Source organism: Phaseolus vulgaris, chromosome 9 (assembly GCF_051622355.1).
Source record: "Phaseolus vulgaris cultivar YP4 chromosome 9, ASM5162235v1, whole genome shotgun sequence".
In the NCBI taxonomy this organism is placed as follows: domain Eukaryota; kingdom Viridiplantae; phylum Streptophyta; class Magnoliopsida; order Fabales; family Fabaceae; genus Phaseolus; species Phaseolus vulgaris.
The window spans coordinates 26,370,953-26,515,131 of NC_143506.1; the positions used below are offsets into that span (position 1 = coordinate 26,370,953).

The 144,179-nt window shown below is 33.5% G+C and overlaps 8 protein-coding genes and 1 non-coding gene across 17 annotated transcripts; 5 read left to right on the forward strand and 4 right to left on the reverse strand.

The window, feature by feature from the left end:
- Nucleotides 1-12,414: 12,414 nt before the first annotated feature.
- Nucleotides 12,415-14,891, forward strand: LOC137821040 (NAC domain-containing protein 83). Its single transcript, XM_068625452.2, has 3 exons — nt 12,415-12,808; nt 14,116-14,390; nt 14,501-14,891. The coding sequence occupies exons 1-3, from the start codon at nt 12,628-12,630 to the stop codon at nt 14,756-14,758; spliced, it is 714 nt and encodes a 237-aa protein (XP_068481553.1). The 5' UTR covers nt 12,415-12,627; the 3' UTR covers nt 14,759-14,891.
- A 14,433-nt stretch (nt 14,892-29,324) lies between these two features.
- Nucleotides 29,325-30,729, forward strand: LOC137822317 (uncharacterized). Its single transcript, XM_090295676.1, has 3 exons — nt 29,325-29,893; nt 30,261-30,352; nt 30,470-30,729. Exons 1-3 carry the CDS (start codon nt 29,383-29,385, stop codon nt 30,632-30,634), a joined length of 768 nt encoding a protein of 255 aa, XP_090151802.1. The 5' UTR covers nt 29,325-29,382; the 3' UTR covers nt 30,635-30,729.
- Nucleotides 30,730-42,080: 11,351 nt separating this feature from the next.
- On the forward strand, nt 42,081-46,330 carry UBC27 (ubiquitin-conjugating enzyme 27). 3 transcript variants are annotated; one of them, XM_068625061.2, is made up of 7 exons: nt 42,225-42,246; nt 43,212-43,529; nt 43,632-43,816; nt 43,969-44,017; nt 45,190-45,349; nt 45,489-45,578; nt 45,991-46,330. In XM_068625061.2, the coding sequence occupies exons 3-7, from the start codon at nt 43,639-43,641 to the stop codon at nt 46,090-46,092; spliced, it is 579 nt and encodes a 192-aa protein (XP_068481162.1). In that variant the 5' UTR covers nt 42,225-42,246; nt 43,212-43,529; nt 43,632-43,638; the 3' UTR covers nt 46,093-46,330. The 3 variants fall into 3 exon arrangements, with proteins under 3 accessions (XP_090151247.1, XP_068481162.1, XP_068481163.1); XM_090295121.1 differs by lacking the exon at nt 43,212-43,529 and having other exon boundaries at nt 42,081-42,246; XM_068625062.2 differs by lacking the exon at nt 42,225-42,246 and having other exon boundaries at nt 43,228-43,310.
- A 21,857-nt stretch (nt 46,331-68,187) lies between these two features.
- LOC137823197 (Protein kinase superfamily protein) lies at nt 68,188-72,903 on the forward strand. Of its 3 annotated transcripts, none has more exons than XM_068628362.1 (7): nt 68,188-69,037; nt 69,182-69,466; nt 70,239-70,556; nt 71,186-71,413; nt 71,493-71,593; nt 71,682-71,802; nt 72,294-72,903. In XM_068628362.1, exons 1-7 carry the CDS (start codon nt 68,741-68,743, stop codon nt 72,615-72,617), a joined length of 1,674 nt encoding a protein of 557 aa, XP_068484463.1. In that variant the 5' UTR covers nt 68,188-68,740; the 3' UTR covers nt 72,618-72,903. The 3 variants fall into 3 exon arrangements, 2 of the variants coding, with proteins under 2 accessions (XP_068484463.1, XP_090151030.1); XR_016515420.1 differs by having other exon boundaries at nt 68,213-69,037; nt 71,148-71,413; XM_090294904.1 differs by having other exon boundaries at nt 68,261-69,037; nt 70,222-70,556.
- Nucleotides 72,904-73,766: 863 nt separating this feature from the next.
- LOC137823196 (uncharacterized) lies at nt 73,767-80,520 on the forward strand. Of its 4 annotated transcripts, XM_090294903.1 has the most exons (8): nt 73,767-74,104; nt 74,665-75,173; nt 75,529-76,489; nt 76,608-76,859; nt 77,669-77,749; nt 78,793-78,982; nt 79,082-79,284; nt 80,298-80,520. In XM_090294903.1, exons 2-8 carry the CDS (start codon nt 74,908-74,910, stop codon nt 80,352-80,354), a joined length of 2,010 nt encoding a protein of 669 aa, XP_090151029.1. In that variant the 5' UTR covers nt 73,767-74,104; nt 74,665-74,907; the 3' UTR covers nt 80,355-80,520. The 4 variants fall into 4 exon arrangements, 3 of the variants coding, with proteins under 3 accessions (XP_090151029.1, XP_068484462.1, XP_090151028.1); XM_068628361.2 differs by having other exon boundaries at nt 74,665-76,489; XR_016515419.1 differs by having other exon boundaries at nt 73,822-74,104; nt 74,665-76,489; nt 78,790-78,982.
- A 9,958-nt stretch (nt 80,521-90,478) lies between these two features.
- On the reverse strand, nt 90,479-92,442 carry LOC137820533 (ARM repeat superfamily protein). The gene has a single exon (XM_068624668.2). It carries the CDS (start codon nt 92,391-92,393, stop codon nt 90,714-90,716), a length of 1,680 nt encoding a protein of 559 aa, XP_068480769.2. The 5' UTR covers nt 92,394-92,442; the 3' UTR covers nt 90,479-90,713.
- Nucleotides 92,443-103,923: 11,481 nt separating this feature from the next.
- Nucleotides 103,924-107,823, reverse strand: LOC137822318 (uncharacterized protein At4g14342; the record flags this gene model as incomplete). Its single annotated transcript, XR_016515765.1, has 3 exons — nt 103,924-104,155; nt 107,512-107,635; nt 107,744-107,823. It is a non-coding gene; the product is annotated as an uncharacterized protein At4g14342 (transcript).
- Nucleotides 107,824-125,789: 17,966 nt separating this feature from the next.
- LOC137821896 (uncharacterized) lies at nt 125,790-127,026 on the reverse strand. The gene has a single exon (XM_068626689.2). The coding sequence runs from the start codon at nt 126,838-126,840 to the stop codon at nt 126,091-126,093; it is 750 nt and encodes a 249-aa protein (XP_068482790.1). The 5' UTR covers nt 126,841-127,026; the 3' UTR covers nt 125,790-126,090.
- A 15,360-nt stretch (nt 127,027-142,386) lies between these two features.
- HVA22E (HVA22 homolog E) lies at nt 142,387-143,575 on the reverse strand. 2 transcript variants are annotated; one of them, XM_068627822.1, is made up of 5 exons: nt 143,399-143,575; nt 143,298-143,324; nt 143,088-143,210; nt 142,786-143,005; nt 142,387-142,704 (listed from the first exon to the last, which is right to left on the reverse strand). In XM_068627822.1, exons 1-5 carry the CDS (start codon nt 143,443-143,445, stop codon nt 142,678-142,680), a joined length of 444 nt encoding a protein of 147 aa, XP_068483923.1. In that variant the 5' UTR covers nt 143,446-143,575; the 3' UTR covers nt 142,387-142,677. The 2 variants fall into 2 exon arrangements, with proteins under 2 accessions (XP_068483923.1, XP_068483924.1); XM_068627823.2 differs by having other exon boundaries at nt 142,387-142,698; nt 143,399-143,564.
- Nucleotides 143,576-144,179: the final 604 nt, after the last annotated feature.

Sequence of the window (144,179 nt, forward strand, 5' to 3'; positions counted from 1 at the left end):
TGAGTGGTACGTTCCCGAATAGGTAATTTGAAAACTTTATTTCGTTTGAATATTATATTCACGGAGGGAAATTTTGGAATTGTTTTATATGCATTCTATTAAACAATTTGCATGAATACTAAAATGTTTTTTCCTCTTCTTAGATTTGTTATTTTGGAAGGTAGAATGAGAGTTGGCTTGAGAATTTTAACATGTTTTTTTTATGTTTAATGTGTATTTAATTGTTGCAGGAGTATGATGAATATCCTAGGATTTACACATGGTTATCCAGGAGGTTGATGTCCGTATATGTGGGGTTAAGGTCAAGGTAGAAAAGTATTTTGATATTATGTATTATTTGGTGAATTAAATATGAAGTTGTGATAACTTTTATAGGTATTTGGTAGTCGGATGACATGTTGAAGTGAGTCAGAAAGGTTGTCTATGATTTTGGTTTTGTTATTGTTATATTAAGATCAAATACATGGAATGACCAATGAGAAAAAAATATGTATGAATTATTAAGTTGTGAGAGAGGAGATAAATACAAATGATATAAAAGGACTTAGAGGTTACTCGAAGTGGAATTAAGAAATTTGATTGTCCTTTTAGATTGTGTGAGAAATCGGTTAAAGGTAATGAAGGATGGATGGTAGAATTACTTTGTGGGTCTTATAACCATGACTTGACAGATACATTGGTAGGTTATCCATATGTTGGTAGGTTAATAGCTAATGAGAAGTTTATGCTTATGGACATGACAAAGAGTTTAGTAAAGCCTAGAAATATTTTACCAACAATGAAGGAGAATAATCAGAAGAATGTGACCACCATACGTCTAGTCCCATTGAGCAACTCACTCAATAGTTTTTCCCTATCATAGTATTCTTACACCTTATTAGGTTACACAAGTATTATCGACCTCTTTAGGTTCTCCTAGTATTCTCAACCTCTATAGGTTCTCCAAGTGTTCTAACATCTCTAGGTGCACCGAGTATTCTAACCTCTCCAAATACAATATCTTGGATTAACTTCACCAAAACAAAATTATTTTTGTAAAAATTTTATCACTCAAAGTTGGATTCAAACCTTTTGTGAAAACTATTTTCTCTTTTCGAATTCAACAATTAGTGATCCATCTCACCAGTCTAGTGTTCATGGTAAACTTAATGAACATAACCCGACACTAGAAAGACAATTATAGGAAATTAATTATAGAAACAACATGTATTTAGTTTTTTTTATTGATAATTAAATAAATGGACCAAGTGAGAGAATGTTAGCAAATCTTCGTAAATTATTTTTTTTAGAATACTTATTCAATCCATTATCAAATATCTTGTGGATTATTTGATACATGCCTTTTGCATTATTTCGAAAACGGTCAAAACTCTATGATAGATAGAACTGCCTTTGCTCTACACTTTAGTGAGCTTACTCTCCTCTTTATTATACAACATTATCGTATATAGAGAGTAAGAGTTCAAAACGTAGAAGCAATTAGTTACAATGACAATGAGGAGAGGTTAATTTCTTTTTAACTTCCACATTTATATAATTTGAATGTGTTTTTTTATATAATCTTTGATCATGTTTAAATATTAGAAACGTTTTTTCAGTCATGAACTTTATCTTACAATGAATATATAATCAAACGTTGAATAATATATGTTTGGTGTTAGGTGTTAGGTGTTTCCCTCAGATAATTTCCAAGTTCATTATGCTTCTTCTGATGGGTCTATATAATGAGTGCACTCTCAAATTTAGTTGGCCATATGAAGTACGTACCATGGGAAATAGACTAGCCAAGTTTCTTATGCGTTAAGCATAACTTGCCTTTTGTGCTACATTTAGGAGGAGATCATGCAACACATGATTAATTATTGGTTGGAGACTCCACTTACGCACGCACACAAAAGGAAACTGCAAAACCAGTTCAAATGGAAATAATCATTGTTTAAATATATCAACAAAAAAGTGATAAGTGGTTACTCTAAATAGAGCATTTTTCTTAAATAAAATCTTCATACGATGAATAACATTATTCAAAAAGTTGCATTAAAAAAAGAAGTTAGACCCCACTAAAAGACACTGCTTCTAAAGGGTTTAAAGGGTTATCACCTACACAAAGTGCATTGCTTTGATGCTGCTGTGTGCAAAGGGATTCAACCTTCCAAATATGCCATAGGGGCTTTTATTTTCTTTACATTTTTCTACCCTGGGACTCAATCTTACTAAATCTTTAGCTACGTGGAAAAAGGTTAACTATTCAAAGCAAGTACATGTAAGCAACATCTTCTCAGTGAAGTAAAGTACCAATCTTTAGCATACTCACAGTACCAATCTTGTGTTTTATTATATACCTTTCTAGTGTAGTTGACTCTGCCAGTTGTGGCTTTGCTTTCTTTACTCAAAGATTGGCCCTTCTTTGATTTTCCATTCTTTGTATGTCTAACTTAGATTCTCCAAAAACTTTGCAAACGACAAATTAACCTCATATACCGAGCCAAATTAATTAAACTAAATCTTGGTGAAGAAAACTATTAAAAAGGAAATAAAGAAATTTTTCTTTAGAAACACCTGCAGGGGACATAAAGTCTGAGTGGATGACTCATCTATCCACCAATAATTAAAATTCGTAAATAAAAATTAAACTTAAATATCAAATCCTCCTTGTCACTAAGATAACTTTATAACTAGTAAATTTCGAATTTCATTTTTTTTTTTCAAAATGCAAATCAATGTAATGATTTAATTTGTTCTTGGTTATGAAGCTTTGTAGCCCCACATGTCAAGGAAAAACAAGAAAAAGCTGAGTCAGTTCTACACAGATTCCTGGACATAATCACACAAGATATTATCACTAACCTTTGTATTGTGTTTCTTTCGAAATGTATAAAATTAATTATTTGTTTTATGCTTTATAATTAAACAAACCTTGCTTTTAATTCTATATTTAAAACTATTATTTTAAATTTAATTTTCTTTTATATAAAATTCATGTTAGATATCATGTATCAGACTTAAAAAAATATAACCATATTAAATAATTTATTAAAAAGAAAAAAATCATGTTTATTTATATTAGATGTTATTTTAAATTTTTTATTTTTAGACGGTTAAAAACTAATATATATATATATATATATATATATCATTATAATAGATAACTTTCAAAAATTGTAATAAAGACAAAATTTATATGACTATAGACTATAAGAAATTGTTTTCCCCTTAAATAAACTAAACAAGAAAATTATAACACGTGGACACTTAGTTCAAAACCCTTTGTCCAGTCAAGATTTTCATATAAAAAGGGTGGCAACCTTGGATGAAGCTTCATTCCATAAAAACTATGTGATAAAACTGTAATGTATTGAAAACTTTAGATATGTGTTTGATCGTATATAAATCATATAGCTCGTTTTTCTTTTCAACTGCAACTGCATATAGTAATGTGTAGAAAGTAATAAATCACATTTTTAGTTCATTGCATACTTCATTTAACATATCAATATACCATTAAATCACATCAAAGTTTAAATTTATAAACAATTCAATATATATCACAAATCTCACATAAATGCATAAATACTTACTTTTTATCATATAATTAAATAAAAAAATTATACAATAAAAGAAAAATATAATAAATCAGGCTTCTGTAGGCCAAACAAAAATTTAGTCTTGATTTAGCTTGAGCGAAAATAGACCTTAGAGCACCCTATTTTTCACTATATTCTTGCTAGAGCGAGAATTATGTCATCTGAGCGAGATATGCAGAAACCAGTTTTTAGAATTTGATATATTACAAACATATCAAACTAAAGAAGTAATTCCTTGCTACAATTGGATAGTTACTCTTTAAATCCATAATACCTATATATATTTAACATCTCTAAATCAAAATCATTCACAAACAACTAAAAATTAATATTGCTTGCACATCACTTATATCATCATACAATTCAATTTACTCTTACTCTTACTCTTAATACCTATACTGGATAAGAGTGCTCGAGGGCTCGAGACCTCGCTATTAGGCCCAAAGGGTGGGTCACGAGTTTGGCTTAGATGTTGGTCAACCCAGAAAAGGTAATTAAGATAAACTATATAATTGTTATTATCATATTATTCTGAAGATAAAATATAAAGAGATATTTTATATGTTGTGATATTATTCTATAGATAAAAGATAAAGATATATTTTATCTCCTATGATATTATTCTATAGATAAAAGATATAATTGTTATCTCTTGTGATAATATGCATGTTAGTTGCATAATAATTAATAGTTGTTGAGAATGAAAGAGGAGCACCCGAGAATAATGGTGCACATGTAAAATACCTATTGATAGTTGTTGTTAACCCTAAAAGATAGGGACGTGCAGTTAAAGCAGAATGTTGGCCTGCGGTTTAGCACCTGAAGATCATTGGTGCCCGTGGCAGGTGATTTTTCTGTTAGAGATCAAAGACTAATGTGCTTAGTATATTTTCAGTTAAGATTTTATTTTCTCAAGCGAGAAACTGTTGCATGTGCGGTTATAAAAGGGGCCTAAGACCCTAGATGAAGGTACGTTGTTTTTGCATACTAGACTGAAAACCGTTTACTTTTTGTGAGCCCTTACTGACTTGAGGGTCAGAGTGCAATCAATAGGTAGGGCGCCCTCTATCATAACGAAGTCACGTTTTAGTTCAACAGAGAGACACAAGTCAATACTCAACTTTGGCAGATCCAAGAGAAGGCGTTCAACCAAGCACTACAAGAAAATCATGAAATAGAAACCAATTTGTAGAGACCAAAATAATTAGTTACAATAGGAACTAAAATAGAGACCATTTTAGAAACTAAAAAAAATGGTTTCTAAATTATTTTCTATTATGGTTAAATAGTTTCTAAATTGGTATCTAATTAGCAACTAATGTTTTAACTACCAATTATTTAGTTTCTAAATTTGGTAGCAAAAAGTTTGGTTGCTAATTAGATACCAATTTAGAAACTATTTAACAATAATAAAAAATAATAGAAACTAATTTAGAAACCAAATTTATTTTTAGTTTCTAAAATGGTCTCTAATTTAGTTACTATTGCAACTAATTATTTTGGTTTCTACAAATTGGTTTCTATTTCATGATTTTCTTGTAGTGAAGTCACCGGTGAGAACAATACCAAACAAAACACATTCAATATTTACTCTTATAAAAAACAACATATACTATACAAAATTAACTATTTCATAGTTTAAGTTCAACCAAAACACTACTTTACTCGAAATCAAACAATCCTGTAAGGTCAAGTTTGGAACTGGTGATCATATCATCCCGACATCCAAATCTTCTAATCTAGGATTCCATTAAAAATTTAAACTAGTTTCCCTTACCTGAGTTTGAGCAAGTGCTCACTAAGAGTTCCAACTCCTACAGGGCCTAAGGAAAACTTAACTTGAACCACATAATCTTGATTAAGAATCTAATTATATCAATAGGACTCTAAGCTAACATGAACTAACCCTGAAGCTAAAAGTGATACATGCAAAGCAAACCTACCTATAACAAGTTCAAAATTTGACTCAAAGATAATAGTAAAAATGAACTTACTCCATCAGAGATTCTGATTGAGTAATCTTGTAGTATTTGCTGCTAGGAATCCAATGGTGGACTCTGATCGTCATTCTGATGACAGAGGGGTTCAGAAAGTTAAAGAGAAGGCAGAGGAAGGAAAAATGAAAAGTTTAGAGAGATGATGGTTCTTTTAAAACGAAACCTGAATAACTTATTTTTCTATTTATATACGTTTTTACTTTAGTAATTCAATATTCATGTGTCATTTATATCACTTTTATTCTAAAGCTATTTTCTACGTCCTTAGAGGTCCACTATGTACACATGGGAATATGTAACCAAACCAATATTATTTAATGGTCATGCCATGGTTGATATTATTTTTATTATGTTATTATTATTATAATTAATATTTTTATTATTAATGTCATTATTATAATTAATATTTTTATTATTAATCTTATTATTATTAATATTAACATTATTATTGTTATAACTAATATTATTATTACTAATACTATTATTAATATTATAATAATTATTATTGATAAGTATTAATATCATTATTGTGAATAATAAGAAAATTACTAATAGTATTATAATTATTATGATATTTATTTTTAATAATAATAATATCATTATTATTTTTATTAAATTATTAATGTTATTATTATTGTATTTATTATCATAATTATTTTTCTTATATTATTATCATAATCACTAAAAAAAAATTGTATTGGACAAAGTGCTTAGGGCTCAGTGTTCGGGGGGTCGGATCTCGGTGCATGGCGAAGACAGGTCAGCTAGGCTGTTGGGCCAGTAAAATGAGCCATGTGGTTGGGCCCAGTTTGGTCAGTAAACCCATCTTGACATAATTGAAATAACCTTTTATAGGTAAGCATAAGACTACTAGTAGAGGGTATTTGTGAAGCTAGGGGTACGTTTAGTACATGTGCTGTCTAGGTCATGTAAATGTTTTCTTTTAACATAAACCCATGTGTTTTAGGGCACATAGTGGTTAGGTTGCATGTATAACGAAACATGAGTAGGGTGCCTATGTAAGCAGAATGGACTCCTGATGTTGGTACATGAGTTGGTGCCCTGGTGGTTATTTTGTTATTATTTTATGCACTCCCTAGAGGAAAGATTTCATTCTGTTGCAACACCGAAAGAGTGTGCTCTTGAACAAAATATTTTCCTGTTGAGTATGCTTTCAGTTGAGATTAGATTCTCGTGAGAGAAAGGGGCTTGAGACCCTGGGTTAAGGTACGCTGTTTCTAAGACTGAAACTTACTACTTCTTAAACTCTTATAAGCCTTGTACTAACTTGATCATCGGAGTGCAATCAACAGGTAGGACCCCTCTGTTTCAACGGAGCTACGTTTCAGAACAACAAGAGACAAACAACGCTGGAGTTGGTCACCCCATTCAACAGGCAAGCAAGTCAACCGGTGAGAACAAAAATCATTAAATATAAATCAATTTTAGAGACAAAAAAATAATTAATTGCTATATGGACTAAGTTAGATATTACTTTATAGACTAAAAAATTATTGGTATGCAAATTAATTTCTACTATTGATAAATATTTTTTAAATTGATATCTAATTAGCTACCAATATTTTAACTATCAACTTTAAAATCTAAATACTTGGTAGCTAAAATCTTTGTAACTAATTAAATATCAATTTATAAAAAATTATCTATAATACAAACTAATTTGGATATAAATAATACTTTTAGTCTCTAAAATACTATCTAATTTAGTCAATATAGCAAGTAATTATTTTTGTTCCCTAAAATTGGTTTCTATTTAATGATTTTCTAGTAATGAATTATTATCTTCATTATTATTATCTTTATTACTATAAATTATTAAATTAATTTATTAATTTATTATATTTTAATATAAAATAAAATTATTTACATCACAATTACCAAAATTATTATTAATATTATTATTAATATAATCATTATCATAATTATTTTTAATATTATTATTATTACATTTTTGTTGTTGTTGTTATTATTATATTTTAAATTATTACATCTATTTATTAATTTAATATTTTCATTTTTTTTATATATACTTATAAAATAAAATCATTTGTATTACTATTATAAAAATTATCATAAGAAAATTATAATTATTATTAGAATAATTATTTTTATTTTTACTAACCCTAATTAAAAATATTATAACAAATATTTTTTTAATCATATCATGGTTAGGTGGAACAATATCTCCCTAATTGGATTCTAGATGAGTCTGGTCGTTTCACTCTTAAATCAGCTAGGACTTTTTTCTTGGAATCAAAACTTCTCTATGGTTGGGGTAAACTCATTTGGTCTTCATATATTCTGCCTTCCAAAACTCTAGTACTCTGGAAAGTTATTCATGGCGGCTTCCTACATATCAACATATTCATCATAAAGGTTTGCATATAATTTCTATGTGTATGCTTTGTGAAAAGCATGAGAAATCTATTCAACATTTATTTTTTGAATGTTCTAATGCTTTGTATATTTGGAGTTGGGTTCAACAGATTTTTCTTACTTCTCGTTTCTCTAATAAGGATGATCTTCTTTCTTTTATTAAGAGTGATGGTAGTCCTTTGCTTAAATTGATTAAGCTTGTTGTGATAACTTTTTCTATTTGGATGATATGACATATGAGAAATTAGGTTAGATTTTAGGATAAGATTGATGTTTTAAGGGTATTTCGGTAATTAGAGATTTAACTTGTCTAGTGGGAAATTCGTCTAAAGCTTCAATAAAGAAGATATGTTGGATTCCAACGTGATTAAGTTTTTTGGTATTAATACTTGTACTGGTAAAGTTATTCATCCTCTTCCTGTTAGATAGGAGTTCCCTTCACCAGGCTGGGTTAAAATTAACACTGATGGGGCTGCTAGGGGATATCCTGGTCTTGATACTTGTGGAGGTATGGGAGTTTATTAGCGCTTTCTTTGCGTTTCTTGAAGTTCAAACTGCTATGATTGTTGAGTTTTATGGAGTTATATATGCTATGAAGGAAGCTCAAAAGATGGGGATTACTAATGTATGACTTGAATATGATTTTGTCTTGGTTTGTGCTGCATTTATTGCTAGGACTAATGTTCAGTGGATGCTTCCTAATCGATGAAATACTTGTCTTAATTACTGTGGGAAAATCAGGTTTAGGGTTACTCATGGGAATGCGTGTGGTGATAAGTTGGCTAATTTAGGATTTATTTATAGAGAATCATTTCATTGATATAATAGGCTTCCATCTAGTTTGTTCTTAGAATTCTTTATGAATAGGTATAGTATACCTATGTATCGTTTTTGTTAACATATGAGTTTTGGTCTAGTCCTTCCATATTTTTCTTTTGTATTTTCTTTCTTTTTTCTTTTTTTAATAACTTTTTCATGTGATGGAAGATGATTGTTGTTACTTGAAGTGTCAGCTAAGCTAAGATGCCAAGTTGCATAATGATGCCTAACATTTTTTACAAAAGAAAATTATAACAAATATATTTATATTGTGAAATATACTAATGGATTTTACCGACAAATAATATTTGCATCTAGATACCAATAGATATTATCGATGGATACTATTTCGCACTTAATTATTGACGGATTTTGGCGATAGATATTATCGATGGATACTATTTCGCACTCAATTATTGACAACAAATATTGAATAACGCTCAATTATAAACAAACTTTTATTTCGGTTGATAAAAATTTGTCTTTAAAATTTCTTGTTAATTAAAAAATTACTGATTGACACAAAGTCATTAATAATTTTCTATCAGTAAATAATTAATTTCTTGTAGTGCATGTGAGCAGATGGTGTTGCAGGTGATATATCTCCACATTGAACAAATTGAGTGTCCATTAGTGCAGAAAACACTTATAACATTGGTTCTATGAGATATATAACACTGGTTCCATTATCGATTTAGATCTTAGCGATGTAAAATATCAATTACATATAACACCGATTGTAAAAACTGATGTAATATGTACCAAAATCTGAATAAAATATTAAAAAATATATGTACTCTAGAAGGCATATATAACACCGATTGTGTCTCCCAATCGGTGTTATATGTGCTCTAGAGTCACATACAAACCCTAAACCCAATACCAAAGTGTTCAATATATAAAAATCAAAACAACAATTTAAAAAGTAAAATATAATACATTATATTTCAAACATAATACATCATAAGAGAGAAGCAGCGGGGGGGGGGGGGGGGGGGGGGGGGGGGTGAGCGGGGGGAGCAGTGGAGGCAGCAATTTTAGCAAAAGCAAAATGAACTCTTGAGTAAGAAAACTTAGAATAGCGCGAATGGAGAGTGAGGGTACGAAGCAAGAAAATAAGGTAAAAACATATATTACACCGATTATGAGTAATAACCGGTGTAATATACCTTTTTATTAACAAACTTGTTTTTTACTCTGAGATGACATATAATACCGGTTGTGTAGCCCAAACGGTGTTATATGTAATTTTTAAAACTTTAAAAGCTTTTTTTTTTTAATTTGAAAATTACATATAAACCAGTTACTCTATCCAATCGGTGTTATATGTAGTGCCTAGAATTAAATTTTTCAATTTGTTTTTAAACTCTAGGAATGACATATAACATTGATTGTATAGAGGAATCAGTGTTATGGTCATTTTTAAAAACTTTTAATTTTTTTTAATCTAGGAATGGCATATAACACTGGTTCCTCTATCCAATCGGTGTTATATGTAATCCCAGAGATAAAATTTTTAAAGCCCTTTCTTTTTGCTCTGAGCATCACATATTACACCGGTTGGATAGTCCAAGAGGTGCAATATGTGCTAAATTTTACAAAAATATCATCATATTTTTGTTTACACCGGTTCTCATTTAACTGGCCTAATATGTCGTTGTAAAAAATATTATTTACACTAGTGGTTTTACATTTCTTTTTGTTATTTTGTTTTTGATATATATTAAACTAAATTTAATAATTTATAATTTGGTTTATGAAATCTAATTTACCTTGACTCAACTTATCATTCCGACTTCACCCACAACAAATTGGTAAGTTAAATATGTCGATTTGCCTAAATTTTATATAGTTCCTTTTAAGTAGGAAAACACGAATATTTATTTATTTATTTTGTATATATTTAACAAAACTTAATACATAATGAATTAAAAAATTACTTTAATTTAACATTGTTTTAGAGGTATTTTTAGGTAGATTGTTGTCAACCTGATCCATCATGGATTTAACTCGAATGTCCTTTGAATCCAATTTTTTAATCTATTATAAAATTTATTTTTTGACCTTGAATCAGATTTATCCATAAGTTCTAGACACATATATTAACAATTATTTTTAATTAAACAAAGTCTTTATATTACTTTTTTTTATCGACAATAAAAAATGAATAAATGTGAACCACTTTAGGGGTGGTCTAACCCTTATAAAGAAATTCCTCCTTAGCAAGCCCCTCTAGACATACACCCACATATATCTATAAAGACCACTTCCAATAGAATCCAGAATACAAACACCTAAGATACTTTGATTGAACACCTAATAGAGTACAACCTTACATCATCCTCATACAACCAGAGGATGAAGACATCAATCTGAAAAGGAGAAATACACAGAATGTAACTTAAACGTAACTCAAGATCAAGCCTTTAATTGAACCAAGACAAACACTTCCAAAACATCAACTACACCCCCTAAAAGATTACACTATTTTTATGTTTTTAATTTTATGTTTCCAAACCTCATTGACTGACACAATCAATATTATATTACTAGTAAAAAGTAAATAGAATTAGATTTCTTGTTGTTTTGTTGTGAACTATGGTTTCAATGTTGATTAATTAAAACAATGTATGGTTCTTTCTTTTTACACGGTTAATAAGTTTTGATTTTTTTTTTCATAATAGGTTTGGTTTGCAAAATTATAGATTTTTTTTTAATTATCATTGGTTTTTGTTGGGTTTATATGATTTATTTTTTCTTTTTAAATATTCTTATTTTCTAGAAAGTAAATTATTGTTGAAATATGAAGTGATAGTCTAATTGTAATTCATAATATTGTAGTTATAACTTTATAGAGTGAAGCCTTTTATAAAAAATAAAAATAAAGCAAAACAAATAAGTTGAAAATAACATAACTTATTCAATCCCATGTCAAGAAAATTTCGCAATTTTTTTTTACAATCAAGAAATCTCACTCAGCTTCCTATAATTTGTTGAAAAGTAAATGGTATTTTTAGACGTTTGATTTGAAAAAAAAATCATAACTCTTAATTAAATGGTACAATTTTTTTTATTTCATGTATAAAATATTTAAAAGAGAAAAATAACTTTATAACTTTATAGAGTGATGCCTTTTATAAAAAATAAAAATAAAGCAAAACAAATAAGTTGAAAATAACATAACTTATTCAATCCCATGTCAAGAAAATTTCACAATTTTTTTTACAATAAAGAAATCTCACTCAGCTTCCTATAATTTGTTGAAAAGTAAATGGTATTTTTACACGTTTGATTTGAAAAAAAAAATCATAACTCTTAATTAAATGGTACAATTTATTTTATTTCATGTATAAATATTTAAAAGAGAAAAATAGTTATTACTATTTTTTATTTATTAAACCGTATTTTTTTTATGCTATCACAATGAATATCACTAAGGTTATCACTATTATTATTATTATTATAATTATTTTACAATTATCACAATCTAGCTTGGTACTCTGATTTAAACAGAGTGAATTTAAAGTTAAAAAAAGAAAAAAAGACAGATGGATAATCAGTTTATCAAGATGTAGAAAGGTTAGGCATATATTGATAGAAAAGGCAAAGAAAAAGATGTTCTAACACTGATAAGAACTTTTGTTTAGCATAAAGTTAGTTAGTTAAGTATCATGGGGTTTTACATCTTTCTTCTCGCCTCTTCCCTCGTCAACAATCACCTTTGTTTGCTTTCTCATTCCCACGCAGAGGCTATATAATACGTACGCAAGCATTCATTCATTCATGTGCTTGCCACCACCATCACCACTTCATACAGAAAACTTAACCCAATGGAAAGGCTAAATTTTATAAAAAATGGAGTGAGTAGTTTGCCTCCAGGTTTTCGTTTCCAGCCAACAGATGAAGAACTTGTGTTTCAGTACTTGAAATGTAAGATCTTCTCCTGCCAGTTGCCTGCTTCAATCATTCCTGAGATCAATGTCAGCAAGTATGATCCCTGGGATTTGCCAGGTACAACCAATTTCTTCTTCTATACGTGCTTATTTTTTTCTACCAATGAACAAGATTCTAAAGGTGTACCACAAAATCGTTTATACTTTTTATTTTTTTTATCATATCAGCAAAGAATATAATATGAATAAAAGGAAAACATTCCCCCATACATTCATAAAAGTTAATTCTAACCTTGTACAACAACTGCAACAGAGCCAAAAAAAAACCCTAACTTACATAAAATTGACAACTAATGCTAAAACAATTGGCTACATAAGTTCGTAACTACAAAACAGAACACAAAAAGCAGTGCAGCTAACAAAATCTAAGTTTATACTTCTTTTACTTAACGTCTAAGTTTTAACAAAACATGGCTGACTCATGATATGGGATTAAAGTAGAGTACACAGACTATCAAGTTTTTCAGTCTAGTCCAGTCACAATATTCATGTATTATATTTCTGTTTAGTTCATACTATAAAATAATTTTATATTAATTATACATAAGTATTTCGATCTCAAGTTAGCAAATTTGATATTGTCCGCTTTGGAGGTCGGTGTTCCGTCACGGTTTTGTTCTTAAAAAGCGTATCGATGGGTTGAAGGATGAGGAAGTATATAAATTGTCATTGGTCTCGACTCTTGAGTGATGTGGGACTATATTGACGTACGGGAACAAGCCCCCAGTTGAGGTCTAACGGAAGTAGATTCCCACTAAGGAGCCTCCTCGACCCCACGGTGGACGCAAAAAATGTTCTTACAAGGTCGAGATTCTCTTAGAGTGACTCCTTTGTCTTTGTCTTCTCGTCCTCACGACTTCTAGGCTTAGTGTGTACTTCCTTTCTCTGAGATGAGCGGGGTGGGTACCTATGAAGGCGCTCCAACGCTCAAGTTAGTCCAAGTACAATATGCAGGTGAGTTAAGAGTAAAAGATTACCTGACGCTAGGTCTCCTCTGATATTTATATCTTTGGAATGAACCTCAACTATCATGGGCCTACTCTTGGATTTAGATGGAGCCTAATTATGTCTTAATCATAATTTATAGGGTTTAATTACAGATAATCACAAGTTTATTGCATGTTATTAAGTTTATTCAACCTTGTCGACCTTTCAGCCTCTCGGCCATCCAGTAGTACAATAAGTATCAAGTTAATTAAAGTATTAAGCCAGCTAAAAAAAAATACAAATAAAGAAAAACCAAACGAAATAGAAAATGAATCATCAGCATGCAAGACCTAATCAACGAAAATGAGCTTATTACAATAGTAGATTAGTGCATGATTATAACTTAACTGTTCCAATCTTGTTTATGTATTTAATTAGGAAATTGTGATGATGAAAAAGAGAGGTACTTTTTCAGCTCCAAGGAGGCCAAGTACCGAAATGGAAATCGTATGAACCGAACCACAAACTCTGGCTATTGGAAGGCAACGGGATCAGACAAAAAGGTTTCATCGTCAATAAATAATGGCATTTCCGGGTTAAGAAAGACTCTTGTATTTTATGAAGGAAAATCTCCAAACGGCTCCAGAACTGAATGGCTCATGCATGAATATCGACTCCTCAGCGTGGAAACTAGTGCTTCCAAACCAATCCAAGTATGTTTATTATCTAAAAACCATTGGAAGAAAAAAAAAAAAACACCAGTATTGCTTATGACAAATTATATCTATTTGTTAACTGCTTTGGGGTTCATAACTATTCACAGGAGATAGGGGATTGGGTTCTGTGTCGCATATTCATCAAGAAAAGAAGCATAGAAAGTGATAACAACACTACTCCTCCCAGACAGAAGAATGCAGTGACGAATAATGTTGAGGTGGCTGAGCCAAGATTCTTTGAGTTTTTTAGTGTTCATCACAATTCAGTTCCCGCTCCTATACATTCTTCTACACTCTCATCTTGTTCAAGTTCCAATAACGTTGAAGAGGTCTCTTCTCCTAACCACGAACAAACAAGCGACTAGGCTAATTTATAAATGAGCTCGTTGATAATTCTGTAATGCATATATAGTTGGAGAGAGAAATAATTTTTTTTTCAAAATGGAATAATGTTAAAATTGTACCACATTATAATTATAAAATATTGTCTTTTATTTGTTATTCTCAAAATAACATTTTCCTTTAAAAATGCAATGCTCATTTGCAAATTTTCATTAAGGAAAATTATTAAAGAGAATATTCACGCTGATTTGGAGCTAAAGAGCTAAAGGAACACATTATTGGAGGTGTCTCACCAGCAGGAATGATTGACTTAAATTAAAAAAAAAAATACATTAACACTATATATTTTTAGGATGATATAGTACTTTAACACTCAATATAGTAAGGGTTGTGAAGTGAGTGTAGTTTGCTCTTTTATTGTCAAACTAACTTTTTTTATATTTTTATTATTTGTTAAATGTTAATTTTAATAAATATTCTTTCACACCATTGCTGAAAATTACATCCATCTATTTTTTAATAAAATATTATATTTTAATATTATAATAAATTTTTTGAGTTATAAGTTATGTAGAAAAGAATCAAAGTATAAACAATATTAATTTTTAGATTGTCTATCTAATAATTATTCGCTTCAAAATTTTAAGGTTTATATATATATATATAAGTTATATATATGCTAATTATTTTAAAAGTCATAGAGTATCTTTATAAACTAAATTCCTTCTCCTAATTACGTTTAAAAAAATTCCTATCTTAATGAATGGTCTCACTACTGAAACGTTAGCTATAGTCAAAGTACAGATCAAATATTAGTATTAAATCTTAATAATTTAACTGTGGGATTAAAATTTCTTATTGAATAAGTTATATATATATATATATATATATATTATATAAAGAGAGAGAGAAAGAAAGAAGAGAGAATTGCAAAATGAATCTTATCATTTAATCACAGCATCTACTAATTTGTCTTAGTATTTTTGTAACAGATAAACTTTTTAAATTTAATGACTAATTTATTAAAATCTATAATAATTAACGGAAAATAATAGATATTTTGTAATCGGTTCAAACATCTAAGGTTATTTTTTACTAAGCAAAAATGTGTATTGTATAATAAGTCCAATTTTATCTTGTAATTCCATAATATTTTTTCTTTGTAATTCCATAATGTAGACAAAACAGTGACGAGGAATAAAAGAATCGCTGCTTTTAGAAAGCAAAAGTTGATAGGGCCGTAAAGGTAACTGAGTTATTGTTTTTTAAACAGATAAAATAAGTTTCAAGAACCTTTTATGCATTACTTACAAAGAAAGAATAAATATTATTCACTAATCATACTCATTACAAGAAATTATAATTTGAAATTGAATAAAAGACTTGGCAATTGATTAGTACAAATAAATTTATAACAACACCGATTTATAACTAATTCAATTTTTTTAATTCAAATTCCAATTTGACTCGAATATGCAATTATAAAATTAAGATTTGCTTATAAAATTTATGTTCAATTTCAATGCAAATCCTAGGAAATTGATAACATCAAGAAATTAGAACATGAATGAGAAATGAAAATTTGTTAACAATTATAATGCCAAACAAATCTTCAAATTAATTTGTTTCAAATGCAAATGAAAATACAATATTGTCTTGGGGAGGATCGTACGACTAATGTCACGGCTCGGCTCTTATCACTGGCCGATCGAAGTAAAGGTTCACGTCCGTAGGACCGACCGATTACAAAAGTCCAATTACGCTCAATCAATAAAGTTAATCCGCGATTAAGAACTAGGTAATGCAGTCATAAACGCGGTCCAACTTTTTAACCTGACACAATAAGGAAGGTCACCAAAGATAATATAAATAGCGCATATTCCAAGAATCAGGTACATCATCATATACAGTGCTCTGAGAATCGAGTACTGAACGTCTTTGCTGACTTTAGCATCGGAGTGCCTTCTGCAGGTACCCTCTGAGTCTGGATTACGAGAAGATTGAGGCCTGGAAGGAAGGGAGCTAAAGGATAGACAACCGACCCTTTAAATAGTTCTCTAGGCCCCAACCCTCATACAAGAACAATTGGCACGCACCGTGGGATCGAGAGAAATTGAGTAAAGAATGCTAGTAGATGGTATCAACCCGCAACATGACAAGTGAGAGGATGACCAAAGTTGACCAGATGACGTTGTTATTGTCTCTACAGAGAGGAGATGGCTAAGCTAAGGAGGAGAAATGAAGAAGTGAGCAGGAAGAACGAGCAGGAGATCCAAGCTCTTCGTAGGGAGAACGAAGATATGAAGAAGAAGTTGGTCGAGGGAGGACCATCCATTGTGCCGACTAACCTTGTCGGTAGGTCATTCACCTCCCCAGGACAAGGCCCCCACTCAAGAGATGGATGGTGAATCTTGTCCTAACAAGTCAGTCCGCACGATCGGTACCATGGATTCAGTGCTTCGACACCCTTTCACCGATTCTATCATCGGAGTTCCACTACCGGACAAGTGGAAAGGCTTCAACAGGGATTGCTATGATGGCACGACCAATCCAGATGAACACATGGATGCGTACTCTACGCGCATGAGCCTATACACCTCAGACGATGCGGTCTTGTGCTGAGTGTTTCTGACGTTGTTGAAGGGAGGAACTTTCAACCGGTTCACAAAGCTCTCTCCCAACTCTGTCGACATCTTCACGACATTGATGTCCAAGTTTGAGACGCAGTTTGCCACAAGCCGACCGCACCACCTGACCTCCATTGCCCTGGTTGGCATCCGCTAGGAGAAGGGAGAGTCCTTGAGGACCTCTTTCGATAGATTCGGCAAGGTAGCAATGAGCATTCAGAACCTCAGCCCAGATGTGACCATGCATCACATGCTGACGGCCTTACGGCCGGGACCATTTGCCGACAGCCTCTGCAAGCAGCCGACCAATAGCTTGGACAAGATCAGGAAGAGAGCTGCCAAGTATATGCAATTGGAGGAACTAAGAGAGTTCCATAACCAAACCTGGGCGGAGGCCATCAACGAGAAGGGAAGGAGGAGAAGGAACATCAGGGCTGATCGGCCAATCGGGGAGACTCGCGCAGGGATTACCATAGCAGCTGGTTCTCAAGATATACCTCCTTGACGACCGAGAGGGGGAGGATCCTAGACCCCTCTTAGTGCTGAGTTGATCCCTCCATCCAGGAAAGCATCAAGCCCAAAGAATGTCGACCGTAGGAAACGGTGTCGGTATCACAAGAACAGTGAACATTCCACCAAGGAATCTTAGGCCCTCAAGGATAAGATAGAGAAACTTATCTAGGCTGGGCACCTGCAACGATTCGTCCAAGGTGGCTAAGGCATAAGAAGATCCCCTAGGCGGGACGAGCCCGCGAAGCGAAGGAACTACTCCCCTCCAAGGGCAAGAGGACGTGGAATGCCACGTATCTAAAATTTTATTATGGTTAATTAATAAACTTTATGCACTCTTTCCTCATCCAACCATTTTTTCCTTAAGGAGGGTTTTCGGTCATGCGGATTTTAACGAGGCGTTTCTCTCTAATTGTTTGCCATTTAAAGTCAAGTTCACGCATCTTTCTGCGCTCGGTTTAGTCTGGATGAAGCCTTAACCGACATACCTTGTCGATATCGCAAAATCCTCGGATCGGTTTGGATGAAGCCTTAATCGACATACCCTGCCGATACTACAAAATCCTCGGATCGGTCTGGATGAAGCCTTAATCAGCATACCCTACTGATACCGTAAAACCCTAGATCGGTCTAGATGAAGCCCTAATAGGCATACCCTATTGATATTGCAAAACCTAGTGTCGGTCTAGACGAAGCCTTAATCGGCATACCCTGCCGATACCGTAAAAGTTGGATGCAATCAAGGACGTAACCTTAACCGACTTACCCTATTGACACCCAAAAGACTCACGTTTGGCCTAGATGAAGCCTTAACTGGCATACCCTACTGAAATCTTAAAACGCATTACAAGCACAATCGGATCGATTACTTAACTTGTTCATTTTTCTTCATTCAACTGACTAATGAACTTAACTAGTTCAATTTTCTTTGTTCAACTAAGTTATCCGACTAATGAACTTAACTTGTTCAATTACGATCAAGGAACTTAACTTGTTCAAATAAGGCTACAATATACGAAGAAACGACCATTTCATAAATGAAGAAAGCAAGAAGGAGGCCACACCCCGACCTCGAATGTAAAGCAGTAAAATGCCACATCCTGGTCGAAGGAAGCAAGAAATTTAAACCTAAAACTTACTGATCATCGACTTGAACACCTTCGGTTGATGCTCTCCAAGGCCCTCACCTCGGCCCTTAGCAAGATCTGACCCTCAAACACCTTGTTTTCGGGGTCGAACTCACCAGACGATGACAGACTAGTGAAGAAGCTAAGATCCCTCCACAAAAGTCTTCTAACCGAGTATGTGTTAGCTCCATAAACCCTTGCAAAGCTAAAGCATTTATCATGAAAAAGACAATTTAAAAAAATAAACTAAGAACTAACCAAGGAATTTTGGACAAGATTTGGGACTGCCAAACACCAAAGCTTAGCAACTTTATTAACGATAGGAGAATTAACAACCAAATGTAGATTAATGGTTTTGAAAATGATCCTGCCTGTTGACCAGAGCGTTGAAACCTGCCTCGTCAAAGGATCGACTTGCGCACCGCTTCAAACGTCCGTCCTTCTCCAAGATCCACCTCAAGAACCTGCAAAAGAACAGAGCGACGCCCCTGCGGCCGATCGCACTCCAACGCCCAAGTCAGTGACTGAACCACCGAATACTGAGAGCAAGAACGCTCCAGAAATCTCAAGGAACCGTGCAATGTTCTCTCTCACAGTGTGCTCTAGAACTCGCAAGCGTAAAGAGTATAATCTGAACGTGCGTACCCCAGAAAGTTCGTTGAGAACTCTTATATACCTGGTCACTTTCTCTTTCCTGGCAGTTACAGATTTAGACACGTGGCTCGCATCCAACTGTACACGTGCCATCATCTGGAGCCTCCTTGACTTGGGAGCTGCTTCTACTCTCATTTTGGCTAAGTTATTTATGCATGGTACTGCCCAGTGCATAGCTAACTTGGGAGCGCGATCTCTACTGGAATTGGCGAGTTAGGGTGCCTTCGTACACCTTCCCTGTGGTCTCGCCGGCCGCCTTCATAATCTGCACCACCTTCATCTCTGGCGATGTGCTTGCTCTTCCGATCTCCAATCACTAGGTCGCCTGAGTTTACATCTGGCGACTTCATCTTTAACCCGGTGATCGCCGATTCTGGTATGCTGGAGATCGGAACACGCCAACTTAATAACTGGTGACTTCACGAGCCCCCCGACTTCCTTCCCTTCTGCCAACCTGGCGCCTTGTCAACACGCCTATACTGTAGCTGGATGCCACGTCATCACTTCCGACTACCAGGGCGGTACACAAGCCCCCCAGTCTTAAGCGAAGACTTGTCCAGCGAAAAGACTAGAAGAGTCACGTCAATACCGGTCTACGTGGCACTGACGCAGAATTCCAAGCGGTTGTACCTTCTGCTTCTCTGACGCTCCACCAAACCCCTCGCCCATCACTCGACACGTGGCTTCATCAACGGTTACCTTCAGTTACCGTTTGCGCTTCCCAAACCCATTTCGAAAAAACTCTTAAACCCATCTTCACTCCACACTGTTCCATCACTTTTCTTCGTATTCACAAACGCTCTAACTCCCTCCTGCAAAAACCTCTCAGCGCTCTCCAACATTCTGAATCACCATCATCCTTCATCGTCTTCCTGATCATCAAAAGGTACCTACTTTCCTTCTCCTGCTGGTTTTTCTTGCATTTTAACCGATTCGCATCATCCTGTAACTGTCTGGTGCATACGCTGTGGGTTGCTTTTTCCATTTCTCCTTCTACGCAACTTAGGGCTTCGTTAATCGTCGCAACGAACCTTCGTTCGTTCGCTTTTCACCCTTCTCCCACGATCGAGTCAGCCTCTGCGAACCCTGATCATTTTTCCTTTTCTTCTTCCTTTGCAGCTTCGAGAATGACCCGCTCAAAGATCACCCCGAATCCTCCTCTTTCATCGCGACACCCCTCTTCTCAAGCACTCATCCCACCGCGAGCACGCGGTGCTTCATCTTCCCAGGCTGAGAGGCCTGCACCTTCCCGCCCCAACCTGGCCCAAGCGACTCCACCTATCGCCGGAGGAACCCCCGTTCCCCTGCCAGACTTCGAAAAACTCTACCCCTGGGCCAACTCGACCCTGTTGAGGGAAACGTCTTCCGTGAACACTGCTGGAGCAGTCTTGCGATTGACTAAGGGGGATGAGCCTCACCAAACATTTCATAAGGAGCACGATGAAAAGATGATAGTGCTACCTTGCCCCCCCGATCTGCCCGTTTGTGCCGACGATAAGGTGAGCGCTGACGAGCCCTTCTGCTTCGTCTACACAACCTTATTCAAGAAGGTGAAGCTCAAGTTTCCTTTCACCCGTTTCGAAAGGGAGCTCCTTACCGAGCTCAACATCGCCGCCGCCCAGCTCCATCCCAACAGCTGGGCGTTTGTGTGAGCGTTCCAAGTGATGTGCGACCATCTGGGGTTGCCCGCATCCGTAGATGTATTTCTGTTTCTCTTCGAAGCCAAGCACCCAGGAGACCGCCTGTGGGTTAGCTTGAATGGGATTGCTGGGAGGTCGATCTTCTCCATCTTCCAGCAGTCTTATAAAGACTGGAAAGGGAAGTTCGTCCAAGTGCGCCCTAACGACAAAGACGTCTCCCTTCTCGACGGCTTCCCCTTGTACTGGGTGGACAAGGGGAAAGAAGAGTCCAAGAGCTGCTTCAGGAGACCCAGAAGTCCTGATAGCATGGGAGTGTTGGACAGAGATCTCTGCCTCTTTTGGAAAAGGGTGGCGGATGCCAACATCACTTTCCTCACCACCACATTGATCTGCTTCGAGTTCTACGAGGACCAACTCGAAATTCGAATAGGTTAGAACGTTTAAACTGTTGTTTTAGTACTGCCTCCGTTTAACTGTTTCTGAGCGTCTTGTGCGTTATGCGCAAGACTTTGGTTTTATTTAAGCCCACCGATCATCTGCTTTGCTGCATCCTGCCTTATGCACTTATTTTCTCTCTGAGTTAACCCATGCATTTTCGCTCTTATGCAGATAACATGCTGGGCAAGGGCATGCTCGCTGAATTGAGGGCGCTCGCCCGAACCCACGGGTTGGCGACGGGCTCTCAAACAGTGCCAAATTCCGTGGTGGAGATCGCCGCCACTCAGGGCCGATCGCCACCTAAGGGCCCAGCTCCCTCCGACGTCCAACCCGCCGCCCAGCGTAAAAAACTTGTCCTCAAAAGGCCCAAGGGGAAAGCTCCCCAGATAGTACACGAGGAGGAGGAAGAAGATGACGAGGTCACCGAAGATGGCCTCGTTACAAAGAGGAAGAGGGTGGCACCTTCTTCACCACCTGCCCCACCCCCTCTTCCAATCTCAACACCGCCATCCACGCCTGCTCCGCCTCCAACAATGCCATCTCCACTAGCTCCCGCTTCCCCAATCCAAGCCATTCCATTGGCAACTGCGCCACCTGCGGTCGAGGCCGTCGAAGACAATTTCTTGGAGGACCCCCCAAACGCCTCCACGCCATATGTATCAGCTGGAGGGGGTCCTCCTTCTAACGCCTCAGTCGCAGATGTCGCTCCAATCGGGGATGAGGTTGCCCACACCTCTCCGATTCTGATCACCGAGAGTCCCCGATGTCGCCACCACGAGCAAAAGCACCCTGAAGAACCAACTAAAGAGGGTGGCGACGGAAACCAACAACAGGCCCCACCAGCGCCTCTCCAAGCAGCAAACCTCCCTCTTGAGGTCACGAGGATGTGGGAGCCTTTATCTGCTAAGCTGAAGACGATAGCAGAAAACATCCCTGCCATCATAACTAGGGCGGTGCAGAGCTCCACCAGGAAGCTCCAGGACGACCTCTTCAACCTTAAAACAGAGAACAGCACCATGAAGGTTGAGGTGGAGAAGTTGTCCTTCAACTTGACACTCGCGGAGATTGAACACTCCCGAGTAGAAGACGCAATGAGCACCGAGCTCAGATTGGCGCGCAAGGAGGCCACTGATCTCCGCCATAAGGTGCAGCAATTGGCTCAAGAAAAGATTGAACTGGAGAGCAAGATTGTGCCTTATCGCGTCAAGGTGGCTGACCTGGAGGCTCTCATAAAAACTGACGCCGCCAAGGTGAAGAAATTGGAGCAAAGGTCAGCCGACCGAGAGACCCTCCTTGGAAAGGTGGAAAAGGCGAGGGATGACGCCATGGCTGAGCTCGCCGAAGCCAACAAGGAAAAAGGAGAGCTCGCTGCCGAATTGGGACAAGTGCAAGCAGAATCCAAGAAGGTTGCTGAAGACCTTCTCCAGGCTCAAGAAACCAATGAACAACTCAAGAAGCAAGTTGAAGAGCTGGAGCAGCAGAATAAGGAGCTGAAAGAACAAACTGAAGATCTCAAGAAACGGATTGAGGAACTTCAGAAGCAGATTGAAGAACTCAAGCTGAATTCTGCTCAAATTCTGGCTGCTGGATTCGAAGCTGCGCGGGAACAATTTGCCTGCTTGTTCCCCGACCTGGACTTCAGCATGGTGTCTCTTGATAACGAGGTAGTGGATGGAAAAGTGGTTCCCGCTGAAGACTAATCGATTCTCTCCATCTGCTACCTTTGTGCCTTTCCCTTGTACATAATTCTGTAATGAACTCGTATTTTCTTGTACATGTATTTTTGAGCTAATACTTTACTTAATGAAATTACTTTTGCATTTCTTCTTGTAACCTCTTCGTCTATCTTTAACTTTCCTTGCGTGATTTACTTCAAAGAAATAACTTAGTAATCTCGTAGGCACGATCTTGTACTTAGCTGTTTCGAACCATCTCAACTCCGAATAATAATCACATTTATCAACTCGTAAACTTAAGGCAATGAACCTTAGCATAAAATGATACTTCAAGCAATGGACTTTAACTCAACCCCTGGCTTTATAACGTCGCTACACCCGATCTGCTTCATCAAAATGGGTCCTTGACTTCTCGCCATTGCTTGAACGTTTCCTGGTCGCCAGAGACTCTTGGCAACACCAGCTTCTTCCTGCCTTCACAACTTGGCCATTGCTCTTTCATCTGGGGGTAGAGGCGCCTTTCGGATCCTTCTCTACCTCCTTGTGCTTCAGAGTAAGAGACCGGTTGGCTAGGCGTTCTCTTCGAACCTACCTTAGCCATCCTCAGAACTTCTTCCACCCTCTACACCATACCTGAACTCGTTCGAGACGAGAAGGATTTTATCTTGCCTGAACTCGCTCATAGGCGAGAAGGTCTTTAACTCGCCTGAACTCCTGAACTCGCTCATAGGCGAGAAGGTCTTTAACTCGTCTGAACTCGCTCATAGGCGAGAAGGTCTTTAAATCGTGCCTCTACATTGCCCCAGGGGTTACATCTCCTCCCCCCCCCAGAAACACTGAGTACTTTTCACTGGTGCCTCTACACTGCCCCAGGGGTTACATCTTCTCGCCCCCAGAAACACTGAGGACTTTTACTGGTGCCTCTACATTGCCCCAGGGGTTACATCTTCTCGCCCCCAGAAACACTGAGGACTTTTACTCGCCTGCACTCGCTCGACGGCGAGGAGGTCTTCAACCTGCCTCGGAACGCGCGCGGGCGTTGAGGTCTTTTAACTGGTGCCTCCGATCGCCGAAAGACGATGAGGACTTTAGCTTTAACTGGTGCCTCCGATCGCCGAAGGACGATGAGGGCTTAAAACTTTTTTAGAAAGCATGCAATATATCTTTACTTGCCTTAAATCACGTATAAGTGACAAGGTCTTTCTTCAAAACTTTTTGGAAAACAGCAAGCATGCAATCTGAGAACGCCTTATACTTCGAAAACTCTTCTTTTATTGGGTGGCCTCATTAAAAACCCTCCTTAGGAAAAAAAGAGTGCCCCCCTTCAAACTGTTTTATCAGAGACATTGTAATATAACTTTTGTGTTTGTCTTTACTTACAAAGCTCTTAACTATAGTACAACTTCAGGTGCGTGGCGTTCCAGGTGCGAGGAATCACCCCTCCTTCCAGCGTCTCTAAGCGGTAGGCGCCGTTCCCGAGCGCCTCGGTTATTCTGAACGGTCCCGTCCACTTAGGCGACAGCTTATTCTCCATCTCGTACTGGTGGGCTTTCCTCATCACCAGGTCGCCTTCTCTGAACTGCCTTGACATCACCTTCGAGTTGTACCTTCGTTCAATCCTTCTCTTCACCGCCTCAGCTTTTAGTCTCGCCTCTTCCCTGACCTCATCCAGTAGATCCAGGTTCAGCCTTCTCTCTTCATTCGAGTCTTCCTCTACGAAGTTCTGGAATCTCGGCGAACTTTCCTAGATCTCCACTGGAATCATTGCATCACACCCATAGACCAAGCTGAACGGGGTCTCATGGGTTCCTGACTATTCAGTGGTGTGGTACGCCCAGACTATACGGGGTACCTCCTCAGCCCAGCTTCCCTTGGCTTTCCCGAGCCTCCTCTTCAATCCTCTCAGCAACACTCGATTGGCTGACTCCACCTGGCCATTCGTCTGAGGGTGCTCGACGGATGCAAACACTTGTTGAATTCCCACCCCTTCGCAAAGCTTCTTCAACAGGTGACTTGCAAACTGAATCCCATTGTCCGACACCAGGCGCTTGGGCACACCAAACCGGCACACAATGTTCTTCCACACGAAACCTTCGATCTTGTGTGCGGTGATCTGGGCCACTGGTTCTGCTTCGATCCACTTGGTGAAATACTCAATTGCCACCACCAAGTACTTCATCTGCCTGATCGCCAGCGGGAAAGGTCCCAGGATGTCGATTCCCCACGTATGAAACGGCCAAGGGCTGTAAATCGACTTCAACTCCTCGGGAGGCGCCTTGTGCCAATCGGTGTGCTGTTGGCACTGTTTGCAACACTGCGCATACTTCTTGCAGTCTTCTCTCATCGTTGGCCAGTAGTAGCCTGCACGGAGAGTCCTCGCGGCCAGAGCTCGACCCCCGACGTGGCTTCCGCATATACCTTCGTGGAGCTCCGCCATGATTCTCGTGCACTTCTCGCCATGATTCTCGTGCACTTCGTGGAGCGCATAATATCTACCATCTGCGCCATGGTCATGGCGGCGTCGCCTTCAGCAGCGACAGGCGCCACGGGGCTTGAACGATTGCTTCTCATTTTTCTCATGAACTTAGCGAATCACAGAATGCAGCGAACAACACTTACTTCAGCTACGATTGATTCAGCGATCAATCGGAAGAAACTGTGCGAAACTCCGCAAGAAAACTCAAGAACACCGCAAACCTTCAAAAAAACTTGGAACTCCACCAGAAACCACCGCTTCTTCCACGAAAAAAAAAATCGAACAAATCGAAGAGCTCGAATTCCACCGAACAAATCACGCGTAAACAGCAGAAAACCTCACTTCACCGAACAAAACCTCAAACGAACGGTGGAAAACGTGAGAAACACTGAACAAAAGCTAGATGAACAGCGAACAACAGTTGCACCAGCACACAACCACACAGAAAGCTACGAAAACCTCCAAGACTCTCGCTGCGGATGGGAACAAGTTTTACACGGCCCCACGGTGGGCGCCTGATGATCCTGCCTGTTGACCAGAGCGTTGAAACCTGCCTCGTCAAAGGATCGACTTGCGCACCGCTTCAAACGTCCGTCCTTCTCCAAGATCCACCTCAAGAACCTGCAAAAGAACAGAGCGGCGCCCCTGCGGCCGATCGCACTCCAACGCCCAAGTCAGTGACCGAACCACAGAATACTGAGAGCAAGAACGCTCCAAAAATCTCAAGGAACCGTGCAATGTTCTCTCTCACAGTGTGCTCTAGAACTCGCAAGCGTAAAGAGTATAATCTGAACGTGCGTACCCCAGAAAGTTCGTTGAGAACTCTTATATACTTGGTCACTTTCTCTCTCCTGGTACTTACAGATTTAGACACGTGGCTCGCATCCAACTGTACACGTGCCATCATCTGGAGCCTCCTTGACTTGGGCGCTGCTTCTACTCTCATTTTGGCTAAGTTATTTATGCATGGTACTGCCCAGTGCATAGCTAACTTGGGAGTGCGATCTCTACTGGAATTGGCGAGTTAGGGTGCCTTCGTACACCTTCCCTGTGGTCTCGCCGGCCGCCTTCATAATCTGCACCACCTTCATCTCTGGCGATGTGCTTGCTCTTCCGATCTCCAATCACTAGGTCGCCTGAGTTTACATCTGGCGACTTCATCTTTAACCCGGTGATCGCCGATTCTGGTATGCTGGAGATCGGAACACGCCAACTTAATAACTGGCGACTTCACGAGCCCCCCGACTTCCTTCCCTTCTGCCAACCTGGCGCCTTGTCAACACGCCTATACTGTAGCTGGATGCCACGTCATCACTTCCGACTACCAGGGCGGTACAGAAAAGAACATCCAAAGCATTAGTGTAAGACGTCATGAGTTCAACAATAAAAACAAGAAGATGTTTATGTTGTTTAAGTAAATTAAACAACATCTCCACAGTTTTTTGGTTTGTCAGGCCTTTGGCATTAAAAAAAACAAGAAAACTTCATTGCAACTTTTTGGATGGAACTGTCTTAACACCTTTTTTTATTTATTTACTAGCCCCTTTAGGGCGGTCTCCCTGGTTTCCTAGTGGTGCGTACAATATCCTCCCTATTATCACTAACATTTTCCTCAGCCTCACTATCATAAACCAAAAATTTAGATGCCACATGTTTTTCTACAGTTATTTGCTCACTATGATGTAAATCAACAATTGGAGTCGGGATAATTGGCTTTCCAGTATTCGGGCCACCTGTCGCATCTGCAATTTCTAAACCAACAAAGGATGAAAAAGGATTTTGCAGAGCCAACATACTATTATTAGGAAGTAGAGTTTTGGCAACAACAAGTGATTTTTCATTCATAGGAGAACTCTTCCTTGGCGGAGATGGAACAACAACAAAACAGATTGGAAAGCAGGAACCTTATCAATAGCAGTCGTAGCAACCTGTGAAAGCGGATAATCTTCTGCAATAGGCTATTCTAAAACCTAGGCATGGTCAAAAAGGGTGTTTGACAAATTTTGTCGAGACGAGAATCTATCATGATCAAATGCATCCTCCATAAATTTACTATTTTATTTAGTGTTTATTTGGTCGATACAAATTAATTAATATTACTTTGTTATTTTTAAAAATTATTAACGTGGGGCATGTCCAATGCATGTGCATGACAACTAAACCTCATTATCTTTATAGTGATTCTATAAAAGATTTGTACTTGTGTAGACAAAGTGGGTTTAGATAGTACCTGGAACTAACTATTCAATTGTTGACTCCTCACTCTAAGTCTTTTTCCTTAATTTTTTGGTGCTCGGTCAGGGTTGACTTGCAAAAGGTACTCCGACGATCAAGTAAGTACTCAGTATTTAGAGTATATATTAAGAACTGATTCAAAGTGTACCTTAGTCCTCTAAAGAGAATTTATTTATAGTGTTTGATCATGGACTATTTGTTGTAATGGAATGAATCAATCATATATGAATGTTAGCTTATTTTTAAGGGAATTTCCTGATTTTTTGAGGCATTACCCAGATTTGATGGGACGTGTCTCTGATTCTCAAAGAGTCTTTACAATTATTTTAACTCTAACTACTTTAAATGTTTTACGATCGGTCGGTCACCGTAATTGAATAATTCTACCGTAATCGAGTAATTTGACTCGTTGGGTGACACAGGTACAAGATTATTTCAATTGAAAGAGAATGCAAAAATTAATGAATAAAATTAAGGTTAGATGCTGACTTGAGTGTATACAGTTGTTATTTGTGAATGGAGGTATCATTACTCCAAAATAAACCATTAGAATTAGAATGGGATCAAATAAATAGCTTCTTATTATATCAAATAATTAAAAATAAAATATTGGAGATTTCAGTTAAAAAAACCAATGATTAAAAACGTTAAATAATAATTTCATTTTGATAAATTTTATTTTAAAAAAACGTTTTTATCCCCACTTAGTGATTATGTGATAGAATTTGCCATGGTTCCAGCATTAAAAAATCATTTTGTGATGATAAAAATTTAAAATTTATAGGCACTCGAAGTTAAAAAATAGTTAAATAAAACTATTTGTATATAAAGGTTAAATATATATAGTAGGAAGTTGAAATAGAAATTCAATTTTTACATGAGATTTTTGTGTGTGCCCAAAAGTTGTCTTGTCCTGAATTTCCACGTTTAGAAAGTATGATTGTGTTGATCAAAAATAGCAGAACCAGTTACGCCACAGAACCCAGTTTGAAGATCCAGGTTTTATGTTTCAAATCCGTAACGTTAGTATGTTGAGGTTACGTTAGTGTGTGTGTGCCTTATCATATAATGCTATGCGACAGACAACGTAGATGCACAATATCCAATCGTTTTTTGTACTATATTTGATCACCAATAAATTAACAACTGTATACACAGACTGTATGTTGTTATTCAATTGCAACATGCACACAACGCCCTCATAATCCTTCACCTTGTTCCAAGTGTGAACCGTGGCAGATCAGAATTAATTCTTCTGATCCAAATGGGGTCCAACAATTCAAGGTTGAATGGAAAAGGAGGGGAGGTGTTGCCTGCTAGGGTCCGTAGCAGAATTGAAGAGTTGAGACGCAGGAGTGAAAAGAAGGAGCTGAATTTTGATGGTAGTGTAGATGGTGGAAAGTCTCAATATTATGAAGAAAATTATGGTGGCGACAGTAATAAGGGTTCTCTGAATGACATTAGAAAAGACAAACATGTTGAAAGAGTCTCCAAAGTGGTTCCAGTGCCAGTTTCTGAACCCGGGAAACAGCATAATGAGTTATACAATGAAGAAAAAGGGAGAGATGTTGGAAAGAAGGATGAGAACGTGAAGAGTGCATGGCTGCAGCAAGGGAATGCAACGTATGGCAGTGATGACGAAGAGGACGAAGATGAAGATGACGACGACATTGAAAGTGGAAGAAATATAGGTCCATCATCTCCCAGTTTCAAAATTTATTGCATAGAATCCAAGAACAAGAAGGAGGAAGAATTTCCTGAGTCAAAGGATCTAGGTATAATTTTTAAAAACTATCATTTTATAATTGTGATTTGAGAATTTCAAAATTGTTCTATATATATTTCAGTAAAATGTTGTTTATCTTTCTAATTCTAATCTTATAGGTTGTTAACATCATCTTTTTTATTATGTTTTTGACCGTTTCTTTTGAAATGGATCGGTGCTACGTTTTCATTTAACAACTTTTATTAAAAGAAACTATTGCATGTTGTGTGCATTATGTTGCTGGTCAATTTGTATGTGACAAATAGTCTAGTTTTTTTATTAAAAATACTTAGTTATATATGGAAAAACAATGAAAAGATCATAAACATAATGATCTCCAACTCTGTTATAATTTTCTTTCATTTTGTCAAATGCAGCTGATGATGAGAACCAACTCCAAAAGTCACTCAGTAATAGTATGGAAAACTTAGTATTGGTTTCAGCTGGGAACACAGGAAACTCCAACGAGGTATATATATAAGCTGTTTTCAGTATTTTGTGAATTGGTTATCTAATTAGTGTAGTTGTATTAACATAATTGTAAAACCATTAATTTGAGTTTAATCTGAGAGTCTCTCATTATTAGATGCTTCAGATTGTTAAGATCAAATCAGCTTCGAGTAGAAAAGGAAAAATGAAACAGGCAATGAAGAAGAATCTACTCTACGTTAAGCATATGAACCGAAAGAAGCCACCAGTGTTGGTTTGCACAGGCACTGTTGACGGAAGACATCTTCTTACATATCACTAATTAGTAATTAATGATTAATGATTACTGCACTTAGGTGAAAACAAAAATTAAAATTTATTTATAATACCTATGTTTTTTTTTTTTTTTCTTGGGCTGTTGAATGTTCTTAAGTTCTTATTAATCATCATATACTGATAGGTGATATACCTGCCTGCCTCTGAAAAGTACCACGTAATAATATCTGTTTCTTTAGTTTATTCATCTATGTGACTAATGTCCGGTGTGTTAATTAATTTCTTTTTTACTTTAAGTTTTTTCTCAGGTCTGTATAATGATATTACTACTCGTGTGTAAATCAATTTTAGTTATTTTCATTTTCTAAACTTTAGCTTTAAAATTTTGACTTATAAAGGTGTTCTTAAAATCTACTAAACAAAAACTGAATCAAACACAATCTATGGGTTCCCAAATATTTACTTAGCATTCCAATGCTGGAGAGCAATTCCTTTGTAAAGAAAAACACATGATCAAACTGCAGGCTTAGAAAAGAATGAGGTCAACAAAGATAAGCTATGAATCAAATGAAACTTGATATATTTCCAACTATTTTGTTTGGATTTTTGGCGAGGAGGGAAGATGAGACATCAATAGCCAAAACCTAATGAAAATTTTATTTATACTTATAAAAATTTTAATCATAGTTTTCTTTAACTATAATTATGAATAAATTTACTATTTTAAGTTCATTTAATTAAGTTTATTTGGACTTCATATGTTATTATTGTTAATCTTGGATTTTTAGTCACAATATACTCTCCAACTCACCTACTAAAGCTTAACCGAAGAAACCAATAAAATATGACCAAGTTTAAGGAAGGGGGAACTTGTGAAACCTCTTCTGGTTAGTTGAAAATTATGTTAAATCAACATAGTAAAGGATTATATAGTATGTCATTTTAACAGATTCATTTTTTGAACAATTAACAGTAATGTAAAACAAAGAATCTTTTGGTCAGTTGAAAATTATGTTAAATCAACATAGTAAAGGATTATATAGTATGTCATTTTAACAGATTCATTTTTTTGAACAATTAACAGTAATGTAAAACAACGAATGTAACAAAGGAGGAAGAAAGATACAACATATTTATATTGGTTCATAGTTCAGATTAAATTCAACAAAATTTAGATTACATGTGATCAAGAATTACTTCTTGCACCTTAAGAACATATTATAAAGAGACCCTATAAAACTCTATTACAGTTCTTCAAAACTGAGCACCCTATTCAGCAAAACATCTTGTAATTAACTCACAAACAAATACAATAAAACGAATTCACTTATTCAAGATGATCTCAAGACTTGCAAAGAATTCTCAATAACACAATTTTGATCTCAAAATATATAACTCTTAGATGTAAAATTTATTCTCTCACTTTTCGCTCAAAATTTCTCCTCTCTTTTTAAATGTTTCATAAATGAGAGTTATGATGTCAGTTTAAATATATTAAAACTTCAAAATAATTTGTTAAATTCACTTACTAGTGAAATCAACAAATCAAATCATTATTTCAACTTGTTAAAAACAGATTGATAAAACATTCTAATAACATAAGTAATTTCAATCTATTTAAAATATCATTTAACAAACTAGAAACACTTAGACATATTTACTTAAGGTTTAAAGTAATTTTAACAAATTAATTCGATAATTTAATCGATTAAAATATTCATTGCGTTCTTTTAAGATTACAGTCCTTTAAGAATGTTCTCCTTTAAGATTGTGGTCCTTTAAGACTGTTGTCCTTTAAGACTTTAATTATGAACATTTTAACATATACACAGTTACAAGGGAAGAGACCAACTAGGTTTCCATTAATCCTAATGGAGAGCATAGTTGAATGAAGGATAACATGTGATGCAATCCAAGTTCTTGATTGTGGGATTGAATGGAGCAATGCAGCGAAAGGATTTAAAGAGAGGAGCACCGAATGGCAATGAAGGTGTTAGGCTTTCGGTGGTTGAAGGTGCAATGAAGGGAAATGAGGTTTGGCCAACCTTTTAAGGATGGCTAGGCCATAAAAGACTCACTAGCAAAGAGAGATTTGAGAGAGAATGAGCTTCATTTCAGAATACTTAATTCAATTAATTGCAAATTTGAATACATGTATGAATCTTAGAGTGTTTATAGATGAAGGTGACTTGTTCCTTAAGCTACCATAACTCTAGTTAAGTAGAGTTAACTATGGTGAGTATGGTGGCTTAAGAAAGCCCTATGCATTCTTTTAAGGTGCTCTAGAAGCCCTTACTTGTGTGACAAGTTAAGGTTTCTAGAGTATCCTTATTTCATCTATAAAATACTCTAAGGAAAAGTGAAATGTAAATCCTACACAAGTATATTCTAGTATTTATATAATTGTATGACTAGGAGATATAACGAGAAGAGTTTTCTAACTATTGTCACCTTTCTTTATTCTTCTAGTCATAGTCCGAGTTAGAGGTCATATGTAAATGGTGTTGGATGGTCCTCCATCAGGCTCTCCCCCTTGAAAAGGATCTATCCTCAGATCCGGTTAATGATTTGTGGGAATGTCACCTGAAAAAGGAGAAAGATCAGTAATATTAAAAGTAGGACAAACACCATAAGTATCGGGAAGATCCAACTGGTAAGCATTGTCATTGATGCGTTTCAAAACTTGAAAGGGACCATCTCCTTTGGGACTAAGTTTGGATTAGCGTTGGGAGGGAAAACAATATTTCCATAAGTGTAGCCAAACCCAATCATCTTCTTCAAAAAAGATTTTCTTGTGGCCTTTATTATGGTATATCTCATATTTTTGTGTTTGTTCCTCAATACGACGCTTAACCTTGGCATGACATTGTTTTATGAACTCAGCTTTGGAAATACCGTTAGTGTGTAGAAAAGACTGAGTATCTGGCAAAGAGAGGATATTGAGGGGTGTGCGAGGATTAAACTCATACACAACTTGAAAATGAGAAAGATTAGTGGTGTGATGGATAACATAGTTGTATGCAAATTCAACGTGAGAAAGAAGGTCATCCCAGGTGGTTTTTTGATCATGTAAAAGGGCTCGTAACAAGGTAGAGAGAGAACGATTAACCACCTCAGCTTGTCCATCAGTTTAGAGACGACAAATGGTGGAGAAATCTAGCTTTGTGCTGACTCTAGACCATTAGGTTTTCCAAAAGTGACTAAGGAATTTAACATCATGGTCAAACACAATGGTTTTGGGTAAACCATGCAATCAAATAATTTCTTTGAAGAAGATTTTTCCAAAAGAAGCTAGGATCATCAACCTTATGACATGCAATAATATGAGCTATTTTGCTAAAACGATCAACGACGATAAAATTAGAATCAAAACCCTGAGGTGTGTGAGGTAAACCGAGGATGAAGTCCATACTAATATCTTCCCAATGGGTAAAAGAATGTAAAGGCCATAGGGTTTGAGTTTAGATTTAACTTGTAAACAAGCAATGCATTTAGAACAATGTTTTTAAACATCAACCAGCATATGAGGCCAAAAAAAAAATAAAATTAAAATGGAGAGCGTTTTATCAACCTCATGGTGACCCATCAAACCACCTTATTGACTCATTGTAACTAGTAACCGACGAATGGAGCTATTAGGAATACAGAGGATTCCTTTGGAAAGGAGATACCCATTGGAGAGAGAGAAACCATCAAATGGTTTCTGAAGACATTTAGAAAAGATGACAGAAAAATGGTCATCAGAATGGTATAATTTCTTAATGTGATCAAAGCCTAAAACTTGAGCCCCGAGGACATTGAGTAATAAATGATGGCGAGACAAAGTATCAACCATGATATTTTGGGAGCTTTGTTTGTGTTTAATGACATGAAATTGTTCCAAAAATTTGACCCATTTGGCATGTCTTTTATTGAGTGTATGCTGACCCCGAAGATATTTTGAAGATTCATGGTCGGTATGGATAATGAACTCTTTGGTGACTAAGTAATGGTGCTAAGTATGAAGAGCATGGATAAACGCATATAGTTCTTTATCATATGTAGGATAACTCAAAGTTGCACCTTTGAATTTTTAGGATGACCATGCTGAGTTAAGACAACATCGATTCCGATAATGGAAGCATCACATTTGATTTCTACGGTAGAGGAAAAATCAGGGAGAGCTAAAACAAGTGCTTGAGTTAAGCAAGTTTTGAGAGTTTGGAAGGCAGCGTCTTATTTAGGTCCCCATTGAAAAGGAACATCCTTTTTGACAATATTGTTAAGGGGAGCAACAATGGTAAAGAAATTAGGAACAAAACAGTGATAAAACCCAATGAAACCGTGAAAACTTTAAATATCATTGACTTGTTTGTGGAGTGGTCCAATCCTGGATGGCTTGGATTTTGGTGGGGTCAACTTGAACCCCATTTTTCCTGATAAGGAAAACGAGAAAAATGAAAGTATCTTGACAAAACGTACATTTATTGAGATTAGCAAAAAGATGATGCTCGCGAAGTAAGGAAAAAACATGGGCAAAGATGGTGAATATGGTCGGCATGAGTGGTGCTATCACTACAAAAAAAATCAGTATTATCTACGAATTTTTACCCAAGGATTTGAATTTGTAGGAAAATTCAGCTTTACTTACGGATATTACCCACGAAAAACATTACCTACAGATATTACCCATGGACAATATTACCTACGGATATTACCCACAAATCTGAATCCGTAGGTAAATTCAGCATTACCTGCCAACTATTACCCACAGATCTTATTACCTACCAACTTTTACTCACGGATCTCTATTACCTTCCAACTATTACCCACAGATCTTTGTTACCTACCAGCTATTACCCATGGATCTTTGTTACCTACCAATTATTTACCTACAAATCTTTATTACCTACTAATTATTACCGACAAACTATTATCCACGAATCTTTATTACCTATCTACTATCGTCATAATAATTATATACATAATATTAAAAATATTATTATAATATAAATAATTATAAAATCATAACTAATATTTTTAAAATAATAATAATCATAACTAATAATACATTTTATTAATATTATAAAATTAATAATATAAATAATATTATTAATAATATGAATAATATTAATAATAATAATAATATTAGTAATATTATTAATATAATAAAATAAATAATACTTGTAATAATAACATTAATAATATAAATAATATTAATAAATTAATATACAAGTATATTCTATTACTTATCTAATTGTATGACTATGACATATAATGGAGCACATAAGGAGAGTCTTCTGACTATTGTCACCTTTCTCTATTCTTCTAATCATAGCCCGAGTTAGATATGTGAATGGTGTTGGATGGTCCTCCTTCAACATGGATCCAAGTAATAAAAGAATGGTGAAAACCAAATCCTTTCAAGACTTTGCAAGAGAAAGGACCAAAGGAGGGTATGAAAAGCCTTATAGATATCAATTTTGTAAGTCACATTCACACCTCTAGCCTTTCTGGAAAGAAGATTAACAACTTCAAGAGCAGTGTTGATACAATTATGTATATGTCTCCTTTTAACAAACTCAAGCTGATTAGGATAAACAATATCAGAAATAACCACCACAAGCCTATCATTAAGGACCTTATAAATGAATTTGAATATAAAGTTGGCCACAACAAATAGGTCTTAAGTCTTTGATGGAGTCAGCCTCATTAATTTTAGGAATCAAGGAGACCACATTATTGTTCATACGAGAGAGAATCCAATTCTGTATAGAAAATTGACAAACAACTCTGAACATCAATATTAAAAATATCCCAACTAGAGTGATGGAAAGTACCCCAAAACCATTAGGACTAGAAACACTGTTGGACTTAAGACTAAAAACAACTTCCTTGATATCCTTATCATCAAGGCATTTAATAAGCATATTATTATTTGCAGTAGAAATAACAGTAGGAATATAAAATTTGATAAACTCCTCCATGTTCCCTGTAGGAGAAGAATTAAACCCTAAACCCTAAAACCAAAATATAATCCTCAATATTAAGGGGGGGGCAAAAAATCCAAATTGGAAATTCCAATCCATAATTGATCCAAATCCATATTACTTTTAATCCATTTAAATGGATTTATCTCAAATCCAAATCTATATTTTTGGAATTTAAGTCTAATCTATTTAATTGGATATGGATTAGATATAGATTGAATACATTTTTAGATTATCCAAATTGGATTTTGACTTGGCCCAAGCCCAGGTTGAGCAGAGTCAATACGGGCCCATGTTGAGCTAAGTCGGCTTGAACTCATGTCGAATCGAGTAGGCCCAAATCAAAGTCAACCCGGGCCCATATCTGATACTGAGACGAGTCAGACTAAGTCCCTGTCAAGCCAACTCCACCCGGGATGATGCCGAGTCAAATCAAGCAAGGCGATGTCGAGCTACGTCGGCCCAGGCTGTTGCCAGGCTAGCTCAACATGATCCGATGTCGATCAGAGTAAGCCAGGGACAATGCCGAGCCGAGTCGGCCAAGGCTGGTGTTGAGCCGATTTGGTCAGGGTCAAGTCAGACCAAACCGATATCGAGGTGAGTCGGTTGGGGCCGATGTCGAGCAGCATTGACCCAGAATAATGTCGAGCCTCGTCGACCCAGGTCCATGTCAAGCAGTGCCAATCAGAGCCCATGTCGAGCGATGTCGGCCCGGGCCGACTTGGTTCGACATCGACCCGGGACAATGTCAAGCATCGTCGACCCGGACTGATGTCAAGCAGAGTCAGCCCGGATCGATGTCGAACGGGGTCGGCCCTGACCGATGTCGAGCAGAGTCGACCCAGTTCGATTTCAAGTGGAATCAACCTAGGCCAATGTCGAGCAAAGTCGGCCCAGACCGACTAAGGTCGAGCGAAATGGATCTAGGCCGATGTCGATCAGAGTAGGCTTGAGTCGATGTCGAGTAGAGTCGGCCCGAGCCAATGTAGAACGGAGTCGGCCCAGGTAGATGTCGAGCGAAGTCGGTCCAGGTCGATGTCGAACGGACTCGGCCCAGGTCGATGTTAAGGGGAGTTGGCCTGGGTCGATGCCGAGCTGAGATGGCCCGAGCGAACCCATGTCAACCGCAATCGACCTGGGCAGATGTCAATCGAAGTCGACCCGGGTTGATGTTGACCGAAGTCGACAGGAAACAATATTGACCAGAGACGGTCTGGGACGAAATCGACCAGCGTCGACCCAGGACGATTTTTGGAGTCGGTCTAGGTCGATGTCGAGCGGAGTCAGCACAAGCAGATGTTGATCGGAGTTGGCCCTGGTCGATGTCAAGCAGAGTTGGCCCGGGCTAATGTCGAGCGGAGTCGGCCTAGGCCGTTGGTTAGCAGAGTCAGCCCGAACCAATGTCGAGCGGAGTCGGTCCGGGCCGATGTCGATCGGAGTCGGTCTGGGCCGATGTCGAGCAGAGTCGATCCAGGTCAGTTTCGAACAGAGTCGGCACAGGCCGATGTCGAGCGGAGTCGGTCGGGGCCGTTATCGAGCGGAGTCAGCCCGAGAAGATGTCGAGCGAAGTCGGTCAGGGTCAGTTTCGAGTGGAGTCGGCCCAGGTCAGTTTCGAGCGGAGTCGGCACAAGCCGATGTCTAGAAGAGTTGGCGCGGGCTGAAGTCGACCAATGTCGGCCTAGGCCGATGTCGAGCGAAGTCGACCCGAGCAAATTTCAACCGGAGTCGACTTGGGCCGATGTTGAGGGGAGTCGGCTAGGGTTGATGTCGAGCGTAGTTGACACGGGCCGATGTCGAGCGTAGTCGGCCTGGGCCAAAGTCGACCAGTGTCGGCTCAGGTCGATTTTCGGATTTGTCGATGTCGTGCGGAATCGGCCCAGGGCGATGTCGAGCGGAGTCAGCCTGGGGTGATGTTGAGGGGAGTCAACTTAGGTCGATGTCGAGCAGAGTCAACACAGGTCAATGTCGAGCAGAGTCAACCTAGGTTGATGTCGATCAGAGTCGCCCGGGCAGATGTCGACCAGAGCCGGTCCGGGCCGATGTCGAGTTGAGTCACCAACGAACCCATATAGAGTCAAGTTGACCAAGGCTGAGTGGGGCTAGGCCCAGGTCGAGTCGGGCTTGGTCATTGTAAAATTGAGTCAGATAGTTTCCATGTCGAGTCGAGTGGGCCAAAGTCCTTGTCGAGTCGAGTGGGTCAAAGTACATGTCGAGACAATTGGACCCAGAACTTTTCAAGCTAAGTCGGTCAGGACCCATATATAGATAGATTTAATCTAATTAACAAAGTGGATTTAATCTAATTGACAAAGTGAATTTAATCTAATTAACAAAGTGAATTTAATCTAGATTTAATCCATTTAAAATGGATTGGAAAAAATCCATATAAATTTAATCTAGTTAAAATGGATATGGATTCTAAATCCAATTAATTTTATTGGATTAGATTGGATTTTGAAAAATTGAGTTCATGACACCCATACTCAATATGCGGGTCATTAAAAAGGAATTATTTACTCTTAGTCTATTAATCTTAGTATTATTATTCTTACGTTTCACCACATTATGAAAGAAAGAAGTATTTCTATCGTCCATCTTTAAACTATAATATTCTAGCTTTTTCTTGCCAAAATAAGTCTTCACGGTGAAGAACATGGTCTAAATTCTCACGAGATTTAGATTCCTGAGCAGTAAGAGACTCTTTATTCCTTCTAGTAGCATCTTCCAAGTTTTTCTACATGGCAGGAGGGATTGTTGTTTCTCAATCACCACAAAATGAATGTTCCCAAACACAGTTTTGTTCCATCCTTTGAGCAAAACTTTCAATCTTTTGAGCTTGAGGTGGAGGGTCAACATAGGGCAACCACCTTTGATCTATTCATCCTAATAATTTTTAACCGTTTCCAAGCAACTGGGGTTTTCAAGCCACATTTTGAAGAACCAAAAAGAAGCAGTCTTGAGTTACTCAGTAGAAGAGGAGAGACAAGCAAGAAGAGGAGAGTGATATGAACAACTTTTAAACAACACCTTGTACTTGCAAGAAACCCACTGATCAAGACAATCAAGGTTGTAAAGGACTCTATCCAACCTTCTATCAATCTTATTCTGACCTTGACATTACTCTAGGTGAAACAATCTTATTCTGACCTTGACATTACTCTAGGTGAAACAAGGACCAGAAAAAGGCATGTTTAACAAATTATTAGAATTAATTCAATCAAGAAACTCAATACAAGATACTTGATTAGGGAAATCCCACCTTTACAATCGTCATTAGAAAGAACAACATTGAAATCACTAAGGATGCATCAGGGACAATAAGACAATTAAGATCACTCCATAAGGTTTTTATGGCCGTATAGGTGTTGGCCCATAAACACCTGCAAAATTGAAACTTTTAAGATGCAAAAGGCAATTTACAGTAATGAATTGAGATCCAACCTTGAAACTTTGAAATAAGTTGTTGGCAACAAAATACAATAACTTAGCTACTTTATTCATGATTTGAGAGTGAGCAACCAACTGTAAGTTCACAACTTTAAAAAGAGAATCGATGTAGACAATCATAGGTTCATCACTGAAAACGAAGAATAGGCTTATGTTGTTCAAGTAGATTAAACAACATATCCATTTATTTTTTATTAACAAGCCCCATTCCAGAAAAAGCAAGGGACCATCATCATTTCTTCTTAGTTGAGACTGCCTTAGGAGTCTTTTTGTTTCATTTGTTACCAACCTTAGAAGGGTGCCCAGGTCTTCTTATGGTCTACACAATATCATCCCCATTATCACTAGCTTTTTCCTTTGCCTCAATCTGATTAGACCAGAATTTAGAAGCCAATTTGCTTTCCTCAATGAAGTTTTGTGTATCAGCATTCAGACCAAGAGGAGAAAAAGCCTCTGCTGCTTCTTCATTTTCCATACCTGCTAAAGAAGAAAATTGATTATGTAAAGGTATTATATTTTTAGGAACCTAGAGATTTTCAGCAGACTGGTCTTGCACTTGCTGCTATGAAGTAGCAGTGGCATGATCCAATATCAGATCAGCAACATCTGCCACTTTTTGCTGGGATTCATCAAGATGATCAATGCTTTCTAGAGAAGGCATTCTCGCTAAGGAGTCCACTGCAAAACTGGTTGGAGACATGGTTATTGTAGCAGCTTCATCAACTCTTTTGTTGGCAGAAGCAACAGAGTTTGTTGTAGATATTTTTTCTATAGAGACAGTAGTAGAAGGGTTTGTTGAAGAGTTCTTTTCTACAGAGACAACATTGCTCTTAGTAGCAACAACAACAACCCTTTCTGTAGAGAAATCAGTGCTCATAATAGGAGTAATTTCAAAGTTAGGATTATCCTTTTCAATGATATCAACCACTTCAAGAGTTTGTGATTCTGCTGTAGTCTTATCCGTAGATGGAATAACAGATTCAACAACATTAGCAGTAGCAGCTGAATTCTGTACCTGCAAAGTTCTACACTTACCAATGTCTTGACCTATCATCTTGCAATGTTTGCAGAAAAGAGGCAATCTTTCATACTACAGCAATGAAAGCATAACTAGGCCTTTCTACCAATAGCTGATTAGGCAAAGAGGAGAGTAAATCAATATCTATGAGAACTCTAGCATAAAAGCCACGGGTTTTCTTCATAGTACAATCATCTAAAGCTAAGGGTGTACCAATTCTTCTAGCAATAGAGAAGATAGCCATTGTTGCCAATATTCAAGAGGCAAACCATGAAACCTAACCATGCTTGAGTTTTGGTATTTTCATTGTAGATTAAACAACCACAAGAAGCCAACAACAAGAACTCTCCTCATCTCTTCCAAAGAAGCAAATTCAAACTCAACCAAACCAATTGCTTTCCATATTATTTACAATTTCTTGGTGAATTCGAGATGAGTCAAGGGTTGATCTCCTTTGGAAAACACCACTCTACCATTCAGGTGATTCTTACATTCTTCGAGATAGGCCGAGTAAACTTCTTCAGCAATTAGACTTTTGATATTGGGCACAAATTCTTTTTCTTTCAAACAGCTCCATGGTATCTGAAAACCAGTTGATTCCTCCGCCATGTTGCACCAAAAAGAAAGCGGAGCCCACCACCGCTTTAGAATTGACCAACAGCATGCCTACCAACTCTGCACCAGAAAACGTGATCAACAAGAACAGAAACCAAGCAATTCTTGGAAAGAATCTTGGCCACGCTAAACACCAAAAAGCCTTTGCCCAGTAGATCAGGCACCAACTCCAGCCCCATTTTTCTACACGCACCAAGCGAATCACACGGGACTCCAACTGCAAATGTGACCCACTAGCAAAGGTTCAAACCAAGTGCACCCTTGGTCACGCACCTGTTAACGTGAATGGCCCACTAGCAGCGGTGCAATCCAACTACACCCTTGGCTACACACCTCCCGCACTCAAGAACCCAAACGTGGATGTAACGTAACTCAATACCAAATCATGGACAACAAGATTATGGAGAGCAAAAGAACACTACCTTCCAATAATGGAGCCACTTGGAATCCAAGAGTTGCACGTCCCAAACAAATGAAGGAGTGAATCGCACAGCAGCACCTAGCCAAGCGGAGTCTTCCAACCCACAAAGCACCAAGCGGTGCCAACCCCTCAGCAACACTCACCCACCACCACTGCTAGGGTCTATTCATCACCAGGAACAGGAACAGGTGTGGCATAATACCTTGCCTCCTAGCATTTTTTTTAGAATTTTTTCATAATAAGTGTAAATTTCCTAGTTCTCTGCTTGATGTAATTTGATTCTTTTCTTCACTAAGTATAGGTCTTAGCCTAGTACCCATACTAGTTTGCATTCTCTTTATTTTTTTTCTTTTAATAATACTTACTGAGTCATAGTGATACATAACATCAAACATTAAACAAAATCTTATTTTCCAATACTCAAAAATATATTCTTACATATAATATAAATATTTTTAAAATATATTTTAAATAACTAATTTAATACAAGTATTAATATAATATTAATATTTTATATTATTCATTAATTGATGTTTGACTTTTACTTTCATCTTTTAGTTTTAAAATATGTATTATTACTGCAATATATATACATGTACACGAATCAAGCTTTTAAATATTATTTTGTATGTGATAATATATTTATATATAGAGATTCTAACGAAAAGTGATACATAAATTCACATTTCAATTATTAATTTCATAATTTATTAGGTTTCGTAAATACAATACTTAAAATTGTTTAAAAAATACTTTTTATATCTACACTAACTAATATTAACTAGTACATTAAAATGTATGTAATAATTAAAGATTATTAATAGAGAGTCTTTTAATTTTAAGATAAAATTGCATTAGATCCAATGGATATACGAAAAATTAGGTTACAGTATTTATTGTTGTAGAAAAAATATTCAAATTTTCTATACGTATTTGTAGAGAAAAGTAGATATTATAAAGAGTGTCTAACAAAACATTGCAAGAAATTAAAAAAAAAAAGTCCACCCACCACTATTTTTTATTTATTATATTGGTACGAATTCTTTATTATCGAATTATATCTCATGATTTATTTGGTTTAAGATGGATTGAATAAATAATTTTTTGAATAAGATGGAAATAATATTTTTAAGTAGAAAATTATTTGTCGCAGTGTTGAACAGAAATTCCATGGAAATTCACGGGGCCTTCAAATCAAACACTTGGTTCGGTAACAAATTTCAGAGTGGTGTCATGTTTTTCGACATTAAATGTAAGTGTTAAAAGAAAACCAGATTACGAGAATACGCGTCACTCCCCTCGTTCACCGCACCGGTCCGGCACGGCCAAAGGAAATTGTAACGGCGTTTTCCGTAACCACCGAAAACAGTAGTATATATAAAAAGAAAGAGAAAGGAAAAATATATCACTCACTCACTCACTCGCTCGCTAGTGAAAAAGCCACACGACCTTTATTCCCCTCGCTTCTTCTGTACACTTCTTCTTCTTCTTCTTGTTTTCCGTGATAAGAGGAGTTTTTGGGTTCTCCCCGTCTGTGACTCACTGTCTAGGGTTTTGTTATTGGTGGTGACAGAGTGAAGATGATAGACTTTGCGCGCGTGCAGAAGGAGCTGGTGGAATGCAGCAAGGACTCAGAGGGATCGGGCATCAAAGTGAGTCCGAAAAGCGACGATCTTGTCCAGTTATTCGGCACCATTCCGGGTCCTGTTGGAACACCCTATGAAGGAGGCATTTTTCAGATTGATATCACATTGCCAGGTACGAAAATTTCTTATTTCTTTTGCCTGTTTCTTTCATTACCCTAAATTGTCTTTTGTTTTTCCCTAGTCCTAGGGTTTCAATTCCCCTCAATTGTTGGGCTCCTTCTTTCGCTTCGCCTTTTTATTATTGCTTCGTTGCTTTCGTTACAGAGGGATACCCGTTTGAACCCCCCAAGATGCAGTTCAAGACCAAAGTTTGGTACGAGAATGAATTGTTATTTACTGTTCTGTTTTCTTTCTTTTTTTCGCGAAATTTGATGTGAGTGTGTGGAGCACGGAGTCCTTAACCAAACTGATATTGTTAAATATGCAACTCTCCATGGGTAGGGGAAAGGGGAGAAAGTGTTTTGGTCTAGTTTGGAAAGTTATTACACTTTGTTGTTTGGGATATATTGACAATTTTTAATTTAATGCAATGATGCAGTTCAAAACCATCTTCCAGTACGAAAATAAATTGTTATTTACTGTTCTGTTTTCTTTTTTTTTAAATCCTTCTTTTTTGGGCTGAAATTTGATGTTAGGGGTGTGGAGCATTGAGTCCTTAAAGAAACTGATATTGTTAAATTTTTTGTTTTCATCTATGTGCAACTCTCTGTGGGTATGGAAAAGGGGAAAAAGTGGGTTGTTGTTTGCGAAATTGATAGTTTGTAATGTAATATAAGAATGTGCTTGGGGTTTGGACTGGAAGGTGAGCTTTTCCTAGACCAATGTGTTGTCATATATATTCATGGACGATATAGGTAATTGTCGTGTGGTTTTGTGCTAGGGTTCCTCCTGATTCGATTTTGTCATTGATGGTGCTTGAGGTTCATTTTAACCCACTAGAGAAGCTCAATAGGCTGATCCTCTTCATAGGATAGAGTATGGTAGTGTGATACTTTTTGTCTCTCAATCTTTTGATATGATGTGTTCTGTATTTCATCATGTGTATATAAGCTAAGTTTCTGTTGTGAGTGATTCATGTTATTATGTTAGGTAAATTGACGAGTTTTATGTGTTGGCTGCCGAGGGTCTAACACAACCCTCCTCCATTAACCGGGCTTGGGACCAGACCAGCTATGATACATAAACGGACTTCTCTCATTGATTCTTAAACTGACAAAATATATACCTCACTTGTTTTGGTGTTCATTCAAATTTGGAGAATAGTGAGTTCCCCACAAGTTTTGTTGCAAACTCGAGTTTTAAGTTGCCCCACATCAGGAGTTCCGAAGAAGCTTTTGATATTTTGAGTTTATTTTTTCTCTCAGCCTCTATAAAATGAGCTATTTCTTTTGCTATGCAAATATAGCATTAAATGGATTACTATCAGAAAACAGTATGTTTGGTTGATTAATGTGTGGATTTTATTGTCTCTGTTAAACATTGAAGGCACCCTAATATCAGCAGCCAAAGTGGAGCTATTTGCCTGGACATCTTGAAGGACCAGTGGAGCCCGGCACTCACTCTGAAGACTGCACTTCTTTCTGTGCAAGCACTTCTCTCCGCCCCTCAGCCTGATGATCCTCAAGATGCTGTGGTGGCACAGCAGGTATGACTCATTCTGTAGTGAAGCTGTGTCTCTGCTTATGTGAAATGCTATAGCACAGTATATTGAATATTATATGCATGTGTAGTTATGCTAGATAAACTTTTGTGATTGTAATCCTGTCTATCTATGGATAATGTAGTATCTGAAAGACTATCAGACATTTGTTAGCACTGCCCGCTACTGGACTGAAAGTTTTGCCAAGGCATCAACACGCGGGATTGAAGACAAGGTACTAAGCTTGTTGTCCCTTTTTATTGTTGGAATATGGATGCACATTATTGAGCGTATTTACATGTCCTGACCACCGTGTGACATTGTCTTAACATTCATATGCAGGACATTCTTTATTACTTTCTTATATGGATTTGTTTTGGATAAATTGGTGGTGTAGTTTATTGTTTTACAAAAGCATATACTTTCATGTATATATACTTCACTTTATTATATTATTTACTTGTTTTTTTTTTACATGTATAACCTGTTTAAGAATATAGACGTGTTTTTCACATGGATAGTGCAAAATAATGATATCTAAGCTACTTAGGTAATTATTTTCATATCCATTGTTAATGAATCTATTATGACAATACTTGTATATGGTAATTTTATAACGCTTGCAATTTCTTTTTAATTTGGTACAGGTACAGAAACTGGTTGAGATGGGATTTCCAGAAGCTCAAGTAAGGAACATTCTGGAAGCTGTTGGTGGTGATGAAAACTTGGCTCTTGAAAGGTTGCTGTAGTCCCAAGTTTGAAGTATCTTCTAAAGCGTTCTGTCATGGTGAAGTTTAGGATGACATGGTGACATAAGATGATGGAACCATATAGACAAAAAGGTTATAGAGTCTTATAAATTTATACTTGACGTATCGTATAGTCCTTTTGTTCACCTTTTGACTTCTTTTTTCCTTGGAAACTTCGCTTCTCGACTATCTCTTATGATTATATATCAGTAATGAAATTACATACCTTGTTGGCAAAGGTTTCTGCTTCATAGGAGAGTTATTTAATTACTGTGTTGACGATTTACGAATTGGAACCCATTTCACAATTAAATTATTGTTGGCAAAGGCCCAATACCGTAACAAAACGTACTTGCTTCCTGCACTCTTCTGATTTCTTACTGCATCATCCCACTTTTTAAAAATGACTAATTTGTTCTTTATAACTAAGGGTGGGAAAAAAATCCAAATTACAAAATCCAATCCATAATTTTCCAAATCCATATTAGTTTTGATCCATTTAAATGGATTTATCTCAAATCCAAATCCATAATTTTGGATTTTAAATCCAATCCATTTAATTGGATATGGATTAGATATAGATTGGATACATTTTTGAATTATCCAAATTGTATTTTGGGTTGGATTTTGACTTGGCCCGATCTAGGTTGAGACAAGACAATTCAGGCCCAGGTTGAGCAAAGTCAACCCAAGTCAACGTCGAGCTGAGTCGTCCGGGCCCAAGTTGAATTGAGTCGATATGGACCAAAGTTGAGCCAAGTCATTTCGGGCCAAAGTCGAGCCGAGTCAACCCTGGGCCAAGTTGAGCAGAGTCGGTCTGGTCGATATTAAGCTGAGTTAGTCCATGCCAATGTCTGGTCGAGCCAATCCAGGCCCATGTCGAGCTGAGTCTTTCAGGTCTGATATTGAGTCGAGCGGACACGGGCCGATATCGAGACGACCGGACCAGGGCTAACGTCGAGTCGAGTGGGCCCGAGCAGATGTCATGTTGAGTGGGCCCGGGCAGATGTCGAGCAGACCCGGGCAGATGTCGAGTCGAGTGGGTCCGAGCCCATGTCGAGTTGAGTGGGCCCGGGCCGATGTCGAGCCGAGCAGGCCCGGGCAAAAGTCAAGCCAAGCAAAGTCGGGACGATGTCGAGTCGTCCAGGCCTAGGCCGATGTCGAGTCGCCTGGGCCTATATCGAGTCGAGCGAGCCCAGATTGATGTCGAGACGAGCGGGCCCGAGTTGATGTCGAGTCAAGCGGGCCCGGTTCGATGTCGAGCCGAGCGGACTCGGGCCGATGTCGAGTCGTTCAGGCCGGGTCGATGTCGAGCCGAGCGACCCCGGACTGATGTCAAGCCAAGCGGGCCTGAGTCGATGTCGAGCCGAGCTGGCCTGGGTCGATGTCTAGCCATTCGGGCTCGGGTCGATGTTGACTCGGGCGGACCCGGGCCGATTTTGAGTCGTTCAGGCCCGGGCCGATGTCGAGCCGAGCGGGCCCGGACTGATTTTGAGCCGAGCGGGCCTGGGTCGATGTCAAGCTAGCGGGATTGAGCCGATGTTGAGCCGAGCAGGCCCGGGTTGATGTCGAGTTGAGTGGGCTCGAGCCGATGTTGAGCAGAGCTGGCCCGGGCCGATGTCGAGTCGTTCGGGCATGGGTCGATGTCGAGTCGTTCGGGCCCGGACCGATGTTGAGTTGTCCGGGCCCAGGTCGATGTCAAGCCGTCTGAGTCTGGGTCGATGTAGAGCCGAGTTGGTCTGCATCAAGGTTGAGTCGGCTTAGGCCCAGTTCGAGTCAAGTTAGTCTCTCTCGATATCAAAATGAATTTAATGTAATTGACAAAGTAAATTTCATATAATTAACAAAGTGGATTTAATCTAGATTCAATCCACTTTAAATGGATTTAAAAAAAATTCAAATATATTTGATATAGTTAAAGTGAATATAGATTTTAAATCCAATCCATTTATTTGGATTTGGATTTAAGATCCAATCCATCCCCACCCTTATTTATAACAATCATGGCAATATGTGTCTCATTGATTTTTATTTTATTTTTAATTTTATTCTATATCTAGATCACACTAATATATAATTTGAAGGAAAATTCTCCATCTACTTCCATATTTTCTTCATTCATTTTCATATTAATTATAAAAAGTTAGTTTTAATCTTTTTAGAAAATGTAAATATTTCTAAATAAATTATAATCCTACCTTTTTAAATGATTTCACCTAGACCCTTGTATAATCATATCTTTCACTTTCATTTTTCTCCAACTGTAATATTTGAGAGAGTAGTTTTATCATTTGACATATTTTAATTTACTCTATAAAATAAATCTACAGTTGAGGATTTGGGTCTCATATAGTTATAAATTTTTTTTTGGACAAACATCATAGAAATTCTATCAAGAATATAATTATTGTTGTACTTGTAATAGTTCCATGAATTACATGATTATTGCAACCCAAAGGAAATTGTGAACCCCCTAAAACCAAAAGTTTCTTCTAAGATTTTTTTTTAGTTGATTATTCCATTTTGTACCTTTTTTTGAGTTTTGTGATTTTTGGATTGTATAATAAGTAAACAAAAACACAATCACTACTAGTAAACTACTTGTATTGAAACCCCTCAATAAAACTCTATTGTTGAAAGAAAATAATAACACACTCTCACTACCACTCATAGTTTGATTTTTCAGTCTAAGATATCTAAATTTTTTTGGTCTTATGTTGTTACTCGTGTTGATTATCTTATAAATAGACTGCCTACACCTATTTTGAATAATAAAACTTCTTTAAAATGCTATACGATCAGTCTTCCAATCTGAATGATTTTCATGTGTTTGGTTCTCTTTGTTTTCCTTTTACCATTGAGAACAATGGATCTAAACTTGATGCAAGAGTCCGGAAATGTGTTTTCCTTCGATATAAAGTTGGAACTAAAAGTTATATCATTTTTATATGTCAAACAAAGAAATATTTGTGTCAAGAAATATTATTTTTTTATGAAAATATTTTTTCATATAAGGCTTCTAACATTGTGCAAGATGAAATCATTTTCCCATTAAGAAGACTTCTTTCATCTTGATTCTTTTTGTCAAAATAATGATACTATCCTTCAACACAATAATAACAATGAAGGTGAGATAATAAATGAAAATTAATGTCTTCAAAGGTAAACTAGAACTCCTAGGACTCCTATTTTTTGAAAGGACTTTCATCATTAAGTTGCTACTACTACACAAACCGACACTGATTTTAATTATATCAATACAAATTTTCCCATATCGTTTGTTTATGTTATATAAAAGTTTGTCACCAAAGCATCTACATTACGCTCTCAACATTTCCTCTCATATTGAACCTTAATCCTACAATAAAGGTATTTGGTCACCTGAACGAACTCAAGCCATGTAAAATGAACTCGATGCTCTTCAAGATAACAACACTTGGTACCTCACTTACCTTTCCCCTTACAAGAAATGATAGGTGCCTTCTAACCAGTTGCATCTTTCTCTTGGAATTTTGGATGAAATTTGCAGAAGCTTTGTGGAAAAGATGGATCAAGGAAAGCTCCAATTAAGCTATGGTTTCCTTGTAGGTGCATGAAGAGTATGGAGAGTGATTGGTTCAACCATATCACTTGGAGAGGTGAAGAAGAAGACCAAAAATTTCTATCCTAGAGAGGTTTAAACAAGGGAATGCTTAGGCTAGAAATTTGGCAGCATAACACTCATAAAATTGATCTTGAAAAACATGAGTTAAGCACCCCAATTTATAGGTCTATGGGTCGATCATTGCTTACAAAAAATGATAGGGAAATTCAAATGCTATTATGTTTGAAATTAGGCGCCAATTAAAGTCACGTAGCAAGCATTATCAAGTGTGCTCCATGTGACCTAATTAGGTCTAAATGACCAGCCTAGGGTAAATGTGAGTTGTAATTAAGCCCTAATTATACCCTATGTAGGTTTTAGATGCCTAATCTTAATCCTAATTCACTTAAAGAAAACTTACAAGTAAATTTCCTACTCTACTTAAAGCAAGAAAATAAATTCTACTATGGAAAAAGTTACACTAGGTTATGACATTTTTTAACATATATAAAAGGGTGTCTTTGCCATCAATAGCAGAGTCTCAAGCTTCTTGTATCCTCTTGTCATAACTCTAGTGATGGGTCCTGAGTTGGGGCCTTAGCCATCAAGAAACCCATTGAGTGCAAATGGGTATATAAACCGATTGTTTCGACCTCAAGTTCGTTGAGATAATATCGCTAGGGTTAATCACTGCATCTGGGGTATTGTCCGCTTTGGAGCTCATAGATCTGTCAGTTTTGTCCTTAAAAGGCACCTCGGTAGGTTAAGGGAGGAAGGTATATTTAAACTGTCATTGACCTTGACTCCTAAGCGACGTGGGACTATATTGGGCGTACCGAAATAAGCCCCCAGTTAAGGTCTAAGGGAAACGGATTCCCCCTAGTTGAGGGGCTAAGAGAACGAGGGTTCGTCTTTGGAACCTCATTTAGTTCTCACAGATGGCATCAATGTTTCGACCTCAAGTCTGTTAAGATACTATCGGTAGGGTCAATCACTGCATTCAAGGTATTGTCTACTTTTGAACTCCGTCACGGTTTTATCTTAAAAAGACGTCTCGGTGGGTTAAGGGAGGAAAGTGTATTTAAACTGCCTTTCAACTTGACTCTTAAGCGACGTGAAACTATATTGGGCATATACCAGAATAGGCCCCCCAATTGAGGTCTAAGAGGAATGGATTCCCCCTAGTTAAGGGGCTAAGAGAACGCGAGTTCATCTTTGGAACCTCATTCGTTCCCACAGACGGCACCAATGTTCCGACCTCAAGTTTGTTGAGATAGCTTTGCTAGGGTCAATCACCGCATTCGAGGAGTTGTCCACTTTGAAGCTCAAAGCTCCATCACGATTTTGTCCTTAAAAGGCGCCTCAATGGGTTAAGGGAGGAAGGTGTATTTAAATTGTCCTTGATCTCGACTCCTAAGCGATGTGAAACTGTATTAGACGTATCGAAACACCTTTCCCCTTATAAGAAACCCATTGGGTGCAAATGGGTATATAAGATCAAATATAGAGCTTATGGGAGAATTGAAAGGCATAAAGCTCTCCTTATTGCAAAATGTTGATTATCTTGATACTTTTTCTCTTGTTGACAAACTTAATAACGTACATCTTCTTCTTTCACTTGTTACTATTCAAAACTGGCACCTTCATCAACTTGATGTTCATAATGCATTTCTTCATGGAGACTTGAATGAGGAGGTCTATAAGATGTTACCTCATGGTTTCACAAATGCGAAACCAAATCAAGTGTGTAGATTCACCAAGTTCCTATATGGTTTGAAACAAGCTCGCAAACAATGGTTTTCTAAGTTTTCTACTTCTCTTCAATCTCTTGGATTAATTAAATCTCGATTTGACATTTTTTACCAAGAAAACTTTATCTAGTTTCATTGTTTTGCTTGTATATGTTAATGATATTGTCCTTGCATGTGATTCCTTAATTGATATTAAAAAAATTAAAAGAATACCTTGATAGCAATTTTCACATAAAAGATCTTGGACATTTGAAGTTTTTTCTTGGTCTCAAAATTGCTCGTTCACAGAGCAAAAATTCACGTTTGTTAGAGGAAATATACTTTGGACATCCTTGCTAACTTTGGGATGCTTGTTGCAAAACCCTACAGTAGTCGCATGGATAGGAATAAGAAACTCCTCTTTGATGCTTGATATGACCTAACTTTACAAGAATATGACCACAAGCCCAAAGGACCATCTTGGAGATCCCTTCCCCAAGTGATATAATTCACCTCCACTTTCGTCATATCCATAAGCTTCCTCTCATCTTAATCTTTCCTTTATTCTTCCTTCCCTTTTCACATATTTCATTCCATTATTTGGTTATGTTTCTTTAAATTTCACCCTTTGTTATCTTGTCTTTAATTCCTTCTCATCATCATTACAATACTTGTGTTTTTCCCTTTGATCTTTTGAAGAGAAATTTCACACTTACTTAACCATTTGATTAAGTACGTGTCCAATGGCAATCTTCATTGAGTTTCATCTATTATTGTCAATCACAATCTTAATTCAACTAAAAATCTTTAAAACATGTGCAAAGCTAAAATCAACTAACATAAATGATCCCCTCATGATGCTTAATCTTATCGAAGGCTTACTAGACATCTCTTATATCTCACCAACACGTACCCTAATATTTGTTTTGTTGTCCAATTCCTTAGTTAGTTTCTACATCCTACCATTCATCATCCTCATGTCTTCCAATGGATTCACAAATATATCAAATCCACTCCTACATAAGGTTTATTTTTTTCTTCTACCTCCATTATTCAACTTACAAGATTCAATGATTATGTCTGGACCGCTTGTGCTGAAACTTTTCGTTCTACTACTAGATATCATATCTTTCTTGGCTCATATCTTATATATTAGAAATTCAAGAAAAAAATATAGTGAATCTCAGTCTTCCTCCAAAGTAGAATATTGTGTTTTGGCCACCATTACATGTGAACTACAATGGTTGATGTCTTCATGATTGATGGGGGTGGATTTAAATCTTTTTCTCAACAAGTAGACCAAGTCAATTGTAGTGCAATTGAGGTTTTTCGTATCCATAGGGACTAAAGACTACCAATGTTGTAATAACTTTCAAAATGAAGTGAGATTACAACAAAAGTGGGTTGCTGATAAGTGTCGTAATTCAGTAATATTACATATATAAAGATAGACACTTATGGATTTTAATTGATAAAATACTTATAATTCAACCCCTAATTTAGGAATTTGAAACTTTTTATATATTTTTTATTATAAGATGAATGTGAACAATTTATTCTTAAATTTGTCTTAATTTCAGGATTCTAGGAGAATATAGAGATAAAAGTGTTAAAGAAGAATGAACAAGATGAAAAGGGAAATTTGGAACATTGGAAACTCTCCCAAAACCCGCTCAAGCAAGATCACTTTAGAGGAACTCTCCCAAAACTCACCCAAGGCTCGTCCAAGCGAGTTCAGTCCAGTGAAATTGGGTTTTTTCTCGTCAAACTCGCTTATGCAAGCAATAACTCGCTTGGACGCGAGACATAACCTTATACATCATTCGGAGAATAGAGAGAGATAGAAAACTCTAGAGGAGGCAGCCGTCAAGGAAAACATCTTGAATCTTCTTTTCTTACTTGTAATGGCCAACATGAGTGGCTAATTCTTCCCTTTGGGATTGGAGTAATATATTCAGACTCTTATGTATTGAGGTGATATTTATCTATAATATTTTGTTCTTGATTGATTATTGGTATTGTCATTTTATTCTCAAAGCTTGAACTATTCATGATTTTGATCCTTAGATTTGAATGATATTTATATGTGCATCAATATCAATCAAGATGAAATATTATATGCTTTTAAAAATACAAACAAGTGAGAATGATGAACCCCAATCTCAATTTTCCCAATTGACTCATGTAAATCATTTACTTTGCTTTGTGTAATTTCTTACAAATTCATCATACACACAATGTTTCAATTATTCTTTACATATTGTCTTATCTTTAGTGAATAATATACTTGAAAATTTATCTATTTCTTGTGGGTTCAACATCCGTCCTTAGTGACAATTTATTACTTTTAACACGATACAAGTTTTTGGCACCGTTGTCGGGGAACAATTTTAATTTTAGAGTACAAATTCCTAAATATTGTGAATATTTTAATCGTTTATTTTTTAATTTTATTTTATTTTCATTTTTTTTTTAATTTATAATTTCAAATTTTTTTATTTTTTTTTTGTAGTTACTCCTTGTGTTAATCCTTGAGTGAGTTGTCTTATATGATATGAAGAGGACAAGTTTTCAAAGACCAATTGCAATTTGAATCAGAGATTGAAAATGCAGCTTGGAATAATAGGGTTAAGAAGAGAAAAGAAAATCAAGGAGAATTAGAAAGAATCTTCAACTATTTCTCCCATTCCCATTGAAATTTTTCAAGAAAGCATTGCGGCTGAAGAGCAACCACCAAAACCTAGAAGAACACTTAGAGATTATGTAGCAGGAACCAAGGCATTTTTCTAGTATTGCAATACTTGCTACCACTAAGACCTTGAATATGAAACCTACATTCCTCAATCTAATTAGTACCCATCAATTTAAAGCAATGGACCATGAGGATCCATATACACATTTATCTACATTCTATGAATTGGTGGAAACAATCGGCTTTCAATCAGGTGATATTGAAACTCTTTATTTGTGTTTGTTTCCTTTCTCATTGGCAGGAAAAGCAAATGTCTAAGATGTCGCAACAATTACAAGTTGTGCATACTTATTAGAGCCATACTCAATCCATGAAGTGTGACTTTTGTGGAGGTCATCATCCAAATGGTCATTGTTCTTTTTATAATAATTCATTTGAATAAGAGGTCAATTACATGAGCAATCAAGAAAGACAAGGTGGTTTATCCAATAATAATAATTATCAATATAATATGTCTCAAGGTTGGAGAAGTAATTAGAATCAAATTTTTGATGGCAACAAGATGTTGGTTCATCCAATAGGCAAGTTTCTTTTTAACAACAAACATTATATCTTTCAATTCAAGAAAGACTAAGCAAATTTGAGGACACCTTGGAGAAATTAATGCAAACTTCTCTGGACAATCAAAAGAAGAATGAAACGTTAATCAGAAATTTAGAAACACAGGTGGGATAAATTGCTAAATTGTTGGCAGAACGACATATTAGTTAGTTTTCAGCTAACACACAAACCAACCTCAAGAAACATTGCAATGTAATTACCACTAGAAGTGGTATAGTAGTAGGAAAGGGGATTAATGATAGTTTAGTTGCTGATGAAGTAAGAAAAGGTGAGACTAAGGAAGAGAAAAATAAGATTGAGGAAGTTAAGAATAAGATTTTGGAGGAAAAAGAAAAAAAGTGTAAATATAAAAAAGAAAAAAAAAAGAGAGAAAACTCGAGAAACTAAAAAAGAGTGTTCAAATTCTGGATTTACCTAATCCACATGTTCCATCAAGGAAGAATAAAGAAAGAAAGTTTATCAAATTTCTTTATATCTTTAAGAGATTGCAAATCAATATCCTTAATCCATATGCATCAATTTCATTAGACATTCTAGTGTGATTGAATACTAAATGATCTATCGTTTTTATTTATAGAATTTTTGCATAACTTATTATGCATAAACTCCATTAGAGGATCTGATTCGCGATCGCATATTAGATGATCTATTGTAGTTACATTTTGCATCTATTTCATTTTCACATTTCTTATGTCAATTCCAATTTCCCCTTTAATTTGTATACATAATATTTTACACAACTAATTGCAATTGCTACACATATCTATTTGAGGGTTCAACCTAGGTTGGCTCTATATTACAATGGAGGGAACTTGGTTTTATATTGAGATTGGACACAACTAATAGTTCTATCAAGGATTTGAATTGCAATTATAATTACACTTGTTTCTAGATCTATTCCTCATAGCTCCTTTGTTTTTCTATGATTTTTAAGCATTTTCCCCTATTTTACCTACCTTTACCTTGGCCTCATTGCATTCTTTATGGAGTCCTCTTGATATCTTATTGCATGTTTTTGGATTTTTGTGAATATTATAGTCTTACTAAGCATGTGGTAGTGTTTGTCTGCATGTCTAACATTTTTTATTCAACCTTTAATTTCAATTACCTGTTTGTGTATTAAAATGTAGGAATTTCCATTCACGTTTTTTTTATTCTTTGATTTCTTACATTCATGCTAGCCATTATGCATTCATAGGATTTGCTGTAAATTTTTTCATTCACTTGTACTTTGTTCCTTTGATTTGTTGTGAGACAATAAAGTATTTTTCCTAGGAGTGCAAAAGGATAAGTGTGGGGGTATTTGATGAGCATAATTTCATTGACATTTTAAAGCTTTAATCATAGATTCTTGGACTATAGTCATAAATAAATTCACTTTTTTAATTGAGATTCATCTAATTGAGTTTATTTTTGCAGATGATCTGATAGAAGCATTTAACTAAACAATTTGAATAAAGTGTCTACCACTACGAATGGGTCGAATCATACGAAAGTTCAAATTGATTCTTTTTTAATAAAAAATGGGAAACGAAATCTGAGTTAAAGAATTAGAGAGTTAAATATGCAATATGTCATAAACAAATTGGAAATCTTTATAGGGAATTCTATCGAATTTGGGAAATTAAAAATCCCTTGTTAAATGCACCAAAAATAGAGTAAATCTCCTTCAAATATATTGTTCAAGTAAATCTTCTTCAAATATCTCTCACAACACTGCTATGTTTAATTATAATCAATGCACAAATATGAAGAAACAAAATATTTGGAAGAGAAGCGAAAACGAGATATGAGAACTAATAAAAAAAGAAGATATCTACTTGATAATTAAAAATAGAGAAAGGAAACATTTGATACTTATAAAAACAATATCCTGAGGCAGATTTTGGTTTTGATTTTGTGCAAAGAAAATAAGATTATAGAAGTGACTTCTAAGGAAGAACATGACATCGCATTTCAGGGTATTTCATTGTGTTTGCATGGAGTTTTCATAGCCAAATAACACTGTTAGACCTCAATTTATTTTTCTTTTACTTTCGTCTTCTGCATGGAAGGCTAAACCTGATGGGTTGATTCCCTTGTAATTCCCCATTGAGTTCTAATGTTCTAATCAATAAAAGCTTCATTTTTCAATTATATGTAGCAGTTTGTTTTAACCTCTATTAGAAATATGGTTTTTGTGAAACGTTTTCTTGAACATAGTTTGAGGTTCAATTCTTTTCTCTAATTTAGATTTCTTAGTTAGTTCACATTGTTCTAATTAATCTCTTGTGCGCATGATTCAAGAGGTATTAGTACACACATGGATATAAGTGGGGTATTGAATACATTAGTAGACACATACTTTGCAGACAAGATTTAGTTGAATTGGATTAACACATGTTTGATTTAATTTAACCCTGTGTGAGAATTGAAGGATGATAATATTTAGATAACTTGTGAAGAATTTATCGGTGGAAGAACTTGGGAGTCACATGCTTTTCATTAATCTTATATTCTATTATATTTTCTTACTAAACAATCACAAACCCCCTTTGATGTGATTCCACTAGCCATATAGAGAATGATTCTTGACATTCTTAGGAATCACCTTGAGCTGGACATTATAGAGGCACTTTTCTTAGAGTTGGATCATTGTTCTAAGACAAGAACTCCCCAAAAACTAGTACCAAATCCCAAACTCATTTGGATGCTCGACATATTGTCAAATTGAATCAACAAAGAGAGGTAAAATTGAAAGGACCGAACAGAATTGATTAAGCAAACATATGAACCGAACAAAAGTGAAATTAAAAGACAAGAACAGAATATAAGTGCTGGAAAAACAGAAAAACCGAACCAAACAACTCAAGAACACAAGACAACATGAACAATTGAAAGAGAAGAAAGGAAGGAGAAGAGAATGCTCATGAAGATGGAAGAATGTTGGATGATCTTGCCACTAGAAGTGTGGAATGCTCCTAGATGAGAGTGATGCCGCCACTTGAGGACTCCAATGATCCATCAAGATAAGACTAGAGAAGAAGGCTCCAAAAGCTCTCCAAAGTTCACTCAAAATTTGAGTAGAGTTTTCTTAGATTAATTCCAATCTGAAAAATACAAAGAGAGCACCTCTATTTATAGCCTAAGGTGCTGAAATATAAGCTACACAAATTCAAAAACTCCCTCCCAAAAAGCTTCTAGAATTTGCGCCTAAAACAAAGCATGAGGAAGGTGTGACCTCTTCCTTCACTTTGGCACCTCCTTTTCTACTCCTACACCTATCTACTAACACACCCCCCCTAAGACTCCTAACTAAAGACTAAAAGATGCTAAAACAAAAGAGGTTTCTAATGTTTCCCTCTAAGCACCTTCAACTAAAGAAATTATAAAAAGAGAAAATAAATGTCCTCTAGCTCCCAAAGCTTTGAACATGCTTCTTGTAATCCTTTGAGGTGGACTTTGACCTCCATGGGCGTCTTCTATTTGTGTCTCCACCTCCTCTTGATCTTGTTGATTGGCCTCCATGTCCTCTTGGGCTTGATCTCCATCATACTCCCCGAGTTGGAGAGAATTCGACCACGAATTCTGGAGACCTACAGAAAAAGGAGTTAGATCGCTGACATTAAAAGTATGACTACCTAAGAATGTATCAGGCATATCTAACTCATAAGCATTGTCATTAATCCTCTTGAGGACTTAGAAAGGTCCATCCCCTCGAGGCATTAGTTTGGACTTCCTTTGAGTAGGAAAACGATCCTTCCTCAAGTGAAGCCAAACCCAATCGCCCTCATCAAACAACAATGCTTTTCTCCTTTTATTGGCAAGTTCAGCATACTTGCCAACCTTCTTCTCAATTCTCTTCTTGATGTCTTTATGCAAAGTTTTCACAAAAGAAGCTTTTTCATCTCCATCTTTGCACAAGACATCTCCAAGAAGGGGAATAGGAAGAAGATCAAGAGGTGTTAGGGGATTAAACCCATAGACCACCTCAAAAGGAGAATGGGAGGTGGTAGAATTTACTACACGATTATATGCAAACTCAACATGGGGTAGTAAATTCTCCCACACTCTAGGATTCCCCGAAATAAAACATCTCAATAGTTGTCCTAAAGTTCTATTCACCACCTCGGTTTGACCATCAATTTGTGGGTGGCAAGTGGTAGAAAATAAAAGCTTAGTCCCAAGCTTGCCCCACAAGGTCTTCCAAAAGTGACTCAAGAATTTAGGATCTCTATCGGACACTATAGACCTAGGAATCCCATGTAAGCAAACCACTTCTTGGAAGAAGAGGTTTGCAATGTGGCATGCATCATCCACTTTGTGGCAAGGAATAAAGTGAGCCATCTTTGAAAAACGATCCACTACCACAAAAATGGAGTCCTTTCCCTTTGATGTCTTGGGTAAGCCTAAGATGAAATCCATAGATATATCTACCCAAGGCATTGAAGGGATAGGAAGAGGAGTATATAGACCATGGGGATGCATCTTAGACTTAGCTTTGCGGCAAGCTATGCATTTATCACACAAACTATGAACATGTTTATGCATATGAGGCCAAAAGAAATGTTCATGCAACACATCCAAAGTTTTAGCAACCCCAAAATGTCCCATTAAACCCCCCTCATGAGCTTCTCTAACAAGAGATAATCTAATAGAGCATTGGGGAACACAAAGACGTTTTCCCTTAAAAAGAAAGCCATCTTGAATAAAAAAAGTCTTTGTGTCCTCCCTTAAGACACTCTTGATAGAGGAGAGAAAAATCAAGGTCATCATGATAAAGTTCCTTAATGTGATCAAAACCAAGATATTGAGAGGTTAAAAGATTTAGCAAGGTGTATCTTCTAGAAAGAGCATCCGCCACAATATTTATTTTGCCTTGCTTGTGTTTGATCACATAAGGAAATTGCTCAATGAATTTCACCCACTTAGCATGCCTCTTGTTAAGTTTGTTTTGGCTTTTCAAATATTTAAGAGATTCATGATCACTATGTATCACAAACTTTTTGGGAAAAAGATAGTGTTGTCAAGTAAACAAAGCCCTAACAAGTGCATATAATTCCTTATCATAGGTGGAATAGTTGAGATGACTTCCCTTCAATTTCTCACTAAAATAGGCTATGGGGTGGCCCTCTTGAAGGAGAACAGCCCCAATACCTATGCTTGAAGCATCACACTCAATCTCAAATGTCATAGTGAAATTAGGAAGGGCCAAGATGGGAGCATTAGTCAATTTTTCTTTCAAAGTGTCAAAAGCATTTTGTTGTGCTTCTCCCCAATGAAAGACCACATCCTTTTTCACTATGTCATTGAGTGGTGCGGCAATGGTACCAAAGTTTGGGACAAATCTTCTATAGAAAGAAGCAAGTCCATGAAAACTTTGGACCTCATTCAAAGATTTCGGTGTAGGCCAATTTTGAATGGCCACTACCTTTGTTTTGTCCACATGGACCCCTTTACAACTCACCACAAACCCTAGGAATTCTATATGATCAAGAGCAAACATACATTTAGCAAGGTTAGCATACAAATGTTCCTTCCTAAGGGTTTTCTAAAACTTGCCTAACATGCAACCTATGGTCATTCAAAGATAAGCTATAAATGAGAATGTCATCAAAGTAAACCACAACAAACTTACCAATGAAAGGTCTAAGAACATGATGCATGAGGCGCATGAAGGTACTTGGTGCATTAGTTAAACCAAAAGGCATAACTAACCACTCATATAAACCAAAGTTGGTCTTAAAAGCCGTCTTCCATTCATCACCCGGTTTGATACGGATTTGATTGTAGCCGCTTTTAAGATCAATCTTTGAAAAAATTTTAGAACCATGTAATTCATCCAACAAATCATCTAGTCTAGGTATGGGATGCCTATACTTAATGGTTATGTTATTTATGGCCCTACAATCCGAACACATTCGCCATGTGCCATCCTTTTTTGGCACTAAGATGATAGGCATAGCACAAGGACTCATGCTATCTTGCACCCACCCTTTCTCAATCAAAGCCTCAACTTGTTGGCGAATTTCCTTGGTTTCACTTGGATTGGTCCTATATGCTGGACGGTTTGGTAAAGAAGAGCCCGGTATCAAATCAATTTGGTGCTCAATCCCTCTCAAAGGTGGAAGTCCATTTGGAGGATCTTGAAACACATCTTGGAACTCTTCTACCAAATTTTCCAAGCAATGAGGACTATTAACAAGTGATTCTACTCTAAGAGTTCTAGGGATGGCTAAGAAAAGAGGATGATGAGCCACTATTTCCCTTTCAATGTCACGCCTAGACACAAGGAGTATAAGCTTAGAACTCTTATCTTTTTTATCTTTTTTATCTTTTTTATCTTTTTCACTCTCCCTCTTTTTCTTCATAATAACTTGGTCCTCATGAACTTCTCTTGGAGAGAGAGATTTTAAAATAACCTTGTGACCATGGAATTTAAAAGATAGTTTGTTGGTAAAGCCATTATGTAAAACTTTTCTATCAAATTGCCAAGGCCTTCCCAAAAGAACATGAGTGGCTTCCATGGGCACAACATCACATAATACCTCATCTTTGTATTTTCCAATGGAGAAATGGATGAGGACTTGTTTATTAACAATTATTTCTCCTACTTCACTAAGCCATTGTAATTTGTAGGGCTTTGTATGAGAGATAGTAGGCAATCAAAGCTTATCTACTACTCTTGTACTAGCCACATTTGCACAACTACCCCCATCCACTATCAAGGAACAAATGTTGTTTTGAATAAGACATCTTGTATGGAAAATATTTTCCCTTTGACTTTCATCAAAAGGTTGTGAAACTTGTCCAAGAAGTCTTCTCACAACTAACAAGTCCCCTTCAAGTGGACATTCACTCTCTTCCTCACTAGATGCATGAGAATGCAATGAATGCTTAGGAGAATCCAAATCATGCTCACTAACTACAATGCCCTCATGCATGTACATACTTCGTTTGGAAGGACAATTTGCAGCAATATGACCATAACCCATACATTTAAAGCATTTAGTATTAGACGTTCTAGTGGGAGATTTAGGCCTAGAAGTAGATGGCTTAGATTCCTTGGGTTTGAAAGAAGAATCTTTGGAAGGATGTTTAGAAAAAGAAGTTTTGTTTCTCCAAGACTTGGAGTAGTATCCATCATTGGAAGCATTTTTAAAAGAGTTTTTCTTAGCAAGTTGGGCTTCCACCTTCATTGCAAGATGAACTAAAGAGCCCAATGATGTATACTCTTGTAACTCAACAATGTCTTGAATATCCTTCCTAAGACCACTTACAAACCTAGCAACCATGGCTTCTTCACTTTCTTCTAATTCAATTTTAAGCACAAGCATCTCAAGCTCCTTATAATATTCATCCACATTTAGCGTGCCTTGTTGAAACCGTTGGAGTCTCAACATGAGGTCTTTCCTAAAATGTGGGGGCACAAACCTAGCGCGCATATGATCCTTTAAAGAGTTCCAAGAGTCCACGGGAGGACCCTTGTGATAGATAATGTCCTTTACAATTCCATGCCACCATTTCATGGCATAATCACTAAACTCTAGGGTGGCTAGCTTGAGCTTATGCTCATCTTGGATCTCATGGATCTCAAAAATTTTTTCACACTTAGCCTCCCAATCTAAATATACATTTGGATCACTAGAACCATTAAAACAAGGTAGCTTGACCGAAGGAAGCTTGGACTTTGCATCATGATAGAAGCCATTGCCGTAGTGAATTCTTTCCCCTTGGTGATGATGTCTTTGTCCATGGACTTGGGGTGGAGGTCTCCTTCTCCTATGCTCATCTTCACGGCCAACATCATTTGAAGAAGCTCTTGAAGATGGTTTATGAGAATGATGTCCATCATGGATAGAAGGAGATGGTCTAGCTTGTTGGACCTCCATCTTTTGCATTTTCTCCTCCAACCGTCTAATTGTTCTTTGAGCTTCATGTAATTCACCAAGAATTGAAGCTTTGGAAGGAGAATTCTGCTTGTAGGATGCATCACTTGAAAATCCAGCCATTTGGAATTAAAAACAGCAAACACACAAAACAGCAAACAAGTTAAAAAATTAGCAAAAACAGTGAGTTTGGCAATTGAAACTGCCGAAGTGAAATGAGGTAGAAAAAGAGGTCACTCTCAAAGAAATAATGTTCTTGCACCAATCTGATCTTGAGGCCTTGGAATCCTCAAATGAAAGATGTCAAAGCAAGCACACCAATCTCAAAAGCAACCACCACAAAACCAAAGAATCAATAAAGACAAACAAGAAAAGGTATAAGCAAAGAAAGGTATTTGCAAAAGGAATACTATATGTAAGACAAACTCAAAGAGTAAGGAATGAAAGACAATCAAGAAAATAAAGAACTCAATGAGAAAGTAGGCACACAAAAGAATACTTAAGGAAAAGCACTAGAGTAGATGAAGAAAACAAAAATTTAGCTACTGGAATTTTTTAATTTTTTTTTTAATGCAAATTGTGCTTGATATTCACTGATTTAACTGGAATGATGTAGAGCGAACTGGATTATGAAATTTAAACCACAGAAACTTCAAGATGTTAACTCAATAATGGCACTGGAATCAATTAAAAACAGTAAGCCAATTGAGAGAAATAAATTTTTCAAAATCGCTGCCAGATTACCGTATTTTTTTCGGCAGAATTGTACACTTTTTTTATTTTATTTATCATTTTTTGTGTACTTCGTATTTTTGAATGATTCTTTTTTCTATTCTTTTCTAACACTTTGAATATCTCAAATCCAGAATTTCAGAATTTTCCAGTAAGTAAATCAATTGCAATAAGGAAAAACAGTAAGCACTTTTTTTCAGAAACAGAGGAATCCTAATAGGAATAAAAAACAGGATGATGAACTAGCAAAGACATAATAGAAAATGATGTATTGGAACTTGTATAGGTCTAGAATACAAGTATGATCTCAATTCTAAAAAGAAAATGCACAAAGGATCAACATCAATTCAGAAAATTATATGACACCAAAGCAAGAAACAATCAAAACAATAAAAGTACTACTAGAAGTAATGACAAATATGGAATAACATGACTAAGACAAAACTTGACATGATTACAAAATTAAAAGACACATCACAAATTTTAACAACAAGTGAAAGGAAGCTTAAGGTAAACTTTAGGAAGGATAATGCCATTCCAAAAGAGCAACCATACTCATAAAAATTATGAGTGTCATAAACCTTTTCACAAGCACTTGGTGTAAAAGAAAAACAGCAAGAATACTCAATTAAAATTCTAAAACAGAAACTTAAATTGCAAGAAATTAAAGAGCTCTTGAAATAAAGTGCACACAGCTCAACAATTAAACAAGAATGAACCTAAGACTCATGATACCACATGATGTGATTCCACTAGCCATATAGAGAATGATTCTTGACATTCTTAGGAATCACCTTGAGCTGGACATTATAGAGACACTTTTCTTAGAGTTGGATCATTGTTCTAAGACAAGAACTCACCAAAAACTAGTACCAAATCCCAAACTCATTTGGATGCTCGACATATTGTCAAATTGAATCAACAAAGAGAGGTAAAATTGAAAGGACCGAACAGAATTGATTAAGCAAACATATGAACCGAACAAAAGTGAAATTAAAAGACAAGAACAGAATATAAGTGTTGGAAAAACAGAAAAACCGAACCAAACAACTCAAGAACACAAGACAACATGAACAATTGAAAGAGAAGAAAGGAAGGAGAAGAGAATGCTCATGAAGATGGAAGAATGTTAGATGATCTCGCCACTAGAAGTGTGGAATGCTCCTAGATGAGAGTGATGCCGCCACTTGAGGACTCCAATGATCCATCAAGATAAGACTAGAGAAGAAGGCTCCAAAAGCTCTCCAAAGTTCACTCAAAATTTGAGTAGAGTTTTCTTAGATTAATTCCAATCTGAAAAATACAAAGAGAGCACCTCTATTTATAGCCTAAGGTGCTGAAATATAAGCTACACAAATTCAAAAACTCCCTCCCGAAAAGCTTCTAGAAAATTTGCGCCTAAAACAAAGCATGAGGAAGGTGTGACCTCTTCCTTCACTTTGGCACCTCCTTTTCTACTCCTACACCTATCTACTAACACACACACCCTAAGACTCCTAACTAAAGACTAAAAGATGCTAAAACAAAAGAGGTTTCTAATGTTTCCCTCTAAGCACCTTCAACTAAAGAAATTACAAAAAGAGAAAATAAATGTCCTCTAGCTCCCAAAGCTTTGAACATGCTTCTTGTAATCCTTTGAGGTGGACTTTGACCTCCATGGGCGTCTTCTATTTGTGCCTCCACCTCCTCTTGATCTTGTTGATTGGCCTCCATGTCCTCTTGGGCTTGATCTCCATCACCCTTTACTTTAACTAATTTTTATTTCTTGCAGATAGGTTTTAAATTCTGCTCACTAGACTCATTATTAGATTCGTTGAAAGATGACTTGGGATCATTTTACTTGTCTATACTATCCCTTTGACATTAAACGATCCATCACTATGTTAGACGGTATACAATGGAATCTTTTTAATTTGATTGCAAAATGATAACTATCACCCTCAACAAATATTCCAAGGACTAGATCATCCTTTTAGATTGACCATTTACATCAGAGTGATAATTTGAATTCATAGCCCTTAAAGCCTTTTATATTGTTTCTCAAAACCTTGAGGTGAGTCTAGGATATTTTTTTGGAGACTATACTAGAAGGTTACCATGTAGTCGTATCTTTGATGTATAATCGAGCATATTTCTACATAAATATCCTTAGATTCACAAGTAAGAATTGAACACCCTTCATCAAATGATCCTCAATAACCCCCACTAAGTCATGACCTTTTAAAGTTTTAGGTTGATGAGTGACAAAATCTATAACTATGTTAAAACGTTCCTAAAAGTCTTTGATATTCAATTTTAGATTTCTGACAAGTCAAGCAGGAAGCTATAAGCTAACTCATATATATCTCTTTTCATTATAGACCATTAGAATGACTTCTTTAAGTCTGAATACATCGTAATCATGCTATGATGCAAACTAAATATACTTATGTACCTTTCTTTTAGAATAAATTTCTTCAACTCATTGTGCCTTACTACATGTATATATAATGCCTTTAAACCTTAGAATATCATCTCTACTCATAGAGAAATCCTTAACTTGATTAGTACTATCAGTTTCATGGTACATCTTAAGATCCATAACCATTTTTCCTTGATCATAACGAAAAAATTATTCCTTGATCCACATCCATAACTCATATATATATATATATATATATATATATATATATATATATATATATTAATCACAATAATACCACTTTAGTTATTACTTACAAACATCACGCCTTGATCATTTTAAATCACTTCAGAACATAAATATAAACAATGGTTAATCAATAATTAAATTAAACAATTTGGGATAATTCATATATCATACAAGGAATGTTAAAGGAAACACAAACATTACGCTTGAGTTTCAAAACATATTTCAATACCAATTCAATAATTTTTATCCATTCTACCAAATTTTAAATCTCATATACAACCAATACAAATGATCAACACCACAACTATACCATTCATTGCTTATATGTATATTCAACATTCAAATTTAGTAAAACATACTCATTCTTTCGAAATCAAGCACCATACCAAAATTTATTTATTCAAGCATTCATATATAATTTCAATAAAAAAAAAAACTTAAAAAGCATCATAAACTTAGTCCAACTTTACCTACTTGAAGATTTCTTGTTTAAAGAGTAATAACAATCCTAAGGTTGAAAATGAGTCGAGATACATAAAAAAAAACCCTAAGAATCTAAGAAAATATTACCTAATCTACTAAAACACTTACAAGAAGTTGAACCACTTGAGATAGTAATTCTGTCAACTAATTATACATTTAAAACTTTAAAACATTTATAGAAAAGTGAGAATAAAAGATAGACTTTAGAGTAAAAATGAAATTCAAATCAAATACTAATTGTTTATAAATTCTTATCTTCTAAGTGATAGAACTTATTTGAAGCAAATATAAAATTGAGAAAAATTTAAAAGACATTTTCGTATTAATACTTCAAAATTGATAGAAAATAGTGAAAGAACAAATGAAGTGATAGGGAAGATAAGAGAATAGAAATAAAAGAAAAATAATATATTTAATTAAAATGAAATGAAAAACAAAACAAAAAAATAATAAGTTTTTTATGACCAATAAATATTTATAATCAACCAGACACATGTATTTTTACAATTAATTTTACCGTAGAATAAATCAAAGTTAATCTACTGTTTAAGAGTAAGATTTCCACATTTTTATTCGCATTTTAGTGTGAAACTTACACATTTTTAAAAATTATCTTCACCATTCTTCTATTCTAAAAGAGGAAAATTTCCTCTTTACCGTGAGTTTCTTAAATAACAAACATATTATTAATGAGCTTTTCATCATTATTTTTATTCATAAAATTTAAATTTGATACTTGCATTTTTTATAGCAAGTGATTTAACTAATTACACTTCAAACAGATACTGTCACAATGATGTTATAATAACATTTCGTTGGCCAGATAAACACTTAAAAGAGGTGGATTAATGATAAAACTAAAACAAAAGAATTTTAAAAAGTTGAGGCACGAGAAAAATAAAAATAAAAATATTTTTTTAATATTTATAAAATAAAAAATATATTTAAACTTTGATCATTAAATTATTCTACCTGACCATTCTTAATTGTAATAGATAACCAAAACGCATATTTTAAGCGAAGTGGCTAATTGTAGTGATGTACTTGTGTTCCTTTCCAGTGCAAGAAACCTGTAAAAATTGCTCCAATGTACTTTTGTTGCTCTCACACACAAAACTACATCTTCAAATAAATGATAATATTTAATTAGACATATTAATTATGGTTTAATAAAGTTCTTAAAGACATTTATTAACATCATGCATTTCACCTATAATAATGTATAAGAGAAGTAACAAAAATAAAGAGAAAGTGCATTGTGATTAGTTAGTTCCCCGAAAAGTGATACGCAATTACTTGTGTACGTGGAGTCGTGTTCTGCAAATTGAAAGTGTCAATATGAACTAAAAATGTCAAAGACAATGGAAACATTTCAAAATATTTACTTTAATAATCTATTATTATTATTATTATATTAAAATATTGACTAATTCATAATTATATTTTAACTTTCACTTGATTTCTTGAACCAGGTCCTCTTTCTACCTCTTTCTCTCTGTTTCTCTGTTTGGTGTAATGAATGCGAGGGCACAATTTATTACGTTGGGCAGGGTGGGTGGAAGTAACTTCATTTGTCAGAAGATTTGACAAAAAAATTCAAATTGAGAATTGAATTGAAACCAATAACTCCACCATCCATTGGTTGTAGGCCATCAAATCATTGCACCTAAAATCTGAATTGGGAATTTAGATCAATTCAAACATGGCAATAACTGGTCCCAACCAGAAAGTCAAATAATGAGAACTGCAAAAAAAAAAAAAATAGTGAAATGAAAAAGATAATAAAAGAGGAACTTGTTTTCCACGGTAGAGAATGGCAAAAATTTCTTCCCCTTTTACTTTTATGGCAGCTCCTTGACCTTTTCGGTCCCAAATAAGTGACGTCACAAGGATGTGTCGTTTTGGACTTTCTGCCTCTTCCTTCCATAGCCACCATTTAACTGACAATACCAGCTCAGACTTTCAGACGAAGTGGCATTTCCGTTATTTCTTCCACGCGCCGTGTCGTTTATTCAACCTGCATGCGTTCCACACAATCAAACCCCTTCGCCTGCACCCTATTCACTACTCCTTCATCACACGCACACCAACGACACACACATCAACGCAACACACTTCAACCCAGCTTAAACCTTCTTCTCCGTTTCCCACTTTTCGCTCTTCCAAGAAACCGCCGTAGCTCGCCGCCGATCGCCACGTGGATTTCCGCTGCTTATTTATTTGTTTGTTTTTTTTTATTCCATGCGTTTTCCGTGCTCTGCCGCCGCCGTAAGCTGCCTCACGTGAGGGATGGGTTGCGTGCTCGGGACGCCGGCCCGTGCCGAAGATCAGCGCCGTCGCCGGAGAGAGCAGCGGGAAGTCGCTACCGACGAAGGTAATAATGCCGTTAGGGTTCGAGATAAGGAGAGGAACCGGCACACCGGCGATTTTCCGGGGAATCTTCCGGCGCCAGAGCGCCGCAAACCTAGACTCGATCCGTGCGCTGTCACGCAGCAGGGATGGCCATCGTGGTTGATGGCCGTCGCCGGCGAAGCAATCGGCGATTGGACTCCTCGTCGCGCCAACACTTTCGAGAAGCTCGCAAAGGTTCTTCGAAACTGTTAATTTTTATTTTTCTCTTTGCGTTAAGTGATTTTTTGTTTTGTTTTATTAGATAATAAAAACAAGGAAAAATGGATCTATTTTAGTAAATGTTGTTTTGTGTGTTATTTTTTGTGATGTGTTGTTCAGATTGGACAAGGGACGTATAGTAATGTGTATAAGGCTAGGGACCTTGTTACGGGGAAGATTGTGGCATTGAAGAAAGTGAGATTTGATAATTTGGAGCCGGAGAGTGTGAAGTTCATGGCGAGGGAGATACTTGTTTTGAGGAGGCTTGATCACCCCAATGTAGTGAAGCTTGAGGGTTTGGTTACTTCTAGAATGTCGTGCAGTTTATATTTGGTGTTTGAGTATATGGAGCATGATCTTGCAGGGCTTGCAGCTGGCCAAGGGGTCAAGTTCACTGAACCTCAGGTACCACAATTTTAAGCTGCCGTTTGCTACTGGTTAGATGCATTTTTGCACGTGCTTTTGTTGTGATAAAAGTTGGGCACGAGAGATTTAACTGGGTTTGCGACCTTGGGTGCTGTTGATTTTGATTTGTGTTTTGTTTCAAGACATTGCTTTCTGTTTGGCCTTTCTATGGTTAAAAGCAAAAGTTGGGTCTTTGGTCTTCGTCCAATAGCTTTGTAGGTGATGCTGAGTCTCGTGTACAATTTTAAGCATGTTTGCTTTCTTGTTTATTTCACCCTTTTTTGATGTTGGTGTTTTTGAAAATTCATTTATTGTCTCTCTATAAAGTAAAGTTATTGTTTAATTAGGAATATTTTTGCTTTCCATCTTATGGAAAGAAATCTTACTTTTAGGAAGAAAGTCTATTGTTAAATTTGTGCATGTTTAGAAATGTCTAGTTTATTATTTTATTATTACGAAGACATCATAATTTTTATTAGAAGTCTAGCCCTAGTTTAAATGTAAAACAGAGTTTTCATGTTACATAAGATGGGTGGATTAACAGTTAAAATTGCAAACTGTTGCAATCTGATTGTTAAATCACTAAAGGCTTATTTCTGGATTCATGGTGATTGTCGAATTTAGTGCTTGGTGGAGTTGTATGAAGCAGTGGTGCTTTTTTAATTAGTGACGGACTAGGAGGAGGATAGACTCATTCATATTAAAAAGCAAAAGCAAAACGAAAACTCTTACTGAAAGGCTGATTTGTCTCTCAGTATATTCTCTATGACAGGTTAAATGCTTTATGAAGCAATTACTCTCTGGTCTTGAGCATTGCCACAGTCGAGGTGTGTTGCACCGTGATATCAAGGGTTCTAACCTGCTTATAGACAATGAAGGAATCCTTAGAATTGCAGATTTTGGACTGGCTACCTTTTTTGATCCTAAGATAAAACAGGCAATGACAAGCAGAGTGGTGACCCTTTGGTATCGTCCTCCCGAGCTCCTTCTTGGAGCTACAGTATATGGTGTGGGTATTGACCTTTGGAGTGCTGGTTGCATCTTGGCAGAGCTGCTTGCTGGAAAGCCAATAATGCCTGGCCGAACAGAGGTATTGCTCTTCATCTTGTTTACAGGTTCTGTTCTGTAAACTTCTGATTTTTGTATACTCATTGTGATGCTTCTAATCTGTTAATAAATATTTTAGTACCGGTCTGTAGTTTGTAATTCATCTTGCCCCTTACCCAGAGTCACTTTTGAGGCTTTGTGTACTGGCAGCATCCTTTTGTACTGGCAAATTTATTGGGAAGTTCTCTTGGACATACCCAAGTTGGGTAAGATAAAGGGCTTGTGTTTGACAGTGTCATCAACTTTTAGTTTGTTTGTTTATGGCAATAATCTACCATCTTGATGGAGCAGATATAGAATATCAACTAAAAGCAAAAACTTTCTTAAAGGACAAAAGCTAGATGAAAGGGAAACAACAGAAAATGAGAACCGTTTAGTACTTTAGTTTATCATCTGAAAGGTCAGAGTATTTAGTTTAGGTATCCTTTCTGTGTGAAAATTGTATCCTTTGTGGCCTTTGCAGTATAGTACTAATGTTTTGAAGTTGATTCAACCTATTTCACTTTCACATAATGTATCTTTTTGTGCATCCCAATATCCTCTCTTTCATGGCTTTTGAAATGAGCATTTTCAGGATGATACATGACTGACTTTTGGGTTGCTTGGGGCTAGGTTGAACAGCTGCACAAAATATTTAAGTTGTGTGGCTCTCCATCTGAGGAATATTGGAGAAAGTATAGATTGCCAAATGCTACAATCTTTAAGCCTCAGCAGCCATATAAACGTTGCATCTCAGAAACATTCAAAGACTTTCGTCCATCTTCTCTACCTTTAATTGAAACTCTTCTTGCAATAGATCCTGATGATCGTGGAACTGCCTCAGCAGCACTAAATACTGAAGTTAGTGACCACCGCATGTTAATTAACCTTACATTCATGAATAATGATGTAACAAATTTCATATGTTTTCTATCTGCAGTTCTTTACCACAGAGCCCTATGCTTGTGAACCATCGAGTTTGCCAAAGTATCCTCCCAGCAAAGAATTGGATGTAAAGCTGAGAGATGAAGAAGCAAGAAGGTTCCCTTCTTCTCTTCTCATGTTTCATAATCAACTTCTCAACTGTCTTTGTCCAGTTTTTTGCTGATGATTTTCTATTCATCCTCAGGCAAAAGGCTCTAACTGGAAAAGCTGGTACAGTTGATGGTGTCAAAAAAGGCAGAGCACGCGAGCGCAGCCGGGCTGTTCCAGCCCCTGAAGCGAATGCAGAGATCCAAACAAACTTAGATGTAAGTCAGATAAGTAGTTGTGTTTGATATCCTCTTCGCAGCACTTGGTTCTGCTGTGTTTGTTTTAATTTCCTATTCCTTCAAACCCAAGTTTGTTCTTATGTGTCATACACATCCGTGAATAGTTGAAATATCATAGGTACTCTACTCTTAGACTAATGACTATTTTAGGCCTAAGCTTCCCATATTTTTCCTTTACATACTGAAGCTGACATAATATTTTCATGAAACCTTGTCATTTGCGCGGTGGGTTATATTTTCAAATTCTAATGCTGTCTAGATTCTTTAGCATTTTCTTACTTGGGATTCTCTGATCATGTCTACCCTGTTATTTAAAATGTTTTTGGTGATTATATTTTATATTCCTTGAGAACATGAAACTTTGTGAAACTTTTGTTTGATTCGATGATAAAATGGTAAATTGAGCTTCTCACTTAGTGTCTTACATGCTCCATTGAGCAACATTACATGTGTTTCTCACTGAATTTCAGAGGTGGAGAGTTGTGACCCATGCAAATGCAAAAAGCAAGAGTGAGAAATTTCCTCCTCCTCATCAAGATGGAGCTGTTGGATATCCACAGGATGCATCAAACAAAGGGCCTGTTTCGTTTGGCGCCCCCGACTCCTCGTTTTCCTCAGGGATATTTAATTCAAAACCTTCTGGACCTGTTAGAAGTCATGCTGGTGCAGGACATCACAGAGGGAGGAAAGCCAAAAAAGAAGAGTCCCAGATGGCGTCATCATGGAAATTTATGCGTCCATTTAAGCCATCAACAGTTGGACTTTCTATGGATTTGTTATTTAGGAGCAAATAATCAGTTTCTTTTGATTTTGGCTTCCTAGAGTGAGGATAGCAATGACTTAGGCCCTGATACATCTTTTTTGCATATCGCTATGGTTTTCAATTTTTTTCGCGTCGCTCCTATTTTTTGTATTTCATTTGGCATAAAGTTGTTGTATAATCAACATTACAACGGGGATCCCTACATTTGTATATTTAGAGGATTAAATTCTCTGCTGTACAGTTTCTGGGAGGACTTTTTCAGGACCTTTCGAAATGTTTCGACTTAGCTAGTAAATTTTTTTTGACAAGTACTCAAATTTCCGTCCCTGTATAAGATGCTTTGGTTAAGGTCTAAGCAGACAAGTTTCTTTGTAAGTATCTTAAGGAGAGAAAAATAAGATCAAAGGACATAAATTTGTCCCGGTAAATATAATTTCATTTTTTATAAACATCTTCTTAAGAAGACAAAATAAGATAAAATGAAATAAACTTGTCCACATATGAACTAATTTAAAATTTAATATATTTTTTCTAAAATTTTATCGCACAAGTTAATTTTAATTAAAAAAAACATTTTTTTTCTTTTCTACAAGTGTAAAATTTTGCTGTTTTTCTAGAACTATATTTAAATTTATTGTGATTTATCATTTCATAATTTACACAATTATTTTTCATTGTTTAAGGTGAGTAGAGAGAGAATTAGTATTTTTTTTATATAAAACTCATGTTAGACATAATTATGAGAGGATTAATTCTCTTATTAATTAATATTACTATTTAGTATTTATTGACTACAAAATGAATTAATAAATAAAAGGCATTTTGAAGGAGAATTGTTAAATGGAGAAAAGTGTTGTACATTGGAAAGGATACCGATTACCCATCATTAAGTTCTGTAATTTTTATTTACGTGCAGGAGCAGGATAAGGGCTAAAGTTAATGAATTAATTGATCTCAAGAAATGAAAGGCACGGGTACATCCCAAATGGAGAAATCGAAATGAAGATGTTATAATAAGCAAATGGATAAAGTTCGTTTCCAAGCTAAATACGTAACGCCAGCAGATATAGTTGATAATGAGAAACATTGTTGCATATATTTTTATCAAAGAATGTGGGTTGGTATGAAGGTAAATCGTCCTAAAAATATAAATATGCTCTTGCATTTGTTGACATGGTTTGACACATGTCACGGGCAGAGATGCGATACAAAGAAAGAAAAAAAAAGAGAACCGCAACTTGACTCAAACTCCCAAACCCAACTTGAGGTTTCCCTTTTGCAAGTTGTGGTTTTCAAAGTACAAACACAGACAGCCAGAAAATTCTGGCTAAGCCATGCCCCACAAATTGTTTGCTCTACCAACGCTTGCTATGATCCATATCGTATCATCATCCACCAACGCCTAACACCCAACCCCCTTTTACGTGAGACATGCTAATGCCTCCCAGTTTCAACAACCCAACTCTCTTCAAGGATGATGAAGAAGAAGGACATTCTTAGACATATTAGTCCTTTAAGGTTGTGGGGTTTGCTTAATTTTCTTCCTTTCATTGGTTCCGTTAGTGAATTGTGGAAGCAAGATTGAATTTTGAGCATTCGTATGGATTTTCTGATTGTTGTTTGAACCGCACGTTGTGGTGGGTCTTTTCCCCATACCCCACAGCTCCTTGTTTTGGTACTTTAAACTCTTGATGGCTTAGAGAAACATATGAGGGTCTTGCATTTGGGGATTCCGTGTTTTGCGTGTCTGGTTTTAAGGATAAATACAATTATGTGCTTCAGGTCTAGTGATTTTTAATCCTGATCATGCAAATAATACTTGTGGACTGGTGATCTTCCCCCTTGCTATCAGATTGGTTGTCTGGGTTTATGGGAAAAGTGGGAATCATTGGGTTTTAAAGGGTGTGTTGAATTAATATTCCTTGTTGTTGTTGTCTAACAGAGATTAATTTATGGCTAAGCTTCAGCAGTTTTAATACCTGAGAAAAAAAAAGTTGTAAGAAATGTGTTAAGGTGAGTGCAAGTGTATGCATTGTGTTATCTGTAGGAACTTACCAATAATTACTTTATTTCTACAGGAGAGTGCCTTCTAGTGTGATGACGCTGTAATGTCTGATCTATAAGATTTGAACTTTTCGTTGGAGGAAATCAATTTAGATATAACTGCACTGGCTGTGTTGTTTTAGAATACAGTTGAAACATAAATGTACCATTGCTGATGCATGAATACACTTAGAAGAAGGTGATGATGAATGAAAGATAGTAATTGAAGAAGTGAATCATTTTGGAAAATTTAGGAGAACTCTGACTGAAAAATAAAAATGGGGTTGCCACAGGTGTCTTCAGGCTGCACTGCTGAGGAAGTGGCCTTATCCCTAGGCACATTTGTGCAAACTGTGCCTAGAGTAACCAGCATGAGCAACTATGGGGTGAACTTGTTGACTGGAGAAGACCTGGGTAATTGCATGCACATTGATGTGCTTAAATCTGAAAGAAAAAATGACTCAGAGCTTTCAAAAGAATCACACATTTCAAGTATGTGTAAAGATGCTAAGTTGAAGATTAATCCCATAGAACAAATTGGCAGGTTATCTGTTAATGTAAGGGAAACTATGCAGAAACCTATACCTAGGACTGTAGGTTTTCAAATAAGAGCATCAACACCTGGTGTTAATGGTTATGATGGAAATGGATATTCGTCAACTGTGTTTAATGTCACCAGTGATGCAACTGAAGCTTCTGAGTCACAAGTCAGAAAGCGGTTATTGCATGAGCAACTATGGGGTGAACTTGTTGACTGGAGAAGACCTGGGTAATTGCATGCACATTGATGTGCTTAAATCTGAAAGAAAAAATGACTCAGAGCTTTCAAAAGAATCACACATTTCAAGTATGTGTAAAGATGCTAAGTTGAAGATTAATCCCATAGAACAAATTGGCAGGTTATCTGTTAATGTAAGGGAAACTATGCAGAAACCTATACCTAGGACTGTAGGTTTTCAAATAAGAGCATCAACACCTGGTGTTAATGGTTATGATGGAAATGGATATTCGTCAACTGTGTTTAATGTCACCAGTGATGCAACTGAAGCTTCTGAGTCACAAGTCAGAAAGCGGTTATTGTCACCTTTGAATGGGATGCTGCTTACGGATCATTTTAAAGGTGATACACTAGACATTGGAGGTGGTATTTATCAAATTCGTTCGGTTGGTGATGATAATTCTGTTGGTTCACATGATTATACGAAGGTTCATATTGGAAACAACAATCTTATCCCCTCCATGATCTGGTCTACATCATGTTTTCAGGAATTTACTAAGTCATCGTGTAATGACTCTAGTATAAACCATATTGTATCTAGTAGTAATCGCCATTCACATTGTGAACATGCAGAACCATGGTCTTATAAGCAGTTCAAATCATCTCCAGTACGTAATGTTTCTAAAGAAACAATTAAAACAAGGTCTCAAACAGCTGCAATGTCTATACCACAAAAAAATGTGTCATCACCTCCCTTCCCTTTGTCTCCTCTAGGTAAAAAATCTTCTAAAAATATAAATTTGGGGGGATGCAGAAATATTGATATTATCTTGGATGATGACAATTTGCCTATTAAAAATTTGGAACAATCGGTTGATAGAACTAGTCAAGGCAGTTTATCTGCAATGGAGATACCAAGAAAATCACAGCTCAATTCCAACAATATGCAGCAAAAGTCTGACCTGTTTACTCCTGATAACATAATAGATTTGAAGGAGTATTGGACTCATCCTGGTAGCTTTCCTCCTCAGGATACCAAATTATGTGGAACTGGGAGTAGAGTGCCAGTTAGAAGGTCCCTGGTTGGTTCATTTGAGGAATCTTTGTTATCTGGTCGCCTACTATCTGGGAAACTTAGTCAGGTTGGTATTATTCTCAGATATAGGCCTCTACTATATGAATTAATTTCCTAATGAAGTTGGCACAATTTTTCTTCCCTTTCTGTTATTTTATATGAATTCTTGTGTTTTCTGTTTGCAGAAAATTGAAGGCTTTCTTGCCATGCTTAATGTAACTGGAGGCAATTTCTCACGTCAGTCACAAAAAATACCATTTGCAGTAACCAGCGTGGATGGTGACAAGTACTTACTTTATTATTCATCAATAAATCTTTTAGGAAAGCTATTATCAAGCAAGACTAGAGTTGCCAAATTTCAGAGAACTCTTAGCATGGATGAATCACGATCTGAAAAGCCCCGCATACGTATACCTATGAAAGGACGTATTCAACTGGTAATTCACTATTAGACCTTTCTAGTTGTTAACGAAATTCCCTTCCTTCTTTCTGTGAAAGCATTTATATGTATATGTAACACGAAAATGGTAATGCAGATCGTTGAAGACTTAATGCATTAATTAATGTTTTGAATACTCTATCATCTATTCAATATTTTTTATACTGTTATAAAACATGACAAGGTAGCATTATATGATCATACCACTTATCAGTTAGACTTTTGAAGGTAAATACATTTTCTGATTTGGATATTAAAAGAAGGGACTACTTGACACATGGTGTTTAGAGGTAAGTGTAACTAGTGTACCACAAATCTTGGATTGATGTTAAATTATATTCACATCTGATACATGATAAAGTTGAAAATTTTATTATAAGCTATATACACCAAGAAAAACCAGTGTGTAATAAAAATATATATTGTGACTTTTGTCATTAATGATTTCAGAATGAAAGTGACTTTGCCATCGCCAGTGCCACCTTGATCTGATTCTGGATGCATCATTAGTTAGTAGCTAATTGTTACAGTATCATTTGGCCATCTCAATTCACTTCCTAAATACTAATAACCAAACTAAATTCGTACCCTCGGAACTCTGGGTTTATACTGTAACCTACTCATGGTTTCTAAGCTAGGATCATAATTGCCTGAGAAAGGGTGATATGGTGGTAAATCAAAAATTTGGTCTTTGCTTAACATGAGTTTCATAGCCATGGTGCTGTGCGGAAACAACTAGATGTAACGTGTGGAATTCTACATGATTTTACCAAATTGTTTGTGACAAATTTACTGACCCAAATGCAGGTTCTCAGCAATCCAGAGAGGACACCTATCCATACCTTCTTCTGCAATTATGATTTGAGTGACATGCCAGCTGGTACCAAGGTAGGATCATTAGAATATAACACATTCAAAGTTTTGTCTCCACGCAGCCATCGATTTGCATGTTATATAATCTTCATCTTGCAAGTTTTACTTAATATGCTTAGAGAAATAAAAAACAAAAGATTGTTCATGTATTCTCACCCAACATCTTAAACTATTTGGTTCATGTTATGGTATCCTAGTCTCTATCTAATCAAAGGGTATCCAGTTCAATCCTTTCTACCCTGCTCTAATAAAAATTGAATATTAGGACGGGGACGGTTGTGCATACTTTAGGCCCTAATGACTCTTGTGTAAGAGATTATGTCAAGCTTTTTGGGAGAATTGGTTCATGACAGTGTTTACTAAAAAAGAAAAATGTTACTTTTGATAACTACAAATTAAAATGCTCCAATTTACAATTATGATTTGACGTTGAAAATTGTTCTATTTCAAAAAAAACTTGTTTCTCTTTTCAATTGTAATCTGGTGCATTGTTGTCAACATATCAACACTTTATTAAGAATTTTAAGCTGAACATTAAAAAGATGTATATTTAGCTTGGAATATTGATGTAACAGACCTTCTTGTCTTCATATATAATTACCTTCTTAAAAGTACTTTTATATAGAAACAGAGATGTATAATCATAATGAAAACAGTGATGCAAATGATATGGGATACAATCTGAGTTATAAGGAGTATAATGGCCAATTGTTCCAACTTGATGTAACTAGACTGCATTATACCAGGGCCTCAATGTGTGCTTGGATGTATATCAGAAAGTAATTGCATAAATTTTGTTTGTGTCTCCTCCTATACTGAATGGAGATGAACAAGTTCTTATATGGACTGTGTGATTTAGTAAATTAAATGTACCTGCCCTTATCATGCCTTGCATGGTCAGCCTGCAAAATCTTTTGGGCTTAAGTATGAAAGTAGAGTTGTAGTTAAATATGAACAATATGCGCACATTATTTCTTCCCCTTCCAATACACTGTTTTATACCAAAAATTTTACCAATTCCTTGCTTAATGAGCTTTGCTTGTATTCCTCTAAAGTAGACATTCTTGAGGCAAAAGGTCACTTTAAATGCGTCTGGATCAAAGTCTGTGATTGGTAAGGAAAGCCAAAAGGATTCTGATATCAGAGCTGATGCCAACTCTCCGATGATCACAGTCGCCAGTCACAGAGATAAAGATCTTCTCACCTCAAAATGTGGAGAGTTTGATAGTCTTACATGTTCAAAGGCTGGTAAGAAAGAATACTTTAGTTCAATCACATTCCTCATTAATGAAGACAAATTTTTACATGTTTCTTCCATGGTCATTGACAATGCTATTATTAACACAGGCATTTTGCTTTATGCTCTTCACCTTCGCTTTATGTGCCCTTTCCCAAAAAGGCGTTCAAGGTCTGTTCATAAATGCAAATCTGACACTCTCTCCGCAGAAGTGAGAAATATTGTGGACATTGAACCTGAAAGAAGCTTCTACTTGTATGATGACATGAGGGTAGTGTTTCCTCATCGTCATTCAGATTCTGATGAGGGCAAGGTATGCAAATATATATATTTGAAGTTTTTTTTATACATTCGTGCACTAATAGCTTGGGAAGTATGTGCCTCATGGGACATGTTCGTGTCCTTAGAAATCCCTCTTGGGTAACCATGTCACTAAACATGTCTTCCCTATTAAAAAGAAAAAAGAACTTGAAATTACTGCATTTTGCTCATTAAAAAGCCTATGCATCCCATTCTTAGAAGGCTTCTCGCAATGCAAAAAGTATGGAGGAGAGTCATTGTACGCAACTCTACTCTCTCATTTAAAGAGATCATTTTTGGATTCAAATCCATGACCAACAGGTTAACTGCAACTTCACTGTTGAACTGGGGCTGGTCATTATATTGCCTATAATGAAAGAAAAATACAATTGAAAACAAAAACTAAAAGAAGAGCAAAATATTAAATGAAGCAAGAAAAAGTGCAAGCTTCACACTTATTTGATGAAGAAAGAAGGCCTAAATTTGACACAACTTTGACTTTTTTTAGTATAACTGTATGCTGTATATGTATTGTAAACGGGTAATTGAACCTCTGATCTTGTATTAGAAACATTGGTTATTTAATTATGTTTTGAGCTTGTGTTATAGTCTGGTAAAACTATATACATTTGTGATTCAACTAGTGATCATTGCATGAGTGGCTTAATATGTTGTCCTTGACTGAGTGGACAAGATATTGCTTTATAACTCTAATCATGAGAATTGTCAAGGCTTAATTACAAGAGTAGAGTTCAATTCATCTAGTCCATTAGGTGAGAAAACCTCAAGGCTTTAAGTTGTTCATCCTACTCAGTGTGGAACTTAACAATGTGCAAGCTTAATGAGTAGTTAAATACTTGCTATGTCTTCACTAATGCACGTTAAATTAACAGTCTTGCGCTTCAAGAACATTAATACGCTTTCGAATATATTATATAGGTATAGAAGCATCAGTTATTGAAAGTTTGGCACTTACTGGTTTTCCATTTCTCTTTCTGACTCATCGAATAACTATTTCGTGTGCAGTTACATGTGGAATATCACTTCCCTTCTAATCCAAAATACTTCGACATCAGCTGCTGAAATGCCTCTGTCCCTCACAACGGTTTTTGTATATATGTAGTTGTACATATTGTACACATACAATTCATTTCTTTCTATTTTGGGGCCATTTGCCTCCATGTAACTAATAATTTGTAAATTTGTATTGTAGCTGTTCATATTTGATTCAAGGTACTACTTTTTTTTACCCTTCATGAGTGTGCTTATGCTCTCCTACTACTTTTCATCACATTCAGATGGCACAATAGTAGGCTTCAGGTTCTATGGCTAAAACTTTATGCTTAGGAAATAGTTAATATTGAAACAACTATTGGACATGAAAGGACTGGTTGATTTTCTCCTTGTGTTTCTTTTCATTTATCTTCTCTGTTCCAACTCTCTCTATCCAAAATTAGTAAGAAGATATCAATGGAATCTATCAGTTAATTGAATCCCTGTGAGTTGTTAAGTGCGATTAGTATGATATTACCAACATTTTCAGCATTATTGTCTTCCTCACTATTGATGCTATGGATATCACATTGACATGAATACTATAATTTATTTTTATTTTTGTGAATGTTAACATTACATTGTAACTCACAACTACTAAAATCACCTCCACTTTTACCATGAATCTTATAAGAATAATTTCATCATTAGTGAAATTTGTTTCTATTTATAGAGATATATGTAATTCATTAAAAATTAGATAAGATAAAATCTTACTATACGCATATAGCTGATCATAAAATCTTACTATAGCTGATAAAAGAAAACGCATATTTTCTTATATCCTTAACAAGCTTTTAAATTTGTTTACCAACATTTGAAACAAACATATTGGGTTGCATTGAAATTCTCTAGTACTGGAAATAATTGTAGTTTGAATAGTTTTAGTAAAATGGGCAGACTCTACATTTTATGTCAAGGCTTTTGCTTCCTGCACCCAACCAATTCTAACATGCACCCAATAAATTTTTGAGATTTCATAAATGCCCTTCATTACATTTTGAAAAAATAAATCTGGAATAGATTTTGTGTTCTGAAAATGAAATTCCAAAATAAAATTGGAAAATCAAAATCCCATTTTTTTGAAAAAGTAAATCCATAATACAAATAATACATTTTGGAAAAGAGATTCCAGAAAACAAAATTCATAAACATATTTCAGAAAAGAGATTTCAAAAAACAAAAATCAAAAACATATTTCGAAAAGGTTATTCCAAAAAACTGTTTTGGAAAGCTTAATTTGAAAAAGTGTTCAAGAAACCAAAATTAAGAAATGTATTTTAGAATACCAAATTCATAATACATTTTGACATGCATCCTTACTCTTATTCAAAAACTAAACAGGACACTTTTGTCATTTCATGTTACTGTAGGATGGAGGTTCAAATTTTGTTGGATGCAAGAAGCAAAAACCTTATTTCAAATGTAAAAAGCTCAAAATTAGTTGGTTTGTCTTACTTCAATTTAAATTTGTGGAGTATTTTATTGGCAAATTCTCCCTCAACCTCGTATCTTCTTCTTACAGTGAAAAATCGATTTTAACCATTTTAAAAAATTTAAATAATCTTAAATGAAACATAACCTCACCTTTTTAAATAACCTTAGTTGCATCCCGCATCCGCATACCTCTTTTCCAGCCACAACACTTTCATTTTTCTCCAATCGCAACGTTTAAGAGAACAGTTACATCATTTGAATATGTGTCAAAGGATTAACGAGAAGATTTGTTGTATTCAACGTTCTCTAGTGCGAAATTTTCTTCTTCTTTTTTTTGAGTTTTGTAATCCTTGCACCTCACTGTTTTTTATCTGGGGTTTGTAGCTTTTGGAAGAATGACTAAAAAACTAGAAAAAGAAAAAATGTTGTTTTCACTCACTAATAATAAAATAAAAGTAAACATATTTTTTAAATATCTTTGTGTTTTCTTTGATTCAAATTTTTCATTATTCAAAGGGAAATAATTTAATCATTGTTAACTTATATTTTTACAATACAAATTAGTTTTTCTTTAAATCAATTTTTTCATTATTCAAAGGAAAATAATTTAATCATTGTTAACTTATATTCTTACTATACAAATTAACTCAAATAATTTAATACTCTTATTTAGCTTTTCTTAGCATTTAAAAATATACAACATCAAATAGATTTTTTAAAATAAAAATGAATCAATTTAAACATGATATTTTACTAACTTCGTTTTTCATAAGAAACTTTATTTGATACATCTTGAGTTTTTAGTCTTTTTTATTTATTTATATTTTTATTAAAAGAAAGTCAATGAAGATTAGACGTTTTGTTAATTTTAAAATATGAAGGTGTAAGAGAAAATACGAAGATGAATGAAAAATTTGTCGTTTTATTTGAACCGTGTCTATACATAGAATATGAATTGGGTTTATAAAGTTAACTTAATGTTTTCATTATTATTTTACTATAGGACAAAAATAGTATATATTAAACTAAGTATAATTAGAAAAATTACATGAACTAAATTATTGCAGAATCAAATTAAATTTTAGAAGTGATATAGAATTGAAATTTTAATAAACTACAAGAAGAATTGGATTTTTTTCCATAAGTAACGTGGACGTATGTAATATTAATATTAATATATATATATTTATAATTATTTTACATGTTATCATAATTATTATTAATGTTAAAAACAAACTGTATATAACAAACTGATAGAAATAATATTACTAATCTTAATAATATTATTCATATTATTATATTAATATTATTAATTTTATAATGTTAATATTATGTATACTTACCAACTATAGTCCGTAGATAATATTCACTAATTTTAGTCTATAGGTAATAATTACTAATTCTTGTCCGTAGGTAATATCCACTAACTTCAGTGTGTAGGTATTACCTACCAACTAAGATTTGTAAGTAATATCCATCCACTTGAGTCTGTAGGTAATACCTACCAACTCTAGTCCATTGATAAATCCAGAGATAATATTGCATATCTTTCTTTATTTTTTTTTCATTTTATTTTTCATTAATTTTTATCTTTTCTTATTATTTACAATTATTATTTATTATTATTATTTATGAATATTAGTTATGATTATTATTTGTAATTATTGATATTATAATAATATTATTAATATTATGCATATAATTAATATTATTAAGATTATTTATATTCTTAATATTACTAATATTGTCAAAATTATTAATAATATTAATATTTGTAATATTATTAATATTATAATAATAATATAAATATAAATATTAATATTATTAATAATGTTAATAAAAATATTTATATTAATAATCATATTAAATTTACCTACATAGACCCCTGAGTAAAATTTGTAGATAATGTAAAATTGACATATGGATAAAGATTCATGACTAATAATTTGTAAGTAATATTGAATTTATTTACAAATTTAGATTCATGGTATTATTTTGTAAGTATTGCTGAATTTATCTACGGATTTTTGTAAGTAATATTCGTAAATAATGATATAAGAATGATTTGATCCAATTATCTACCCACACATAGTTTCTATTCGCATAAAAGTTAAAAGAGTTTTTTTCTCTTTGTTTTGTTTTAATCTGTCTAATGTGTTTATCTTTTTATTTTGTTCTCGATAATTTGTTTTAAATCCTTATGAAATGTTTTTTTCTCCAAATAACAGGAACTTAGAGGATTAAAAAATTATATATATATATATATATATATAATATTTAAAGGACTAAAGCAAAATAATTAGGACCAACTAAAAAATAAAATTTACAAGGATAAAAACAGGAAAAAAAATTAGGAATTAAAAATATAACAATATTTCATAGGTGAAAAAAAATACTTAAACCTTAATATTTATGCACGCTCAATAAAAAAATTATGATTAAATTATATAAAATAAATAATGTGAATAATGTTATTTTTCATGGTTTCATCTTACATCTTTTTCTTTAATGTATTCCTTCTTGAATAAATGATCATATTATTTTATGAGTCAATTTTTTTATTGAAGATTTTACCAAGAAAAATAATTTCTCTAGACGTGAAGTATTTTTAATTTGATCTTGTTTTACATTTAGAAAGCTTTTCTACATTTTGTCTTCAATACTTCATCTATCTTTAAAGACTCAATCCTTCTTTTAATCATTATTTTTAATTGATTAAAACTATGAATTAATTGATCACTTACAAGTTATTTTAACTATTAAATCGATAGTTTGGTTTGTTAAAACTTAAAGGTTTTATTTTGATTGATTAAAGTAGTTTAATAAATTGAAATAGATGAGCTTCAGATTCTATAGATATCTTTCCTGCTTTCGTAACTAAAAAAGAGAGTAAAAATCATTTTGAGAATTCATTTTTTGAGAGAGAGTTAATACTGAGAAAATTACTTTGATTTTTTGAGCTTTTTTTAAGGCAAACTTTGATCAAGCTCTCTCTCTCTCTCCACTATCAATTCTAGTTTTCCTTTAAAATATCATTCAATTTACTCTTTTATTAATACTTTAAAGAACCTTCATTGTATGGATTAAAACCCACTTTAACCAATTTTCCATATTTTTATATGTCACAATAATAAATAATAATTTCATATTATGTTCTTTTTGTGTAGATACCAACAATGACAAGAAAAAATCTATTTCTGTAAATAATTTGAATCTTTTTTGTACTCTTTCATAAACAAGGGCGAGGATGATAATGAATTAAGTTCATTTTTTATTTATAAAATAGCATATCAATCTTTTCTTAGACATGAGTTATAATATAGAAGGAGTAAATTTAATTATGAGTTTATTTTCTAATTATGATCATATTCATTTTAATTTTCTTTTAAAATTCATGTATATATATATATATATATAGTTACATTACACATACACCTTATAGGCTAAATTTACATTATTTGACACTCTAAACAATGGCTACTAAGTTTCTAATTTTTACTTCTATTCATTCCCATTATAATTCCCATTATAACTGTCATTATTTCACACCATGAAAAGAAGAATGATCCACTTCTTTTTGTGATTTTCAATCTTTCCACTAACAATTCAACTCCCTTAATTAAAAAAATATGATTAAAAATAGAAAAAAAAATCAAAAATTGTATTTATTCTTCTAGAACATATATACCCTTGAAGGTTTATAGTAATGTTCAATAGTAAAAAAAACACATCTTTTTGTGTTTTTTTACTTCCTTTTATACCTCATGCTAAAAGACATGTCCTTATGACTTGTCTTTTTTTGGTTTTTGTTTTCATTTTGCATAAGCTTCTTTTTTTAGTTGCTTCCTGTACTAAATGACCATTAGTTTATTTAATGATTTACTTAGAGCCATAAAAATGGTCTTAAATAATATTATTATTGTAGAAATTTTGAATAGATAATCTATATTATTTTTTTATAAAATTTTTGTGTTAGACATCACTATGCAATAACATTATTATTTTATTTGGAGATAATCTATATTACTTTTGAGTATTGGGGTATTACATTTTCTCCTCCTATTTAGAGGTTTTTTTAAATACGCCAAAACTTTAGAAATATTTATTTTTTAAAACATTTAAAACAAACAGATCTAATACATTAACTTTTAACTCCTTTAATTATAAATTATACAATTAAGATGACAGATGATGATTCATCTTTAAGACATATAAAATCCATATGAAGATCAGTCTATTAAACCTAAAAGACTTCGAGACTGATGACTTTTTCATAATTAATAAATAAAATAATTATTATTTTACAATATTATATATATATATTTACACTTTTAGATCATAATTTTATTTGAATTTATATTTTAGAAAAATATTTTGTATTCTTAGAACAAGTAGGTTGAACTTAAAATAATAAAGAGGAGCTTTGACACTAATATGCTCACATAATTAATAAATAAACCATGATTTCTTAGCATTTAATTAAAAATTAAAGTAAGTATTTGTTAGATCACTGTAAGAAAATAATTAAATAATAACTAATTTACTAATTTAAAAAAAATTAATAATTAGTTACTATATTGACTAAATTAGATATTATTTTATAAACTAAAATGTTAATCTAAAGTAATCTCTATTATTAATAAAAATTAATAAATTAATTTCTGAATTAGTATCTACTACTAACTAACAGGATTTTAACAATTAACTACCTTATATTCTAAATTAGTCAAGATTAATTTAGAATATAAAGTAATTAGTATCTAAAACTTTGATAGTTAATATTAGATATCAATTTAAAAATTAATTTATAATTTTTTATTAATAATAAAAACTACTTTATATATCAATAATTTTGTAATTTATAAAATAACATCTAACTTAGTCAATATAATAATTAATTATTTTTTTGTCTTTAAAATTAGTTGTTATTTAATTATTTTGTTGTAGTGTAGTATAATATATATATTATAGTTTTATTTGAATTTATATTAAAATAGTGTTCTTTTAACAATTTGTCAATAATTTTATTTATTTTTTGAAAAAGAAAAATCCTACCCACTAAGAGAGAAAGGGTGTAAATTTTGGTTAAAGTAATTATTTTTATTACTTATGATATTTACAACTACTTGCAATTTTTTTAATGAGTACTTGATAGGTATTGGAATAAGTATGTACAATATTTTTTATCTAGTGAGACATAGAAGGTATAATAATATGATAAAACTTATATTTGAACCTGGTAAGTACTCTACGATCATATGTCTTCCTTTTAGTCATTCCTTACTCTATGTATAACTTCTCATTATATTTATTATTATGTTCCATGTATTTAAACTAAGTTAATTACACTAGTGTTTGAGAAAGACTGTTTTCACATGACTAGTAGTCACTTAAATACTCAAAGACATGACTTTGTTGCTTCCTGATTTTATTTACTAAAATAAGAATGTTTTCGGTGGTGGAGATACTATTCATCTATAAAGAAAACTTAAATTTAGAAGTTTTTCAAGCTAAATTAAGGATACGTGTAATGAAAAGCTAGACTTAATCCTTGGAGTATTAGTCAATCACATCCAAACTATTTGCGATACACTTCTAGTTTGATTTGTATTGTTTCTTTTGTTTTAGTTCTGTCATGGAAGATGAAGCAAATTTATGACTTCTATAGATGAATTTAAATCGGGGACGAAGGTGAAATGAAGTAGAAGAAAAATGTTTAGAAGATGTGAGACAAATTTGTAAGAGGATCTTTGTTAAAACACTCAAAAAGTACTAACTGGGAGGGAGTTAAAAGATAAATTGGACTGAATTTGTGGAGCAATTCATTAGTTAATCAAAGCTGGAAAATATATGGGTTGAGCACATCTATTTATAACCTAAATGATGTCAAAAATATGAAAATACTCTCCACTCATATCTATAATTGGAAGTGGTGGCTTATGAGTGGAAATAATTTCTCTCCATTGAGGTGCAACCATGTGACAACCACATTTCCAATATTTACAAAAATATCATTGCGTTTTTGTTTTTACACCGATTCTCATTCAACCAATCTAATATGTCGTTGTAGAAAGCATTATTTGCACTAGTGAAAAAACCTAGATTAGAAAAATCTAAGAAGTTCAAAATTTGACTAAAATAGAAGAACAAAAATAAACTTACTCTATCAGGATTCTGATTGAGCAATCTTGTAGTCTTTGCTACTAGAGTCTAATTACATACTCTGGTAATCAAAGTAATGAGCGAGAAGGTCATAATCTTAAAGATAAAGGAGAGTGAAGGAAAAAATAAATTTTTAAAAAATAATAATTTTTCTTAAAATGAATCATAAATAACTAAATTTTCTATTTATAATATTTCTATTTTAATAATAAAATATTTAGGTGTCATTTAAATTACACCACTTATATTCTAAAGTTATTTTTTCTCAATCCTTATAATAAATATAACATATATATATATTTAGTTTAATTATTTTGTTTGATAATGAGAGAACACTATCTATATTTATTTTTTAATTAAATATTTTAACTTTTATTTTATTTTATTTTGACTCTTTATTTATCTTAATTTTTTTTTCTTTACTAGAGAGGACTTAAGTGTGATCCTGATAACTTACCAAACTGCACGTGAGTCTTCCAATAGAGAGCAATCATTGTTTGCTCCCCACATTATTTTATTACTTCATCTCTGGAAACTTCAATCAGCCATTATGTCATAGCCCTTGCATATTTTATGATAAGTTTAGCTGCATGGAAATTAAACAGATGACTATAAATAAATAAATAAAACTTAAATGTGTTAAATTGAAGAGAAACAGGAAAAAACTGAAGAAAAGAATAAATAAAAAAATAGATTAAAAAATTATCCTTTTTTTTCAACCAAATATCCTATATTAATTCTATCATCTCCATCATTTTCAACAACACCATTAAAAATTATGAAAGGTTTGAATAATATTGTTGCAAACTTCTTTTAACACAATTTATATTTTAGTTCACGTAAATTTTAAGTTTGAAAAATATTTTTCAATTTTAGTTTCAAAATAAATAAGCAAGGTAGTAAAAAAAATGGTTGGGTCTGTAATTTGATAAAAAAGTTGAATGTAAAATTTATATAAATATATAGATTAAGAAAATAGATCAATTTTGACCCGCATTAACAGGTCAACGATCTTGACTGGATCATTAAATGATAAGAAACACATTGTATTAAAAAAAAGTGAAGAATCATGACCAAAATAACAAAAGTATGCTATTTTTAAACTAAAAAGACTTTGTTTTTTTTTTCAATACTTTTTATTTTAAATTAAAATCTAAAATATTTACAACCACCATAGACCTTAAATTGGGGTTGGTGAGATGACGTGGCAGGCAGCAAATTCGTATTTCTCTTTATTCAGAACACAAGCAAGCAAGTCCAAGTTGGGCTGTATCGATACAGAGATTAAAGGTTTTTAATCATTATTGCATCTGTGTCGTACAGTTGGCATGCATGGAAACTGTAATTCTAGGGGAGTGTACATTTTCAGCTGGAAATACAACTTTATAGTTATATAGTATTAAAGATTCCCCCCACATATAGCTGTCAACATGTACTCATATTTTACACCAATTTGGATTTGTTATAAAAATGACAACGCAGCAAGGGAAATGCAGTTCGTTGATTCATTTAGCAGGGATTTTCCACCGATAAGCAGAGGCGATTAAGGTAGGTCCTAATTGTTAACAAAACAGACAACAAGACTGCAGTTTAGGGCAATCCATAGACTATAGGCACATGGTCAATAACAAGAGCACATGGGTTACACAGACAATTATGTCACCATCCACCAAAAAGGCATTCAGGAAATTCCCACAGTATCCAAATGTTCACAATAATCTAATCAAATACTATTCGGGCAATATTTACTCATAAATTCAGGTTAAGAACAGGCATGATGCAGACATCTATGAAAAGTATAACATGGTAGAGAAGTCACCAAGAAAGTAACGTCTAAGATAAAGACATTACAAAATTTATAAGGATAATCGATCTGTGCACATGTTTCGGCCCAGACAGATAAAAGTACAAAAGGGCACCCCATATCAATGATGATCTCACTCACTCCTGCGATTTCCATGAACATCTAACACGTCGGTGTGAAAGCATTTATCATACATGGAAGGTAAATAAATTAGGCAAGTTTAGACAACTCATCTTCATAAAAAATGGTGTTTGATGATTCACATTGGTGTTGCTCCTGAAAGCATTACTAATGTGAAAAAGAAGTGAGAACCAATGCCGACAGGATGTTACAGAATCAATCCTACAAATTGATACCAATTTTGTTCCTATTAATGGTAAAAGTTAAAAGGTAAAAAAAGTGATATAGAATAAATAACATTAGCTGCAATTCATCAAGCTTTTATCTCAATGTGTATTGACATCTGACATATACACCAACCACATCATGTGGTAATACGAAAATTGAGTCAAAAGTCAATTAATCAATTTATAATCTCACTTCTCTAACAGGGAAATGGAAAACTTGCATCTTCTTCAAGAAAGAATATCCAAATACTGTAACAGTGATATCACATTTCAATCTGAACGTACTCAACCTCATTGATTACAAGTGAAAGCACTATATGCAAAGTATTTTAGCAATCAACTATGTACTATCCCTATGCTATATTCAGCCAAACTGAGCTAAGTAATAGGTCGTACTCTACAACTGATCGCAAAATCATGTACTTTATATCATTGTTCCTAAACATAAACACAATCTGTTCTCAGATAAATCATTAGAAAAACTTACTTCTACATACAAACATAAATTATTAATGAATAATTACAAGGCAAAAGGAAGACGAAAACCTGAACAAGCCTATCATGCATACAGATCAATGAATAATCAGAACTTCCATGTTACAGAAATCCACGACTATCTCCATGTTTGATCATCATCATCTAGGGTCTTGAAAAAACACCCCAAATCTTTCCACGCCCGAGACTCTCCAAGAGTTTCTTTGATCCCGGCACATCCATCTCCACAAGCTTCTGCGTATATACACAAGCCCCTGCTGCTACCATCTGCTTTCTGCAACTCTTGGAATGCACTAACGAAGCGAGCAACGAAACAGGGTACTTCTTATCCAATCCTTGCAACGAAGGGTTCAACAAATGAACTCCACTCACAACCCCTCTTTCATCCTTGCGGAAAACCTTCCTATTCGCAGGGTGCATCAGCAGCACCGACAATGCCATTGCAGAAACCTCTTTCTCCTCTGCACCTTTCCCATCCAACATCTTAATCAAACCCGAAACGCACCCTAATTCCCCCATCTCTTTCCTCGCCCTGCCACTGTTCAACCCTATAGCGTCAACCGCCCTCGCCGCGGCAATCCTCACTGCCAGCACCTCACAGTTCAGCACCCCCACAAGCCTCTGACCAAACCCTTCACCTATCAGAACCTCTCCAATTGCAGCACTCTCAGCCAAATGCCGCAACATCTTCACTGCAACTTCAAGACTAGGAATTGGAGTACCCGAGTCCCAGTAATTCTTCAAACACTCAACCCCACCTTCCTTAACCACCATAACCCTCAAATTCGAAAAACCGTCCGAGTCAGCCTCGGAAATCAAATTCGACAAACACCCAATAGCGTTCTCACGAGCCGAAGCAGTTCCGGAGGAAGCCAAGGCAACTAAAACCACCACCGCATTCTCCTCCGCGAAATTGTCCCTAATCTCCGCGAACGCGGCGAGGTTGCGCAACACGGCGGCTGCGGAGGCCTGCGCGCCGGGGGTGCCAGCCTGGCAAATCTCCAGCAGAGAGGAGATTCCGCCGCGCGAGCCAATCGCTCTGGCGTTGTCCTTGGTGAGACTCAGCGCTTGAAGCGCGATGCATGATTTCTCAATCGCGAATCCGCTTCCAGAATCCAGTACTCGGAGAAGGTGGTTGAGAAGGAGTAAACCCTCGGCGAGGAGCACAGTCTTGGCGCTTTCAACTGTGGAAACTTTGGCGATGGCAGCGACCGTTTTCTCCTTCATGTCGGAGGGTGAATCGAGCAGGCGCACGAGCACGGGAACGACGCCCTGCGCAACAGCAATGGTAACATTTTTGTCGTCTTCGTGAAGGAGGCCCAATAGGGTGTCCATCGCGGAGGTTTTGGACTCGGGCGACCCGATTTGCAACCGGGTGATTAGGTTTCGCGATGCGGAGCGGATGGCTTCTCTTTTGGAGGAGCTGGAAACGGCGGCGCTTTCAAGGAGAAGGCCGCTGCGGAAGAGGATGTCGCAGTCAGTGACGTGGCGGTCAAGGGTAGCAAGGAGGGAGTCGAGGTCGCTTTGGGTTTTGAGCTTGCCGTTGGGGAGGTGTTGGGGCTGACACGTGCGGGCGAGTAAAACGGCCTCGTGGAGCGTGTGGGAGATGGAGTGGAGGAGGTGGAGGGAGAGGGGATTGGTGGTGGAAGCGTTGGGGAACTCGGCGGAGAAATCGGTGAGGTGAGTTTGGAGATGGGTGAGTTTGACTCCGGCGAGTGACCATTTCCCTTTGAAGTTTGTGACGCTGGGTAGTTCCGAGTCCAGGAGTGTACTCAGCAGGTTCAGAGACTCAGCGATAGGATCTGTTTCCGCTGAATCTTTCATCTTCGCCGTTTTTCCTTTCGCTTCAAAACGCTGAGGGAAAGAGGGTTTTGTTGAAGAGCATGAAAAGAGTAAGCGTGTGTAATGTGAAGGATTTGGAGCGTGAAATGCACTCGCGTGTGGGACGTTTGGGGCTGCTTTCATTCCCGCCACTCTTGTTTGTTTATAGTTAATTCTCACTCTGTGCCCGCTCAACTTCCATCTTACTTTTCCTTCTCCTTCTTCTTCCTTTCTATCTTACTATCACATTTCCCTTTATCATGAATAAAAACACAATATATATTCATTGTTCACAACAATTATTTAGATAATTCTTTATTATTTATATATTAAACAATATTTAATCAAACATATGTTTGCGTTAGATTACGTTTCTAACTCTTTACAGATTAAAAAATAAATAGAAAGTTGTTTGGACCACTTGTGTGTTTTAAAAGGAGAATAGAAACGGCCTGAAAAGTTGTAGAAATCCATGGCTGGGTTACGCAAACAACTACACATACTTCAAGTTATAGTTATTACATGCTACTCTAACTCGGATTACTTGTACGAAGACCCAGATAAAACGCGTTAGGACTTGGACTCCATTTTTTCACATGGGAACTTGCGACTCAAGTATAGATTTTTTTTCCTATTCTAGACAAGGCACAGGTATTAAGATACTCCAACTCAGCACACAAATATTAGTTGTTTGGAAATTGAATTAAAGAGGAGACAAAGAAAAATGATAAAATTTATGTTATTATTTTTTATATTTATTATTATTATTGTTATCCTTATTCTGAAAAGTATTTTCTTTTATGTAATTGGAAGTTGGAGAAAGTTTGTGATTTATTTGATAAATATAATAAATATACAATAATTGAAAATAATTTGATACAAAATATTTAGAAATATAAATTAAAATTAAATAACTTTTAAATTAAAAATCAATCTGCATTAATAATTTAAATTTAAATTATTCATTTATTATTTTAATTAGTCATTTTATTATTTTATTATAATATGAAGAAAATTTGAAGGAATAAAAACACATTATTTTTCATCAATTCCAATAATTTTTTTTTTCTAACTTTCTCTTCAATCTTTCAATTTGTGTTTTTCTTCATTGGAAACAAACATGTCATAAAAGAACAAAGTAAAACGAAACAAATTCCAAAGAATTTTGATTATGTTATTCATGCTCCAAATATCTCGTAAAAAATGTAGGTAAGTTACAAGGAATTATTGATATGTGGATCTTATATGTGATTATTTTATGATCGACTTGGGACATTGAGGTACCTAATCTCAGATGATCCCCTCAATCACTAATCAAGTGTCATGTATTATTATAGATCTCTCCTTAATGCCGACTCGGGTCAGGACGACACAATTATTATTATTCTTTTTATGTATCATCATACTTTTTTCCCAACTTAGGATAAGATGCCTTAGACAGAATAATTGTGATGGGTGCATTTAAGTAAATACATATATGACCTATGATTTTGGAGGCGCGTATGAATTAACTTTTTTGGAAAATACACTTACCTTAGTATAACTATCCCCGTGAAGGTAGTTTAGAGACTCAATCTTACCAAATGTATGTGTTCTCAAGACCTAGTATTCTAATCATTCACAGATGTATAAGTCTTTTATATACTTTTGGCTACAATATTATCAAATAGGTAAGGATCTAGAAAATAACCTTAGAGTAAAAAATAACCTTAAATGATACCTGAATATTTTATTATTAAAATGAAAAAGGACATATAAATAGAAAAATCAGTTATTCAGGTTTCATTTTAAAAAAAAAAAACCACCATCTCTCTAAGGCACTGTTTGTTTCATAGGAAAGAAAAGCGTTGATTTACTGTGCAACGAGAAAGTTCGAAAATAAAAGTAACTTTTCTAACAAAACACATAAATCGAGACAATTTTTGGCTTCAAGACTTTCTTCGCAATTATACGAAGAAATGCGAAGAAAGTCGACATACAGTATATTATTTAATTAATTAATTTGAATTTACTTTTTTATCCTTTTATATTAAACTTGAATTTTTTTATTTCTATTTTAAATAAAATTATAATTTAAATATACAAATATAATCAAAATTATAAAAATAATTATTATTAAATAACATAATTAATCATATTTTATATATAATAAATTATAAATATAAATAATAAAAAAAAATATTTTTAATAAAAAAAAATATATAATAATTATTTTAATTACAAAAGAGTAAAAATTAAAATAATAATTTTATTTTATATAAAAATAAGTTTTTACCAAATATTTATAATTATAAATATTTAAATAATATTTTAATTAAAAATAATTATAATTTATAAATAAATAAATTAAAATATTTTTTTTAAATTTTTTAAATATAAGGACAAATTTGTAAACATATATTTTTATCAATTTAAAAAATATAATTTCAATCACACCCATCACATCATTCACAAACTTTTATAAACTTTCCCTACACTTTTCACTCTATTTACCTTAATCCAAACATCCTAACTTTCTTTACACTTTCCCTTCAAATCATCTCAAATCCACTCCCTCATTTCCACTCCCTAATCCAAACAAAGCATAAAAGTTTCCCTTTTCCTTTCTCTCCCTTTTCTCTAAGATTCTGATCTCTTCACTCATCAGTTTGACGATCAGAGTATAAGGTTAGACTCAAGGCAGCGAAGACTACAAGATTGTGCCCGATCATAATCTTCCGCTTATCAGTTTGGCGATCGGAGTCTGCCATTGGACTCCTGGTAGTGAACCCTATAAGTTTGCCGGATCAAAATCTCAAATAGAGTAAGTTCCTTTTTGGCCCCTTTTTCTTTTGAGTTAATTTTGATCTTATTAGATTTTGTACGGGTTAGTTTTAGATTTTGTACGGGTTAATTTTGTTAACAAAGGGTCATAGTTATATAGTTAAATTTTTATCAGGATTTTGTGGTGCAGGTTAAATTACCTTTAGGCTTTTGATAGATTTGGAGCGAGCATCAGCTAAAGTTCAGGTAAGGGAAACTATATTTTTAAATTTTCAATTAAACCCTAGGCTAGAAGATCTGGATGTCAGGGTGACGTGGTCACCAGTTTCAAAATTTTCTTGCAGGATCTATTGTTTGGTATAGATTGGAAACTGTTTGAGATTTGAAATGTAAAATTTAGATATAGTAGATAGGGTAGAATGTATATAAGTTTGGAATTGAATGAATTATTGAATGTATTTGAAAAAGGTTTGTGATAATTTTTAAAGTAAATTATGAGTTGATTATTTTGAGAGCTATGTTGATTGTAATCTGAATTCTGGTGTTTTTGAGATAAGTTAGTTGTTGGGTTTAACAATTGGTGATCAAACTTTAATTTTCATGTTGTGGCTTCCTCATCCTTTTATTAAATATTGTTGGATATACTTGTAGTTGAAAGATAATTTTATTTCATTCTCCTTTTATTGTCTTTAGTAAAACTTGATGTTATTTAGATACACTTTGAAATCCTTTTGATTCAAGACATTTATATGATTAGTGAATGAATTGTTGTGTGTTTTGGAAATTCTAAATTGTGGAATGATTTGATTGTTTGATGTTGGAGATTTTAATGTTTAGAATATTTTTTTTAATCAAAACATAGTATTTTCAAAGAAAATATCGTGTTAAGATTGTTTAAGATGTGCATTGACTAGGGATTCGTCTAGAAGGAGATATCCTGACTCTCCTGAGATAATGAAATCATATAGATGAAATTATTCAGGTGGTGAGAATCAAAGGAGGTTCATATGAATGGGTAAGTTGTTTGAAAGATAACTAACTTGACCTGTTATATGAGTTAACCCTATCATACTAGGAGAGATATGATATTGAGATTCTTTATGCGCATAACTGTGTGGATTTCACAGTGAGATAGTATGACAGGTGCAGATCTCTGAGTCTAAGTCAACGCACGAGTCTTCCGGAAGTAGAGTCAAGAGTCTATGTGTTATGAGTCAGTAGAAGTCCGACATGAAATATGAATTTTATGAATGTAATAGACACTTGATGGTTTGAGAAATCGCATGAGAATGAATGAATTATGCTTATTAATTTAAAATTTGAATTATATCAAAACTTTTTATATAGATAGCTTACCCTATTATTTGTTTGTGTTTGTTTCTTTATCTGTGATGATCGTGTTTTACACGGGAGCAGATGAGATTGTAGGTAATAGAGCTCCTTAGTGAGCAGATGAGATAATTTTTATTTGAATATTTTGTTTTGTTGTTAAAACTTTTGATGTATATATTAAATCCCTATGAAGAGGGATATTTCTTTTGAGATACACATATGAGAAAGTAGTATATGTTATTTGTAATTAGATATTGCTTATTTTACTTTTATTTCATTATATATGGATAAAATTTAGGATGTTACAAAATACACAACATTTAAACTATTTTATTTTATTTATCATATATTTATACTATATTAAACATTAAACTTTCAATTTTTTACTCCTTACCTATTTCAGAATTTTCTGACAAGTGAAAGTGTGGGAACTAAAACCTTAAAATACCAGGAAAATACCTAAATAATACATAAAAATTAAAAAAATATTAAATGGTGGATTTTTGGTCCACCCCAATTCCCTTCGGGATTGGCCATGTAATTCGTTACCTCGTTTTTGTTGGGGATCCCTCCTTAATTTTATGGGAGATTATGACCAATGAATATTGGTAACAATATTGTGGGGGAACTGAATTATTGATACTCTCAATTAAGTCAATTAAGGGAGAGAATTATTGGGAATCCTCAACAATTTAATGGGAGATTATGACCAATTAATATTGGTAATCAATCCATTTATAACGACGGTTAGGTGGGAGAACCGTCGTTATTTCTCATTGTGGCCATTATTAATGATGGTTATAGCTATAACCGTCGTTATAAAGTGTCAAAAATTCAAATTATTCACAAAAATGCCACCGTATTTTTTATCAAGTGTTGTTATTCGTAGTCGTGATTAAGTTTTTTTGTACTAGTGTAAACTAAACTAAGTGGGGGTGAATTGATTTTGAAAACTTCTAGAAATTTTTTTACCTTTTCTTAAACTCTTTTAAAAAGCTGATCTTATTAGAATACTGAATGCAATTAATTGTGGAATTGAGATTGATAAAGATTGCACATAAAAAACTTATACAACAATAACAATATAAAATAGACATAGAAAGAGAGAAAGATTACATAAGATTTATGTTGATTCAAATCACAACAAATCTTACATTCAGTCTTGAATATTCAACCTTGGAACAACTGAAATCCACCATCTTTATATGTTTATTACAAGCACTCAACACAAATAAAACATATACAAGATAGGAAACACTACCGAATCAACTCATGAATACCCCAAAGGAGGATATGTCCAACTCTTGGAACACTCCAAGAGGAAACAACAATTCAACTCTTGAAATACCCTTCAAGAGGACAAAAAAATGGGTAAAACCCACAAATTTAGAATACAAAAAAAATATAAAAAATTGAAATAAATCATCTCATGTGATTGAAAGAATAAATAAAACAAATCACATATTAGGAGCTTGATCACATAGTCACAGTCTTGGATTCAAATAATAATTGGTCTTTGGGAATTTGACCTTTTAATATCATATAAGACAAGTCAGTCAAGGATTAGCATAAGGAGTAACTAGTAGTAAAAAAAAATAAACTTTTAAAATTAAAATGGAAAATAAAATCTGAAAAAAAAATTAAAAACAATAAATAAAAATAATTAAAGTATTCACAATATTTAGGAATTTGTATTCAAAAATTAAAATTGTTCTCCAGTAACGACACTAAAAACTTGAAGACTATTTTACGACAAGTGTACTATCAAAAGTAATAAATTTGTCCCTAAGGACGGATATCGAACCCTCAAGGGACACTTGAATTCTCAAGTATAATATTCACTAAATAGAAAACAATATGTAAAAGTTTGTTGGAAAAGTTGTTGTGTATGATGAATTTGTAAGAATTTATATAAAGCAAAGTAAAAGATTTGTATGAGTCAATTGAGAAAATTGGGATTGGGGTTCATCCTTCTTGTTTGTATTTTTACAAAAGATTATAATATTCAGTGTTGATTGGTATTGATGCACATATAAAAATCATTCATATTTATTTCTCACATACAAAATTATTAAGAGAGTCTCCTAAATATCGATTCCTCACATATGTATAAAAACTTCTTATCATTACGAACAAATGTTATATAGCAATTAACATTTAAAATTCATTTCTAGCATTCAAATATGCTAAGCATTATCATTTACGTCAAATCTAAGGATAAAAATCATGAATAATTCAAGCTTTGAGAATAAAATGATAATACCAATCATCAATCAAGAACTGAAATATTATAGACAAATATCATCTCAATACATAAAAGTTTGAACAAATTACTCTCAATCCCAAAGGGAAGAATTGGTTACTCATGTTGGCCATTACAAGCATGGAAAGCAAGAAAAGAAGATCTATAGTGTTTCTCCTTGACAATTGCCTCCTTTAGGGTTTTCTATCTTTGGTTCCTTCCAATAAAGTTTAGGGATATGCATCAAGCCTCATATTTAACCTAATTGGGCTTGGACTAAGTGAATTCTTGCCTAGCGAGTTATTACTTGCTTGGGCGAGTTTTACGAGAAAACGTCCAACTTCTTTAGAGTGAACTCGCCTAGGAAAGCCTTGGGTGAGTTCCTCTAGAGTGAGCTTGCTTGGGCGAGTTTTAAATGTTCCAACTTTCCCTTTTCATCTTGTCTATTCTCCTTTACTCGTTTCATATCCATTTTCCCCTAGAATTCTTAAATTAACACAAATTTGGGAATAAATCATTCTTATTCATATTATAATCACAAATACGTAAAAATGTTTAAATTCATAAATTAGGGGTTGAATTATAGCTATTTTATTAATAAACATCCATAAGTGTTTATCTTTTAATATAAAATATTACTGAAATATGACACTTGTCAACTAACTCATTGAAAAGTTTATCATAAAACAACTCCAGCTCGATTGGAGTATGACCATAAATAGATTGAAACGACTCTACTCAACCACAGTTCGAGCTTAGAAGGATCGATGGCAGAGCCCTAAGCAGAGGACCTACTACTAGGCAATGGTAAGAAGAATACAGAAAGAGTGGGACTCAACAAAGACTGGCAGAGACTATCTCTTGCATAATTTTAAGGCCATGACCTAGTTGTACAAATTAAAATAGGATTTCCTTGATTGTAAAAATAAGCGGGCTTTTAATTAGGCCAAGTAACATAGGTTTTGGGCTTGTATTTGGGCCTCAAGTAGAATAGGGTTAGGTTAGGGTTTATAAACCAACCTAGGGTTTAATTGAGATTCAATTGGCCCATATCAAACCCTATGTGGTCCTAGAAAACTCTAGTATCTAGAAGTAAGTCACACAAAACTCATTTCCCTCACATGACATGTGTGACTAGCTTTTGGCGCCTAGATTTGAATTTGAAGTTCCCACCATTTTCCTTGTAATAGGTTGGCCAAAACATATATAAATAAAGATGCAAGGCAAGGCATAATTAGATCAAATATTAATAGAGTTATGCTGCCAAATATGCTAGCCAAAACTCTTCTTGTCTTGCCTTTTCTTAGGTTAGACGTCTCCTTTGATCTCCTCTCCATTTCCAAGTGATTAGGCCTCACCTATCACTCTCCAAAAATTCCAAGCTTCTTAGAATGACTGGAGTTCTTCCTTGGATCCATCTCTTCCATAGCTTCCGCATTTGAATCTACACAAATCTACACAATGCTGCAAATCAAGAAAAAGGAGCTTCATCAAGGATTGAGGTCGAACAAAATACTGTCATGAAGCGATTTGAATCCATTTGGAGTCTAGACTCTGAAGCACTAAGTTCGACCATAAAATATCGCTGCAACACGACTTTAGCACAACTAGAGTCCAACCTTATAAGAACTGAGGTTGACAATAAAATATTACCACGAAACAACTCCAGCTTGGTTAGAATCCAACCTTAGAAAGACTGAGGTCAACCATAAAATGTAGTCACAAAACAACTCCAACTTAGGTGGAGTCGAACCTTAGAAGGATTGAGGTCAACGATAAAATATCGCCACGAAACAACTCCAGCTCGACTAGAGTCCAACCTTAGAAGGACTAAGGTCAACCATAAAATATCACCACAAAAACGACTCTAGCTCAGATGGAGCCTGACCTTAAAAGGACCAAGGTCAACCACGAAATGAATCCAATTTAGTTTGTGGTCAACCTTAGAAGGACTCAGGTTAACCATAAAATATCGACACAAAATGATCCAACTTAGTTGGAGTTCGAGCTGAGAAGGACTAAGGTCAACCATAAAATGTATCCACGAAATGGCTCCAACTCAATTAGAGTTCTACCTTAGGAACACTAAGGTTGACCATAACATGCTAAAGGATCAATGCTAGGATAACACACAACCTTATCTAATCAATTTGCTAATAGATATACATGCATCTTAGTTAAAGGCCAACCTATTTTTAATTTAAAACCAAATTAGTAAGGTTATTTTAATTATGATGATTTACTAAAGCTCTGTACACTATATGTGCATTCATTCCAAATGATCACCCTGACAATGTGCAAATCCCGCCTAGGCACATGGAAAGATAGTGAGAAAACATGATGTGAAGGCTTTTTCCACTCTGAAAGGATGTGACGTTCAAGAGTCTGAAAGGAAGCTTCCAAAACTAACATTAGTTAAGCCTTTTTAACCAAGCTCAACTCAAGGCTAGGGGACTATGTACCATCATGGATAGGTCGAACATCCAAAAGTTGAATAACACCTATTTTTAAAAGCCTTTTTCAGCTAGCCCGACTCAAGGCTTGGGGGTTATGTACTGTTAGTTAGTATAATATCCTATTAAAAGGGAATGTAACTTACCTAACGGGTCGTTTATAGGGCATGCTAATCACTAATAGAGGGATTCAATAAAATTAATCAGAATCTTAAGCGAAAATCATGAGAATATCTACTTGTAATACTTGAATTTGGTTGAGGAAAATGCACACTTTAAGGATTGGACAATATTAGTTAAGAACTAGAGCTTATAAAATACACCTATCATTATGAGCAAAAAGACTCAAATTTAAATGTTCTGGTTTAAGATCTCTTAGAGCTTTGAACCAGAACATTATGCTATGGTTTGAGGCCACTTAAGCTTTGAACCAGAACATTCGTCATAGATAGGTCAAAAAAGGTTGAACACCACATATTTTCAAAGCCTTTTCACGTAGCCCCACTGAAGGCTAAGGAGTTGTGTATCGTTATTTAGTGTGATATACAATTAAAAGAAAATGCAACTTATCTAACAGATCAGTTGTAGAATTTGTTAATCCCTAGTAGAGCGATTCAATCAAACTACCAATAATCTTATACGAAAATTATGAAAACATCTATTTGTGATACTTAAAATCAAAGAATACAAACTTTAAAGATTAGATAATATTAGTTAACATCAAGAGAATATCATATAAACTAATTAGGATTTATAAAATACACATCTTACTATGTGCAAAAGGAGTTAATTTTAAATGCTCTAGTTTAATGTCACTTGAGCTTTGAACCAACTTATTTAAGACAACTTAAGCAAGACAAATATTAAATCTTATAATGAATTTATGTATTAAGTTTTCACCTTAGATTTATATTTAAAGTTTTATATTTAAAAATTTAGGTACATAAGGTAGTTGTATCTGCTATATAGTCTTTTTGTAGAATCTTTCTTTCAATCCAAAGATCACTATGCTAACGATCCTAATTTGATCTTTTGTAGTTTTTTTTAGAGTGTAGAGATCAAGCAACAAAAAGTCACTTCCAAATTATAGAATTCATAATACAAAGTTGACTTTCGAATTTTACAATTCAAAAGTAATTTCTGAATCCAAAAAATGGTTTTCGAATTGTAAGATTTGAAAGTCAAATTTGTATTCCAAATTCTAGAATTCAAAAGTCATAACTTGTATTCAAAATTCTATAATTTAAAACTCATAATGACTTCCAAATTTGAAAGCTAAATTTGTATTATGAATTTTACAATTCAAAATACAAAGTTAGTTTCAAAAAATTTATAATTCAAAAGTTATTTTTTGAATTAAAAATGATTTTCGAATTGTCCAGTTCAAAAGTCAAAATTTGTATTTTAAATTCTAAATTCGAAAGTCAGTAAAATGCATAGGCTCTCCCACAAAGCACAAAGGGGTTCAGGAAAGGTCTCATTTAACGAAGAAGCTTATGGGTACAAGGATTTAGGTGTCATTTTCTATTTCATTAAGGGTAAACTAATTTTTTCACCTAAAATAAGGAAAGGTGCAATAAGAAATGATAGAGGTGCAGGAAGAATCCCCCATCTTTCCCTAACCATAGATCACTTGCCAAAAGATAATATATCCATTTGAACTAAGTATTTTAAAAGGACATGCTCCACCATTATCTCCATTATTTGTGAAGTTAATCTAGATAAAAGGATGCGATATTACTAGTGTACTTGTGAAATAAATCGATTTAGATAAAAACAATAATAAATTATACTTTCAGCTACAAAATTTATTTTAGCCATTTATCTTTTAAAATTAATTAATCTCCGAAATAATGATATTTTCGATTTTGAGATGAAATTTTATATTATTTTTTAACTTATCCAAGATGTGAAATTTATCATAATAAATTCATTTACATAAAAATCATTAAACCAATTTATGTTTGAACCAAAAATAACATGATAAAATTTTCGTTAAAACTATTCCACTAACTGGTAAAAGAATCGAAAATTAAACTTTTCATTTTGCGTGTGTAAGAATCACTTTTCATAATGTTTATAACTACTTTTGGACTACTTTTTTGTTCAAACATAGATTGATTTTTATAATTATCATGTAAATAAATGTAAAGCCAAATGTTTCAATCTTGCAAAAAGTGTTCACGATCATGTTCCAAAATAAAATAATAATTATTATTTCGAAAAGCCAAATTCAAAAGATGAAATATCAAAATGAATCTAATAAATAAATATAGAATATGAATAGTATTTAACAAAAACCATATATCATGGTAAGTAAAAGAAGTCATTTACTTACTAAGGTCAAAATATAAATAAAAAAATCCAATTATATTAAAAAAGAATCAGGCAATGCATACTCAAATTCTACACAAATTTGGGTTTGTATTATTAAAATTTCATAAGGGAATAATTACTAAAAATCCGTCGCTGAGTGGTTAAATTAAAATATATGATCCATCCTGGCACAAATTCTGATCAAACTCAGATATTAACAAACAATTAAACATGGTCATGGTAGCCAATCATGCGAACAATCGGTCATATACTTAGCAAATAGTGTACCCTGTTCCTTGAGTTCAAACCCCAAATGCAACAGAAAAATTGTGGCATGTTATAAAAGTCACTCAAGGGAGAATCACATTTTATTGGAATGCGAACACAAGCTTGATTCAATTTAAAAGAAACACAGACAACATTAAAATTTAAGAATAAACTAAACTTGACATATCTTGAAAATTTTCCAAGCTCCATAACAACTACTTAACATCCACAAACTAAAGAAAGATGATGCTACGATATGTAATCAAGGTCACGACCATCTGTTTCCTCAATCAGATAACACAGCACAATAAACTGTCAAAGGCTATATAAACTGTACTGTGTGATTAATCCTCTTCTCTTTCGGGAGGTAAACCGCAAGGCAGGAGCATTTTCTGCACAAATGATAGAATTTGTCATATAAGGATATCTGATGACTGAAGAATTGTAAACAACGATAATAAAGAGAAGGTTAACAAGACAGGAAAAAAAAAACTCAGAGAAGGGTCGTGCTATAACTACTCTTTAGATAATTGTAAATTATACTTGTTGCTAATTCCTTTCAGAATTCCAAGATCCCACCCTCCCTCTTGATAGGATTAGGATGAACAAACATGTTGCAGGTTGAGAGATATCACAAAGCTCTGTCCCACAATGTTTTTCCTATCCCATATCTCCAACCAATTAAGAAGCTTCACATTGCTCATGCTATATAATTGTGGTATAGGGTGATCATTTTTATGAATACGTGTTGAAATTATGATGCTTTATTGAGCAAAGGAAGATTTGAAATAATACCTTATTCATACTATGATGTTAGACAGTTTTAATGATACACAAGCATTGAACGTCATTTATACAATTATACAAACAATAGACTCTTTTGATCCTAAAGAACACAGCTTCCTAAAGACAAAATAAACCCCTCTAAGAAGATAAAACTATCTAAGAACTGATGTGATAAGATGTTCTAGATATTCTAGGATAAAATCAAGATACTATTGGATTTTCTTATGATATAACAGTATGATCCATCGTGTTAGATCTACAACCCATATTGGGCCTGAGACCCATACCTCCTAAACGTAATATGGTGGGGGATCCAGAGAGTTTATTAGTTAGGAAGTTAATAAGACAAGAGTGTACAAAATTATAGTAGATTGAGAACGACAATTGTAAACTGAGTATTCTCGGTTATAAAAAAAGGACATTCTCCGTGTTCTCTTTCTCTATAATAGAAACCATTTCCATTTTTCTGCCACTTCAGCATCCTTCTCCCTACACTTTCTGAGGTTTACGTGAAAAAAAAACTGAGGCAAATCCTTTTGCAGGTGTATTCTGTCTAAGCTTATAGCCTGGTTCTCACGGTTACAAAGGAATGCAAAATTTGTTACACACAGTCTTACACTAGTGTTGTGAAATTAAGCAGAAGCTCATTGGAACAAATTTTTTAAAAAAATAAACACAAGAATGCTCAGAACACCATACACCAAAATCAGAAGCTTGAAGAAGAAACAAAGCACACATGAAACAATTTAACATGGTTCAATTAGAGTATCAATGAACTCTACTCTACATCCACAAATAATTACTATGAAACAAGTTTTTATCTATCGAAGAGTTATAGAGAAAGCTTCAAAGATTACAATCATTCTCACATACAATGAATGGATAACTTCTTTTTCTATCATCGTGCTTTACATGAGATGTCTATCTATATATATACTATAAAACAGTTGTAACAAACTTCAGGAATTACGCTATGAATCACTCCAACAAATCTAGTGACTCGAGGCACACATTTCCTGCACTAACAAACAAACAAACTAACTAACTAGTAATAAGAGCTTCTGGTCAGTGTTAGATAGTATGTACAATAAAGGTGCACTAGATGCTTACCACAAGATGATCCATAGAGTAGATGATAAACACCTATTGATTTGATTTCTGAGCCAATATCAACAATTAGACAAAGTGAATACCTGATTTTCTGAGCCTCTTCCCCGTGCTCAGCCATTGGCCAGTTAAAACGGTTTTTTTTTATAAGATAAGACAAGCATAGAGATTAGCCTCTGCATCCATTTCTTCCTTCTAATAATCCCAAATTATGAGGCATGGCAAATAATCTTGTTTGAAGTGTAAAAGGCATCAGAGACGTCCCTAAACCCAACATACTACATGTGGCAGACGCTCCTCAATCAGTGTCCAATTAATAAATTATATTTTGTTGGCTTGGAAAATTCAGACGACGCTTTCATATATGCACAGGCACTTCAAGGACACTAATGATAGAAAAAATATTATTGATCTTTTTAATATTAGAAAGGTCAGATTTAAAAATAATATAATATATTAAAGGATAATGTCTGCTCGTACTTTTCTTTTTTGAGGTTTATTAACATAGAAAATAGAGTGTAGTGTAGACCTTAGAGCTCATTTAGTTTAAGAAAGAGTTCTATTTTTTTCATTTTGCTTTTGTTTTCAGAAATTTATAAAGGAAAAGATGAAAACAAGAAACAATAAAATGTTCTCATTGTTTTCTTAAACCAAATGGCCCCAAAGTAAGTTGCTTTTGAGAAGATGAGCATATATTTCTTAAAATATAATTCATCTTATTTTAGATTTTATATGAAGAGATAGAGTGATTATACTGTAATCTAATGATGGCTCTTAATAAAGAAATTGCATGACCTATTTATGCATATGCAAAGACCCGGTGTTCTATGTTTTGGACATTGGTTGTGTTGGGGTGTCTGCATGCTTCATAGCTCTTAAACACGAAACTGCTCATCCCTCCCAATGCATTCCCTTCCATATCATTGATAACTCCCACCCCAGAGGCCAAAATAACTCCCTCCAAAACATAAGGGGCAATACAAAAAGAGTTGTAGATAATTATCACTAGTACTTAGCAGATAAGCAAGTTGCTGATTGCAAATAATCAGAACATGGTAAGACCAAATGGGATATTTTGTTGAATAGACAGATAAAAATCCCATAATTAGGATATTAGGCAACCAGTCTGATTATGCAATTGTCATATAGAAACCAGTGACCCTTGAATTGACTACAGGACATGACAATGAAACCAGTAGTTTATAAATTTCCTAATTTGATAACTTGTATCCTATTTAAATTATCAGAAACAACACTCCGAAAAGAAAAACAATAAACTAATAAGCTAGCGACATGTATCTACAATGCATAGAACTATGTACCTAGTTTATATTCATATATAAGAATGGAAGAAATAGAATAAAAAAGGACAACTGCTCCTAAAATAACAGGAATACAGACATTCAAAATAACAATAATAAAGGGACGCAACAAGGTTACAAAGTTCACTTCCTCAATAAGCAAACATACAGCAGTCAACAACTTCATCAGAAAAGAATTTCAAGTAAGCAGTGATTTTCTTTTCACCTTTGTCTCAAAAGCCCATAGACAACCTGTTGGGTGGAAATATATTTCACTACAAAGAAAGGTTAGCCGCACTCTTGTCTTCGCTATTGGGCAAAATTAACGTGAGACTCAATTCAGTTACACTAGTAACATTTCCCACTCCTCGTTCATGAACTCTCCCAATACAATAGAACACTGAAAAAAAGTGTATTGCTAGCATTTATCTTTTCCTAAGATGACAGCAAAACAAACTAGCGGATATAGATAAAGACCTAGATAGAAAAAATGAAACTAAGATGAAGGAAAAAAAAAAGATAACAACGTATGCCTAGACAGAAAGAAAGATAACCTGCATAAAGCTATAGCGTTCCCTTCCAATAGATTCATTTTCAGCAATACCAAAGTATGCCAGTAAAGGATAGTGACCAATATATGATGCATAGCTATCACGTTGAATGTTCACTGCCCACTCACTGTACACACATGTAACCAAGAAAAAACAAACGATTAATTTAAAAAAATGAAAAAAAAAACAAAATTTGAGAATGAATTTTGGGGAAAAGGGTGAGAGCGAGACTGACAATCTGTTCAAATCGGCATGACCAGTTCCAACATATTTGGCTTGGAGATGTTCGAGCTGAGAGTTGATGAAACGCACAGATTAATTTCGGTATTCAAATTTCAAAACCCTAATTAACTCAAATTCACCGAGGTCAGGGATGGGAAAATTGAAGAGTAAAACGAAAAATTGTGCTGCAGCCTTGAAGAAAAATTGGGGAAAAAATAGGGTATTCCTGCATGGTGTGTAATTGGCGAGTTGAATTGAGTTGCTATGAAAGTGCTATCCCAAACCCAATGCTTAGCTATAGATATAAGTTGGAAGAGAGGAATCTGGTTCACTGTTCAAATTTAGAAATATGTAGTATAGGGTTTAGGATTTAGGTTAGGACAGGGCTTAAGATTTAGGTTCAAAATTAGGGAAAAGTTTTGAGGGAGTGAATTTGAAGTGATTTGAGACAAAAGTGTAAAGAAAGTCGGTTGTTTGGATTAATGTATGTTAGAGTAGATTTATGAAAAAAGTTTATTGAACTTTGTGAGTGATATGATGGTTGTGAAATTTTTTTTTATATTTTTAAAATGTGTAAAATGTAATTTTACAAATTTATCCTTATCTTTAAAAATATTTAAATAATAAAATATGATTTTTTTTAATAGATTTAAGTTAATTAAAATATTTGATGTAAAAAATATTTATTTTTAGTAAATATTTATTTTATTATAAATACATTTAATTTTTTTTTTCATCAAATCAAATTAAAAATATATTTTTATTATTATTGATATTATTATTTAATAAATTTATTTTAATTATTATTAAACATGTAATTTATTTTTATATTTTTTATTATTGTTTATAATTTATTGTTATTGTTGTAATATATATATAAAATATTATTTTATATATATAAAGTTAAGGTAATTTTGACTTTTTAATAATGTTATTTAATTTTTTATTTTTTTTTAGTTTTTCTTCAATGCACACCAACTATTGTTTTGTTTTTTCTCTTCTTCCGCAATCAATCGATTTTCTTTCCTCACAATTACACAAATACAAACATATATTTTATTTGTTTTTCAATTTGAGTGAACACTCGAATGCAAACAAACCCTTAATGTTCTTCTAGTTAATTTATGATATAGTAAAAACGAAAGATATAATAAAAGAAATAAATTATAAAAAAATTTAAGAAAAAAATAAAAAGGAATAAATATTTATTCAAAATGATTTATTAAAAAAATTCAATCAGGATTTGTCTAAATAATAAATCTGACGGTTTAATTTTTATATTTTTTATAAATTAAAATTAAAAATATCTATTATTATTTAATTATAATGTGGGATTTAAGGTGATGTTAAGGTACTACGTAATGGAGAATTAGAATTTGCACACAAAAATTACCATCTCAAGCACTTTTAGAGCACTAAGTTTGAAGGTTCATTTTGGAAAATGCATTCGATTTTAGTTTCCTTTAGTAGTTGTGTAAGAATGTGTTTACTAAATTATTTTTATGTTCAATGCTCAAAGATTAACTCTTTATTTTTGCTTTTCTTTTTGTTTATGTCCTTTTATTTTTAAGAGAGGAGTCATTACTTTTTCAATTCATATATGAATCGACTTTAGCAAATTGAATATACGACTACAAATAATATATCAACCACTTGACTTGAATTGAAATAAGAAAGAATTATATTAAGTAAATGTCAAATTAAAACCTAATTGAATCAGAGCAATATATTACAACTTTAAGAAAAACACAATGGAAATTTAATATTAATGGACTTGTGAATGAACTAATAATAAGTATGAACTCAAAATTGAAAATCAAAAGCACAAAAGCACTATGTGAACTCAGATTCAACTTGCAAATGAAAACAAATTCAAATAGCGAAATAATAAGATGTGATAACACTTAAGAGCTACACATGACTCTAGACAACATGTAATGATCATAAAATCAAAATGACTCAATTACAAATGAAATGAACCGATTAAAAATGCAAGAAAACTCATTCAAAACAAAGCACACAAGAATTAACAAATAGAATTCCTAAAAGGCACACATGGAAGATTCAAGTAGAACAAAGAAATTTGACTGAATTTAAAAACAATTCAGACAATTAAATCAGTGAAGTGACTTCAAAAAAAATAAGAAATGGCATAAACAACTCTGAATTTGAAAAATAAGAAGAAGGAGCTAGGAGTTATGCTTGGCTCCTAGCTTGTTTCTTTAGTTGAATTGAAGTGGAGATAAATTTTAATGGCAACAGAAGAAGTTAAGATCAAATGCATGAAGATTTCATAAGCAATTGGAAAGAGAATAAGTGTTATCAAGGAGGTTAGACCAACCTTCTAGCAAGAGCTTTAGGCTTTCTTAGCTAAGAGAATGAGAGCAAAGGATAAGAGAGACTAAGAAAGGATTTCTGAAACTAATTTAGCATAAATTCTTTACTTAATTAAAGTCTAAATTTTACATGAGAGGAGGGTCATATTTATTATAAAGAAATGGGGAAAGTTGGCATGTTATGCAAGGTGGGGTTAGGGTTAGGGTTTTGAAACCCTATAGACAATAATTGTCTACTAACCCTAACTTGCATGACATGTTAGGGTCTCATTACCACTCTCTCTTAGGTTTAGTGTTTATGACCTATCTCTTCTTTTGAAGTTCAAATGAAACCCATTCTACTCAGCTTATAATACAAAGTTGAAAAAACCTATACTATTTATACAAGTATTTACAAGGTTTAAGAAAAAGAATTTCATACAAAAATGTTTTCTGCTTCATATGCTTTCCTCTTAGCCTAGATTTGTTGGTGGCTTAGATGGACCTCCGTCAAGAGGTGAGGTCAACTCTTCTAGGAAAGAGGGGCTAAGCTCAAAATCAAGTAGAGTTCTAGCTCGAGCAACAATTCATTACTTAATCAAAAGTAAAAATGGAAGAGGTGGAGGGTCTTATTTATAGCTATGATGGCCGATCCTTTGAATAAGAAAAGAGAGGAAATTTCGAATTCAAATTTCCTAAGAGAGTGACAGATGGAGTGAATCAAGTGACACTTTTCTTTCCACATGTGCTCTAAATGTGAGAAGCGTGCACCTCTCTTTCCCCTAAAACCGACCTATGATTTCTCTTGGACCTTAGGGAGCTCAATTGAAACCCTAAATAGGTTATTCTAACCCTAGTCTACCAAGGACTCAAATACAAGCTCAAAACTCTACACTATTTGGCTCAAATGTCCTAACTACTTAGCCCAATACAAGGTTCAAAATATCCTAATCTATTTTGAACAATATCTCACAAACTAAAGATTGACCCATGATGATAGGAGTTTGGGCCTACTAAAGTTAGTTGAGGTCCATTCCTCTTGTATCCTTCTAGTCATAGTCCTAATATTGAGTCCTTTGGTCAAGAATATAATCTTCCATCACTCTCCACTTGAAAAACAAACTAAATCTAAACAAATGAACTAATTCATCAATATTATATTTGTTTGAATTTTTAGCCAAAAAAACTTTCATAAAAAAAATATGCAAATAATAATAAGTATTTTTCTAGTAGCAAATTTAGTCTTAAAGTATTATTTTCTCTCTTAAGTAATCTCAAACAATAAAACTATATAATTAATATTAAAATGTATCAATTTATTCTTCAAGTTGCTATTTTTTTTATGTTCAAGGGTGAAATTTATGAGTTTTCTAATATTTGAACTGATATTTTGGGAGATCATATATATATATATATATATATATATATATATATATTCTTAAATACACAAACTGATTAATAAATCAATGAGAAAAGGTTTACGTAAAACTAAATATAATCTGTAAAACAAATAAAGTCAGTATTATCTAAGAAGACATGAATACAAGTAGAAATATATTAAGTTATACACTTTGAAAGAGTTGAGTCTAACTTTTTTAATATGATATGGATTTATTTTTAAAGTCTAATGTAACTTTCACAGTAACTCTTTTAAGAACTTATTTGCAATAAAATATTGACAAAGGAGATAAGTTTATCCTTCAATGAACATAATATAAAAAAGTAATACAATAATGATAAAAAAAATATATTTATATATATCACAATTTATTTGAAAACACTATATTCATGATATAAAGAAATTTGTATAAATTTTCCTTTGGCAAAAATGATTTATAGTACGATATTTTGATCACCTGTGCATTTCAAAGGAATCCAGTCATATATATATGTTCCAATTCTCAGTGAGACTTTTTATACGGAATTCAAAGTTACGACTTTAAGGGATTAAAGCATGTATTTGAATAAAGTGTTTTATTAATTTATTATTCTATTTTTATTTTGAAAATATAACAAGTTATAACTTTGGGTAAATTCCCTATCTAGCACCATTTACACTTTTATTTCCCTATCTAGCACCCTTTTGTTTTTATTTCCATATCTAACACTCTTTTTGTTTTTATTTCCCTATCTACACCCTTTTATTTTTTATTTCCTTATCTAACACCATTTCAAAAACAAATAAAAAAAATAATAAATTATTATTTTTTTGATGATTTTAATTTTGAATGCATTAAAAAATAAATATTTTTAATTTTTAAAATAGTTAGAAATATAATTAGTGAATAAAAAAATGAGTTTTTACAAAAAAAATAAAATAAAATTTAAAATGTTTAATTTAAAATTATTTTTTTTAAGAATGAAGAAAATAAAAAATTAAACCCTACAGCAACATAAAAGTTGAATCTATAAACATAAATTAGTATTTATTTTTATTATTATTGATGATTTAATCATGTTAATTTCAAGTAAAAAAATACAGGACATAATTATAAAAAAACCAAAGTCAATTAGTATTAATTAATAGTGGACACACAAATAATATTGAAGTGTATACCCGCAAAATCTTAAAAAAAAATTAATGCAAATGTTATACTTAATGCTTAAAAATAAGAAGAAAACAAAAAATAAGTCTAGAAAATAAAAACAGCAACAATAAAATAAAAACAAAAAACAGAAATAAGTAAAGAATGACAGAAAAAAAAAATAATAACTAAAAACATAAAAGATATAAAATAAAGGCAAAACAATTTAAGATAAAAATAAAATATATAAAAAAAATTCAAATAAGATAAATATAAGAGATATAAGACAATACTAAATAAGTATATGTTGATCATAAAAAGGAAAATAAATGAAAGATGATCACTCATTTAATATTTTCTTCAATGGTACATTAAATAGTTTGTGCGAAATGAAACATAATTAATGACGAGAAATGCACAATCCAATAATATTGGGACAGGTTCTTTATGTCTGTCCTGGTGTTTGACAATATGAACATTTTTTTGTTCGATCATGTTGTTTTCTTATGTTCATATGAGTCCTTATTCAATTTGTTTTTTTTTATAATTATGTCCTGTATCTTTTACTTGAAATTAACATGATTACATATCGATAATAATAAAAATAAATATTAATTTATGTTTATAGATTCAACTTTTATGTTGTTGTAGAGTTTAGTTTTTTATTTTCTTCATTCTTAAAAAAAATAATTTTTAAACTAAATTTTTAAATTTATTACTTTTTTATTTTTATTTTTTAAAAACTTATTTCTTTATTTATTAATTATACTTATAACTATTTTAAACATTAAAAATATTTTTTTAATGCATTCAAAATTAAAATTATCAAAAAACAAAATTTATTATTTTATTTATTTATTTTGAAATGGTACTAGATAGGAAAATAAAAAATAAAAGAGTGTTAGAAAAGGAAATAAAAACAAAAGAGTGTTAGATAGAAAAATAAAAACAAAAGAGTGTTAGATGGAGAAATAAAAATGTAAATGGTACTAGATAAGAAATTTACCCTATAACTTTACAACACATAATAATTTCTTTTAAAAAGTACAGTTATAATTTTTTTAGAAAAGGAATTAGCCACCTAAATTTATAATTAAAATTTTGTAATTATAATAGAGAACTAGAAACATATCTCATATTTGATCCTTCATAATTTTAGGGAGAAAGGAAAATTTATAGGAAAAAGTGAGTATGAAAGGGCTATAGGAAGAAGCCCCATAGGCATATCCAATCCAGTATTCCTTGTCCCTATGACATTCGAAGAGAAACAACATTGACATCAAATACATTTTTTTTTCTTCTTTTGATGAAAGGATATAAAGTTGAAATACACGTGAAAAGAACTCAATTCTTTACATATACTATCTTAACGGGCAAGCTTGGAATAGTGCATGTAGTTCGTAATCACAGCTCTATGCTTCACAATCCAATAGTTGAAAAATGTGTGCGTGACCACAATTTTGAAGCAAACTCCACTAAACTGATTGACTTTTTTTTCAGAACTTTTGCATAAAAAAATGTTGCATATGTTTTTTTGTTGTCTAATTAATTAGCTAGTAGTCGAAACCAAAGTTGTTTGTTAATCTTAAAATCTTTTAAAAGTCTATCTCGTGATTGTAATTTCTTCATATATTGAAACATATTATGAGACCAAATATGTTCTTTTGATCTATTTCTTCATTTTCTTTAAAGAAATATTTTGACTAATTTCTTGTTTGTCTGTTTCAAAATTTATTTGTGTGGAGTTTGGACCTTTAAAAAGCATTGAGTTATGTTTAAATGGGTGTACTGTGTGGATCAGCACAGGACCACCCTTTCTCCAAGTTTTAGAATAATATGAGCTCATAAAGCCATGAGAGAAAGAGCCCGCAAGATCAGTTTCCTTTTTTCTTCCTGTCATTTTTTTTACCTCATTAAAATCCAAACCTGTTTGTCTTGCATGTTTGGTGAAATGAAGGCTATCAAAACTACGTTTCACAGTCAATATAAATTTAAAATATAATATATTTTCTTTAACAATATGTTATTTCTAAAATATAAATTATACATTCAATTTATTGCTTGTCAATAAAATAAAATGATCCCTTTCTAGGACAAAAAAATAGTTTAGGTCATCTTCCTTATTTAATTTTATGAAATGTTTATTTGATTTTTCATTATGTTACATCATATTAATTATAAGGGTCTTATAAAACTTATCATATCATCATTGTATGTCAGGTAAGTATACTCTAATGAAAAACTTAGGCCTAAAGCTTATGACTCGTAGAAGAAATTGATATCCTTCATCATAGAAAAAAAAAAGAGTACGACTCCACTTACAATGTGTGAAATGTAAGAGCTTTGTGATATTGTAGTAATCAACAATTGAATAAAATAATGATGATCCCTTTTTGATAGTAATTAAGGAAATAATTTATAGTATTGGACAATATTAAAGATATGGATACAAGGTTTTTAGAAAGAAGATGATACCAATTGTGTCTTTTCTAATTCTTAGTTGTTTCTCTTTGCACATGGGTATCACCTTTATTTTGTTTTTTCTAATTCTAGTTTGTATTGATTACTCTCTGTTTTTCATTCTCTCTATTTAGTTAGACCTAGAATGGGTGTACTACTTGTATATATTCAGACCATCCACTTTGATTTCAAATGGAAAAATAGAAGAGATGTTTTTTTCCATATCCTTTGTCTTTCTTTTTCTCTTTTGTTCATCTCTGTTCTTTTTTATAATATGGTATCATATCTCTAATCAGAGCTCTCGCTGCTACATTTACTCATGGGTGATTTAAAGGAAAGGTTCTCAAAAGGAGACATGATTCATATTTTTAATCTTTAAGAGATGATTTATTCTTTCAAACAAGGTAAGTTGGTTGTTACAAATTATTTCACTCATCAAAACATTCTTTGGGATGAACTTGATCTTTTTCATCCCGCTACCTACTTGTTCATGTGCATCTAAATGCATTGCAATGCTATTGTGAATGTTTCTAAATATAAATCACAAAACCAAAATATTAAATTTCTAAGGGGGATAAATGATAACTATTTTACTATGAGAACTCAAATCCTATTAATGGACCCTTTGCCATCTTGGAATAGAGTTTGTTCTCTGTTACACAACAAGACAGGCAAAATTTTGGTGATCAATCCAAGGCAATTATTGCTACTAGCAAATGAGGTGATGAAAACAATGCTACAACCTATGGAAGATGTTTTGGTTATGTAGAGGATATATTTCTAAAATCTACAGTCATAAGGCATACCATTGATACATGTTATAGAAAACAATGCTTTCCACCTCATTTCAAGTTTAAAAATCAGAACCATGATCAAAGTCATGCTAATGCAATTTTTGAGAATACAAATTCTAATAATGATGTGTAGAATCATGAACACTACAAGAAAATCATCAAATAGAAACCAATTTTTAGATACCAAAATAACTAGTTGCAATAGTAATTGAATTAGAAACCATTTTAGAAACTAAAAAAAATTGGTTTCTAAATTAGTTTATGTTATTGTTAAATAGTTTCTAAATTGATATCTAATTAGCTACCAAGATTTTAACTACCAATTATTTAGATTCTAAATTTGGTGGCAAAAACCTTGGTTGCTAATTAGATACCAATTTAGAAACCATTTAACAATAACAGAAACTAATTTAGAAACCAAAAATTTATTTAGTACCAAAAATGGTCTCTAATTTAGTCACTATAGCAACTAATTATTTTTTGTTTCTAAAATTGGTTTCTATTTTATGATTTTCTTGTAGTTGAAGGTTCAAAGTCAGAAGTGCAGTCTGACCAAATTAGTTTTACTCATGAGCAGTATCAAACAACATTGTTAACTATTTCTATTTTACAACAATCCAATTCCAATGACAACTAGCAAGAAGTAAGAAAGGGATAATGGTAAACCAAAGGAAATATGCATTGGAGTTATTAACATATGCAGGTCTTTTAGCTTGCAAACCTGCACTCACTCTTATTGAAAATCATAAAAAAATTATCTTCTTTTGGGAGTGTTCCTTTCACATATATTCAAGTCTATAGAAGATTGATTGAAAGACTTATGTATCTCACTAATACTCGACCTGACATAACATTTTTTGTACAACAGCTTTCTTGGTTTCTTGCTAAGCCTACAATTGTTCACTATGCTACAACGATTAGAATTTTCAAATATATTAAAGGAGCTCCAAGTCTTGGTTTATTTTTCTCTTTCAACACTTCTGCTAATCTAAAAGCCTTTTTTATAGTGATTGGGGCATCTGCAGTGATTCAAGATAATCAAATGACTGATTTTAGTGTGTATCTTGAAAATTCTCTCACATCATGGAAATAAAAAAAGCAAGGAACAATATCAAATAGTTAATGTGAAGTTGAATATAGGGCAATGACCACGGTTACATGTGAAATTCAATGGCTAACTTATCTTCTTCAAGATTTCAAAGTTCCTTTTGAGCAATCATCTCTTTTATACTGTGACAATGACTCAGCAAAATACATTCCAGCAAATCCAGTGTTTCAAGAGCGTACGAAACACATAGAAATAGATTGTCACGTTGTTAGGAAAAAATTGAAGAAGGGTCTCATACATTTGCTTCCCATTTTCACCACATATCAACTAACTGACATTTATACCAAAATCTTAAGTTCTCAATCTTTCAAGAGTATTTGTTCAAAGTTGTGTCTCATCAATATTTGTTTTCCAACTTACAAGGGTATTAAATGATATGGATACAAGACTTGTAGAATGAAACTAATATTAATTGTGTCTTTTCTAATCCTGAGTTGTTTCTCTTTGTACATGTGTATAACCTTTATTTTGTCTCTTCTGATTCTAGTCTTTAATGACTGACTCTTTATTTTTTTTATTCCCTCTCTTTATTTAGACCTAGAAATTTAGACCATCTGCTTTAATTTCAAATAAAAAAATAGAAGAAATATTCATTCTCATATCATTTGTCTTCCTTTTTTTCTTTTGTTCATGTCTGTTTTTTTAATAATACACAAAACATAATAATGGAAAGGTTCAGAAAGAAAGGGTGAATGTCAAAACGGACAAATTCAATTACAAGTTGGTTCATCAAAATGTAGACTTTTTGAAGTAACAACAATTGACTTGCCCATTTTCCACTTGCCATGATATCCTAGAAGGGCAACACCTAGCAGATTAGTAGGATGGATGCATGAATGGATGGTCCCTCCTAATATTTCAAGAACATATTCTTTATTAATCTTCTAGTAAGTTTTGGTGTACCATAATATGCCAATTTGTTATTTTACGTGAGATTGTGATGGTGAGGCTATAAAAAGGGGTTTAGTGATTCATTGTTTGGCATGAAAATTGGAGAGTTGAGAAAGTTGAGAGGTAGGAAGAGAAGGGTGTTGTATGTAGATGAAGAGTCATGTCGGGTAGCCAAGGATGGTTTGCCTAGGTATTCCAATTCATAGGACTTTGTCTCTTTTGAAGATATATAGCCCTTTGATTGTTTGTTTTGGCGACATCTTTGGCTGGTTGACTGTCTCTTGTCTTACATGCTACACCTTTCACTCTTCAATCTTCTTCTCATATCGACTTTAGCACAACACTAGTCACACTATGAGCTTCCTTTTGCAAGCCATACACGGTAAGATATTAAATTAATGCACCTCTGCTACTTATTTATTTCGAATGTAGAGGTTCAAGAACATTGTAACAAATAATCTTAATCTCCTCCTTTTTTCCGTACTCCTAAAGATATGTTTAAGAAACAAAGTCATGTTCCATTAGATTGGTGTGGTGGCTACACAGGGATAATGTGGCTGCAAAGTGATAACTTGATGCATATGCTCTATTTTTTGTTGACATGGAGAAGGAATAGTTCAAGTGGGGACAAACAGATAATATGCCACGTGCTTTCATTTCATTTTATGTAACCAATTTGAGCCAATAAGTTTGCTACATATATAAACTAAGGATGCACCAAATTAATGCCTTTATTTACTTCAACATAATTTATGTTTCATTCACAACTTCAAAATGGTTTTAAGATCCATTTGTTTAAACATAAATAAATATTTTTTTTATGTATTTATAATATCATTTTGTCGTAATTGCATGCATTATTAAGACGGTTACATCAATAAGTTACTTAATTTATAAACTAGTTTGACCAATACCAAAATATTTGTTAAGATATTCAAAATAATTTATTTTGCAGTTACAACTTATAAGTTATTTTAGCTAAATTTAATTTTTTTCTCATTTTTTTATATTTTATTATGTTTTATTATTATCTTTAAATTGTTTACCTTCTATTACATATTTTTAATTTCATAGAAACAAATTATTACTATACTATTTTCAGTATTTTTTGGATATTTTATTTTATATTTTAAATTTAAAAATTAACATTATAAATTGAAGTGACCAATATTTCATGACATTATGATATATGAAAATTACGTTATGAAAATAAACTTAATTTAACAATAGATTAAATTGATAGATAAAAACAATTTAGTTCCTGAAAATAAGTAGAAATTAAATTTGATTAATAATCATAAGATCAACTAGTTTAGATCAAATGACTTGTTCAATTAAAAAATAAAAACAAATTTAATTTTTTTTAATATAACTTAATTATGTTTTTACAAATTAAAAATATAATTATATAAAAATAATTTTTTTATATAAAAAATAAAAAATTATCTATATAGTTATATTCTTTTATGTAATTTTATATTTATTAATTAATTTTATCAAATAATTTTAATTCAATGAATTAGTTTATATCAATTCGAACTAATAAGCTAGAAACTTGTGCTAGTTTTTATCAAACACAACGTTTTTTCCTTGTTTATTTTATTTTATTTCAAAACTTATTTGGTCGTTGAACTTGCATTTATTTTTATAATATACAAATATTTACGGCGGTTTGGTTTTGTAAAAAATATATGATGGTAGCAGATATGCATAAATAATTAAGTTTTGAAGTTTTATGTGAAGTTACTTATAAAGTATTAAGGGCTGACATAAATACTTATTAACAAACTTTTGTGGCAGATGATTGTTGTTTCTTAAAGTATCAGCTTAGCTGAGATGTCAAGTTGCATAGTGATGTCTAACACAAAAATTTTATAAAAAAAAAAACAAATTTTGGTGGAAGGTGGGTTATAGAGTTTATTGTACATGTTTTAAGATATTATTGGTAGTTTTAGTAATAAAAGCTTTTGTTCATTCTATATTTTAATTGTTTTGAATTTTGTTTTGTTTTGTTTTCTTTTAATTGTTTCAAATAAACGCTTTCTACAAAAGTATATATGCTTGCTCATTATATACGAAGTTTCATTTGATAGAATTCATTTGCTTATCAACCAGGTCAATTTTGGTTTCTAATTATCTGCAAACCAAGGATTAATTAAAAGTTTTACTCACTAAACATGTTATTCAATATGATTAAAAGCTGTTGGCTTACGAAAACTGGAATTAACTTTTCATTCTAATCTTCAAATGAAATTACAAATAAAAGGTTCCATTATTGTTAAGCCAATTTCTTTCTAATCTATCTAATATATCTCGATTGTTATGCATATTCGTAGGATTTTGTTGAATCCTTTTAATATTGAGTTGAGATTAAATTATGTATTATGATTAATATTTGCTTTAAGTAATTTTTTGTACGGTTTAATTTATAATAATATACTTTTATCTTAATAATTTTTTATAATAATCGGTCAGTACCATATATTGGAAGATTATTGGATCATTCGAACCAGACAAATAGCTTGACCTAATTCATAATCCATGTCATTTCATATATGTTGGCATCACATATTATGAGAAGCACGAACACACTTTGATGGTGATTTTGCAAATCATGCTCGAATATTCCTTTTGATTCCCAGTTTTAGTTTCTTAAAGAACAAATTTTTCGTTTTTTGTTCTTCTAATTTTAAAATGAATCACTTTTAATTTTTAAGCATCACCTAATTATTTTCTTTTATGAAACAGTATCTGATATATTTGAAAAGAAAATAGTTTATTGGTATATACATTATGACATATTCTTCATTATCCATTATTACTTTTCTTCAGTATATCATGTCAAAACTGCGACAATAGCCATGGAAACGGAATAAAAAAAATATGTTCTTAAAACCATACGTGCTAAGTGTTTCTCTTTTAAGCTCTTGTGGGAGGTGGCAAATTAAGTCAACTGCAGGTATTATAAGAGTTTACATTTTGATGAAACCACCAACTTGCAAGTGAATATGTTCGTTTTGACATTCGTATTCTTTCAATCTCATCAGTTCTTTATACCTTTTTCTGGTTTTTCTTGTAATATATTTTTTCAAGCATTTCCTTCGTATTCACAAGGGATATACAAAAGGGTCTCGAATTATTTTTTAAAACAAAATATTATATGAACTATTGAGTTATAATTAAAAAAAAAGATAAAACACGATTTAGCCAAAAATAATATATCTGCTTAATGGGCAAAGGAGTACACAAACACTAAATTAGATTAAATAAAATATTTATGTCAAACAAGTCTAAATTAATATGAAATAATAAAAATTCAAAAAATTAAACACAAAAATATATTAGAGATACAATAAAAGGATAAATGAGAGTAAAACAAAAATATTATTTATTAATAAATTAAATCATTATTGTGAATTAATTATGTTATTGTTATTATGATTAGTCTTAATGTCTCGTCAGCAATGCTCGTGATAATACTTATTGTGTGATTATAATAATGATGATAACTAAAAAAAATTCATTAATTTTAGAGATAAAATAATTAATTATTAAATAAAAAATTAATAATTTTTAACTCAAAATTAATTTTAATTGTTTTTAATATTTTTTTTAAAAGTGATCAATTCAGATACAACTAGCTATTCATTATCAACTTTATTGGTTTAGAAGCTCAAACCCTCTATTTGTAAACACAAAGAAGATTTTAGCAAAACTCCTTTGCTACCAACAACATTTATTCTTTTCTGTGATAGAGTGTCATAATTATTTTAAACATTTATTCTTGCTAAAGGGAGAGGTTACTGGGAATAACCTTAGAGTAAACCCTCGCATATATATTGCATAACTTTGAGAAATGATATTAGTAGTGAAATTAATGAGCAATACCACCTTTTTAATTTTATTTTAAATTTATGTCAACTTCAATTTTAATAATTTGATTGAAGTTCATTTAAAATAAGATTCTTATAATTTGAAATTTATATTTCTTTTATTTTGTAGAATTTAATAGAAGAAGGAGCAATAACTCTAGTGTTTTGACAATGATCTTTGGATGTTTGATAATGGATTATGCTTTCATTGAGTACTATAATTAACATGTAAGATCTAAAAAATAGCTTTAAAGTAAAAGTGATATATTTTAAATGACACTTGAATATTTTATTATTAAATATATATATATATATATATATATAAATAGAAAAATTAGTTATTCAGATTTCATTTTAAAATAATCACCATTTCTCTAGATGTTTCCTTATTCCTTTCTATGTCTTCTCTTCAAAATTCTAACATCCTCATAAGTTTGACGATTAGAGTCTGTCATTGGACTTCTGACAATGACTTCTACAAATTTGTCGGATCAAAATCTTAGACAAAGTAAGTTCATTTTTTGTCCTTTTTCTTTGAGTTAATTTTGAAACTATTAAGTTGAGCTTCAATATAGATGTTACATGTGAGGTTTCTAGCTTTAGGATTAGTCCTTGTTGACTCAGAGTTCTACTGATATCGTTAGATTTTTTTTATCAAGACTGTGTGATGCAAGTTAAGTTGTCCTTGGGACTTGTAAGAGTTGGAATTCTTAAATTTTTTGTGCTACTCGAACTTCTCATTTTCTTTGTAGTTGTGTTTGGGTCTCTTTTTGTATTTGGTCTCGGTATTCACTTGTTATCGACCTCAGTCATGAAAGGACCGAGTACCTACGAAAATAATCTGATGTTCATGTTAGTGTTCTACTATTGGAGGCTTTTCACGTTATTAAGTTGCAGTTTCTAGAAATAAGAAAATCTAACCTCTTGCCTTACCCCTCTATTTATATTATTTTCATGGGTCTTTACATGTACAAATTTCTCGTAGATGCCTCAAACTCTTGCTAATTACGATGTTGAGAAAATTTAAGATTACTTATCCTCATGACAAAATGGTGTTGACACTACTGTAAAAGTACTTTTGGACAATGAATTTTAAAGCTCTTAGGCGAATGTTTGAGTCGTAGTTTATGTGCACATCATCTATAATTTTGAATTATAAACGATAACCAAACAATCATAGTCTATTACACAACTATAGGCGACATATATTAACAAAACTATCACCTATATCGTATGTGAAATAAAAACAAGAAATGTCGCCTATATCACTTTTTGGTTCTTCTACTATTTGTTGCATGGACCCATCATAACTACGATTATAGCCAAAATCGTAGTCTATGAGCCACAACTTTGAGCAAGATCATTATCAAATGTATGAATCCATTATAGCTTAAAAGAGAACACATGAAGTGTCTCTTTAGTCACCCGAGAGAATGAACTTTCACCTTGTATTTGTCGAAAGACGTAACCCCTCCCTAGAGTGCAAAATGAACTGAACTAAGAGAGAAAACCTAAATGTTGTACTCATAAAAAGACGCAAACACTCTCAATTAGTCAAACATAATTACTAGACAATCATTCAAACATTCAACCTTCTTTATGTTATTCACAAATGGCTAAAGAGCAAAGAATACTCGGCCAACTAGACTTGAGAAAAGAATACTCATTGTCAATATTAGCAAGGAGTGCCTGCGATCCAAAATAATATTAAGCCCGCCAAGAGTGGCTAGTTATAAAGAATACTTAGGGTCTATAAGGAGTGACTTGAGTAAAGAATACTTAGTATGAGCCAAGAGTGACTTGAGTTACTCAAGGGGTTAGCCAAGAATGACTACAAGTCCAAAGAATACTCAAAATATACTTCACAACATTAATTTACTTAGTTGAACTTGACTAGTTGATCAAAAATTGGATGTAGTTTGTTACGACAAATAAACTAGTATAAATTATTGTGTATAGTTTCTCTCTCCCTTATCTCTTTTATGTTGCATGTTATCATCATTTGTACTAACCCAAGAAAGAGAGCTAATGTAAGTACATATTAAATGTTACAAAAGAAATAAATTAATTATTTTGCATTTGTATTTGTTGGTCAGATGCTAAAACTATGATCTAGTCACTTGTTAAAGTAAACACGAATATATGTTAGTTAAGTGATTTAGTTGAATTGTAAATTTATCTATGATGTGGTTTTTTAGACGGAAAAAGATAAGAATAAAATAAGTATTTAAACATGTTTGTCTGATCATATTTGCTATAAATTTTTCTTTAAGAAAAATGTTTTATGATTTATCAAACAAAACCTGTTAAAAAACGTTTATAAAAATGTATCTCATTAAGTTTTTTTTTTAATAAACCTTCTTAGGTCAAATATAGATCAAGTTTTGTTTGTAAGATAATAGAAAAGTTAGACAAAGTGCGTCTGTCATAATTTATCAGATAAAATAATTTTTAGTCCGATTATCTTTCCAAACCAACCAAATGGCCTCCTTAACATAATTGCTAAAATGATATTTGTGATTTTTTTAAGTAGTAATTAAATTACAATTCAGTCTTCCCTTATGATTTTTCTTGTTTTTCACATGTTGTATGCACAAAACTATAGCAGGATGACCTTTTAAGAAAGCTATAACTGATTATCTGCTACAACATAATCGATATTGCTATTTCATGGTGGTTTAATTTAGTGAAAGTGTTATCGTGCATTGAAGAAAGTTGACTTATTATATTTCAAATCATAATTGATTATTCGTCGAATAAGTTTGAAGAAATATTTTCAGAATAGTGAAGTTATATTAGGGAGGGTCTGACCTCGGAGCGGGATATGAGATTTAGGAAAATTTGCATCGAAACTGACTTTTAGCCAGTCTTCTTTCTTGTGGCATTTAGTTACGGGTTCCATCAATTTCCGTAAGAAGAATGCAATGCTATTACTTTTTCAGTTCCATCTTAGGGTCTAGACAAGCAAATTCTTGTGGGGATTCCCGACAAACCAGGTACGAAAGGACATGTCATCCTTTAGTATACATTTATGACGTCCTGAAGAGTTAAACTATTTCATCTTGATTATGTTTTTTGGTAGTTTTTTCCATATATCCCAAAAAAAACTACTGTTTATAATCATATGAGAGCTTTAAATCCTGAAATGGTAAGAAACTCGAAAGGTTACCGTGTTTGTTTGAACAATCTCCTGTCTGTGATTTGTGTAACAGTCAGACCTTTTTACCTCTTACCATAGTTGTTATTATTATTAACTTGATTATTATAATTATAATTACTATTTTATAATTATAATAATAATAATAATAATTTCATTGCAATTAGCTACGTACCTTAAGAAGCAACCATAATTTGTGTGCTGGGAAGCCTCTCCAGCTGGTGAATTGAATGCCATAATTAGTTTCTGACTTTTATCCCACTAGGAACACCATAGTAGGCACTACAACATAACTTTCCATCGACCTAGTACATGCTTACCATTCATAATCATTTTAGTAAACCAGTTATTGACCTTTGCTCTCTATAGGCCTTACAATCCCCTCTTCGTTATCTTTCAATCAGTTATTTATCTGCCAATAACTGCAAGAGAGCAAATGCAATGCTTTGGTCTGCCACAGTAATTTGCCGTTACCAGAAAAGGTGGGCTGGCATTATTAGTGCATAAAGGGAAGTCACGTTATTCCTTTAGTAAGAAGCATGAAACTGTCAAATCAGCTTGAATTTCATACCTCAATTGTCAAATTTATCCACAAAATGTACTCAAACTTCAGGAACATCAAGAAATATACTTCATTTCACCCAACCAAAATAATATCCATCAACACCCAAATCGCCACTCTAGTGGTCAACTCCAACAGTTGCAACACTATTTCTGCTCTGCCTAAAAACATTATTCACTTACCTACACTAGAAGTACAATCTCTGCTTACGAAAGAAAAAAAAATGCAATGCAATCTATAATCTATAATCCAACCAAATTGAAAACCCATTAATCCAACCAAACAGTATGTCTCAAAATTCAAAAGATTTACTATCAGAATAACAGAACATCTGCACAATACAAAAAAGACCAAGAGAGGCAGAGATTACCAACATAATAAAACAGCAATTCCTTTTTATTAAAAACAAAACCTTTCCGAATCCCTTGTATTTTCCCCTCATCATGATTAGTCTTTCTGCCTTGTAAAAGACAAATCTAAAACAAAAAACAGTTCTAGTGGATCGAACAAAATTAGCAGCTATATAAACAAAAGGACATTTTTGTTTCAAAATAACAACCTAACCATTGAAAAAAAAAGCCTAACAAGTTATGTGAGAGCATACTCTACAACTCAGTTCATTCAGACATGCATCTTAATTCGCAATGGCAGAGAATTGAGTATCAAAAACCCCAACTCAGGAAAACCCCTTCCCGAGCTTCTGAATCGCACAAAATATTTTCCTCCTCGACCCAACAGCACTAATCCCCATATCCTTAAGATCCTCTAAGGTTAACAAGGGCAAAACCTCATCATCAACTTCATGAATTTCAAACACGGGAGCGTAACGACCTAACCCTAACCCATTGAGCCAAATTCTAACTCCATCATCTCCTCCGTTATTCCTATTATCATGGTAATGCTGCACCTCTCTTTCTTCATCCACGCCCAAATTCTCGATAATAGGGCTCTGTTCCCTCAAGGGGCTTTCGGAATGTTCCGCCTCGAAATCCCGGTGGTGGTACGCGTCGTCGACGATCACGACGTCGTCTTCGCCGTCGATTCTGGGAGTCCAATTCGATCTAATTCGCTTCGCGCCGCGCTTCTTCGAGTCCTTCACTTTCCAGCTCCCAATCACCATGCTGTCCACGTTGCCATCGCTCTCTAGGGTTTCGCTGAATTCCGCGGCGGGGGTAAGGTTCGTGAGGGGACGAGTCTTGGAGGGTTTTCCGGCACCGGAAAAGGAGTTGCGGGGGTGATCGTAGGCGACACGCCATGACTTTGCGGTGGTCCGGCGGGAATGGGAATCGTAGGGCTGGTCCCCGATATCTCCCAATCGGACGCTCGGCCGCCGCTGGCGCTTCGATCCGAAGGGCTCCGAGGAGTTTGCCGCCGTTAGTGGTCCTCCGCCGTTGAGATGCGCCTCCGGCGGCGGAACCTCTGCCATTTTGGTTGCGACTCCGGTGAAGGGTTTTTGTTGTTAGGGTGTGTTTGGTTGAGAATAATTTTGAAGACGGATTTGATTTGATTTAATTGAAATGTGGATGTGTTGTGGGAAAGAGAGAATAAGGAGGAGACTTCAGCGGAGTAAGGGAAGCGATGGGACTCCAAAAGGGGATAGTTTTTGTTTTTGTTGAAAGGAAAGGAAGGGATAATAATAATTAAGAAAAATATTTATTTTATAACTCCTTATAATAATATAATAATAATTTAAATTAAAAATATAAAAGGAATATAATTGAACTATTAATTTATTGAGCTGTTTTACATCCCTTATCATATATAATAATAACTAAATTAAAAATATAAAATGAATATAATTGAACTATTAATATATTGAGTTGTTTTACATCCTTATCATAATATAATAATAATTTAAATTAAAAAAATAAAATAAATATGATTTAAATATTAATTTATTGAGTTGTTAAGTAGGTGTATTTATTGTTGTAAATGTTAAAGTATCATTACTATAATAATTCTAATAACTATATGTTTACCCTTGACAGCATCGAATACACATAGGGTTATTATTATTATTATTATTTTAAATGAGTGGGTCCAATTTTTATGTATATTGATTTTGAGGATTTTGAACATTGATTTGAAACTCACTCTTACTCTTCCTTCTTTTCTTCTTTCACATACATATTCATTTTTCTTCGATTATCTTTGTTCCATTGGTGATCATCATTTTCTTGGTATTTAGGAATGTTGTTGAAGGTGAGTGGTTTGTTCTAGCGTTGCCAATGTTGTGGTGTTGTTGTGTGTTGGTGGTGGTGGTGGTTGCTTTGGTCTGGAGATTGGTGGTGACGATCTTCGATAGGTTTTGGCACCGAAGTCCTACAAACTGTTTATTTAGTTGGAAGGAAGGTACCATTTTCGTGGGTTTAGGATAACCATTTTATTTACTTGCATGGGTGATTGTGTGTGGTTATGGTTTCACTTGATTGTGTGTGGTTTAATTGGGGTGATTTCATTTGACTATGTTTTACTGGAGTTAGGTTGGATTTTGTTGTCCGATGGTGGTTTTTATGAATCAGATACGTAATAAAAGCACTACCCATTATTTGTTATATTTTACACATACTCTTTTCTATCAGTTACTTGCACTTCCTTTATTGGTTTGATTTCTCATAAATGTGTTAAGTTTTTTTTTTTTAGTTTAATATTGTTTTGTTGATTTTGAGGGTGGAAACCTTCGTTGATGGATTTGCATTTTTTGTGTGGAGCAACCATGAAGAAGAGTATAGAGATTGCATGTGCCTATAGTTATTCCACCACAATTGAATATGTTTACTTGTACAAGTACTTAGGGGCAAGGATTGTCAATGTGAGTGCATCTTTTTAGGCTCACATGGGAGCAGGTATCCAATTAATGAGTTCCCTTATCATCAAAAGTAATGAAGGTGTGGTCTTGTCTTATGCCTTCTACAAGGTAAAAAATGGTAAATGATGACCTTCTTCTCCATGCTTATGTATTTTGTTGTTTATCTTTGCATGATGATGAAAGGGGCTTGCAAAAATGTGGAGGAAGTGAAACAATGAACCGAGAATTTGAATGTGAAGTGGAAGTATTCTAGTGAAAGGTTATGCCAATTCAGTAGAAAAGGTTCTAGAGGAGCCTAAGAGGAAGACTATCTTAAGGGCAGAGATCAGGCAAGTGTTTTGGCTACGATTTGGCAGAATAACACTAATCAATTCCAAGGTAATTTTACAAGAGGCTAGCACACTTATTTAAAGTGTTAGGGTCAGCCCAAAAGAGAGCCAAAATTCAAATTTAAATTATAACCTTAGATCTATAAGAGCCAATGAGAGTGTGCCAAGTAGAGCTCATACTTTTCGTGTGCCTTGATCATCTCAAGTGAAAGTTTGACAAGTGTCATCCTCCCATTTGAGAGGATCCTCTCAAATGAAAGGTTGACAAGTGTCACATCTTTATTAGTGAAAATCCTTTCCATTGAGGAAGTGATGCAATTCTTCTTTAGTGTTAAGTGTAGATTGATGGAAGGCAGCAGAAGAATAGTAGATTTGTGGAGGGAGCACCAAATGGTCATGAAAGTTCTTTGTTTGGGTATGAATTTTACAAGGTGCAAGGGCCAAGGAAGAGGTTAAGCCAACTTCCTTGAGTTTCTAAGAATGCAAGAAGCATCATAGAGAGAGACTTGGATAGAATGTGTTGAGAATTTTAGAAACACAATTTCATATATCAATCAAGTCTGAAAATTACAAGAGACAATATAAGAGACTCTAAAAACTGACTAATGAGTTTTAAAAAACTGTCCACTAGCATACCATGTGGCAATCCTATGTATAAAAAACTCTCCATTCCTAGCTTGTCACGTGGCAATCCTATTTACAGTGAGCTCTTCATTCATAGCTTGTCATGTGACAATCCTATTTATAAGAAACTCCCCATTCATAGCTTGCCATGTGTCTTTGAGTAAATTTGAGAGTCATGGAAGGAGATGCATTCTTACGGATTGAAGAGTCATCATGCAAAGCAAAGAGGCGCCCAAGGTAGTCTTGCTTGGAGAGAAGAATATTCCTATTCTAAGGTTGTCTCATAAATACAAAGTCAAAAAATACTCATTCTATTATTTAAATTTTATACATAACCTAAGGCAAATATTATTTCTAGATTCTTCCAAGTTGAAACTCTACTCTTAGTTGAGAATAATGGCGACTTTAGCAAGGATGGTCTTCCATCAAAAAGTGCCATGTGGCTAGTCACATGCTCCATGCCTAGTCACACTCTCCATGATTTCTCCGATGTGTAGCATATGTTAATTTCGTCCTCCTTTTGTGTGCATCTTCTCTTGGACATCCAGGGTTTGAATTGGGCTTAAAGAAGCCCAAATGTAACCCTGTATGGTTTATGACATCATATTCTAACCCTATTCTACCCTTGGCCCAAATACAAGGTCCAAAATCCTATTTTCTACTTGGCCCAAAATACAAGGCCCAATTATTCTATTCTACTAGGCCCAATACATGGCCCATGAAATACTAAACTACTTTATACAATTAAAGAAACTAAAACTTTGACCTAAAATGATATTGATTTGTCTCCTTTGAAATCAGCTAAGACTAAGTCTTCTTGTGTTCCTTTAACCAATGCTCTAGTTGATGTTGGGATGGCTTGGAGGTCTTCTTAGATATGTTTTATTCATTTCTTCATCCTAGAGTTTTCCTCTTTAGTGAACCTACAAAAGATAAACAAAAGTCCAATTAGGCCTATATGTGCAAGTAAATGCGTAGACAAACTCTAGGTCTTCATTCTCCTTATTCTATAGTTTTTTGTGGTTGGACGATTTCCATCAGTGAGTGTCTCAGACATTGATCGCTTCTATTGAGAACAAATATGAAAGGGTAACCCTTCCTTGTTAGGGTAAAATAAAGCCATTAGAAAATATGTTACAAGTTGAATCGGATTAAAGAGAGTAGAAAGTATATGTGTCATCTGGTAAGGACAAAGATGGTTTGACTAGTTCTCTTGATGTGTTTGTGATTTCAATTCCCAACTACTTTTGTTTACAAGTTTAGTGTAGAAATGAGCCTTTATGATTGAATTTGGGAGGAATATTTAGTAGACCATAAAATGGGACAAATAAAGTCATTAATTGGGACTAATTATACTAAAAACATATACATGAGACCAAACTTCGTATGTTTTTCTAAGGTTACTAATTGATTGGAACTTGAAGGTTTTAATTAGTAGGTTGCAATAGGTTATTGAATATTTAGGACTTCCATCTTAAGGTTTGCGTGTCTAAAGTAACATTTGGTAGGAGAAGTGATGAAAATTCATCCATCCTCGAAACATTTGGTAGGAGAGGTTTGTATTGTTATGTGAAGAACTCATGTTATTGACTTATGTCCAGCTATTGATGGTGATCTTGGGAAAATGTTTTACTAGGGCCCCACGGTGGGCGCCAAATGTTCCTACTGGAAATGAACTCAAAAATATAACTCGACGAGGATAGGATGTTCCTCAATGAATTAGCTTTTGATTGGTCTCCGATAAGAGGGGGAAGTCCACTTGAAAAAGACTCTCTAATGCTTAAGTCAGTAGGAGCACAAAGATGATAAGTTCTTAACAATGTGAAAGTTAAGAATGTAGAATAAGATAGATTGTACTTTCAAAAGAATAGATATTTATAGATGTCTTGACGACTTTTGGATTAACCATATGAAACTTTTGGATTGGTGGTGTGATTGTTATTTATTGTTTCATAAATAACCGTTCATCATTGTTAAGTCATTTCGTTTATAATTATCATTAATGAAAAATAAAGACTCGGTTATGAAGTAGGAGCTCCTTGAACTTCCCAACCTTTAGTTGGGTAGGTACATCTTCTAACTTATGGAAATTCCACAGAACGCCACACTTAAAATAAATTATTTCACGGACCAATAGATCAAAAGGTAAAAATAAGTATGTGCAATGATTTCTACATTAATAAACATGATACAGAAGCAGATTTGGCAGAACTATATGTTGGGTCTATTAGTGTCTAAGTTCAAGAGGGGAGGGGTGAATTAAGCTTATAAAATTTTCGCAAGAACACACAATTTTCAGTATATCAAAGGCAAAAGAACAGATTGTTTTTACATGAAACAGATTGATTCTTCAAAGCAGACTAATACAATTTGAATTTGTTCAAATTAAAATTGTAATCAACAGAGGGTTATAACAGAATCAGATTTGTTGGATTTTATGAGTATGAAGAATACAGCTATGCAAAGCAATCAATCACATTCATTCAACACAAGGTTTTAATGAGAATGAATCTTTCTCAAGTTTTAATGAATAGACTATTTGTTCATAGATCAGTTAAAACATCATATACAACTGCCTTGTTTATGATTAGAGAGCTTTAACAAATCAGGAAGAACAGTTTTTATTTAAACCCAGAATTAACAGATTCGATTTCAAAAGAACAGATTTAGTTCTTGACATAATTAAGCAAAACCAGAAATGAGTGCAGGGATGAGAAGAAAAGGCACACAAGTTTTTATACTGGTTCACTCATACAGAGCTACATCCAGTTTCACCTTACCGCAAGGTGGAATTCACTAAAAACAGTACCAATCACTTACAAACACAACAGTTCTTGAACACTACAAGAACAATACAACCAATGCTGAAAAACCCTATTTCAGCACACCTTGCACTCCAAGAAACCCTATCAAGGAGTGACTAACACTTACACCTTTACAAACCAGAAAAAAGGAAAGATTACACCTGAAAAGAAGATGCAAGAACTCAAAACCAGTAGTTCAATTTGCTGCAGAACTGCACCAGCACCTTCACCAAGATCAAAGGTTTCCTAGAACAAGCACACTTGAAAATCCCTTTGGAAAACCTTTCAAAAAACCTTTCAATCCTTCTTCTCACATAGAAATTGTTTGATCTCTGTCAAAAACGTAATTGCTCAGCATCCTTTCATGTGAGAGAGGCTTTTCTTTATATAGAAAACAATTTCTAACTTCTTTTCAAAAAACAATTGAAAAGCTGTTATGAAAACAACAGATTCAGTTTTGAACTTAACAGATTTATTTTGTGAAAACTGCCAACTCAGCTAACTGAAATAACTGTCTGAGTTGTACCTTTGGTGCCCTAACTAACTTTCCAAAATCCTTTCAGCAGACCAAAGAATAAACCTGTTCTTTTACAGGAAAACAGATTTATTTTTTGTGCAGTATCCTGATTTTTTAAGAAAACTCTAAAAAGCTTTTGGAAAAACTTTTAACCACTTCATGTGCTTATTCTAGGCTTTGTTAGGCATCTAGAGTAGATCATGTAGCAAAAGGCAACCTTACACATACACAAGCCTACATACAAGATCATCTAAACCTATTACAAACTTCAAAACAAACTAGCTATTTTCTACATCAAACACAAACTAACACAAGGTAGAGAAGAGGCTTCATCCATCTTCAACACTGTAGACTCCACCTAGCTCCTAGACTCGCTCCATATCCCTTACATTTGTATACTTACTAGTGTTACTAACCCGTGCATCGCACGAGAAAGAAATACATATATAATTATTAGGTACAATTATTGATGAAGTATTATTATTATTATATTAATAATATTTTATACTATATTTTTGACTTTTTTTTATGGTATTTTTTGGGGTTTTTTTTATTAAATTTTCTTACTTTTATCATTTATGTCGATTCTTTTCATCTCTTTATCGGTTTGTTTCTTCTATTGTTTTTCATATTGTTGTTTTTGTGTTTGTTGCAACATAAAAATGATTTATTTTTTTATTTTCTTATAAAAAATTGATTGCTTTTGATGTTTCTATTGATATAAAAAAATAACTTAAGATTTAAACTATATTATAAAAGTAAAATAAAAAATTAATGTTGTAAGTGAAATCTGAAAAATAAATAAAAGTGAAATCATAAAACAGTTATTTTATGTATATGACATTTTATGGTCAGAACAAATACCACAAAGAAAACCATAATGTGGGACATATCCCTGTTGTCATTTTGTAATATAAATTGAATGTGACAATATGATTTAACTTCAAATTACAATTCAAGGGTAACATATAACAACATTGCTTTTCAAATATTGTCAAAAACTTCAGTATAAACAACATTTTTTTGTCTTGTTTGTTACATTCCCATCTTCATCGAGAATAAGAATTCTCAATCCTTTCTTCGTTCTGACTCTAGAGACAGCTACATACAACTGTCCATGTGTGAAAACTAGACGTGGAAGATATATACCAACTTTTGCCAATGATTGACCTTGGCTCTTATTAATTGTCATTGCAAAACATAAAGCTACTGGAAATTGTCTTCTTTGGAATTTAAAGGGCATACCTGCATTTGAAGGGATCAAATTCATTCTTGAAATCAATATTTTCTCACCAATGTTTGTTCCTGTTAGAACTGTTGCACGAACTACATTTTTACTCAAAGCAATAACTTGCAACCTTGTTCCATTACAAAGACCATTGGCTTGATCAATATTTCTCAAAAGCATAATAGGCACGCCAATTTTCAACTTAAGGCGATGATTTGGTATCCCTGGACATTTTATCTCATTTAAGAATTCAGACGTGAACCATTCCCCTTGAATCTCCTGATCTTCATCTGATTGGCAAGGTGTATCCAAGCTAAGATAAGTTATTTCTTGAGCACTTAATAGAGATAAAATAAAATCATTCACTTGCTCTACTGATTCAGTTGTGGGACAACTGAAGAAATATTCTCCTTTAATTAGATTCACATGATCAATTTGCCTCAATTCAAGCTAGTTATACATCCATTTAACTAACATATACTGAGAAAAAAACTGAAATTTTATAGAGTTAAAATAAAATAGATGGATGAAATTAATCCTCAAATCACGAAGTTACTTTTCGAGGTTAAGTTACACTTAAATCTAAAACTGACCTAAAACTGACCTAGATTTAATATTTTCACTAAATATTTAATACTCTTCTTTAAGGTTTGGGGGAAAGATTCATAGACATATATGTTAGATTGATATGTTTACTTTTTTCTTCTTCTTCTTTGTTATAAATCTTTTTCCCACTCTAACTAATGTTTTATACATGTAGAGAATTTAATTGGAATATGCTAATGATATAAAAAGGTTTTTATACTGCTATTAAATTATTTATTAGGATATAGAACTAAAAATCTAATCCAATAAAAGTACTTTCTAACGAATTAATGTGATAAAAATTGGAATAAAATTATATATCAAACCTAACTTGTATATAAATGTATAAAAGTACAGAAAACACCCTTAATTACACTATTGCTATTTATATATATAATTGGAATAAACAAGTACACACAATAAGAAGCATTAATCTCCTTACATGATGATATGAAAGAGCTTCACCTTAATTGGAAAGCTGTCTTTATTTAAATAAAACATGAAAAGTAGTAATTCCATTAATTTCAGTGACGAATATATAAATTTCAACCTAAGCAAATGCAAAGATTTCCCTGAGAGCCTGTTGTGCAGGATGCACTCATAAACTTAGCGTGCAGAATTTTCTTGCATTGAGCAATGCATTCAGGAAGTGTGCAGGGATTGAGTGGAACAGCAAATGCACACTCCACAGGTTTTGGCTCCAAAACCAACATCATCAGCACTATGATCACAAAGATCATACCCAACTTGGCAAAATTTGTGGTTGTTCTTGCCATGGAAAATGGTTTGCTTCCCTTTCAGAATTTTGAAAACTTTCTCTCCTAAAACTGGTTTTGGTCACTTGATATATGCATGCTGCAATTGGTTCACCCATATATATAGACCTGAAAATGAACAACACTATTGGGTGTTTTAAGGATTCCCAATTTGCATTAACTTTTAGAAGAAAAAAATTGAAAAAATTGAAAAAGTGAAAAATTTTGTTTTAAAAGATGTTGTGCCCATTGGATGCACCTTTTCTATTTTTTAAATAAAGATATGTTTAATGTACTTTTCTTATATTATACAAATTTGCTCCAAAAGATTGTTTTATTGAGAGTTAATCTGCTGCTAGACGAAAACTAAAAATAGCATTAAATTTGTGTTTTTTTTAATAAAATATGTATTTAGAATCACAAAATTTGATTAATAATATGGCTTACAAATGAAATTTTCAATCGAAAAAATATATAAAATATTTTGTGAATTTTTTCATTCTTAAAATGCCTATGAATTTAGATGTGCATATATAAAAATCAATTCAATTTATGAAAGTCCAACCCCTTATACATATTTATAATAGATTACACAATTATCAAGCCATTAAACATTAAAATACATTTGTTTTCTTTACACTTTGAGTATTCATGCTCGCAAGTAGTGATGGAACCAAACTATTATATGATAAAAGTCTAATTATAAAAATTAAAGTTGTCTAATAAATATATAAATATAAAATTTTGCACACTCTTTATATGATATCTGTTTTAAAATGTTTAAAAGTATATTTATACAAAATAAATAAAAAATTATAAAAAAAACTCAAGATTACAAATATTAACATATTCACATGTCACCAAAATTCTTAAGGATTAATTTATAATGAAAAATAATTTGCACGGAAGCCAGTGTTTTAAGAAAATATCTGTTAGATTGTAGTCTAAAGAGTAATTAAATCATGATATATTATGCTACATAAAAATTGCTTTATTCAATAATAGCACTCAATAGCCATTGAAAAAAAAATGTTTTCAGTGTTGAAAGTAATAAGAAAAAAAAAAATTCGAGAAATTGTTCATCAAAACAATTTATAGTGAAAGTTTGGCATATAATTAATGACCTACAATATCTACTTCCTTGTAAGATTTATGCTATTCATTTTTATTCCATGCCTTTAATATCTTAGTCCACTAAAAATCTATTTATCACGTAAAAAAAAATTTTCAATAGTTTTTTTATTATAAGTACTTTTCTTACTATAAGTACTCAAGAGAGGTTTAAAGTTTAAAATAAGAATGAAAATCAATTTCGTGTAAAAGTACATAAACGAAAAAAACATATAAAACATATGTAATTCATAAAAAAAAAAATAGATTGTGATCCTAATAGTAAGATATTTCAATCCTAATAAAAATAGATTGTGCTATATAAAAACATTTCATAATATATATATATAAGTGAAGACAAACTTCACTGAGTCAATTTTTGTAAGGTTAAGTTATAATGTCAACTTCCTAATATAGTATCAGAATTATTTAAACTTTATCATAACAAAAGTTGATTCGACTTATATATCACACACAAAATTCATCTCTTTCGACTTAATTTCATTGTGACATACGGGCACATTAATTTAATTAAAAATAAAAATGGATCTAATTATAATTTGAGTATGTATATATAAATTTTGAAAAACTGAATATTTGACTTATTGTTCAATTAAAATTTTGTTACTAATTATTTTAGTCATTCTAAATATGTGCAAATAAGAGAAACTGTTTACTAATTAATTTATTTTAATGTGTTCTAAAATAGCAGGTGTTGGATGGAGTGAAGGAGTTTAAAATAAAATTAGTGTTAATCAATTAGAAGATACGACATTTAACTAATTTGAAAGCACCAATGTGATGTGATGTAGAGATTATACTTGAACCTGCATGGAAGCTTCTAGCATATTGGAAGAAGTGATAGGGCCATGGATCCACTTTAGATTATTGTTGAATGATTACAACACCCATTTCCACCCACTTCAGAAGCAACTTTGTTCCAGAATTTTGATTTCTGAAACCACACCAATTGGATTTAAGTTAACGTTAATTGTAGCAATCACAAAATGCTCTTATGTTTTCCACGTGTGGTCTTTTTATTTTTGGTTTCGTGCACCCAACCCAGCAACCAATCTACAAGTGCCTAGCTTTCAATACGGTGTCACTCTCTCATTGCATTTGCTTCATCTCCACACTTCAATAATTAGGGCTACAAATATATATGCAACCACCACCTTATGCTAGCTATATATTTATATAACAACGCAATGAGGTAAGTGAATAAAACTAATATGCCACTATGTATAATACTATGTATAATGTGTACATAAATCTATGTTGCTTTCTGTGTCAGTAACTACGCAATTAATGGCCTATCAACACACAGCTTTTGTCACTTCGTGTATATTTTGAAAAATATATATTCCTGAAAACAAATGTGATTTAACGGAAAATATTATTTTTCTTGTGTGTATCTCAGCCAAAATCACTAGTGCATTCATCATTCATGTCAAATATTCCCTGTGATTTGATCGTTATATATATATATATATATATATATATATATATATATATATATATGTATGTATGTATGATCGAGAGTGTGGGAGAAATGATCCAGTTATTAACTATATTTTAAAAAAAGTTATTCTCCATTTTGATATTTTATTTTTTAAAAGGTTCTTCTCCATTCTCATATAAATGAGATTTTTTTTATATAATTAGATTTAAAAAAGTAAAAACAAATACGGATTAAATTAATTCTTTCAAATTATTTTTTGAAATAATTTATTTCTTTGTATATAGAAAAGATGATTAAGTTTCTGCCAAACACAAATATGCTTTTACGGTTTTGACCAGAGCATTCAGAGCTCAGCACTCGGTGGTCAGACCTCAGTGCATGGGGCAGACAAGTCAGCTCGGCTTTTGGGCCAGAACAACGAACTATGTGATTGGGCACCAAATGTATGTATTAGTTTCTTTTTCGTGTAACCCCTTGTGCATAAGGCCTAGGCAGCTAGCGAGGGGTAGTTTTGGAACTTAGGGTGTGCTTAGTGTGCAAGGGATCTAGCTTAAATAAATGTTTCCTTTTAAACCTAAGTCCATGTGTGCTAGGGTACGTAGAGGTTAGGTTGCATATGTTCAAAAGATAACGTAGCGCCACACTGAGGGTGGCTGCGTAAACAGATTGGACCCTTGATGCTGGTCATGAGTTGGTACCCTACTGGTTATTCTATTATGATTTTATGCACTCCATGGAGGAAAGATTTCGTTCGATTGCAGCAACAAGAGAGTGTGCCCTTGAACATAATATTTTCCTGTTGAGTATGCTTTCAGTTGAGATTATATTATTGTGATAGAAAGTTGTTACAAAAGGTAAACTATAAAAGGGATTTGAGATCCCAAGTTAAGGTATGTTGTTTATAAGATTGAAACTTGTTACTTCTTGTTTCTTATAAGCTTGTACTAACTTGATCGTCAGAGAACAATCAACAGGTAGGCCCCCTCTGTTTCAACGGAGCAATGTTCCAGTGCAACAAGACACATAACAGATTCCATAAGAGACAGACGAAGCTAGAGCTTGTCAACAAAGTCAACCGGCGAGCAGGTCAACCGGCAAGAACAATAAATATTTCTGAAATCGATGCAATTGAGATATACATAAAGACAAGTTTCGAAAACATTTAAGGATCATTATAAAATAAGACGAGTTTTGAAAATATTTAAGGATTATTAGAAAGTAGTTTATGAACACAAAGATTAAGTTTAGAAACTCCCTACGAGATAGATCATGTATCACAAAAATAAAGACTGGATTGTCTAACATGAAGATGATACTCTGGTTGCCTCACACATTTTTCTCTTTGGATCGCCTAGCATATCTGAGACCGTTTAGCAAGTCTAACATAAAATACCTTCTAACTTGTTTAACACAATAAGACCGTCTAAAACATTTTGTATAGTGAGATCGTTTAATAGGTTAATTAGTGTGATATCGTTTGATATGTTAGAATTGTAGACTTGATTGAATCTTTTGAACACAATGAGATCGTATAACTAGTTTAACTCTGATAAACCGTATAACAGATGTAACACTATAGGACCATCTAACAGGTCTAGTCTTGATAGATTTTGTAATGTGTTTATATCTAATTATGAAAAGGAAATAGGTTTGTTATAAACTTTAAGACATCTTATAATGTTTATTATCATCAAAACCTTCATAAATGATGACAAAAACTATAAGTTTAAATAGCATCATAAAGATATCAAAATATTAACAAACTATATCAAAGTGTTTTTGGATCATTTATCATAATCTATTGCAACTAAAACATGAAAAATTAAACAAAAATAATAATGTTCAAAGATAATCTTATTCATTTACATAAAATGCACAAAGAAACTCAGAACATCGAGAATCTCAAAATGAGACATTCATTATAAAGAATAATTCATCACAAAAAAAAATAAAAATACAAAGAGACTCATATCTTGGAGAATATTCATAACTTTCTATTTTCTCTTACACTTTCTATTTTGTCCTCCTTTTTGAAATCATAAAAAAGAGTTGATAGAAAGAAATATTCATTTCTACGAATGGTTTTAAGGTTGCTGATTTGGAGGAGGTTTAGGTGTTAGTGTAGAGCTTTTAATTGATGAAGGATTTCAATGAAGAATTTTGAATTTGAGAAGTAAGGGATGTAATTTGGAAACATCTTTTAGTTACGAAATATCCATATTCCAGAATTACTTAAAACTGTTCGTAATTTGAGTATTTTTTGAAGAAAAAAAATGTAAAAGTATAAGAAGAAACACCCAAAAAAATGAGAAATTTTTGGATGAAGTGAATAACCTTTTCGCAGGTTATATTGATCAGTAGGAAAAGATTGTTCAAGTAAGTCAAAGATCCATCATCAAAACATTGCTTTATGTAATAAAAGATCTCATTTCCCAATTCGGTATATTTTTTTATTTTTTTATTTATTTTTAAATTACTTTGTAATTGGACATAAGGTTTTTGGACAAAACGATGTGCAATAAAAATACTCTAGGATAGGTTTAGTCTCTTTATTGAGCTCGGGCCAAAAATCTTTAGGTTAGACAACAAAAGTTAGGCTAGTTAGGCTTTTTCTTCCTGCATCCCCCCATTTTTTCTACTTGACCCCCATAATTTTCAAAATATTTTACTCTTTTTTAAAGTGACTTCCAAATTAATCATTCCAGAAATTTTCTGCATCACACTTTCTCTGGAATTCTTGAAACGGGATTTTCAGAATTTTTAAAACAAAATTTCCATCACAGAATTTTTGGAACCAAACAAGGTTTCTGGAATGGAATTTCTAAAACACATTAAATACATTCTAGAATAAACATTTTCGAACAGGATATTTGAAAAATATATATAATAATTTCCATAATGTATTTTTTAGAATGAGTTTTCTAACAAAAGTTGTTCAGAACACATAAAATATGTTACGGAAAGAACTTTATGGACACAAGCTTTTTCGTAACGCATTCTGTATCCTCTTCTTCTTCTACAGCAACGGTAGCCGTAGAACAAACACAGCGGTGAAGTAGAGTGGAAAGGAGAAAGGGTAAGGGGAGAGAAAGAAAATGTAAAATTCATGAAGATAATTGGATCATTTCACCTAATTCAGAAAGTGCAATTCAAAAAATGAAGAGTGCAGGAAGAAAAAGCCCAAAAATTACTTATGATAGATCTAGCAATCATATGTAGTATAGGATTAGAGATAGTACTTTTTAGAAGATGAGAACGAAGTATCTTTAGAATTTACATTTTATATTTTCTAAACACAAAATTAAAACCCATTAATAAAATTCGATCATTTCACCCAACTGAAATGTTACAATTCAAAGAAATTAAAATTTACATTTTATATTATCTAAACTCAAAATTAAAACCCATTAATAAAATTCGATCATTTCGCCCAACTGAAATGTAACAATTCAAAAAATTTAAAATTTACATTTTATATTATCAAAACAAAAAATTAAAACCCATTAATAAAACTCGATCATTCCTCCCAAATGGTACAATTTAATAAAGAGAGTGTAGAAAGAAAAAGTCCGAGAGTTACTTGTGCTCAGTCATATATAGTATAGGATTAGATACACTATTTTTCCATCTCAGTAGATGACAACAGATAATTCTTTAAAATTTATATTTTACATTATCTAAACACAAAATTAGAATCAGGACATTCAATTACATTTTCATTATTTTAAATTCCTTAAAACTATAAAATGTTTATAAATTAGAATTAGGACATTCAGTTAATACAAAGTTACATTTTCAATATTTTAAATTCCTTAAAACTATAAAATGTTTATTTAAGGCATAGCCCGACCCAATTAGAATTAAATATTTTAGAAGTATTTTTCAAAATTATTGTTGTTGCTCTATTTTTTGGAAGCATGTGAAATACGTCTGCATTTTTTAAAATTTAATTATATTTTTAATCTTTAAAATATAAGTAATTGTAATAAATTTAATTATACTTTTTAATTTTTTAAATTTAATTATTTTTAGTTTCTAAAATTTAAAATAATTTTATGAAATTTAATTATGTTTTAATAAAATAATTTTATAAAATTTAATTATGCCTCTAATAGAATTAAAGTTTAGGACTTAACCTGTATTTAGATTAAGAGAAGACCATTATAATAAATAAAATAAAATTCTTTGATAGAAAAAAAAGTGAGAAGGTTCTTCATTCTATTTCAAAGTCATGAATATACACCATTATACCAAGAAAGAATTGGCATGACACTATTAAGGGAAATTTACACTATATACTATCATATGACCTTATTAATGTGTCTTGCCGAAAAATGAAAAAAAAAAATTAACAATAAAAATGAAATATTGAGATGAAAATAAATAAATAAAACAGATTAAAAATAAGTAATCAACTTTTTCATTTCTCTCTCCTGACTTTCTTTTATTCCTTCCTTTGTACCTTATTCTTTCCAAATATTTAGTTATTTGAAGCCTTTTTTAAGAGTGAAAATTTTGAAATTTAGGTTGGCAGTGTGACATTTTTTCTGAGTTTTACTTTATTCACATACAGGTAGGAGAAAAATGTCTTCATTTTTACCATAGCTCAGAAACAGTGTCGCGAAACATTAGCTAGCTAAACGTAAAAGATAAGGGTGAAAGGTTACTATAAAATCGTATTTGTTCTATTCTTGATCGTCCTTTCCTTCCCTACACGTATGTAGGAGAGAGAATACTTGAGAGTTTGGATTCACAGATCCATCCTGAGAATGGAATTTTTGCTTTACTTTCGTATCAGGCTAAGAATACCATACATGCATGTGCATCCAGACTGAAGAAAGAGATGACTTTACACACACGTAAAATTATGATATGATATGAGATGAGATGATGATGGCAGAAGAAGGAGGTGGACAGAAAAGTATACACATAAATAAAAGGCAAGTAGCCAAATTTTGAAAGGAAAGTTGATTGAAAGAGCAATGAAAGATCCTGGGCTGAAAAACTGAAGACACTTCTGAGCACCATCCTTTTGCAAACTCAATACGCCTCCTGATCCTCCTGTTGCTGTGACGGAAAAAACAGAAGACAGTTAATTGTTTGAACTTTGAATGATTGAATGTGATGAAAGGAAAAGAGGTAACTGACTTTGTTGGGCGTGACGAACTGGACGAATCTCTTCTTGGCCTTGTTGTCGTTGGGAGAGGTTTTGGTCTTGTGAGGGTTGTATTGCAGATGCTCCCTGTCCGTTATGTATTTCCTTATATGCTCTCTCACGAACCTTTCATACAAGTAGGAAGCTCCTTCGAACTGTGGCAACGCCAGCCATGCAACTGTCAATAGCTTCACATCGTACCAAATTGGTATCCTGCGCCAATCTCAAATTAAAGATCATAATTTAAGTACGAGAGAGAGAAAGAGAGAGAGCGAGTTATTAAGTTTAAACTCACCAATCTAATACAGGTTGAAAAACCATTTCCACAAGGCTGAGGAAGGAATAAATGATCCAATAAGCTAGCCATTGTTCGTCGTCCAACTTGGATTGGCTCTCTATTGCTACCACCGATGCATACCTATAACAATAATATATATAACTCATGTCTTAATTTCTATAACTAAAGTACGTACTAAATAGAGGAAAGTTATTACGGAATACTTACAAAGGGTATAACAACGTCACAACAGGCCTGAAAAGAAGAAAAACAAAGTTATGAATAGTAGTTTAAGATATAGAGATAGAGAAGAACAACGTAATTGATACCCAGCAATAGAATGAAGCTGGGCGATGAAGGTCCACAACTTGCCCATGTGTTGGTATTTGTGTGTGTTTTTGAGGTGTGAGAGTGAGTGAAGAATAAGAAGAAAGATATAAGGTGAAGCAATGAAGTGAGAAAAGGTTTGAGAGATGGGAGGATTATAAAATGTGTTGAGAAGTGTGATGATGGATGATGGGGACAAGGGGGGACACGTTTTAAGTTTTAAGAGAGAGAGAGAGGCCAAGTATCGGGTTCTGCCTTAAACGTGTCATGCTTAATCTTCCACCGTTCACATCACAAACTTTTCCCCTAATCCAATGGTATTAATGGCCTAAATTTTTACGAAGGTTCTTTGCCCAAAGCACAAGCCACGTGCATGCTGCTTCGGCACACGTGTCCACTGGACACCTCTCCCTCCTAAAGTGGAGAAACCGTGGATGAAGGAGTTGCACGCACTTCCCACGTGCCTCGTGTTTGTTTATTATCATTACTATTAAACAAAGTATCATTGTAGATAATGTGAAGTGACCAAGAGTCTCCCAAGTAACATTCTCAAGTTTCCATCAACCAATCCAATCACATAATCACTTTGTTTTTTAAGTATATAATAAAAAATTAAATTTCTAGTTTGTACATGTGGAATAATATCCGTTCTAAAATGTCAACCACTTAAATAATTTTTTGAAAAATTAATCTTTAATTTTCTATTAATAGTGGATTCAAGAAAAAAAAAATCCAAAGTAACTGATATTGAATTTCGCCATGAACCCAGAAGATGAAACAAGA

Coding starts and splice junctions, on each gene's coding strand:
- LOC137821040 (XM_068625452.2), top strand. CDS start 12,628: ATGGAAAGGCTAAATTTTATAAAAAATGGAGTGAGTAGTTTGCCTCCA. Junction 12,809..14,115: donor TGATCCCTGGGATTTGCCAG/GTACAACCAATT, acceptor GTATTTAATTAG/GAAATTGTGATGATGAAAAA. Junction 14,391..14,500: donor GTGCTTCCAAACCAATCCAA/GTATGTTTATTA, acceptor AACTATTCACAG/GAGATAGGGGATTGGGTTCT.
- LOC137822317 (XM_090295676.1), top strand. CDS start 29,383: ATGGGGTCCAACAATTCAAGGTTGAATGGAAAAGGAGGGGAGGTGTTG. Junction 29,894..30,260: donor TCCTGAGTCAAAGGATCTAG/GTATAATTTTTA, acceptor TGTCAAATGCAG/CTGATGATGAGAACCAACTC. Junction 30,353..30,469: donor ACACAGGAAACTCCAACGAG/GTATATATATAA, acceptor TCTCATTATTAG/ATGCTTCAGATTGTTAAGAT.
- UBC27 (XM_090295121.1), top strand. CDS start 43,639: ATGATAGACTTTGCGCGCGTGCAGAAGGAGCTGGTGGAATGCAGCAAG. Junction 43,817..43,968: donor GATTGATATCACATTGCCAG/GTACGAAAATTT, acceptor CTTTCGTTACAG/AGGGATACCCGTTTGAACCC. Junction 44,018..45,189: donor CAGTTCAAGACCAAAGTTTG/GTACGAGAATGA, acceptor TAAACATTGAAG/GCACCCTAATATCAGCAGCC.
- LOC137823197 (XM_068628362.1), top strand. CDS start 68,741: ATGGGTTGCGTGCTCGGGACGCCGGCCCGTGCCGAAGATCAGCGCCGT. Junction 70,557..71,185: donor TAATGCCTGGCCGAACAGAG/GTATTGCTCTTC, acceptor GCTTGGGGCTAG/GTTGAACAGCTGCACAAAAT. Junction 71,414..71,492: donor CAGCAGCACTAAATACTGAA/GTTAGTGACCAC, acceptor TTCTATCTGCAG/TTCTTTACCACAGAGCCCTA.
- LOC137823196 (XM_090294902.1), top strand. CDS start 75,260: ATGGTTATGATGGAAATGGATATTCGTCAACTGTGTTTAATGTCACCA. Junction 76,490..76,607: donor TATCTGGGAAACTTAGTCAG/GTTGGTATTATT, acceptor TTCTGTTTGCAG/AAAATTGAAGGCTTTCTTGC. Junction 76,860..77,668: donor TGAAAGGACGTATTCAACTG/GTAATTCACTAT, acceptor ACCCAAATGCAG/GTTCTCAGCAATCCAGAGAG.
- LOC137820533 (XM_068624668.2), bottom strand. CDS start 92,393: ATGAAAGATTCAGCGGAAACAGATCCTATCGCTGAGTCTCTGAACCTG.
- LOC137821896 (XM_068626689.2), bottom strand. CDS start 126,840: ATGGCAGAGGTTCCGCCGCCGGAGGCGCATCTCAACGGCGGAGGACCA.
- HVA22E (XM_068627822.1), bottom strand. CDS start 143,445: ATGGGCAAGTTGTGGACCTTCATCGCCCAGCTTCATTCTATTGCTGG. Junction 143,325..143,398: donor CAGCTTCATTCTATTGCTGG/GTATCAATTACG, acceptor TCTTCTTTTCAG/GCCTGTTGTGACGTTGTTAT. Junction 143,211..143,297: donor GTGACGTTGTTATACCCTTT/GTAAGTATTCCG, acceptor TTATTGTTATAG/GTATGCATCGGTGGTAGCAA.